The sequence below is a fragment of the Ciconia boyciana genome, chromosome 6 (genome assembly GCF_034638445.1).
Source record: "Ciconia boyciana chromosome 6, ASM3463844v1, whole genome shotgun sequence".
NCBI lineage: Eukaryota > Metazoa > Chordata > Aves > Ciconiiformes > Ciconiidae > Ciconia > Ciconia boyciana.
The window spans coordinates 2,934,029-3,076,319 of NC_132939.1; the positions used below are offsets into that span (position 1 = coordinate 2,934,029).

The following is a 142,291-nucleotide window of genomic DNA, read 5'->3' on the forward strand; positions in this document are numbered from 1 at the left end:
GGAACACAGGTGGGAACTTACAGGTCCCACCCTGGTCAGGTTGGTCTAGGGACAGGGGATGGTGGTGAAGGAGAAGCTGTGAAATTTGTGAAATTTGTGAAACAAATGCAGGAGAGTCTCCTGGAGAGAATTGTTTAGCCTGGAGAAAAGGAGGCTGAGGGGAGACCTTATCGCTCTCTACAACTGCCTGAAAGGAGGGTGTAGAGAGGTGGGGTCGGTCTCTTCTCCCAGGTAACAAGTGATAGGACGAGAGGAAATGGCCTCAAGTTGCACCAGGGGAGGTTTAGACTGGATATTAGGAAATTTTACTTCACCGACAGGGTTATCAAGCACTGGAACAGGCTGCCCAGGGAAGGGGTTGAGTCGCCATCCCTGGGGGTATTTAAAAGCCGTTTGGATGAGGTGCGTAGGGACATGGTGTAGTGGTGGGCTTGGTAGTGTTAGGTTTACGGTTGGACCTGATGATCTTAAGAGTCTTTTCCAACCTAAACGATTCTGTGGTTCTGTGATTCTGTGAATTTTAATAGCTGTTTCTACTCAACTGAGTCTCTCCTCAGCACAGACCTTCTGACAATCCCTGATGGATCAGAAAAGTAAGTAATAAAACAGAAAACAAAAAATTCTGTCAGTGGACCATTTTGGAATGTTCCAATATTTTGCTGTTTGGTGAGTTTAACTATGGGTAACAAAAAGGAAAGTATGTCAGCCTTGAGCTGTCAGAGAAGAGGCTGGAAAATCAGATAGCGTCGGAGAGAAAGCTCACAACGTTTATGCTTATCATCTGTCCACAGAAATAGAAATATTTGTCCTTCTATCTCTACTTTTCCTGCCTGTTTTTTTCCCATCTATTATACATGGAAGTGCTCACTGCTTAATTGAGCCCCCATACCAGCTTGCTGGCAGCATGCAAAGGGATGTGATCACATCCCCCAGCCCCGCACCCACACGCAACCTCTCAAGCTCCACCTCAGGAGCCTAGGCTGCTAAGAGTTCACAGATATAAAGTCTGAAGAGCCAAAGTAAGAGCATCCTCTTTGCCAGGGAGTCACGATTTCCCCATTTGGTCTGCTCTAGGGGTCATCGTCCTTCAAACCTCAGCGGAAGGCTTTTACCTCAAGGGTTATTGCGAGAACCTTGCGAGTTGCTTTTACATCTCAGTTGCTCTCCCTGAGATGACTTTTGTCAGTTTGGTTGTTTGTTTTAGTGGTGATGTTTTTAAATTGAAGCCTGTGTGCCCAGAAGGCACATAAAACAAGAGGCTTTTAAAAGCCAGAGGATAAATAAAACACAACCTTGAATAAACAACAGGCTTTTGTCCTAATTTCTTTCCATCCCTTAATGGATGCTGATAAACTATCTGAATTTCTCAGTGTATTAATGCCACAATGACAGTAATATGAAACCCACAACCTCACAATAGCAATGATTTGACCAAATCGTTAGCTTTTAGACAAGCAATTGTTTCATTCAAAGTGTTTTGTAGGCTATTGTGGTCGTACCAGGACACTCCTTTCTCTACCCCATCATAGACTATTTCAGTGAGATACATTTATCAAAGAAAACTGCTTGACCCACTTGGGGCTAATACATTTCACAGAAAAAAATATCTTGTTTGATCAGGTAAGAACATGTTTCGTTACGGATTTTATACTCACTGCTCTTACTAAATAATACTGCTTATTTTCTGGATCAAAACCTTTCTTGGTATATAAGACTGTGGCTAACAGAAGTACTAATATTTTATGTTGCTTTTTTTTCCTATGCAGAGCAGCAACAAAGCAAAGACATATTATTTTCAGGACCTAGAAACACGCTTCTGAGTAACGTAAGAGAACTGGAGGAACACAGCAAGGAGACTTCTTCTTTGGGAAGTAGCTTCACACCAGGTTAAGCACAGGTCATCCCACTGCTTTGGCTGCCAGCACCTCAGGTCTGGTTATTCCAGAAGAGGTGACTGGTCCCCATTTTGCTGACTGAGGTGGGAACAGGAGAACAGGAGGGTCTCACCCTCAACCAGCAGCAGAGATCACAACAACCGTATGAACCACAGGCTAGTTACAGCGATGACATTAAGCTCTGCGTTTTCCTAGAGCCTCTTCGTGATTGTCCCAACACATCACACACTTTGGCAAGTATCCCTGTTGCCGTATGGCTGCCAGCAACGCCCATTTCACCCTCATCGTCCCGCACTGGTGCATCTGCAAAAGTATCACCGCAGCTCTGTTTGTGCCTGGTGTCCTCTACAGTTACTTCCACCATGACGACCTTTCCTTGATTGTTTCTGGTCATTCAGTGCTCACACTGGCCCATCCTGGAAGACTATGATTAATTCCTCCCTTCACCCAGGTTTGGGTATTTATATATTTATATTCATTATTAATGGGAGAAGCCTGAGAATTACTACACGAAGAAGAGGGGAATCTCTTGTCTGCATTTCTGTCCCTCTCTTTTTGATTATAACTAAATCTGGATGAGGAGAGACACTTCCCCTTGTCCAAGAACAGATACAGATCTTTGCGGATACAACCACAGAGCTTTCAGCTTCTCAGTACCAGATGCAGTGCCAGTCCTGCCAGCTGAGCACAGCTCCAGTACTAATGCACAAGCTGCTAGTGCTAAATAAATGCCACGACCTGTATTTAAGGGCAAGAACTGCTCCCGCACTAGCTTCTCCCGATATTTCACTGGCACTGTAACTAACAAGGCATCTTTTTAGCGCTTCAGTTCAGTGGGGATTGGAGCCTGAGCCCAGGATTTCTGCTTCCAGCAGCTACGATCCGTGAGTCCACTCGCCCCATTTGTGCTCTAGACTCCGTACCAAGGGCAAGTCAAAACAGACTGAACACCCACCCGACGTTTTGTTTTGAGAACATTCCCAGGGTAAGTCACACCCAATTCATTTTTCTTTCTGAAAGTCTTGAAACAAAACAAGCTATGCTCGATAACCTAAACACACACACACACCCCGAGCACGGCCAGAAATAGGCAGCAAGCAAAACACATTCACAGAAAAATACAACTTTGGGCAAGTCTAGACGCAGACAGCATTCATTTTGCATGTGTATGCACTTAATGTTTATTGCTTGGCGATGGACTACGTGGTAGAAAAAGTGTTTCTCCTCTGTATCGATCCATTCCCTTTTGTTTATTTCAGGACATGTATAACTTTTACCAAAGGGCGGTGATAGTTTTCACAACCGCATTTCACTTTGCTTCAGAAACAAGCAAAACGTTAAAACAGGCCATTTCATAAAAATACGTTAAAATATTGCACATAAAATGACTACACATCCAGGAATGAAAGCTAAGAATTCAGAGACAAATGGAAAGCACAATAATTTGTTACAAGAGGAGCGGACAAGCATCATACTAACTGGCAGTAATATTTGTCCACATATTGCTTTCTCCTAAAGGATTATTTTCTCGTATAGCAAGAAAAGAAGCCAGACCTTACATCATCAGAAACTCAATCTCTGAGCATCCATGTGAGAATCAAGCAGGGTATGGATTCAAGTTTTGAAAGGAAGACAGTGCGGCTTTCTTAAACTATGAGTTTACAGAATAAAAGGAGAGAATCTCAGCTTCTGCAATGCAAGAGAGGCTGAAAAAAAAGAGATTTGTAATCTAAAATTAATATACGTTTCAATCGTGAAGGCAAATTAAAGTTCTCGTGTGCTCGGGATCTACCCAGCACCAAAAGAAACGGGAATTGAGCGTTCCCCTTCCAGTCACAAGCCTTTTCTCTTTCATCCCCACAAACACCTTGGACATTGCAGCGTGCCCTCAGTTCATCCTTGGGAGCCAACAGCCCACAGCACGGCACAGGATCAGGTCTGCGAGCAGCAAGCCTGGCTGTGTTATGATGAATTCTCTCAGTTATAATGATTTGGAGAAAAATATTGTTCATGGGCTACATAAACAATTTTAATTGGCTCAGGCGCCCCAAATGTGCTTTTTTTGTTTGGCTGCCAAGGTTGCTTTCTCGCTTGCTAATTATGTTTCGCTTTAGCTTTCAGCAAAAACAGGAAATAAAGCATCCATTACTCGAATGACAACTTTTCAACAAGCCAACATTTCAACATCCATTGTGTAATTTCCGACCTAGAGCCAGCTAGAAGCTAAGTGCCTTTAGAACCGTATGTCCCCTCTTACAAGGGCCTTAACGGCCCCCCATGCTCCTAAATAACAGGGCACAATGTTTATGAGTCTGAAACACAGGCCAGAGATGTTTGCCGCTGCTACCCTCTACCCCAAGAACCCCGCTCCGAAACACAAGATTTCATGAATCCTGCAGAAGACCTTCTCAAGAGGTTTTTGCTTTCTCCCGTGGGCTGGCTGGCAGCCACCTCCTGCGTGACTCTGGGACTGATGCCCATTTTCATGGCGTTTCTTTTCCTCTCTCCCATACGCAGTAACAGGTTTCTTCTTCCAACAAAGATAGCTGGTAGCTCAAGTCAATGTGGTAGGTCTTCAGTATTCACCTGCTGCTGGTACAGAAGATAAAAGATGGAGGGAAGCTGGGAACCATCACCCATGGGTCAGGCAGCCGTTGACGCTATTGAGCCATCAGTCCAACTCACTGATTCGTTTTCTTGACAATTGTATTCAAACCAGCTCTTCATGTGCTCAAGGAAAGTTCAATATAAATGTATTTGCAACTTTAAATGATCATCATCCAGGTCAGTGGAGATGTAACTTGGTACAAACAAAGCATCTTCAAAATGGTGGTTACAGATGTAGTTTTTATTATGTAAAGTCTCTGAAATAAACATTGTGGATTTACCTAGGATGTCTGAAAATCAAACTAGCGAGATTCTAGAAACAGATTAAAATATAGTCTCTCCTCCCTTATATGAAAATATGGTGGTCCCAAGTCACAGCACCAGCAGAACAGGGTTGGACTGAGAAATGCATGTATTTTCTTTTTACATCTCTGTTTCTTTAGTGCTGATATTGATTCTAAGCTCTGATGTGGTTTTTTTTTAACAAGTCTCGTGAGTTAGATTCCCCCCCTCCAAGATGCCCTGTCTTTTGCGGTTTCAAAGCACACTATCAAAACCACGTAGAATAGATGCTGTGTATCATTTCCCAGCTCGTGTGTGGAGAAAAAGCTCTTATTCCTCTTGTTCAGCCAACTGAGCTGTCATTGGCAAAGCAAGCAATAGGTATATACCACATTGTGGGGGTGAACGAGGATGCCCTTTAAATTACCTATAAAACCCTTTGATTCAAACTGCTGATGTTGCCATAGGCAATTTGCTAAGCTTATTGATCATCTTCTGTTTAAATTAAAGTTTGATGTCCTGGAACAGGCTATTCAGCACAGAGAGCTAATGGGATGGGATGAGATACAGGGAGCGAGAGAAACACATGCACACAGGGGAAATGGATTGTGGTCAAAAAGAAAAAAAAAAAGAGGGTTATATGCTGAATAGGTTCCACGGGTCAGTTAGCAATAAATATCGTGGTGATAAAAGAGTCCAGCGTGGATATTGAAGATAGGGGGTTTTGCTGTGTGATTAAAGGAAAATGGGCAGCTCGTTAGAAAACTAAAATTTCAGAGAAAGGAAGTGAAAAAGAGAGTGTTAAGATTTATTATAAATGAGTGCATACAAGCTTAGTGATTTCTGCCAGAAATTCAAGCTCCCCCAAGTTTTTGTTAAGCTGGGTTAGATGCGAGCCGGTACAGGCAAGAGGTGATAGGCTTCAGGTCAATGTTGGCCAAGGCAACTCGGAAGAGGTTGTCCCGCTGGCTGCATGTCTGTCTCTCCATCTGTCAATCAATCATAAAATCATTCAGACTCAGGCAAAATAAAAGCTTTGGAAGGAAGAAAACTCAGGCTTTCATAAAGAATGAAAGGTACCTTGCTGGAGCTGTACCCAGCGGGACTGAGGCTTTTTTTTCCCCATGAAACTCTAGCTTGATTTCATGGTCTTAGACTAATTTTGAAACTTTCAAATATTTTCATTGCACAAGACCACGCTTGTCCTAACATTAATGAAACATACATACTTGCAGAAGGAATATCAGAGCAAATTCTATATTTGAGTTACCAAAGGTGTAACTGAGAGCACAATTAAACTCACTTTAAGCTCGGAAACTGTGAAATCTGTCTTCACATAGAAGAATTGAATCCTGCAGAGCTGTTAAGCAGGGGACCACTGGCAGAATGGTTTGGGAAGTCTTTCTGAACCAGGATTGATCTCTAAGCCATAGCAGAAGCATTGCAGTAGGGCTGGGGTTGTACAATGCGTGTGTGTGGACAAAGAGGTTTTCTTACTTACCCAAGAGGCAGGAGGACAGCAGCTACTACTAAGCTTGTAAGTACAAGCTAGGACTGCATGAAGATAGAGTAAATTTTGCCCACGCTGACTAGGAAGTAATTTGATAAGCCCCAAAGCTTATTAAAGCTGAAATAGTCTTGATAAATAGTGGTCCTTTGACATGTATACTAGCAAAATCTCCTCAAGATAAACTGACTGCTGCTATTGATTTTGATAGGAAATAGGCAGACGCTCTCCTTTTTCTCCAGTACTGCTGTAAATATGTAAGCCGATGAATCCTTTAATAAGGAAAGGCTTGCAAGATATGGACCTACTTCTGAGCCACCTAAGAATGCAGAATTTTTGTTCGTGACTGAGCCCATCCACTTGGCATCAATTACAGGACATGTTAGCAGCTTTAAGTTGCAGGTTGGGATGGGGATCTTGTTCCTCCATGCTAAAAGGACCTGTAGACTTGGTCTTGCCTCACATGTGCACCGTAAATGAAGATGCACTCAAGCTGCATCTCTACATTAGGTTCTTATATATTTCTGTTTTCATCTGGGGGTGGGCATCCCTACCAAAGTCATTCGTCTTTGTGATTTGCACTGTGGGCTAAATCCTCTACGTCCTTCTGTGCTGCCACATTCTCCTGGGATGTACATTCCTAGAATCATAGAACAGTTTGGGTTGGAAGGGACCTTTAAAGGTCATCTCGTCCAACCCGCCCTGCAATGAGCAGGGACATCTTCAATGACATCAGGTTGCTCAAAGCCCCATCCAACCTGACCTTGAATGTTCCCAGGGATGGGGCATCTAAAATCAGTCTTTCTCACTTAACTGCAGCTGTGGTGAAAAGTAGCCTGGGAAACTTAAACCTGCTCAGGTCACTGATGCTGGGAAGCAAACGGTCAAGCAGAGCAGAAACAGAACTGCCTCTTCTACATTTACATCTTATTTCAGCAAATAAAATCTTTGTGGGAAGACTAATCATGTAAAAAAGCAATGGGAGCAAAAAACTTGTAGCCCTAAACATGTACGTCAGATATTAAGCAAGTTTCCATGCCCTACCAATGTGTTTCCCCCTGTTCACCTTCTTTGGCCACAGCAGGAAGCCTGTACCTTTCCTGAATCTGCAGGAAATCAAACCCAGGTATTGCTTGCAGCATTTAGAAACCTGATTTCCCCACGCTGGAGAGCGGTTGGTGAAGCTGGAGCCCTGGGAAGAGTGCATGGAAGAAATGGCAGAAGCACCGACAAGGAAACCCAGATATCTAGATCTTCTGAGAAGCACAGCGTGGACTGCGTGGCATGGAAAGACGGTCTTACAATCTCCGCTGCATTTTGTGTTGCTGCAGGGTCCAAACTTGCCCTCATTATAATTTTAGTCACCTTCATATTTGGTGACAGAGAGACATCTCTCCTGCTTCCAGCCAGTCCCAGGAATAGCGTAGAATGGCTCGTATTGTTGCAAAGAGAGGGTTTTCACTGTTAAGCGATGAAGGAATTGCCTTATGTCTGACCGTGATGCTTATGTTACAGCAGCAAACAAGAAGCGGTCCCACGCTGCATTTCCTTTGGCTTGGAAAGCAACAGGAACACGAGGAGGGAAGAAACGCTGGGAGTAAAGATACGAAGACTTGTGACAACAGCGATATGTCCTACTTTCCTAAAACGGTAAAGGTAAGAGGCGCGGGTTTGCCAGGAAAGCATAGCGGAAATAAGAAATATAAGCTATTGGCTACCACATCACGCTAAGTCGCATAGTTCATAGCCCACCTCTGCTCATACGGCCCCTGGAAGAAAGTACTCAGTTGATCCATACCTCAGTTTACTGCCTTGTGTCCACCCTGTATAAATACAGAAAACTGTGAGGTTTAAACCATTAACCCTTCTTTGCTGCGAGAAATCAGAGAAACGCACGGGCAAATATTTCATCCGTTTTCTGATATAGGTCCGAAAAGCCCGAATGACCGAACCGCAGCCTAAGCCCTAGCCCGCAGATGTTTTACAGCCATCAAACCTTCACTGCTGATATATATGAGACCGTACCCAGCAAGCTGTGGTGCCCGGGAAGAGCTATCGCAGGAAGCCATCTGTGCAAAGGCAGCCTTTGCAGGAAACCCAGCCAGGCCAGCAGCCATTTTTTATTATTATTTCTCTCCCTGACAGTTTTCTCCTTGACACTTTCCCTAAACGACACCGGGGAGGAAGTAAGTTGTCAATTGAAAATCATCACTTATTATTAGCCGCGGAATGCAAAGTACTTTAGTTAAGAAACCGATGCGTAACAGATTTGCATTTATTTCCTGTAGGCATAGTTAACAGGAAACTATTTGAAATAGAAATAATTAGAAAACTACAGTGGGCACTTTTAGAATCAGAGAATCATTGAGGTTGGAAAAGATCTTTAAGATCATTAAGTCCAATTGTCCAGCTTTTCCTGGGAAGAGTAATTTTTGTCTGGCCGGAAATTCATGCTCAGCGTTTTGGCGAATTCGCAAAAACACAGAAGGGTTAGAAAGAGGGCTGAAGAGAATAGGACAAAAAATCAATTAGTGGACAAAGTCTGATAAAAACTTTAAACAAGTCACAGAAAAGCAATAGTGCAGAATGCACCTGTAGGATCTCAGTGGATGCTCTCCTAAGAAAGCAAAGCCAATCCCACCTTCCAAATTAAAATTATGCCTTTTCCATGGCTAAATAATAACTGAAATGGCCATTAATTCTACAACACCCACAGGGTGGTGGGAAGAACATCCAGAAAATTATGTTGATCTTGCAAACTATCATATTGGTCATAACTGTCGTTGAAATATTATGGGAGTTATCCCACCTTGGAAATATTTTTCCTCTGCCCAGGCCACTGGCTATGTAATTATTATATTTCCTATAATATAAAATAACCAAAATATCTTTAGAATATTCCCTGAGCAATTGCTATTCATAACAATCTTCCTGGACTGAAACTGTAAATCTATAAAATAAATCTAAATTCTAAAAAACCCTAAGTCTATAAAATAAGGTTTATCAATTACAGCCTACATTACAAACTTTGGCTGGCTCAGGCAGCGGTGGAGGGAGAAATGATGCCCGATCAATATGGCAGTGTTGGCAAAAGCTCCTAGCACAGAATAATTTATCCCAGCAAAATTGCACTTTTGCCAACAGAGCGTGTTTCACCCGATTAAGGCTGGAAGAAACTCCTCCAGAAGATGCTCAAGGTTTAAGCTCTGGCTACAAAATCAGTATTTTGCTGGTACGGTATAATAGCATAGGCGAGTATTCCCTGTTTAGGTCTGTCCCAAGTTTCCTACTCAGCAGGTAGTAAAGGAAATAGGAAATTAGACATCAGGAAGGCAGTGAAGAAACCTCTGAGCCTAAAGGGGAATCTCCCAAAGCAGCGATCCCTCCTGTAAACAGGAACGTTGGGTGCCTTCCTGCCCTCCCATAGCACCCACAGCCCTCGCAGGCTGCAGAATAACCCAGCTGCAGGGCTGGGGGGGGGAGAAATTGTGCAATAAGCTCAATCGGCGCCAAAATGAGGAAGGAAATAATGTGTTAAATGATTTAATTTTCTAAGTTCACTTTGTTCCTTACAGATAGACCTAGAATCGGAGCTGATTACAGTGCCTTGTTTTGATTAACGGGGAGAGATGTAAGACGGAGACATTTCTATCAGTTTCAAAGAGTTTCCACATCTTGTATTTCATTTTCATAGTGGGGTCAGGAATTCAAAGGACATTTATCTGTCATTCTTTATAGCTAAAAAATGGTTCTCAACGATGCTAGTTTAATGCTAGTCAACTCCACTGACCTTACATTTCCTATACTTCAGTGGAATTACTCCAGATTTACACCAGTGGAAGTAGGTACACGTTATCTGACGCTAAGTGAATTTACAAGCTTTAAGTAGTCTGTACATGCTTGTTCCACTTCTAGGGGAGTTAGATGGAATTTATAGGCAATCAATTATTTTAGTTGTGTTTCAGCTCTACATATTCCATCAGTCAGGTTTACTGTGTCACGTAGCCAGAATTTGGCAGTTAATGGGCCAAGTGCGGTCTCAGATGCAGCCTGGGATGCTGTGGAGGTCTGGTCCCCCCCCAGACCATCACTCCTTCTGTCAGTGCCTGACAAATCCCAGCACCTCTGTACTGCCGCAGGAGATTAAAGCAACATTTCTTTTGTACTACCCAGTAATCTTTACGCTTGGTGGTAAAGTTAATGTACGGGATTGTCATTCAACTCATTTCACACGGCCTGCCAAAGAGCCTTCAGAGCACAATGAGGTCCTGTTGCTACCAGCCTAGAGCAGATCTGAGCCAGCGATCTAGAGGTAAAAGCATCGCACACCCATCCGTTCCTCAGTTTCAGAGGATATGAGGTGCAGAAAGCAATTGCTGGAGAGCGAACGCAATCACCATCGCTTCGAAATGAATCATTAAAAAGAATCTAGGATTCCTGATACTCAGCCCTGTCGTAACTACTAGAAAGCACCTCCACCCCCCCGAAGTCTCTAATTCTCAGGAACTGCAACTCTCTTGAGGCTTGGTGAAAGGGGAAACGGGGGAGAAATGTGTATTAGACAGCTCTGCTCTTTAGAGAGTGTGTTCCTTTTAATAAGGAATGAAGACAGGCTTACGGAGCCTATTAGTTGTTCCACATACACATTCATTGGGAAGGGGAATTAGTTTCTGGCTAGCACACAGCCGCTGGGTAATACAAAGGCAAGACTCCTTTAATCTTCTGCAGCAGTATAGCGGTGTCCAGGCTTGTCAGAAGCTGCAGGAGGAGTGATGGCCTTGTCGCTGACAGCCTTCTAATTGGGTAGTGGAAAGCAGCTCTGAAGGAGGTGTTTGTGCCAACAAGTGTGGCTCGACACCAAGAAAGATCTGTTGAGGAATGGAGAGGGAGAGCACAGCGGTACCGCAGTGCTGGATGCTGTCCGAACCTAGCAGGGCTTGGGTTTCACAGCCAGCAGAGCCTGATTGGGCTGAGGTTACCCGTAGCTGGTGGAAAGCTGTGGCAGAGAAGAAGTCGTCTGACTGGAACCAGAGCGATCGGAAGCAGATGGCCTGGCTGCTCTGCCAAAAAGAGGTCTCCGTGTCCTGGCAATGGGACTCAAGCTCACAGATTGCCTAGAAGTTGGGAGATGCAAGAGCTGCAAGCACTGGAAAGCGTATGTTCACCACGGGTTTGCCCACTGGTCCTCCAGTTCTCTCGCTCCGTACCACATAACCACCAGCACTCCCAGTGCTACCTGCTGCATTGCTGGGATCCAGCCACCTAGATCCACCAGGACCTCCTGTTCCAGCCCCTGCTTCTCCAGGAACACTACAGAGCAGCAGCAGAGCTGCCAGAAACTTCACACTGGAAAACACAGGCAACTTTCTAATACCGGTTTCACTTAAATATTAACAGGAGATGCTGAATAATTCCACCTTGAGACCCTGATGGAAGCCGTCGGAGTGACCAAGTCGGTCAAGGCCAGCTAATAGGTGTGTGGTATGCACCTAGTTGCTGCGCCTATGTGTCACTGTGCTTAGTTAACTCTAGAACTGAGTCAATGAGGATTTGAAACCTCAGTTTAATCTGAAAATGCTCAGCCCCTGTGGTTGTGGAATTAAATGCCTGCTCTACATATAAATAAAGGCTGAAGAACTCACTGCCTAAAATACCTGGAGAGCGAGCTGTAGCACAGGCAGGATGACAGAGGCACCCGGCCTCAGGTGGAGTCTCTGGCTGGAGCAGAAAATGCAGGCAAGCATGCCTGGACTTTGTCAGGCTTTGCTGTTGTTCCTGCTGACCAGAAAGAGAAGCCGCAGCTTCGTGGTGATAATTTGAGTAGGTGACATCAGAGGCAAAAGGTCCCAAAAGGGGCTAAGAAACTAGAAAGGAGAGCTCCAGGGAAGGGTGCACTCCAGAGCAAAACATCTATTGTTCTTCTGGGCGTATTTCCGAACGGAGAGCGGCCCTGACCGTGCTTCCAGTGGCACCAAGTCCATACAGAGCTTCTGTCAGCAACAGCAGAGAAGCAAAAATCAGCAACGGATGGTGGTGACCAGATGGGGTGGGAAAGGACCGAATACTCTGCCAGCAAGCCTTGCAGCATGCCAGCTCTCCTCCTTTGGCACGCACCTGACTTCTCCACGTCCTGCCAGGGCAAGGACATGGCACTGCCAAGAGCTGTGGAGGTGCTCCAGAGATGAGCCGGGTGCTTCAGAGCCGTAGCCGGTGCAGAAAGCAAGGAGGTGGGACAACGGGCAGCTGCCAGCAGCAGATTCCCCCATGGGTTGCACGCTGCAACCCAGTGAAGGCAAAAGGATCGCACCAGGATAATTTCAACCCTCGTGGACAAGGTCACAAAGGGCTGTAAGGGCTATATGTTTTAAAAATGGGCCAGGATTGATGAATACTCCGACAAATAGAAGAGTTTGATAGGGCCGCTGTAAACAGGAGATGTAGTAACAGCATGGAAAGATACCAGTTGTGCTGCAACCAACGCTGTTTTCTCATTTAAATGATGCTTCACCCACAGACTTGTGTGCATGGAGAGGAAGCCAGACAATTCATACCCATAGCATTTAGAGGTAGCTAATAATTTGGTCAATGGTGGAGTGCAGCATGTTTTACTAACATCTGTGGTAACTGGAAATTTACCCATCCAATTTTCTCCTCTACCCCAGCCACAAAGGGAGATCACTCCAATTATTTTTTCAGACAGAATTAAGGCTGCTGTTTACCATTATCTCCCTGGTAACCCTCTTCTCATGACTACATTATGCAACGTAATTGTAAAGCCGCCTCAGCTCACGGGGGTTGTTATTAAACGCACTCCACTTCTTTTTTTCCCAAGGTCAAGGTTAATAATTAGGTGGCTGGTATGCCTGTGACAGAGCCTTGTTATGTAGAAAAAAACCGAAGCAATTTAAAGGATGCATCAGACATTCCCAAGTGATGAAATTTCTGCGGAGCGTTAGAAGATCTGCTGAAGGTGGGCCAGTGAAGTAGGGGGAATTAGTGAATATGAAGTGGTCCAGCACGCCGGTCTATGGGTGAAGCTTGGACAGACTCGCAGTATGAAGCACGTTAGATGAACTTCTATAGGGAACGTGGGAAAGCGAGTGATGAGATTTGAATCTGAGCTCCAGCTTCTGAAATGAAGAGGTGAACTTGGCTCCTCCATGCTGCAGTTTTTATTTGAGCTGGTGTAACAATACTGAATTGAGCTGTTTGTTTTTCTTCTGGTCATTTTTTTCCAAAGGTCCGTGGTACTTGCACATGACGTGTCAGCACATTATACAGTTCCCAGGCCACGTATTTTTGGGGGTATGCATGCGCATTGGGATGGGACAGCCACTCAGCAGGAGGTCTCACTGTTTCCATCGTCAGTCAACGGTACATCCAGCAATGCCAGACAAACGCGGAGATTTGCCTGGTTGAAGTTCAGAGGCTGGAAAAGGAGGACGCGGCCAGGAACAGAGAAACTGAGGTACAAAGTCTTGCCCAAGTGAGTTCTCTACTTGGTGGCAGAGCGGGAAGCAAAACTCATCTCTCCTATCTGCTGCCTGCTGCCTGTTAGACCACTCTGCCTCCTTGGTGGCACCAGGATGGTCATGCGAACTCGGTGACGCCAGACCTACTCATTAGAACTACCTCCTGTTACATTTAATTTGGGAAGATGGTTTTATCGCATGTTAGAGCCCCAGAAGGAATTACAAGCAGAAATAACAACAGTACATAGGGGAACAAGAGGACTGATGTATTCCTGGAATGATATTAGACTTTCTGGTGTATCGCCAGCTAGTGCCAAGGTCACTACATCTACCTGGTGACTCTCTCAGATGATACGGTGAAATAGTGTGTCGGCTAGAGCCGGTGGTAATCTTGAAAAGCTACTTTTGTTTGGGAAACAGCTTGGAAAGCAGCAAAAGATGAAACTACGTGACATGCAAGTCTGTATGTGTCTCTGTGTGTTTACAAATACATGCGCACACACACAAATGTATAATTATATACACATTACATAGACATGCATGTACAAATGTGCATGTATATATAAATACATAAACATATAAATATATATACACAGACATATGTGTGTATGTATATATAAACAGGGGAGCCTGAGCTACAGTTTCTGGTTGGACTACGACTCCCTCTGAAATTTTCCCTGCGGGAATTGCTTTCCCAGTCACCGGTTATTTTCTAAACTAAAACTATTTGCGGGTCCAACTCAAAGCCCATTTCAGTTCAGATGTGTCTCTCCTCTGACTTGTATGGGTTGGGATGAGATATTTAATACCAAAGTAAAAACTATCCCCAGTGCCCTACTGGGGTGATTCCCATGCATAAGCATAGGAGAGAATACTTACCATGGAAAAAGGCGAAATTACTTGAAAGGACTATACTGTAGAGCAGTAGCCTTACAAAAACTATGACAAGGTAATTGGATCTGGCTTGTGTGTACGGCAGCAAGGGCTTGATGGGAGCAAGAGAAATCAATAAAAGAAGAGAGAGGAAATGGGGAGGGGGAACCTTTCACATTTTTGCAGTGAAAAATCCCTTCATCTGACTGCCTGTAACTTACTTTTCATCATCTGTGGTGTGACCTGCAGTCGAAGATATCTCTCAGCTATAAACACCGACTTGGTGGTTTGTTTTTTTTTCATCTTTGTTGCTTGTTGAAGAAAATAAGGCGAAACAGAACAAAACTTTGTAACTGCTCAAACTTCTTTATGTGCCAGGCTTCTTATCTGATGTCTGGACCTCACAATCCCAGGGCAAACCTCACCCTGAGTGTGGTTTTTATTGTTCTGGTTTGTTTTCTTCCAGTTGAAAGGAAAGGTTAACCCCCAAAAAGAGAAGTGCATCCTTTGTCAGGAGTCTTTAAGTCCTCTGAATCACACTTTACCAAAAGCCTCCAAAGTACATTCAAGATAGTGCATGTGGTCATCACTCAAGGAAAACTCCTTATCCTTGCTATCACCACTTCTGTCCCCAGGAAAGTTAGCAAATATGCTAGCTAGGATAATGATGTGGAGTCTTCAATATGAAAAAAACCCCACCCAAATCAGCACTTGTGGAGACTGCACAGACCATAGCAGAAATTACTGGCTAAAAATGACACTTCCAGATCCATGAAAAGGCAATAGATAGATACATATTTTTTTCTTTGAATTATGTGGTGCCTTTCATACCATTAATATTACATAGTGGTGGTATGAGTAACTATTGAGATGGCATTGATTCTCCAGCGGCACAGTCAAACGTCCTTAGCAGCAGCTGGTTTATAGTCCTCCTCAAGTATTCTGTGTTCTTTAACAGAGACCAAGATCCCAACTTGTTCTGCAGTGTCGAAGCTGTGCTCAAAAAACCCAAACCAACCCAAACTTTCCCTTTCTTTAGGGCGTCATCCAAAGGGCTGGCGTGTCAAAGCTTCAGTCCAGCGTGCGGTGGGAAGGAGGAGGATTCTTCCATTTGCAAATAGGTAAACTGAGGAATGGAGTGGAGCAGTGATCATTCCAACATCAAATGGTGGGTCAGTGGCAGAACATAGCCCAAATTACAGAAATCCTTATTCCTCTTTGCCACCTTTCATGTTAATCACTCACCTTTACTCATGGTCTTGACTTTTCTATCCCACGGAAAGCGTTAACAGAAAATCTAGGCCACCGTCACTGAGATTTAATTCTTGTATCTATGCAGAGACTTCAGTCTTCCTAAACTGCATTTTAGGCAACCAGCATTAGTGGCTATTAAGGGCAGCAAAGTTAATCTTACTGAACACAGACTTCTCTAAATGAGGGTGACCTGAAATAGTTCAATAGTATCCATAAGCTCTAGGGGGAATAAAGCTGGGATATACTAAAGAAATAAAGGTAGGAGCAACCTGAGACTCAGTAGTGATGATGATGATGATCCTGTGGCCTTACAAAACCAAGCTGAAAATACTCAAAGTCCAAGAGAGGATATTTCTTTGGAAACAGGCACATTGAGCTATTTCTTCAGATGACACCACTCATAGAAACGACGCAGTTTTACATCAAATGTTCTTATTGAGAAATATCTAGAAAAGTCCAGCCGACTTATTCACGGCACGTTATTCCAAGCACTGAAGGCTAAATGCAGTTACTAACAGCAGATTTGATCTCAGCCATGCTCCCAGAATTAGTCTGTAGCATGATCTTTATTAATAAAAGTTAATTGAAACCAAAACTCATCCCTCAGGATTTTCAATCAATGAACACAAAAAAAGCCGCACTAAAAAGCACTGGAAAATACAGCTTCAGAGAGAAAGGGACAATGGAAAGAAAAGCCCTCACTAAAAATAGTGCTAGTCTTTTTGTCCCTGTGCAGGAAATGTCGGCACCACCAATTCTAGCGCTGAATAACGCTTTATCTTTGGGAACATTATTCAGCGGGAGGCAAAAGTAAATCAACAGCCAATTCTGCTGAGGGAAGTAAACATTTGCAGATGGGAAAATTGAGGCAAAGAGGTATTAAGGGACTTGCTCAAGGTGAAAAAAAGAAGTTGCTCTTGATTACTGGTCATCTGTTCCAGTGGGACACAAGAGTCCTCAGCTGGAAATGCCGAATTTCACTGTCCAGAGCAAGAGTTTATTATATGTAAACCCACTTTTGGGACTTGAATTGTCCCAAAAAAGTATATGTCTTTATTCCTCAAAGCTATTAGAAGATGCAACTCTGGGTTAGCATGCTGAGGACCTTCTTGCTGGGCTTTTCGCTGCAAATCCAGTGGGAACTGGCACTAAACACCAGCAGAGAAATGCGAGGACAAGGTGCTTCCAGAAATGCCATGGGGGCAAAACACCCCCCAGCAGTTTGGTAGACCCCCACCAGGCCAGGACACTGCTGCTGGGCAGCTTCTGTTTGCCTTCGGCCCCACTAGCTCCTGCAAAGCCATGCTTTGGTTTAGTCTGAAACCCAACCTGATGCATGGTGTTGCCTGGTGTCTTTGTTGTGCGGTCTGTTCAAGATACCCTGACAACTTTAATCCTCACACCGCATTTTCTGATTACTCTTTGTCTAAGCAGATCGAGCTCGAGCACTGTCCCATTAAGCACGGTGGAGCAACACATTTATGAAGTTACGTACCAGCAAGCTGACTGCTTCTTTTCACTTTTCTTAGCTCACGACTTTGCCTAGCATCTCTCCTTCATAGGAAAGAGAGAAAACAAGAAATAATCTTGTGGTTTTGATTACAATTCTTGTTAGACGAGGAGCCAGGTGGCGTCTGCAAGAACACAGAGTGATCCCAGCACTATCACAAGTGCTGTGCTTAAACATCTGCCTTTTTCTGTCCTCTTCAGCTTCTTTATTGCATGCTGTTCCACTGTTTTTACGCCAAAAAGCTTTCTGCAGGTTAAGGGATTGATCTTGCAAAGCAGAGAGCGTTCTTGGTCTGGCCAGCAATGCGTGTACTCAACGATGAATATGAGAAATATCTCATTAGCTTCAGGGAGGTTATCTGCTAGACCTGGGGTGGTCTGGCCAAAGCAAGGAATACAGGCGTTGCAAAAGCTTAAAAATTGTGTTTTCCAATAATCACTGGCCACTGTCTATTATAGGTCCTCATTTTTATGTTGTTTTTCTAAGGAATTCAGTAATTCCTTATGTGCCAATGTCAGTGGTTTTGTCCCTCACCAAAACTTTTGAACCAGCTGATCTCTTTTAGATAGACAAAGGGACAGAGGTCTTAAAAGTTATTAATTTCCTGTGAATTTTGGAAAAATAAATAGAAGGGAGGCAGCATGCCAGTTTGTCTGTAGTGTATGCACAACTCTGTCATCTGAAACCAGAAAATTTACCTGGTGTTACGGAATTGTTCACATTATTCTATCAGGAGCTATTTGGAATATGAATACCCCAATCCTCAGGGAAATTTTGACTCAGAGTTTATACTTTATTAAACCTCGAGACACAGAGCCAGGAGAAACCAAGCTCATGGAAATGTCTTTTTTTTTTAAACATGTTTGAAGTCATTATGCATAGTTTTGATCCACCTTTAAATACAATTTGTGGTTTTTTAAGCCAATATAACAGAGTTCCTAGCAGATTTTTTTTTTTTTTTTTGGGGGGGGTCTTGCAATAGTTTAATTATACAGTCTTCCTGAAAGGTTTACATTTTACTTTTCCGATCACAGTGTAAATACGTAAGAAATGAAATAGTCACCATATAATTCAGTCCTGTCTGCGAAAACCTAAGAAAAGAGCCTTTTCCTTTAACAGAAATAAGAGTGACTGTCATACTGTAATAGCTTAAAATACATCGGAGATAATGTTTTTAAAGAATACGAAAGATGCGTTCTAATGACCAGTGATGGCTCTAAAGTATTGCGAGAGCTTGGTTCAAAGCCCCTTGAAATGAATAACAGTCCTTCTGCTGACATTACTCATCTCTGAATCGCGCTCATTAATGTATTGCAGACATTATATCCCTAGCTGCCAAAAAGATGAAAAAATTAGAATGTAGTCATAAAAATAGACATCAAATACATTTCTCTTCTGGGAATTAATACAGAAGTGAAGTATTTCTACTACTATTCACTAGTGCTTTATTACAGATACTTTCTTCCTGTTTTTAAAGGAATTAACAGGGCAAGCAGTTCATCTCATCCAGAACTCTACCTCCAGCAGCAGCCAGTATCTAATGCCACAGAGACTGGGAAATGCTCGGATTGCTGTAATAGTTCTCACTCTGGCACTGTAAATCAGTCCTTTCCGGGATGTGCTGTGCTGATGGAGAGGCGGAAGGGTGGGAGGGGAAATCGAGGGATTCAGGCAAGCCTTTCCCATCTTTAGCTTCTCTGTGATTAATTACAGATCGATACTTCGTACTCTCCGGCTTTTATAGCTCATTAACATCAAACGGTGTCAAGATATAAATTTGTTATATTGCTTGCCAAGGACTAGGGGATGTCTCGAAGCAGACACCCGTAAATGTTCACTAGGGGCTAAAAATGAGACGCAATTTGGTTGACCAATTCGAATCCTAGGTAGAAGAACAATACTGAGGTTCTTTACCTGTGGGTCTCAAAGTACCGTACAAAAATATGCGTGCGTGTGGGCATGTGGCTATGTATGTAAGAGAAGGAGAGGGAGAGGGACGGTGACTGTCGCTTTGGTCCTGTGCGGAGCTGAGGAGAAGCTGGCATACGGAACCCGGCACTTATTTTTTTCCAGCCCTTGGGATCCTTTGCAGGTTGCCTACCTACCTGAGCACCCCGAAAGGGCTGTTAAATGCCCTTGTACCGTGAAAATGCACCGTCAGCTCCCAGCCCCGGCTCCGGGGAGCCCCAGCTCTGTCTCTTTAAGAAACCCAGCGAGTCGTGATGCTGCTGTTTGTATTGCTAAATCCCCAGGAGTCCAGTTAAGAAATGGGCAGCTGTCTCTTTAAGTGTGATTTCCTTCTATTGTATTTGAATCGTGATCAGGAAAAAGGAAATGAAACCAGAGAGCCGGGGCTGAGCCACGGAGTAATAATAATAATACTAGCGATGCTGACCTCCGCGCTTGCAGCATCCCCGCCCGGCTCCGGAGCATGTTCAGAGCTGCCCGGGCAGAAAGCCTGAGCGGAGCCCGGGGAGCTCCGGGCTGAGGCAGCGGTGGCAGCCGAGGCAGCCGCTTCCCCCCCGCCGCCGGAGCCGCAGCCGCGGCCGCGGGAGCTGCCCCGCCGGCCGGCGCGCAGGAGGAGCGCGGCGGGGATGGGAGGTTAGAGCCTGCGGGGCAGCCCTGGGGGCCGGAGCCCGGCGGCAGCCCCAGCCCCAGCCCCAGCCCATATTTCTCTCTCTCTCTCTCTCTCTCTCTCTGGTGTTGCAGGAGGAAATCCTGTGAATGTCATTGGGGGGCGGAGGGGGAACTCAGCTGGTGAGAAGGCTTCGAGAGCAGACAGCCTTTGCGGGGGCAGCGGGGGCAGATCCCACCACAGGCACGCTACAAAGGAACAATCCCTGCCAATGTCATCGGCCATCGAGAGGAAAAGCCTCGATCCTTCCGAGTAAGTGGCCTCTTTTTCTTCCCGGCTCCCCCCCCTCTCCCCGTCAGCCTTCCGAGGGCCACTCATCCTCCCCCCCGGAGCCACTCGACCGGCTCCGCCGCTACCGGCATTGTGTGCCCGGCGGACCCCTTCCCGGCGGCGGGGAGGGGGCTCGGCAGCAGCCCCCGCCGCTCCTTTCCCCCGAGCCCGGCCGCGCCGCGCCGCGCCGAGCCGCAGCGGGGGCAGCGGGCGCCGAGCACCGGCGGCCGGGCTGCCCCAGCCCCGCGCCTCCCCTGCTGCGGGCGGCGGCCCCGGCCCCGTGGGGGGCTGGCGGGGGGTGTAGGCTGGCGAGAGCTCCCCAAGTTCTGGGAAAGGGCAGCCCGGAGCAGCCTGCGGGGGCGGGGAGGCGGCGATGCCCCCCGGGCAGGGCACTTGCCACCCGCTCCTCCGACCCAGGGGCGCTGGGAACGGCTGAGGGCGAGGGAGAGCATCACGCTTGCCAAATCTGAAGGTGGTTTTCGTGTGGAGGGACCCTCTCTGCCCCATCTTTGGTCTGCCCAGCTCGCCGTAGCCGATTATAGCGAAAGGTCAGAGCTGTTATCAGCGGGTGCCCAACTTCCACATTTTCATAATGCAACTTTCAAGAGCTTGTATAAACTGCTTTGGTGGGGGCAGGGTGTTCTGCAAAGGGCATGTAGAAAGACTTGACTGACGGGATGTAGAAGATGAGAATTTCCCTGCCCTGGGTTTCCCACTCGGGGAAGGGACCGGCTCCCGTGTCCTGGTCCAGGCTCTCTGGCTGTGCTCCGCAGCCGTCCCATCCCTCCTGCCCACACAGGCATCCCGCTGGCGAGAGGCACGGTAACTCGGCGTAAAACCAGAGTCATTTCAGCCCTGTACATGCTAATAACTGCAGTTATGCTTGTCTGGAATCATGATAAGAGAGAAGGAAAAAAAAATTATAAAATCTCCATTTTCAGATAACGCTTAAAACATTGCTCTTAGTAAACCTGAGTCATTCGTGGCTTGTTTCCTGTGAGATACTAAAAATGCCATCGCTTGAAGCCCAGAGTGAACACATGGGAACTGTTTCTTTGGGGGATTAAATCAATTCATTCCGTGTCACTTCTGATGTTTTGTGTCTTACATTTTCTCTTATTTTATAATGGTTTTTAGGAAACGATAATCCAAGCTCCTAGGTAGATGATGTCCAGGTTTCAACTACAAAGTTTTAGTAATCTTCAGTTATTTACAAACCTTGTGTTCCAGTGACTTCAGTGCCAGCTTAGAAATCTATGGACATCAAAAAGCTAATGCATAAACCAGCAGTTCTGTTCTGCGTAAACATCCGCCAGGCTGTTCCGGAGTTCAGGGCTTTCAGAGAGCCCTGGCTTGTGATTCCTGAACGCCCGTAAGATTAAATATTTTGGGGTACGTCTGAAGTTTCCAATAAAGGATAATAAAGGATAATAATGTGCATTTCCTTCTATTGGAAGGCTCTCAGAACTTGTCAGAGCGGAGCGCACACGTTAGGAAAGGGAGTATGGGGCCCGAAAGAATAAACTTGGAAAAACTAGGGCCTAATCACATACAGAGTTCCCCCTGATTTTAATGAAAACTCACAGGACGGAGAGCTCATAGGAGAGGGATGTTACGACACAACTTTCAGGGCACAGCAGTTTAAACTTAGAAGAGTGAAAACCAGAACAGAATATAATCAGATAATAGCTGAGGGCTCAGCTTGCCTAAATAAAAACTGCAGGATCACTTTCTCAGCACAGAATTTCTTGACCAGTGGTCGTTTCTCCCTGCTGAAGAAAGTAATTCTTGCCCAGAAAACCGCTGACCCAGTAAATAAGCAGTAGTAATATAATTTTTTCCTGTTGCCTGCTGGAAACTGGGAGCAGCCTGATCCTTCTCCATCAGTGTAGGTCTCCTCTGCCCCCTCCAGCCTAAGGGAGGACAGACCAGCGACAGAAACGAAGCGTTGAGGGACTCTGCTAGAGCGAGAACCCAATAATGTATGAAAAAATTTGAGGCTCCACTCGACCAGCACCTCGGTCATCGTCCAGCAAAGCATAAATGTGCAAACATGCGCCTCCCTTGCCGCTAGCCACGGGTTTAAAATTAAGCAAGTGCTTAAAGGATTGATCCAATAGGTTTTTTTATTAGCTTCCCTGGGGTTTGGATGAGGCCCTCAGCAGCAGCCCCAGCTCGCTGCAAACCTTGTAGGACTGAGCTCAAGTGCCTTTCTTCTGATTTTGTTTGCTGTTCTTTTTTTTTTTTGGCAGAACTTGTAAAATTACACAAAAAGGCAAAGAAGAGAATTCCTTAAGAACGTAGCTTTGAAGAAAATTCTTGCTTTATCCGCGGGTATTACCAGAACCATCCTAGGTTTCAGAGCTTTTTAAAAAGGGAAAAAAATACCGTGCATGAATAGTCAGTGCTAGTATCGCAATAAAGATTTGTGCCTCTTTTCACACAGGGATGTGTAAATCCCAAATAACTGTTTGAGTTATGTTGGCATAGACCCATCCCAGGGGATTCATGTCCTTAGCTGAAGGAAAAAAAGAAGTCCTGCAGTAATATCAGGTCAAATTCTGGCTCTATTAAAAACAGCAGCAAAACTTAAACCAGTTGGGCAACGGTCTCATCTGTTGTATTTATTCATTTCACGCTGTTCAGAGAAATGACATCCCCAGAGTTAGTCTTCAAATTTACATTTCCCAACGAAAAGTTGACAGCATGTAAAATCCCTCAGGTGCCTTTTCTAGTCCTTTAGCCCTTGGTGAGACAGAAATTCCCTTTGCTTCCAGCAGCACTAACAGTCAAAGCTTGCAAGCTCAGGTTTATAATATGGGTTTATATATTTTTGGGTTAACGCACAGACGCTTTATGGTACTGCTGGGGTTCTTCAGTAAGTTACAGGTAAATGCAGAGGTTATCTGTGTCGATTGGGTCACTTACAGTTGTTTATAGGTAAACCTTAAAAATCTTGTTGGAAAAAAAAAAACAAAACATTTTTTAATGGAAATGAAAGCATTGCTATGTGTTGTGGACAAACCAGGATTATTTGAAAACGTGAAGAATATAGTAAGAACTCCTGGGACTTTGGGGTTGTTGGCATCCGTCAGTCTGCACAGACATAACCAGCATTTCTATGAAATGGTGGATCCAGGCAGCTTTTTGATTGTACTTTTGAAAAAGTGCAATCTTTAATTATGGAAGAATCATGTTATAGGAAAGGTATTTCTGTTATAAGAACTGCATGGCTTGAGACACATGACTGAGCAATTCATGTTCTGTCCTGCAGAAGAAAAATGATGTATCTACACAGACACCGATGTCCTAGTAAAGTAGTAGATGCCTTTACGGTAATGAACATACATGGGTGGTACATAGATCGTCAGGTTTATGCATTATTCTTTAAAGAAAAATAAAAAAAAAGGTAAGCAAATTTTTGCATACTCTTATTAACTGTTTAAATTTTAAGCTGTTTTTTTTTTTAAACCAAAAGAAGAGTGAAGTCCTGCTCCCTCTGATGTCAAAAGTGAATAAATCATTTACTCCGCTGGGAGAAAAAATGAGGATGCAATGCCTGTTCTAACTTGACCAATCTTGTGGTTTGTTTTTCCTTCTCCTTCTTCTCATGTGGATGCTTTCAGAGTACAGTTTCCTTCTCCAATGATTCTTTCATTCCCTCAGGGAGCCAGTGGATGAAGTCCTCCAAATTCCCCCGTCGCTGCTGACATGCGGCGGTTGCCAGCAGAACATCGGGGACCGCTATTTCCTGAAAGCCATCGATCAGTACTGGCACGAAGACTGCCTCAGCTGCGACCTGTGCGGGTGCAGGCTCGGGGAAGTGGGGAGACGGTTGTATTACAAACTGGGCAGAAAGCTCTGCAGAAGGGACTATCTCAGGTACACAACCCACTCCTTCTACCCTCGCTCCCCTTCTTTCTACCATTTCAGCTTTGCTTTGTCATGTCATTAGTACAGCTAGTGAGCAAAGATCCATACAGAATTCATTCGTGAGTACTCTTAAACGTAAAGCCTGACAGCAGTCGCAGTTGTAACGCAGCACCGTTTGCAAGCTCATGGGCCCGTATATTTTGGGGGTTAACGCACAGACGCTTTATGGTACTGCTGGGGTTCTTCAGTAAGTTACAGGTAAATCCAGAGGTTATCTGTGTTGATTGGGTCACTTACAGTTGTTCATAGGTAAATCTTAAAAAGCTTGCGGGGGAAAAAAAAGCATTTTTGAATGAAAATGAAAGCACTGCTACATGTTGTGGACTAAAGAGAATTATTTGAAAATGTGAAGAATATAGTAAGAACTCCTGGGACTTTGGGGTTGTTGGCATCCGTCAGTCTGCACAGACGTAACCTGATAGCTCCAGGCGAACCGCGCAGTGTCAGCGTGGGATTCTGGCAAGTAGAAATTGGGAAAAGGTGATGAATTTCAGCAAGCTCCCCCTGAGCTGACAATGAACCCGTTCCCCTGAATGGTTTTAAGAAGTTCTGTGCTTCTCCAAGCATTGCCTTGGAGCCGAAAGGTATATAAAACCAGGTGCCAAGATCGGCGACGGATGAAAGATCATGCAGTTCTCTCATTTAAGAACACGGTATCCAAGGTAACTGAATTCAATTCATTTTCCTGATGCAGTAATATCAGCTATATGAGAGATGCTTGATTCCACTAGCCAGCAGGGCTGCCGTACCTGCGTGGTGTCTGAAGCCACTGCCGTTTATGCGATTGATCCCTGTCTTTTTCTGCATCGCTGGTAAAGTTATCTGGGACACTTCAAGCAGAAAGACGCAATGTGCTGTATGTTCGTTGCAAAGCTACAGCCAGTACAGGAAAGTTTGATTGCATTAATTTTTGGATCCAGTGGATTTTTAGCGTTCTTAAGCCTGGTCCTAAACAGCCAAGAATTGACCCATTTTGCTGAATCAGATCTTACAAATACACTTGGTACAGGTATTTTCCTTAACATTTCTCTGCCTCTCTGTTTTGCCAAAATTTGTAAGTGGAAGGATTAAACTGAGATTAATATATTTCACAAAAATTGATAATAAAGGATCTTTATATTCTTGATTACAATTAAAGTGTATTGATCTTTGCTGTGCTGGTTGTGTACCATTTCCTCTAATGGATCCCTAATCTTACAGGAGGTCTGTGGAAGAGAATAGTGGTATTTGATATTTTTTCAGCTACCTTACTGAAGGCTAATTTACCTGCCAATAAAATCTAAACCAAAATCTCAGTGGAGTTCCTAATTGCGGTGTCTCTGAGCTTTACCGATGGGAATTTTGCTAAGCAGAAACTAAGAACTGAGTTTTGCTAATGAGGCTGCCTGTAAATACTCCACATACACAACAGTCCAGCAGTGATCCCATTAGTTACACTTTCCAAATACTTTTCATCTTAAAATGGAAGCAACAATGGCAATACAATTAATGTATTTTCTTGCAGTGAAATTCAACGTTTTTATTTATTTAATAATGCAACATATAAGATCTTCCCTCATTAATGAAAAATTTGGCAAGCTTTGTGTAAACTTAGTATTACTTTCATTGGGCAGAAGTAAACACTGACATCTCCTGGTAGACTAAAGAAATTATGTCTTTTCCCCTTAAAGATCTGTCTTAATTTAGTGGGCATTCTTTTTGCAGTTCAGAAGGTGATATGAAGCAGGCACAGCATATGTAAGAGAAGTGTAGGAGGTGGAAAAACTCTTTCCAGAATTAGTATGGAAATTTAGAAGTCAAACTCAGTAGGTGTATACTTCGAACAAGTAAGAAAAAAAAGGTATATATTTCTGCTTATTTATTAATGATTTGACTTACAAACTCTGTAGCCAGCAGACCGCATGAACGTCTGGCATTCACACATAGCGGAGTATGTCGCACTGCTCCAGGTGAATGGTAGTGCATGCTGTGAGGGGAATGCATATCTAGTGCATTCATTAGAGGCTCCTTTTAATAGACAATACCATCATGATCTCAGCAGGGTTTTTCAATGTGGATTAAAGAGCGGTCCAGATCATAAAATCGTTTGGGCTAGCGTAAGTATCTAGAAGGTCTTAGCATGTACCCGTCTAAAACCCAGCAGGAGTGACTTCATGGATATAGAAATGTTTGGGTTTGAAAGAATCTCCAATGTGGAGGCAACGACAAGAGACAGGGGAGTCTTAGACCATGGCTTGTGTCAACTCCTTTCTGTAAATTACAATAGCAACAGCTGAAGATAGCAAAATTTATCAATGGAAAGGTAATTTCTATCGATCACAGAAGTGGAAGTATTAGCACAGCACAACTTTATGCCATGATCTGGGCAACCTTTACTCCTCCTGAAGCTGCTCAGCAATTCAAGATAAGGTCATTGATCAGGCGAGTCAATTATATTGACAACAGGTGAGGACCTTGGACTTTCTACTTCAATTTTTGGTATCGCAAAGTTCAGAGTTCTGCTCGGCAGCTTTCCACGTGACCTCTGTCTAACTTGGCAATACTATGACTAATGGATCAAGGCACTGATGTTGTGTTCTTGTTTTGATTTGTTTTTTCCCATCTCCCCAGCAAGGGAACTCTGCTTACTTCTCTGCTGTTGTTGTTTTAGGCTCTTTGGCCAAGATGGCCTCTGCGCCTCCTGCGACAAGCGAATCCGGGCTTACGAGATGACCATGCGGGTGAAGGACAAAGTGTATCACCTTGAATGCTTCAAATGTGCTGCCTGCCAGAAACATTTCTGTGTTGGGGACAGATACCTCCTCATCAACTCAGACATAGTATGCGAACAGGACATCTACGAGTGGACTAAGATAAATGGAATGATCTAGCAAAGACATGCCTCATAGTCTAATAAAGACATCTCACGGGCGACACCAATGCATAGCTGCAGTGAGGAGATCATCACTTGAGCTATGGGCTTTGTCTAAAATGGGGGGAAAAAACCACGGAGTCGGCCCTTTACAGGCAGTGCTACGTAGAATCTAAGCTACATATAGGTGAAGAAGGGAGACCGAAGCAATAGTAGATAGACTGACTTCTGTTAACAAAGGCGTACGGACAATAACTGACATCAGCCATGTAGGCGAGAGTTGGGGAACAAACACAACGCGATAATGAATTCTCATAACTGGAAAAAGAGTAGGGACTTCTGTAAAGAGATGTTATGGCTTTGTCACCTGCAGACTAGGATTGTGCAATTGAATTTTCTTTTCGTCTTGTTTTAGTTACTGAGGTTAGACGACAGCTCCTAATGTAGACATGAGGAAGAATACTGGAAGAAAAGGGCCATCACTTACGTGGTCATTCTATACGGCCTTACACTTTGGATAGGAGAGAAAGCAGGAAGAGGGTGGGGGTTATTTTTGCATGGATTTTTTTTTTCCTTTGAGAATGAACAGTGCATCCTCTAGTCCCAAACTCTTCTTTAAAAAAATCCTGCTGAATAGTTGTTTTTGGGCACTGCTGTTTCAAGATGAGATGTTCCACAGATCATTTCTATACAAATATAAATCTAAAGAGTTGTTCAACTATTTTATTAACTTAGATTATATCGATAAAATATTTGTTGTGTGTAGTAAGACTCTGCAGCTTTAATAAAAATAACAGAAGATTTGAGTGTTGTTATTTCTTTTTTTTTTAGTTGGGCTGGATTTTTTGTTTGTATTATTTATTTTATTTTTTGTAGCAGGGTTTCTACACTTTGTCTACAGCTGACGCCTGCTGGATCCACTTAAGGTTGTGTTTCAAAACAGTAATGTGAGAACACTGAGGTCTCAGTAAGCCTTGCAAAGTTCTTCATGCTAAGGAGAAATTAGATAGTGTTGTAGGAGAAATTAGATAGTGTTGTGTGGCACTGAGGCTCTTTGGTGTTTATGAGGATGTTTTGAGGCTGGTGGCCCACAGAGAAATACATTTGGGTGTTACTTCGCAACAAAGACGAGCCTGTCTGATCTCAGAGGAGACCGTGTGAGATTAGGGTCTCCTAGAAAGGTAGCTCATTCTGATTTTGCTCTGGATTATTGAATCCAGTATAATATCACTAAAGCTAATCAATACTTGCTAGTATTTAGAAAGAATTAAGTTCAGAGCCTTTCCTGCAGAGACTGTTGTCACTTGCTTCTTAAGCAAAAGGAAGTTTCTTAGCATTGTAGTAATACCAAGAACACGAGAAGAACGCCTGGTCAGGCAAAAGTGGACATTCGGTATCTTACTCCCAGAGACAAGTAGTGGGTGTTCAGGCAAGCAGGGAGTGACCTCCGCCTGAAGCCTTGCCAGCTTGCAGGAAGGTCCAATGAGCTTCGTGTGAGCTTGCCTTCAGACCCCTCTGCTTAACACCGACCCACAGACCCATTCTCCGTGAGTTTGCCTGTCCCTTTTTTTTTTAATTCTTTGGCCTCCATAAAGTCCCAAAGCAATGATTTTCACAGTTTAATTCTATGCTGTGTTTATTTCAAAACCTGTTGCCCGATAACTTCATTGGTTGACCACCATATTGTGAGAGATAATGAACAGTCATTTCCTATCACCTTTTTTTCACCATTCTTCACTTTAAAGACCTATATCATATTCCATCCAACTTATTTTTTCTGAGATGAGTAGTCTAAGTTCCTTCTTGCATGAAAGCTGTTTCACGCCTCTGATAATCTGTTTCTCATCGCTGTATGTTTTCTGGCTCTTCGTTATCCTTTTTGAGAGCATCACTAGAACTGCACGTTGTGTTCAAACATACTAAAAAAATAAAGCTCCTAACACAGTTGAACAAGTCTGAAAGTCCACTCAGAAGACAGTTGGCATTTCCGTTCACCCCATCAGTACTAACATGTAAGGAATAGCACCTAAGCATATGGATATCTATTTGTCTGATTATTTTCAATAAACTTGTGACCTAAGGGATCTCTCATCCTAGCAGCAGTACTGACCAATGACAACATTTTGCATTTTACAGTGGATATTCTGAGACCAATTTCTTCTTTTCTTGCTTTTGTTGTCACAACTAGCATTGGGGACAGAACCTTTAAATCTTATTGCCAGCGAAGTTGGAAACTAAACAGAGGACATAATGAAATCATGCTTGAAAAGTAGTTTGAGGGCTCTGTGATTTAGCTCTTCTCAAGTGATATGCTGACCTCTGGAGGCCATAGGCAGGTGGTATAATTTTAATTCTTAGCCTAAAACGTATCCCTGCCAGCACAGGCAAGAAAGCTATGTACCCAAGGAAACTACAGCTATCATCTCTCTTCACCCTCAGTGGCTCCTCGCAAATATTCTGTCCAGCTAGAAGCGAAGTCTCAATATGCCTGTTAGTTTACACAGCTTGGCGGATGTAACCAGGATGCTAATGCAGGGTGGAGGTGCACAGTCGTTCTTCAGGTCGGTGCATGGGGGCACATACGCACAGTGAGCTGCACATCACCAGAGAAGGTAGCACCAACAGCATCGTGGCAGATGCCTTTAAAGCTTTCCAGGTCATCATGCTCTGCCATGTCATTGCGATGTCCCTCTCAGAGCCCCTCTTCTTTCTCCCCCTCTCCTTTCCCCCCCAAAAATATACCTGGAAAGCACTATTGTACAAGCAGGGCAGAGGAGTGCTTACGGCTTCATGAACATCTACTAGTTCATGGCAAGAAAATTTTGCAGATGATGGCCATCAGCTATAAAGCTGGTTTTTCTGTAGTCGCACGCTAATGTTGGAGACGAACAGGTGTCAAAGGAGTGTCATACGCTGGGGAGACTGGGACTCCGCTCCATCCCACGGCGCTGCCAGCTGAAGGGTCTCTGCACGAAGACCACATTTCAGATCACAGGTAGCCATCTGCTGATAGTCCTGACTGTGCAAGGGGCGGTGGGAGATAAAACGAGCTTCCCTTTGACAAAGTAAACCATGATTTTGACTTTTCAGAATTGCTATGAAGAGGTTTTGAGCTGCATCCTGATCTCATACAGCATGATGGTGTAACTGACTCTAAAATAACTGCAGTCCCAGAGTTACATCAGCATAACGATTGCATCAATGTGATCGGAATCAACGGGTATCATTACAGGTAAGAGTTTCGACACTTGTTCCCTAAACCCTTTCCAGTGTAATTTTTAACCTTACTTGGACATGCTGCAGAGCAGGTTTCCGTGATTCCACCTCACAGAGAGGTTTGACTGAAAATGTAGTGTAAGGGGCCTCGTTAACAACTGGGTTAGGTAAGAGTGTCAATAGTTCAGGGAGGCTTTGTGGTTTTGCACTAATGAGAGCAAGATCCGTGTTTTGTTCCCACCTCAGAAAGTATTTCCTGTGTGACTTTTGGCAAGGTAGTTAAATATTCTGCTTCTCAGTTGCCCGCCTGTGAAATGGAGATATTATCACTTATTCTGTAAACCATCATTTAAAACTTCCTAATAGAAATACACTCAGTATTTTGTGTAAGGTATCATTTACCCAGGAAAATACATTTTAAAACCTAAATGAATATATTTGTAAAGGAAGGATGCTGCAGGGTCCACAATGGATATTCTTATTTTGTTATAAGACCACCAGTTTTACCTAGTCTATGTAACTTCAGAAGGGGCTTAAGCTGAACTGGAAAATGACAACTTGTGCCAGAAGAAGAGCCTCCACTTGAGCAGTAGTGTTACTCTGCCTGTATAATTATACCAGTCTGTTGGTGGACTTCTTCCCGCCAGATTCCTAACTCTTGCTCTCTGGATCCAGGAGGAGAGAGAACAGATTTCTCTTGGAATTAGCGTAACCAACACTTCACCTCCATCCTCATCTCAAGTATGTAAGGACTCTCTCCTGAAATCACAAGAAAATAAAATGTTCCAAAAACAACGGCGAAAATAAAAGCAAAGATGATTTAAAGGCACAGGCAAAAAGCACGATAATCTGAATATGACTTCATCAGCTGATATTCAAATGCATTGTCCTTTATATGTTTTCAATATCAGCAGTATTTTAAAAGGCATATCATCCTTCAAGATTTCCCTTCTTTGTCCCCATTATTCAATGTCATGGTAGGAAGATGAGAGCATTACCATCGATATCACTTTTTTAATTCCGTGCCCTTGAATAAGGGCAATAAGAACCCCGCATAATAGAGTTTTCAGCGGAGAGAGTAAATGGGAATCGGTTGTTAATTCAATACAGGATACAGAAGCTGTCTCTCCCATCTCTTTTTCTCAAGGTAATACTGTGCCTCCAATTGTCATTATACCCAAGAATCAAATTATTTGAATTCTGGACACATCAGCACAAAACCGAAGACTCCCTGCCAATTTCGTAGCCTGCTTGGAAGAGAACATCAGAGAGCATCACTCATTTATACGACTGCCAGCCTGAGACTGTAAATTCAGAAAACAAGAAGGCCTCAGGTGCTGCACTTTAACATGTCTTTCTGCTCCTGCATTCCCCCCCCCTTACACCCCCATCACATACAAGGTAACATTTTATCTCCGAAAGGCAAAGCTTTCAAGCATCTGCCAGGGCGAGCATAGACTCTGTATGGCCTGGATGTGAATTGAAAATGAGACTATTAAGTATATTAATTGATAACAGTCACTTGTGACTTTGAAGGAGATTCATGACACTTGGAAAAATAATCTATAAAGATTGTTGTTGCTCTAAAAAGACAGTGCAGCATCAGCTTATTTCTCTTGCAGCAGGTTCATCTCTTTTATAGAGCATACTGCACTGCAGGCAAAGGGAATTTTAATGGACACTGGAAAGAACGATCTATTCCTCTGTCCCACAACAAAAAAGAAACCATAAAAAGACACAGAACAGAGAGATTGAGATACGGTATCAGAAAACATTTAAGGAACTATAATTAAATGAAGATTCAGAAGTCTGTCAATGAGATGAAGATTAAACTGGCAGAAAGTTGAACCTTGTTTGAAGGAACTTGTTCCCTCCTGCTGTGGGTTGTTTTGTAGCAGGCTAATGAGAAGGCACATCTCTGGAAGGCTCCTAATAAACCCGCAGATCTCTGACGGTTAATTAATAAACTTATTTTGCAGGAGTATACCACGTTCCGTTTAACGCTTTTCAAGTGCCTTGCAAGCATTAATGCATTAATGCATTACTCTTGCCTTTTTGAAGCTACAAGCCCCGCTCCATAGGTAGGGAAACAGGCACAAAATGAACATGACCTGCTTAAAAATCGCACAGTAACTCAGCCAAACTTCTGCGCGAGCAGATCTCTTGGCTTGAGTGTGACCATTCCACCATGGACCATTTGGCAAATGGTCCATACCTTCGTCAGCAGGTCCATACCTGCTGACGAAGCAGGTATGGGTGCCACATGGCCTGACCTGTCCGACAGTGGGGATCTCAAATACACTCTGAATGCGGAGAGCAGTCTCAAATAGCATTTTATATGGATGCTTTCTATGAATTATGCCCGAGAGTGATATACGTCCCTCCCTGCATGACAGACAATCTGGTATATAAAGCTCAGCTGTGTTGGCAGACTCAGGAGTTAACAGCCTGTGGGGACATTTGGGCAGGAGTAGTAAAAACCCATGAAATTCGGCTAAAAAAAAAAGCATGTGATGACACCTATGGCTTATTCTTCAAATACAGAGAGTGAGCCACCATTTCACTCTCTGTAGCAATAATCAAGCAATGAATGCTTGAAGCACCCGTAAGCCCCCTTATCTGTGTTCTCTGCCAACAACAAAGGGATGATCAAAAAGCTCCTGTTAAACTGTTTCTCTATTAAAAATTTAGTTGTCAAATATTTAATTTTGGGGGGGTGAAAAGCAGATCATCATGAAAAACCCATCTAAGATTTTCAGGGAAGAAATTTTTCTTTTTTTAATGAAAAGGTTGAATACACTTTTTGCTGAACGCTTCCTGATCATCTCTGCTCTCTCTCTGGCACATTCCGGTTGTATTTATACATCGGCATAACGCAGCGAAGCCTGTAACCAACTGCAAGAAGTTTGATTTCTGTGGAGGTGCTGGAATGGGGGAGCAAGGAGGGATGCTGTCACAGTAGCGACTGGGGTAGGGAAAAGTAGCCGTTGCTCTGCAGTGTTGAGAAAGGAATAACCTTTTAAAGCCATGACCCAAGAACTAACTCCTTTTGTAGTCCAGTAGCTCTGTGCCACCTACCTTTCACACGATGGCTGAGATGTTTCTTCTTCAGGGCTGTATCTTCCTGGGTCGGTTGGTAAAAGCTTGCACTAAGAAGGCTATGAAAGAAGCCTGAAAAGCGAGGCAGGCTTTTGTTTTCTTGTTTCGGTTAATCATTGCAGCACTCTGTCTAAAAGACAAAAAAGTAAAAGCATTTCTCTTGCTTCCACAAATTTTTGCCAGGCTACTCATGGCAAAAAAAAAAAGATCTGGAAGCAGTGGTGCAGCAGACCAGCAAACCAGCGTCTGAGATACAAGCAATGAGGCAAAAGCACCTGGATATAACAGCTGAGAGTTGAGAAGAGTTTATTCGTAACGGACTGATGATCCTCGTATTAGTGAAATACTGTATAATGACTCCTGCTCTCTGCGTGTAGCTTCCACAACATAAGATGTCAGCAGCCAGATGTATTTTCCTGTTCTATGGCAGTAGATTTGGATGCTTGTTAGTACAGGGAGTAGCTTTTCAGCCACGACAGCTGAGCCCTTGACTTCCATCTCCAGCCTTCTGACTTTTTTAGACCCCTGATTCTGGGCTGGGGTTAGGAGTTTGGTTTTCTTCTCTCCTCAGATATGTGTCTTGCATCTCATATCAGATGCCTTTACCAATGTATTTCACAACACCTGCAAACTGGTTTTGAGATAGAGATGATTTACTTATTTACATTTGTTTTAAAGAGACAATCACAATAAAACTGAAATTCTTCTACAATAAGACACATAGCCTTCAGTCTGACAATATCCTGAAGCATCTTGACAGCTACCCAAAACAGTGGTTAGATATCATGTAGAGATCTCATTAAAAAGATCTAAGACCTGCAATCATCAACCTAAGGATGCTTTGCAACACCAGGAAATTCTCGGTCGGCTGGTAAGACAACGCTCCGTCACAACATGGTTATGGTTTCTTTGCAGTCGGTAGGTGTGAGCAAGCACCAAACGAGCTGTGGTGCAGTTGCCCTGGAATTCTTGGAGCTGGCCCAGCAGTGAGTTTGACCCGACAGGCATGAGAAGCGTGTTGTTCAGCTGATAAGGAAACTGAGAACGTGCATCAGCAAATACAGTTTGTTTATCCCGTAATAACTGTTTTTGAGTAGTATAAGCAAAAAGAGGCTGGGTCTGCACTAGACAGATAAGAGCTCTGACCGAAAGGACAACCAAAGGTTGCACCAGGCCTCCTGGAAACTTCAAAAGAGAAACCTTCGGTGGGAATGGATGACCAAGGGAATTGCAAAGGGCTTCTCAAGTCTTTATCTTTGTGCTACCTCTTCAAATCCAGCTCAACACTTTAGTCATTTATTGTTGCCATCGTCTCATGAATGTATGCTGGGCTCAGCCTTGTTCCTACTGCACAGGTGTTTGTAGCCAGAAAACCCCGCTGCTGCAGCCGTGGCTAACTGGCCGCCTCGTTAACAATCTCAGCTAATAACCTAAAGAAAGTGTGTGGAGCTGAAAAGTGAGCTGCTATCTAGTTCGTACAGATGGCTTTTTTTAGGTCAGGAAAGACTCAACAGCAGCAGAATTTTCTTTAGGGGTGCCCTGTTATTCTCTGTGTTCCTCAGGTAAAGACCTGAGCTCCCATACAAAACAACCAGGGTCCCAGCACTTTCCACAAGATCATGAAATATTCTTCCAGTCCTTGCTTTCAGCAGGGTCTTTCACACATCCCTTGGGCCGTGAGTCATGCCATTGCATCAGGAATCACCCACAGTGAAAATGCTGTAAGCACATGAAATTATAAATATTCCTGAGGCTTTATTACTGCCTTTTTGACCAAGTTAAGTTTGAAGTAAGCAATCTTGGTCTCCTGTGAACTTTGTCAGTGCTGTTCTCTGTCAGTATTAATCCAGCATGCACAACTGTATATGTACACAACCTGAAAGCAGGTATCAGCATTGCTGGCCTGTGATGAAGGCACCTACTGATTATCCACTGCACTGAGTTTCTCTTCCACGCTTAGTTTAATTCGTTAGCTCTCGGATGCAAGAATCATGCCTTTCTATGCTATTCACGCTCTGTAAATGAAGTAAACTTTATTTTTTATACTTTCACAGGCTAATGTTTACATTTGTAGCAATATTTTATATTTGATTTATGTGAAAGAGGATGATATTAAAGGAAAACCAACTCTGAGCTAAGCAACCCTGGGAAAGAATAAAACTTGGGTATGCCAGTTTGTGTCAACACGGAATCTTTCATCTGAAGAAAAAAGCCCAGTCTATTAAAATCACTCTCTGCAAACGTACATAAATATTTTAGACCCATTTTGGAGCTAAGAATCTCAGACAAAAAGGTTTGCTAATAAAAAAAGACAAGCCTGAAGTCACAGAGCACCTTGACTCAGAGCCGTGCTGCGCAAGATAGGGGAGGACCAAGGGGTGGCTTTTTGACAACCTTAGGCAATTGATGTAGACAAGAGGATCCATGTAGGGCTGTCTCACAATCCCAGATAGACCGGCCACTGTTCTGTTGCCACAGTGCTCCTTCCCTAGCTCATCTCCGCATCAGGACCTGCAGGGGTCAGAAGCCCAAGGACAAGAAGCTCAAATTCAGCTTGCAACCTTCTGCACTAAGGGATCTGCCTGGATTACTGCACGTGGCATACCTTGTAGGGTCAAGGATGAAAGCTGGGAGTAGACTCCAGCTACGGTTGCTTCGAGTCTTTCACTGTAACCACTAGATAAAGTCCGTTGGTTGAATTCTTAGTGATTCCTTTGACTTCATTTGACCTTGGAGCTGTCAAGGCTAATTTACCATCATGTGAGAGAGATTCAAGAGGGGCGTCGTTGTTGGCTGTGTCTACGTGGCAGTAACGAGGAAGGGATTTTTTTTTTAAATCGTTGTTTCATTCTGTCAGAAGGCAGCCTGAAGCTGTACTCTGACCGATATCCCATTTGTTACTAAAATGTCCGACAAACTCCTATGTAATATTTAGTTTATTCACGTACACACTTCACTGAAGTTCTGTCTCTGATCCCTTTAGCTACCTCCCTGTCATCTTTCAAATCTCATCTGAGATTCACTCCTGTGAAGCCTGAAGAATTGATTTGGTTATCAGTTCATATGTAAATCCCTCACCTTTCAAAGGACTGCTGAACGATCTTTATGTTTATGTGATTCACTGGAGTCACTGCACGATCACACCGCTCCCATTTTTAATTTTCTTACCTTGCTCCTTCTGGGCTCTTTATTACAGCCACTCGTTGTTTTCTGGTTAATTTTAGATGATCAGATTTCTACGCAAAGGTCGTTGCCTACCTGTTCCTATGAAGCCCTGACCTTATTGCACCTTTGCTACAGTAAAGAACAAACCCAATAATAACAGTGTAATAACAATACAAATTTTCTGGACCTCACCTTTTTTCTTACTACCGATTCCCCAAGCTGTCTACTCCCCTCAAAGTCTCAGTTTTGCCCATTTAATATTGTCCATTTAGAGCACTAAGAAGCTGATCTTGTGAAATGTAGACCATCCCCTGACCAAAAATCTTCGTGCATTAGGTAAATTTCAAGAGACGCGCAGCACCCGGTGTTTAAGATCCCCAGTGTGTCATTTCATTAGATTTTCAATAAGTAAAAATAAATGATGCTGAAAGCCTCATCATCTTTCAAAGATTAAACATAAGATGCACGAAGCAATCTGAGAAATTTTCAGCCTGAGGAATACCTCTGATATATTTAGCCATTTGGGCTCTAAGACTGGTGATAAGGGAAGAAAAACTAGGCTCCGTTATTAAAATGGAAAAGAACCTTTGTGTCTAGACCGAGCCGGAAAAATGCCATGCATTTTTCCACCCGTGCAAGGAAAAACTTACCTGCATCCACAGTTTGTGCAGTTGTTATTATTTGTCAGTTATTTGATGGACAATGCAAAGCCTGCTGTGGGTAAAACATTCAAATGCTACAATTTTAAGGGGGTTTATGTTTGCTTTTGTTTTTTTGTTTTTGTTTTTTTGTTGCCAATTTTTTGTTCAGCTTCAGGAACAGATATTTCTCTTTTACCATGTGTTCCTTGCAATTGTTAGGATATCCATTAGGAAAGTAAAACAACAGCTCTTCGATGCACACTTGAGGAGCCCTTAGCCTAACCAGCGTGGCTGATTAATTTTTACGACTAACTCCTGCAGAACTATAGGCCCCTCCATCTCCACCTTCACCGCTGCCTAAGCCCCCGAGTAACTTTGGTCCTGGATACGTTTACCCCTGCTGCAATCACACCTCTGACCGCTGGAAAGACTGCCCGTTAACTGGCAGCCCATCTCAGCAAAGAAACAAAGATCGAGAAACCTCGAGAGCTGTGGATGCGGAGCTATCCTCACCCACTCACTGCGGTGTTCGCGACGGTGGGAATTTAAATGCGAACCCACTTTCCAGAGAGTTTAAGCTGATACGCTTCTTTTGGAAGTGCAGTAGGTATGTAACTGCTGCAGTTCAGATGACCAGCAGTACTTTACAAAACTGTAATAATTTCATTGCTTGCAAGTACGTGCCCACCTCGAACATATGCACACCAGTTACTGTCACCGATATTATCCGCCAAACCCGCAGTCTCAAAGCAAAGTACTTTTCCTAATTTCTCATTTTTCCATGCACTGTTCCAGATCTTCAGAAATCATCCAGCTATTTTTCTGTAGCTTGGCATATAATTTCCGTGATGATTCCCCATTCTTCAATCCCCTAATTTCTTTGGTGTTGTGAAGATTTGGAGGCATTTATGCTCATTGGCCATCTTGTGCAGGTATAGTTAAAAAATTAAAAGCGGTGATGAACTTTTGAAGGTGATGTTACAAACTGCCCCTTTTTGGAAAGGAAGATGATCATTGAAATATGTGATTATCAAACTTGATAACTTCGTATATTGTTATGCGTTTTCTGCTTCCTTAACAAAATCATGAAGACACTTTTCTAATTCTTTTTGTATTTCCTTCTGTTACAGTTTCTACTTTGCTAGCAAATCTTGATTATTTGGCTTCCTTTTCACCCACTGAATTATTTTGATTTCAAAAATTCCAGAAGTGTTTTAATTGTTCAAGGTAATACGTGCTTTATGTTATGCATAAAGGATAACATATACAGGAAGCATATGGCATATGAATACTTTTTAGTCTGTCTGCTCTTGGTTTTCTAGTTTCTTTCAGTCTGTATGATGTTTCATACTGCTCTGACAGGCAAATGTTATTTAATGCTGTGGGCTGTCATTCAGAACACAAAGGAAAATTCAGATCATGACATGGCATTATACCAATAATGGAGGGATTTAAACACTAAAATAGGAGCAAACAGCAAATGAGAAAGAGAGGTGAAGAAGGAATTTGAGAAAGAAATAGAGTGTAGTTTGTACGATTTTATGAAGTATCTAACTTGGCTGTTTGAGGGACAAAATCCTCCCCAAAATACACGCGCATCACATGGAAGTCACCTTGTGTCAATTTATATAGAATTACATCAAATCAAATGGAGCACAATAGGAGCAGCGGAAGATGGATTCAGCCATTGAAACAACATGAAAGAGTTCAAGTCGGTTTTCAGAATGAAAATTGAAAGTGTCACAAAGGAAAAGAAGTCCCCTCAAGACAATATTGGAAAATTAAACAGTAGATTTTCATTATTTGCAAGAACAGGTAACAATTGACAACTGACAACCAATGCACGGCTTAGACCTATGCAAGTACAAGAAGCAATACTATCTAGGCTTTGGATCTACGTTTCGGCAAAACCTGACAAATAAAGACTTATGTAGCTTCTCTTCACCCTGCATTGTTAGATTTTCATGGACCACAAAACCAAGAACAAACACAAATACAAGTAATAGCATTTTAGTAACATTTTAAATATACTTTTACTATTGTATTTTCTTCTCTACAGGGAACTTTACAATTATACAAATTATAAAGGACAGAAATCTCCCCAACAGCTAGCAAAAACGCAGTCATATAACCACTAGCTCGTTCCTTTTCAGTTCTTATTTGAGTGATGTTGCTAGGACAATCAACTGTTTCAATAACATAGTACTGGTATCTGAAAAAGAAGAGAGAAAAAAGGATGACTAGTATAAAATCATGCAGTAGAAACAATTCCTTCTTTCAAATAAGAATATTTAACTTACTAAAAGGGACATATGAGGGACATAAAAAGAATAGTTTCTATTTTTTTCTGCAGCTGTCACATATTGTCTGATGTTTTCCACATAAAATGTGTTCTATTTAATATTTATCTACCTCAGGATGCTTGTGAAGCTTAATTCACTGTTTGTGAAATGCTTTGGGATTCTTACTTTCACAAGATTATAGCATTATAAATTAATTATTTTTGTGACTATATTATCTACTAGTTACTTTTGCTGAGCAACCAGATTTTGCTTGTTGAGCTTGAAACGTTTCACCTGCAACATCTTGGGTTTGACACACTTTCACCCAACTCGACTATTCTGCGGGCTAGCTGATGGCCAGAAGCTGGTGGGTCTGTGGCTCAGGAGAGGACGTGGACACAGGTTTGGGTTCCAGAGGTTCCAGCAGTGACCACGCTTGGCGATGCAGCCGCGTCTCAGACACTGGGCTTCTTCACACAGACCTGGGAGCTTGGCAGCACAAGACCTCAGGTTTGCAAAAATTTCCACATTCCTATTGCAAAGCCAGGACTCAGAATCCTCCTTGAAGGTCTCAAAGGAAATCAGTTCTAGGGACACTGTTCTGGAAAAGATGTTTTTCTGAAATAAATTAAAATGAAACAAAAATACGCTTTCTCTGAAAACACATTTATTTTCAAGAAAATGTGGAAGAAACTTAAAAAAAATCTGGTATTTCCATATACCCTTAAGATGCAACACACTTTTTTGTTTTAATGATATTCATCTCAGTAAGTTTATTCTCCCACCTATGTGTACCATTACCTTTTTAATTTCAGTCCTAGTGGATTCTGATCATCCTTTAGAATCAGCCTACGGAGGCTGATAATATAAGCAGGTCTGTATTTGCCTCATCAGTGCTATTCTAACATTAATTCTTCTTCCTTTGGTAAACAGAAGACTACAAAGCAATTGCAAGCAATCTCATGTTGGAAGTAGTCAGTACCCTCATCTTCCAGGGTCCATGGTCTGATCCTACCAGCACGTACCCATGTGAAGATTCAGTGGTCCGAGTACTCCGGCTGAACACAAATTATTTTCCTGTTTTAGGAAAGCAAATTAAGAAGCTTGATCTCTTAATATTCTTTAAAAGCAAAGTATAGCTTCGTGTGCACGTGTAGTCCCAGACTGCCGGAAATGTTGACAAGATGGGCTCCAGCCAGTTGCCTAACCACAGGAGCGAGACGCCATCTGGGATGCCTTAGGGTAATGGGGACACCTGCCCAGGGCTCGCAGATGGCCGCACGCCGGCGAGGCCTGTGCTGTACTGGAGCAGAGGCTGAAGGCCCGGTGGCCTGAGCTCCCCAAGGCGTGGGGCACCTCTCCCGGCACGGAGCCCCCACCTCATGGTCTCCGTCTTAGACGAAGCGTCCCTACGAGACACGTTTAACTGCCGAGATGGCGCCGGGGGCTGGAGATGGCCGGCTGCCCCGGCCCCGCCGCTGCTCGGGGGACGTCGCGGAGGCAGCCTGCGGGATACGGCCTACGCCAAGGCCCCGGGGCTGCGGGCTGAGGCGGGGCGCGACAGCGGGCGGCGGGGTGATGGGCCGCCGCCCTCGGGAGGAGGCGGGCGGGCCGCGGCCGGCAGGGGGCGCTGCGGGCCGCCCCCCCGCCCCGGCGGCTGACAACGGAGCGGCGCGAGGGGCGGGCGCGTCCCCGGCAGCGGGCGGCGGAGCCGCGGGACGTCTCGCAAGATGGCGGCGCCCCTGGACATGGAGCCGTCAGCCCTCAGCCTGGAGCTGCTGCCGACCGACCCGCTGCTGCTCATCCTCAGCTTCCTCGACTACCGGGATCTGATGAGGTACGGGCCGGGCCCGGGGCTCCGCCGGATCCGCGCTGCTGGGGGGGAGGGAAGGGCCGAGCCCAGCGCAGCCCAGCCCAGCCCAGCCCAGCCCAGCCTCGGCGGGGGGTGGGGGACGCAGCGCCGGGCCGCGGGCAGAGGGGCGGGGCGGGGGAGCGGAGCCCCCCCGGCGGCGGGGCTCAGGGGGCAGGCGGGAGGCCCGGCGTGCGCTTGCCGGGTGAGTCGGGGCCGGCTGCCGGGGTCAGCGGGGCGGGGGGGAAGAGCTGGCGGGTGAAGCCCGTGGGAGGTGGGGTGAAGCGCTGTGGAGGAGGGAGGCTGCCGCGCCGGGAGCTGCCGGCAGCTCGGGTTTGCACAACTTTTCGGTGCGTGGATCGCTGTGCCAGCAAGCGGGGTCAGGGGAAGCGGGCTGGGGAGGGCTGTTGGAGGGACAGCAGGCAGAGCGCTCCCAAAGCGCTCGCCACTGTGAGGGAAAAGGCTTTGGCTTGTTCTGGAGCAGCTGCTGTGTGCAGGACATACGCTAAAGCACCGCTCCTTCCCAGAAACAGTGGTGGTCCTCGGGTTTTTGCCTGTTTTTTTTTAAGCAAAAGGGAATTTTCTCTGTTTTTCTCTCCCCCATTGTATGTTGGTTTTGTTTGTAGCTAAATCACAATTTAGAGATGAACCAATAACTGAATTTGTGAAATCAATAATTCTCTGAAACTGTTGTGTATCTATGGGCAAACAAAGGGCGGTCTTGTTGCCAGTAAATATATTCAATTCTTTGAATGAGCTGTTGTTTGAGGAAAACCAAACGAAATGGAATGGGACGACTTTTCAGGCAGAAAAACATGAATGAAAGTTGCAAGCACCTCTTGGACAGTTCACTAGTCCAAGAAGGTGAAGAGTCCCGAGCCATAGAATGAAGATGAGAACATGTTTTTAGCTAAAACCTTACCAATGAAGTACAAGCACTGACAGTGATTGGAGTCACAGTATTTAACCAAGGAGGCAGGAATAGGTACGAATAAAATAGAGTATTGTCAAAAGGGTTATTGTTTGCGGTGTTTCCCCCTATAAATATTAGTCAAGAAAGCTAAAGACATCAGGGAGACTTCTGTTAGGATAACAGCAAAAAGGAGATTAAGCATAAGCAAAAATTATACCAATTGTTACAAGTTCAGTATGGATGATTTAGTAGTAGTTGCTAATGGTGTAGTAAAGGCACGACCTATTTTTGTAATGTATTTGACAAAATGAGATGGATTTTGCTGTGCAAGCATAATTAAATACTGTGTAGCTTGCTTATTTATAAGGTCAGTAATGGCAGTTTTGCATAACTGGCTGTTTGTAGTACCCAAAACATTAATTGAGGAAATCTCTAGCTTGCTTACGTTTGGTTTAGTGACATGTATATCCTCTGACCATTGCAAACATTACAGTTTCCCTAGTATTCCACAGGTTGGTTAGCCTGGTGGTGGCCCTTAAATAATGGAAAAGCTGACCAGTGACCAAATATTTATCTAATTAATGAGAATGACTTTAATTGCATCTTTGATCATGTTTGATGCCACGGTGACGTCTTTCCTACCAGAAATTACAGGCTTGATTGATAAACACCGATACAATAGATTTCTGCAAGGACTTTGACTTTGGGATGTTTCTGTTCCACCACCATCCCCCCCAAAAAATAATAAAAAATCACCATGTCATGAATGAAGTTCTTACATGGCCAAATGTCAAGATTTGAAGTGAATGTGTTCATGTCTTTGTCTCATTGTGGGGGGGAAGGGTAATAGCAGGGCATATGGGGGAATCACTTTACTTTGTTCAGGTTGGCTTTGAAATACTAATACAAGTGTAGTTTAAACAGCTTATAATGGATATTGGGAAGGAAAAAAAAAATTGAATCGAGCAGACAAATATGAATAATTCTGTAGTCTCAGTGCAAGATGATGTCTCCAGCCCTGGACTTTGGCTGATTTTACTTATCAAAGATAAGACTGAGAGGCATCTTTATTTCAGTATGTAACTATGTCCGTTTACACCGTTGGTCTTTCTTACTTACCAATCTGAACTACACTGAAAAAAGCACAAAAAGCAGTAACTGGAAGCTTAGGTTTGGTAACCTCATTTGGGGTATTTAGATGTTAATCATAGCCATTAAAACACACACATTAACTGTTAGAACAAGCTACCAGAGGAGGTGATGTTGCCACATCTAAATTGGCGGTATCTTTTGGGGAGTTTTTTTAAAGCATAACTGATAATTCAGCTCAAACACAGAAGGAAAAAAGGTTTATTGTCTGATGTTCAGGTTAGATTGAATGAGGCAATAATTTCTTTTAAATTCTGTGGGTCTTTGAGTAACACAATCATTCCCTGCATTACTGCTCTGCACGTTGCTGATGCTTTGCCGCACATTCTTATTCATATAAGTACACTGAAATGTCTTGCCGTCAATACCAGTTGTACATTCCAGAAAGGCTTTATAACTGTAAAAGTAAATACAGGAATAGACTGTATTTGGTGGCACCTCCATCGCTGCTTTTAAAGAGCAAGTTAGCAGGCATCAGGAATATAGGCTAGCTTTTGCTATCTCCTTATATCAAGCAAGGATCAACTTAAAAATTATTTCTGAGGACAGTTTTAGACCTATATCCTACAGGTTTTTTAATACTGCATTTGCAATAATGCTGCATAATGCAGGATATGATTCTTTTTAACTTCCTGAAGTAGCAATGTTACCTGTAATGCAATGGCAAGAGCTTATATATGGTCTTCATTAGAGTCAGCTTGCAGTACTTATTTCCATGTGTATCATCCTTTGTAGTTTTCCTGTGTCTGTCTTTGTTTCTGGTCATGAAGTTTGTTATTTAAACAACTTAAAGTGGAAAGTAACTTTGTAATACTCAAACTGTATAGTTTCTGTAGCTTACCGTTTGAGTTTTCAGTAGTATGGCAACAGTGGAAAAGATAAGGTAGAGACAGACAATCCAGACAAGAAAGCGATTTAAATCATAATAACTAGCCTGTGCTACTGGAATGCTTACCACTAGAGGAGAGGAGTCACGCTGGAATCTTTCAGATTATGTTTACGACAGCGTAGGTCTACAGGATGACCTGCTTTACAAAATTACTTAATTGCTGACAGTTCTTGAAGCGTGTAGAAAAGTAGTTCACGACTTACACAGCTGTAAGGAAAACTTTTAACCATTGTAAGCACAACTAAAAAGGACAGCTAACTAACTTTCAAACTCTGCCTTTATTTCGTGAGAATGCAATGTGTAATATACTGGTCAGTATTTATCCCTGTTTATTTTACTCTTCTTTTGCAAGCAAATTTAATGATTTTATGTTTATAGTTGCTGCTATTTAAGTCGAAGATTAAATCAGCTATCAAGCCATGATCCATTGTGGAAAAGACAATGCAAGAAATACTGGCTTATTTCAGAGTAAGTGGGGTTGTTTTAAGTCTTTTTTTCTATGAAAATGAGGCTTATGTTATTGTGCTGTCTGTTTATGTCCACTTTACTTCCAGTAACTCATAAGACTGAATTGGTATTCACCAGCTTCAAACCAGTGAAGGGTTAGACGTATCAAAAATGTACATTCGTGGAACTTTTTTAGGAAATTAACAAGTGTTAAAAAGTTTTACGGATGGGTAGAGAAGAGGTGCCCTGTTAATGCCTGGATGGGTAGAGAAGAGGTGCCTTCTTAATGCCTAGGCTGAAGGAGAAGCTGCAGCTTGACCTTATCAGACACCAGATATTCTACAGAGGGAAGTAATAATCTGAGTGCTGTAATTACGAGTGGTACAACTGGATGGTTGTGTTAAGGGCAGCCGTGACTGGAATCACAGAATAGTTGAGGTTGGAAGGGACCTTTTGAGGTCCCATAGTCCAACTCCCCAGCTCATGCAGGGTCACGTAGAGCAGGTTCTCCAGGACTGTGTCCACTGTCCTATCAGCGAGCACTGCTGAGAAGAGTCTGGCTCCATCTTTACTCCTTCCCATCAGGTAGTCGTACACATTGATAAGATCCCCCTGAGCCTTCTCCAGGCAGAAGAGCTCCAGCTCTCTCAGCCTCTCCTCATGTGACAGATGTTTCAGTCCTATAATCATCTTTGAGGTCCTGCACTGGACTTGTTCCAGTACACCCATATCTTTCTTGTAATGGGAAGCCCAGAACTGGACACAGTACTACAGATGTGGCCTCACCGGTGCTGACTAGAGAGGAAGGATCACCTCCTTTGACCTGCTGGCAACATTCTTGCTATCGCTGCCTAGGATACCGTTGGTCTTTTTTGCTGCGAGGGTGCATTGCTGGCTCATTATCAGCTTGGTGTCTACCAAGACCCTTGGGTTCTTCTTGGCAGAGCTGCTTTCCAGCTGGTCGGCCCCCAGTGTGTACTGGTGTCTGGGGTTATTCCTCCCCAGGTGGAATCCACAAGCTGAATCCACAAGCTGACAAGGTTATTCCTCCCAAGCTGAATCCACAAAGATAAACATACTGTGCATATTTAATTATATGCAGCTTATGAAGATGTAACACAGCTTATAAAATTTTGCCTTGCGATTCTCCGCATAAAAATCCTAAGTGCTATTCTTACTGGAATCCAAACTAGAAAGGAAAATCCAGTGGGGGGCAGGGAAAGAAGGTAAGGAAATGGGAAGTTCAAACTGAGTACCTCAGTTTAGAAGGGGAACTTGGGGTGTGTATGGGGGAAGATGAGGAGGTTATAGGGCTTTACTAAGGAGAACTGGCTCTGGGGTTGGTTTCGGAGATGCTGGCTTCTCCACAGCCAAGAAAAACTGAGTAATGAAGGCTGTAGGTCATTTCTACAAATAACCTTTGGAGGGTGAAAATATGCTGAAACCTGTCTCACCTGCTGAGACATAATTCACTTTGGGTTTTTTTCTTTTACCTCTTTGGTTTGACGTTAGTTTATCTAACTTCCCAGATTAAACTTAATCTACTTTTTTTTCCCCTCAACTCTTCTTCAAGAAGTAAGATTCTTCTCTCCTTTTTAGAGCTAAAGAGATCTTAAAGGTGATGTCAAGACTTTTCAATTGTTACATTTTTATTTAGGTGTACGAAGCTGTATTAAATCTTTTAGATTCAGCGTGCTGATTGGAGTTTGAGGAGTTGGAATATATCCTAACACAAAGATGCAAGGGCTGCTGCAATTTGGAGGCAAGCATCCTTTGTCAGATGTTAGTCAGCACTTTTTTGGCAGTCTGTCTTCCCATAGCCCGCTGTTGTGCCTGTGAGGAGAACTGAATATGCAGTAATTCCTTAAGAAACTGACTTTCCAGATCAGCGTACAGAGTTCTCATTTAACTCTCTGGTTTACTCCTTAATCCTTCTTATTAGGTAAATAAAAGAGTTTGTGACTAATGCAGTAGACGAAAAAATGTGATTTTTTTTTTTTGAAGGCCTTCTCTGTGTATGTGTGAAAAGTGATCTCAATTAGCTATTCACCAGTTCTAAGATTTAACAGTACACAGCACTCTGTTTAAAGGAACACCATTTCTAAATTTTCCCCTGATACTAAGTACCCCAAATGTTTCCTAATTCTGTTCCAAGTTGCTGTTGAATAGATGCCGGAATTAATTGAGTTTGTGTAGCTTCACGTGGCTAAAGTGTTCCTGGCTTAATATTATGCATACTGTTTCTGCCAAATAGCAAATATTAACTTCTTGGTTTTAGAAGTCAAGCTTTTTAGGCTGGTATTTGAGCTTATTTTCTTCTTGTCCACTTAGAGAGGAGAAAAGTCAACGAAATCAGAGCTGGAAAGCCATCTTCATCAGTACCTACTCTGACCTAGGAAGATACATCCGGTACTATGCTACATTGAAAAAAGCCTGGGATGACCTAGAGAAATACTTAGGACAGCGGTGTCCTCGGATGATTGGTTCCTTGAAAGGTAGGGTGTAATACCTGCTTTCTCTAGTAGGTTGGCTGTCGCGACATTGTCTGTTATAAAGTTTCATACTGCTTTCATCCTAGCTGTGTGCCTCAATTACTGGAGCCCTGGAAGTCCGTAGATGTGCTTTCCTTTTCCCTCCAGTAAATAAGTAAATCAGACCACGTGTGTAGTCCTTGCCCAGTTTCTAGTGATCCATAGATTCTCTGAAGATTTCTTTTCGGAGAAGAAATCAAGATATTTTTTTTTCTAGTGACAAGTCTATCTTCTTTATCTCTGGATAATCAGGAAATGAATACACTTTTACTGCTTTTGTCTTTGGTTGCTATGACTGATTTTTTTCTGTTTGTTTATTATTATTTTTTAGTTTAATAACCCCATTACTTCAAGGACCTGGGACCTGTTGGTGTGATTTTATTTGTGAGATTTTCTTAAGACCTAATTAAAACACTTTCACCTGAAAAGAGGCAGTTTGAACTAAAGCCATAAAAAAGGAAGGGTTTTTTTTCTCTTCTGTAAGTCTTACCATGTTCCTCTAATGAAGGTAAATTAGTGGCTGAACAAGAATTTTTACTGCTCCCCCCCACCCCCAATTCTCTTTTCAAATTAAGTTTGTGTTTTAATACTTGAAGTACTTCCAGTGTTCTGGTTCATAAATCTTACCCAGCAAGACATACAGCAAGTTTGGGCTTTTCTGGTATAGGGACAAAATAGCTCTTACATTTTCAATTGTACTTCAGTCTTCTGTATGAAATTGACTGGTAGACCAAGATGTTTGATATAACATGATCTGTGAAATTAAGAGAAATCTATAGACAATGATCTCTTTCCTATGTAAATCTTGCAGGTTTCTTGGCTTGCTGGATAGTGCCTGATTCTTAAGTTTTGCTAAGTATTTGTGAACAACAGAACATGGTTAGAACTTAATACTTACTGTTTTCTTTAAAAATTTTTTTGTTTTGTTGCTTCTGAGTGTTAGTGAAGGAACGCCTTTTTAGGAAAAGGCCAAAAGGGTTATACGTAGCCTGAACTCTTGTGTAATGCCGTCCATAGTACTTGATGTAGATATCCATGCCTTGATTTCTGTAACTTTCATGCTGCTCTATCAAAAAGACAGACTTCACTCAGGTGTACAGAACCACTGAATTGTCAGTCAAATATTTTGTTAATAAAATGGAAAGTATCTGTGTTGGGGGTATTGAAAGGAAAAGATTTTACCACAGTTCTACTTTCAAAATCCTCCCAAGGAATTTGATGCAATGAAGCTTCTCTTTGTCTACAGAAAGACAAAAATAAATTTAAAATTATAAATTTCCACACTTGTATAGTGATGGCAGGTTTTAGCAGGAGCTCTTCCACAACTTAACCTTTTTAATACCATTTGTACAGGATCTTGTTTCAATGAATTGTTAAATTATGCCATATAAATGAAACTGATAATTAATATGAAAAGTTTAAAAAAAAAAATCACCCCGAAAACCTTGATGGGAACAGATCATACAGGCCACCCAGTTGATCTTTGGTAGAAGTGAGGGTGCGGAAACCCCCTGAAGTGTGGAAGTGTAAGAGTAGTTACTCCCCACCCCCTCCTGTTGATGACGATATGAAAATCCCCTTGTTACTACCCATTTATTGCTTCAAATTCCAGGTGAATGGTGGCTGCAGCCAACATTTCTTTGTTACTGATTGGACTGGAAACTGAAAGAAGCAACCCTTAGAATAATGAAACAGTAAAATCAATATTGCCTAATAGTTTTAACTGGGACTCAGTCAGCTAAAGACAATATTGTGGGGAAAATGTTCATTTCGCTTTACCTTCTGTTTAAGTCAGGCCTGTTGAGATTTCGTTGGATGGAGGTTGGTGCTGTATTAAGTAATCAGTTAATGTAATCAGCTTCCTTTCAAATTTATGCAGTATTCCTTCTGTGCCACCTAGCATACAATAAAGTCACCAAATACTGACTTGAGTCCATGTTTGTTTGATCAAGGCACTTAAAAATTCCATGCTTTGTATTTGAAATACTTGATTTTTAGAGATTCTGGCCACTAGCATGAATTTAATCAGTGGAAGGCCTTGAGACCATGCTAGCAGACAGCTGTGTCCCAAAGCTGGACTGAATTTATCTTGCTTTTGTATGTCTGTTAGTTCACTTTTCTCTGAATTATAAATGGCAAAATACTTTGAATTATATATTCCTTTTGTGATAACATAAAAATCCACAATGCTAAGGTTGCTGGGGCTACTTAAAATTCTCTTTGGCAGTTGAGAGCATGCTGTTGTCTCGAATGTACCTAATTTTTGCCTTATTTCTAGCTCTGCAGCTCTGATGAAATGATGTGAAATAAAGTTTTAAAGGAAAGGTCTTAACACAAATTCTAATATTCACCTTTGTCAGGAAGAGTATACTGGGCACTTGGGGGCAGAGTAGTGAAGCAGCATGAAATTTGAGAGTTTCGTAGGAGCAGCAGTTCTTGATTTCCCCCTCCAAAACTGCCACTTAATACTCTATTTCTTTTTGTACACAGAGAGTGTGCGGGAGGAAGATCTAGATGCTGTGGAAGCACAAATAGGTTGCAAACTCCCTGATGACTATCGATGTTCATTTCGTATTCATAATGGACAGAAGCTAGTTGTTCCTGGGTAAGGAGCGAAAACTACATACCAAATTATTAATTCCTTTTGTATTTCTTGGATAGTTTATTTATTAAAAAGATGTCTGCTGAACAGGATAGATGAAGCATTTAAATGTATTGTAACTGAGTGACCGCTTGAAGTGACACTTATAGAATTGGCTGTCTTCTAGTCTCAGAAGTAATTAAAAATGCAGTGTAGATTTCTAATTGCTCAAATTACTCTTACGCTTCAGTCCTTTTTCCTAGTGAAAACCTTTTTTTTTTTTTTTGTAATAACTAAAACTTCCAACTGTTGGACTTTTAATCATACCACTGCAAGTTGCTCCCCTGAAGTTTTGCTTTGTATTACATAAGTAAATTAGCCTCTTGCACTCTTCAGGTTTTGTTATTTAATAACTTTTTTCTTTAAAATGGCTAGGGAATAACTTTAAAACCAGGTAGTCATTTTAAGTAGAATCAAAATGTCAGTTCTGCAAATTAAGTTTTCTCAGTACAAGATTTTAGAATTTTATGCGGTTTCAGCAATTAAAAACTCCTTCTACATCAAGGTTAGAAGACAAATGACCAACATAGTTTCCTATCTTCCAGCTGTAGAAAAAGTTAGCAGGTCAGCACTTGATGAAGTGCTGCAAACTTTAGCAAAAGATGGAAAGCTAGGGCAAATCATTGCAGTGTCTGTAGGGGGCAATGCATCCATGTTGCTCTACTAGTAAAGAAAGTGCAACTTCCTCCAGTTCTAGTGTTGTATGTGCAGAAGGAATATGGGAAGCTGTATGCAACCATAAGGGTGACTTCTAGTTCTGTTTCTTTTACAGGAGAGATTTTTTTTAGAGAGGAAATAGGTGCCCTAGGTCTGTAGACTTCAAACAGAGCTCTGCAGGTTGTGTGCTTCCTGCTCTTCCTACTGCTTTTTCACTCCCACGAAGGCTCTACTGTGATGATGCGTCTGTGGAAGGGCTGTAGGAGCAGACATATGCCTCTGGGCTTGTCTTTCAGCTTGAGCAACTGCCAGTGGGCTGTGGTCCGTTGCTGTGCCCTCAAAGTGAGGGCCTGAGCCTTACACACAGGTTGACAAACCTTGTTGGTGGAGCACTGACAGGGGAACTAGTTAGGTCTGACATATGGGACCCTGGAGCAAGAAAGGCTGCCACACTGTGAGTGGAAGGTGTGGTCTTACTGTTGGGGAGAGACTTGCTTTCTTGTGGGAGATGAATACTGGAAAGATCAGGTATAGGTAGTGGAAGTCTATGCAGCAAGTTGTTGGCATGTTAGGTCAGAAGAAGAGGAGGTTCAAGACTAGTTGTCATTGTTAGATGCTGCAGGTTTCTGTGTTTGGGTGTTAGCATTGCTTTTTAAACTGTAGAACGTGCTAATTCCAGGCAAAACTCCATAAAGAAAAAGAGGAATGGAACCTGTTGGCCAGGATGGGAGCAGCTTATATCATGCTGACATGTGGCAGCTTGCACCTGAGTCACTGCTTTCATAACACCAGTAAAAGCTTAGCATCTGAGAACATCAGTGAAAGGCAAATTAGAAGGGAGTATGGGTGGGGAGGTGTACATTACAGGTTTGTGTACTCCTCTTATTGCTAAGGGCACTGCTGTAGTGTGTGCCCTTCTGGTTGATTACTTTGATCATGTTACCCCTTTTTATCATTCTTCCATTGTCTGCCCCTTTATTAAATCGAGTGTAGGTTGCTTGGGTTTTTTATTTTCACCCTAGCTCTTGTCTAGCCCAACATTCATATCAATGTTAACTTTAGCTTCCAATGCTCACCTCCATTCCTAATCTGTTACATGTTTCAGATTAGTACTACTTTTTTCCAAATGTATATGTTCTTTTCTTATGTATAGAGAGGCTCCTTTTACTGTCTTCAGCATCACTTCCTTATTGTCAAAAACAAACAACTAAAAGATCCCTTCCTTTGCTGTGGTGCTTACAAAAAGCTAGAGGAAAAAATTAGATAGACAGTTGATGGTCTTGCCATGTCATGCTGATAAATACTGTCTCATTCTTTTCTTGTATGTCTGTTTGCTTGTGTCTGTCTGCCTTAGTTTTTATACTGAGATTATAATCTCTCTGACTCAATAGTTATTTTCCTTGTTTACTTGTCAACCTTTTCTCCAAAGCATAGAGCACCTTGCTCACTGTAGTTTTGATCAATGACTGTTACTATAGCAGCTTGCTATTCTAATTGAAAAATCAAGGATGCTTTGATAGTATTGAAATGAACTTGCAAAAAACTTGAGATACAGAGCACTGGTTATTATTATATTATGCTACTGTAGGAAGCTGTGTCAGCTGTGGATCACTTCTTTGAAGTAGTTGCAGACGTGATGGGAATCACCAACACGGTTTAAAACGGTGCTTTGGGATGCACAAAACATACAAGGAAGTGTTTATCTTAGAGCCATCAAGCCTCCCTTTGTGAAGGTTGATGTTGCAAACTAATAACCTAGTTCAGCACCTGGATATTAGAGTTGGACTTCATCTAGGTCTAATGGGCATCTAGAGCACTGATAGAATCGATGCTTAGGAAAGATTTAAAGCTGTCTTTGCTTTGTCAGTGGTATCTTCTGTTTATTTTTCCTTTTTTTGTTCTTGTCTGTTAAGTTTGATGGGAAGCATGGCACTGTCAAACCACTACCGCTCCGAAGACTTGTTGGATATCGACACAGCGGCTGGAGGTTTTCAGCAGAGGCTAGGTCTGAAACAATGCCTTCCTCTTACCTTTTGCATTCATACTGGCCTGAGTCAATACATGGCCCTGGAGAGTGTGGAGGGACGAAATAAATACGAGATCTTCTATCAATGTCCAGTAAGGAAGATATGTTTATACTTGTGAATGTACTTTTCTAATGATTGATGGTGTCCCTTTGCATGTTATCAGATACCTGAAATATTTACATAGCATAAGGTGAATACTAAAAGATCATACTAGTTTGTTACTTGCCCCGGAGTTGCCATCTGGTTTTCATCAAAGCCCACAAGGGGAATAGTTTGTAAGTGAAACAAATTTACATGAAGTTGTTAATGGCTATAGCAATTTCTATAGGTTCATGATGGTGGACAACATTCATCCTTATTGGAAAGTATTAATTTAATTTGTTCAAACTATGGCAGGTATATACTCTTGCCCTGTTTCCATAAGGAAGAAAAGCTTCTCCATTATGGAAGATCAGCATCTGTATCTATCTCCTCCCCCAGATATGTTAAATGTAAACTTACTACAATAAATGATACCCTCTGGACTGTAAGCAAAACTTACTCTCCAGTGAAAAAACAAATTGCTCTTGAACAGCTCCTTTGTAGAACATAATTATTTTTCATAATTCTTATAGCTGTAGTATTTTAAGATAGGCATATTGTTGCTAGTGAAGCTTAAGGATATTACACCTAACAAGATTTTAACCCTCTCTCTCCTTGCCCATGCCCTGACAACCTCCCCACCCCAAAAAGAAAGCGGGGCGAGTAAAGGGTGTTTCTTGTAAAAAAGGTGGGGATCATAGAATAGTTTGGGTCAGAAGGGATCTTTAAAGGCCATCGAGTCCAACCCCCCTGCAAGGAGCAGAGACATCTTCAACGAGATCAGGTTGCTTAGAGCCCCGTCCAACCCGACCTTGAATGTTTCCAGGGATGGGGCATCTACCACCTCTCTGGGCAACCTGTGCCAGTGTTTCACCACCCTCATTGTAAAACATTTCTTCCTTGTATCTAGTACCTAAAATCTACCCTCTTTTAGTTTAAAACCATTACCCCTTGTCCTATCACAACAGGCCCTGCTAAAAAGTTTATCCCCATCTTTCTTATAAGCCCCCTTTAAGTACTGAAAGGCTGCAGTAAGGTTTCCCTGGAACCTTCTCTTCTCCAGGCTGAATAACCCCAACTCTCTCAGCCTTTCTTCATAGGAGAGGTGTTCCAACCTCTGATAGTCTTCATGGCCCTCCCCTGGACCCACTCCAACAGGTCCATGTCTTTCCTGTGCTGAGGACCCCAGAGCTGGACACAGTACTCCAGGTGGGGTCTCACCAGAGCGCAGTAGAGGGGCAGAATCACCTCCCTGGACCTGCTGGCCACGCTTCTTTTTGATGCAGCGCAGGATACGGTTGGCCTTCTGGGCTGCGAGCGCACCTTGTCAGCTCATGTCCTGCTTTTCATCCACCAGTACCCCCAAGTCCTTCTCTGCAGGGCTGCTCTCAATCCCTTCATCCCCCAGCCTGTATTGATACCGGGGGTTGCCCCGACCCAGGTGCAGGACCCTGCACTTGGCCTTGTTGAACCTCATGAGGTTCACGCGGCCCCACTTCTCGAGCTGGTCCAGGTCCCTCTGGATGGCATCCCGTCCCTCAGGTGTGTCAACTGCACCACTCAGCTTGGTGGCATATGCAAACCTGCTGAGGGTGCACTCGATCCCACTCTCTATGTCATTGATGAAGATATTAAACAGTACTGGTCCCAATATGGACCCATGAGGGACACCACTTGTCACTGATCTCCGTCTGGACATTCAGCCATTGACCCCTACCCTCTGGATGCGGCCATCCAACCAATTCCTCATCCACCAAACAGCCCACCCATCAAATCCATATCTCTGTAATTTAGAGACAAGGATGTTGCGGGGGAGCGTGTCAAAGGCCTTATAGAAGTCCAGATAGACGACATCCACAGCTCTTCCCTTGTCCACTGATGTAGTCACTCCATCATAGAAGGCCATTAGCTTGGTCAGGCAGGACTTGCCCTTGGTGAAGCCATGCTGGTTGTCTTGAATCACCTCCCTGTCCTCCATGTGCCTTAGCATAGCTTCTAGGACGATCTGTTCTATGATCTTCCCAGGCACAGAGGTGAGACTGACAGGTTGGTAGTTCCCAAGGTCTTCCTTTCTACCCTTTTTAAAAATGGGTGCAATGTTTCCCTTTTTCCAGTCACCAGGGACTTCACCTGACTGCCATGACTTTTCAAATATCATGGACAGTGGCTTGGCAGCTACATCAGCCAGTTCCCTCAGGGCTCTGGGATGCATCTCGTCAGGTCCCATAGACTTATGTACGTCTAGATCTTCATCCTGCTATGGAGTTCCTGGCTGTTTGTTTTCAAATCATGTAGCAATGAGATTTCTAGGGAAGGCCTTGATAATGGATCACTTGAAGGATGTTAAGATCACCCTTTGTATTATGCTGAGTATTTAAACCTTCTGGATAATGCGTGGGAACTTGGAAGGTTACTTACGCACTTCTATTTTGGTTCATCTGTGGACAGCCCTGCTTGTTTCAGGGGAGAATATGGTAGTACAGGAGCTGGGATTGTTTATCCTGGAGAAGAGAAGGCTCAGGGGGATCTTATCACTGTTTATAAATATCTGATAGCAGGGCATAAAGAAGTCAGAGCTAGACTCTTCTCAGTGTGCCTGGCCAGTGACAGAAGAACAGGCAATGGACACAAGTTGAAACACAGGAAACTTGATCTGGACATACACAAAAAATGTTTTTACTGTGAGTGTGGTTGAACACTGGAACAGGTTACCCAGAGAGGTTTGTGTAGTCTGGGCAACCTGCTCTAGCTAACCCTGCCTCAAGCAGAGGAATTGGACTGATCATCTCCAGAGTTCTCTTCCAACCTCAGCTGTTCTGTGCTTCTGTTCCAAGGCAATATTTTTGGGGGCCTTGTTTCTTGAATGATGCATTAAATCTGATTTTCTATGCATGAGCCTTAGTGGAATGTTCAAGGTGTGTATTCAGTGATCACGTGAGCACTCATGGGGACAGGCATGTATGTTTTATATATTTGAATATCTGGCTGGGAGTATAATGATGTATTAAGCAGCCAGATTTTAGGTTTAGTGAATATAGGGAAAGTGTTCTGTATGTTACATTTCAGGTATTGAATTTTAACCTTGAAAGTCTAATGCTCTCCTTCTAATACATCTATAACCTTCTTTTCCTTTTAGGACCAAATGGCTCGCAATCCATCTGCTATTGATATGTTCATTACAGGTAACACTTCAGATAAAATATTCTGCAAAATGCTTTAATTGCACTGTTTAGAAAATGCATGTCAGTATGACTTGAACAAAGCAAGCATTCTAAATTTTCTGTGCTACTTGTAAGATTCTAACCTACTTGAGGTTACTCGAAATGAGATGCAGGTTTTCTCTATTAAAGCTTGTCCTTCTGTGTGTCTTGTGTACAAATCATTCAGTGTACTAACCTGTCTAACAAGATGAGCAAAACCTTTAAGTTAGCCATCATGGGAGTGATGTAAGCAGTTATTAAATACAACACCCAAGTGGACAGAAAGATATATTTTCCCCCTCCCAGTGGTTTTTGCAACCATGTTAGAAGTTGAAAATATTTTGCGTCCCTTAATGAAATCTAATTAACTATAAACATAGCTGCAGAAGAAAACCTTTCTGGATTTTTGATTTGCCTGATTGCTTTGTTCAAAGGATAAAGGAGGGAAGGGGAAAACTGTGTAATTGTTGTTTGGGTATGTAGTAATCTGTTGTGATCATCTGTCTGACGTGCATTGACTGGAATAGTGTTTTGATTGTTTCTTTTTGTTAATCCACTGGAATCTGGTAATTGTGGCTACGTCTAAATTAATTCCTTTCACTCAGTGGGAAAGCAGATGTGTAATAAATGGCACCGAAATTAATATTAAAATTTAGCCTTGCACTTTTCTTACGAAATATGTATTAATACTACAGTGAGAAACCACATTAGGCAATTGCTATACCATTGCTGGTTTGGATTGAAGGTAGTCAAACTCCTAGCCACGCTAATTTTAGGAAACCTTTCTATGTACTGATTGATTGTATGAACTGATTTCAGTGTGAAGTAGTCAACCTGTTATGTGTTTTACAAAGGTCATTGCAGAATGCATTGTGTGCTTTAGAACCATCATAGGAAAGAGACAGCAAAAGCTCGAGAGTTTGGTTACTTGCTTCTCTCCACCTCAGGATGATGTAACACTTTAAAGCTACTCTCTGGTGAATTGGTATTGCTGCTCAAGGTTGCTGCTTTTATGGAATTGAGTCAATGGTGAGGTGATCTGATATCATATTTAAATGTATTCCATTTGGCTGAAAAGGTTAATCTTGGCTTGTTGCAGAGTGGAGGGGAAGTTTCATATGCAGCATTTATCTTGTCATTTTGAATGTGGCAGGGTAAATTGGTCCACTTTCTCCATTTGGAGTTACTTTATACAAGGTTTGCATTTTGTGGATTAGTGGTAGAAAGGAGGATAATAAACTTGGAGTTCCTTAGACTTCCAGAAGATGAAAGGACAGTACACATAGCTCTTGCTCAAAGGAAGAAGTGGTAAGTACACTTAATATAACAGGAGCGATAGTACTTGATAACACGTCAGTGAAGGTGAGGATAACGCTTTCTTAGTATTTCAGCGTAAATCCAGTTTTGTATCGGTAATATTGACAAATAGTTGAAGAAGTCTGTACTTTTCTATTGAACTCTATATTGCCATGCTTGGAAGATTTATGGCTGAGAAATTCTTTTACGGAGAGACGGTATGTCTTGTATGAAACTCTCTTTGGGAGTTAAATGTGACAGCTTGACTGTCTACTTAGAAATCAAGCTGTTCCTAAATAATGGCTGTAGGTGTGTGAAAAGCTGTTCTTGGACAATGGCTGTAAGTGTATGAAAATCCCAGGTTCTTTGGAATGACATACAGCCTTAGTCTTTTGGGTTTGTAGTAAAAGTGCAGAGTATGTCTATGGCTCATCCCTGTTTTTAAGGAGAGGGAAATTCTGCAACTTGCTAGCATGTTTCTTAGAAACTCTATTCATATGGAAACCTGCATATCAAAACTAAGTCCATAAATCCACCAGCGGGCTTGCACGCCTCTTGTAGCTAGAATAGTTGGAAGTAACTGTACAAGTAGTATAGGCCACTGCACTTGTCTTTCCCAGTCATAGCAGAAGAGTTATGAGCAAGAAACCAGATGAGAGACACCAGCATTTGAAGACCATGATTATAATGTGAAATATTTAGCTAAGAGATTCTTTGTTTGCTGTGTCATTTCTGGAGTATGCACCCTTAACTCTTAGTTCTTGGTTGGTTTCTCCAAATGATCTGTGTTGGTAGAATGGACTGGAATATTGACTGACTCATCTAAGTAAGTCTGAGAGTTTATTCTAAAAATATTCAAAGCTTTAAACTGTTTCCTTGAAGTATTTATTGTAATGTGCTTAGTGGTAAATTTGCCTGTCCTTATGAATACTTTTCTTCTTTGGCATCTAGGTACATCTTACTTGGAATGGTTTACATCCTATGTAAACAAAGTTGTAACTGGTGGTTATCCTATCATCAGAGACCAGATTTTCAGGTATTGTGACTGGGATTTATAACCTCACTGCAAGGTTTTGATGCTTCTTTTAGAATGCTGACCTCTTTCCAAGTATTTATGCATATCTGATACAAAAGCTGATGGTGGAGAGAGGAGAAGGCCTGTGAAACTTATTGAAGATAAAGCTGTAAAACAGAATGCTTAAAGGAACTTTTTTTTTTTACCAGAAGCTTCAGAGTCTGTAACTTTGCATTAACAGGACCAGAATTTTGCATTATAACTGATCTGAAGCTTAGCTAGCAGCATAATATTTATTCTGTTTGCCATGAGTGTGCTGCTGCTGCAGGACTGTTCTGAGTCATTAAAAAAGTAATTGTTTCAGCAAACTGGTCTCTAAAATAACACTGTTGAATACTTAAATAAACAGAACTTGTTCTAGTGTGTCCCGGTTTCGGCTGGGATAGAGTTAATTTTCTTCCTAGTAGCTGGTATAGTGCTGTGTTTTGGATTTTAGTATGAGAATAATGTTGATAACACACTGATGTTTTAGTTGTTGCTAAGTCATCCTTACACTAGTCAAGGACTTTTCAGCTTCTCATGCTCTGCCAGGTGCACAAGAAGCTGGGAGGGGGCACAGCCAGGACAGCTGATCCAAACTGGCCCAAGGGCTATTCCATACCATGGGATGTCATGCTCAGTATAGAAACTGGGGAGTTGGCCAGGGGGCAGCGATCGCTGCTTGGGGACTGGTTGGGCATCGGTCGGTGGGTGGTGAGCAGTTGTATCACTTGTTTTTGCCTGGATTTTGTTCCTCTCTTGCTCTCTTGTTGTTTCCCTTCTCATTACAATTTTTTGTTTGTTTGTTCCAATTATTAAACTGTTCTTATCTCAACCTGTGAGTTTTCTTACTTTTGCTCTTCTGATTCTCTCTTCCATCCCACCATGGGGGGAGGGTGAGCGAGCAGCTGTGTGGTGCTCGATTGCTGGCTGAGGCTAAACCACAACATGGTGTTTGAATCTTCATGCACTTTTAATTTCTTCTAAATAATAAGCAGGAATCTTAATTCTGTCAAAGTGAGATGCTATAGAACCAAGTTCCTGATCTGTAAATTAATTTGCTATAGGAGTTGCTAGGTTTTGTTTTTTAAATAGTGTAACACATCCTTATTAAACAAGTGTGTCTTGATTAACTTCAGATCAAATTATACACCCAGCTTAATACAAGCATTAATGGAGGTACAAAATGATCCATAGTTGTATGAGTTTAGGTGATGGGGAAGTATACATCATGAAGACACTGCATACATCCTTTATTTAACTGCCAAATGACAAGTTAAGAATTACTTCTAACCTAGCACCAAGTGCTCTTATTAGTAATTAACTAATCACTTTACATGTTTAGCTTTCTGTATTGAATGTACAGAGCTATTTGCAGAGTTAATGTTTTCCTTTCTGTAGGTATGTACATGATAAAGAATGTGTTGCTACCACAGGAGATATTACTGTTTCTGTGTCCACGTCTTTTCTACCTGAACTCAGTTCTGTGCATCCACCACATTATTTCTTCACTTACAGAATCAGGTAAAAATAACAACTGAATTAACTCTCACAACACAGGATAGACCTATGTAATGTTCAGAGCATCAGTTGTTGCGAATTTATGCACAGCATTCAAAATCGTACTAAAATGATGTACACAACACGCTGTACTTTTTAATAAAAAAATACTAAATCATTACCTGGTCAGGTACACAAAGTACCAGTCAAGTTGGTAATTGGTAAAGTACAGTGATGGGTGGGGGAAAGAAGTTACAAGTAATTCTTGTGATTTAGAAAGGGGTAAACAACAATAGATAGTGAAGCAGAGGCATGGAGATGGATCCTGACAACTGATTCAGTATACTTTACCTTAGTGGTGTTTTTTGCCCAGTCTACTTTGAGAGAGATCCCAAGGATACTAAAGCATTTCTTAGAATGTATGAAAGTAGTTAGATAACCATTAAGTATGCTGTTCGGCTTCTAGAATTGAAATGTCCAAAGATGCTCTTCCTGAGAAGGCTTGTCAGCTGGACAGTCGATACTGGAGAATAACAAATGCCAAAGGTGATGTAGAAGAAGTTCAGGGTCCTGGAGTAGTTGGTAAGTGAAAGATTGCTTTTATGAACCCAATAGAGAGAGTGTTTTTGTATTTAACGTACATGTTATGAAAGTTACGTTATTAGCTGTTCATCATGGTGACAGGGGGTAGTAGTCGTATGGTTTGTATCAAAATCATTTTGTTGCTTGAAAGAAAGAGATGTGTATCCGTTTCATCTTTAAAGTTGTTTTGCAAGGGATGTGCGAACATCTCGATAGTTAAATGTTCTTCAGACAGTTTTTTAATATCAGTAGTTGCTCAGAATCATTTATGCATCCACTGGAATATAAAATGATCTGCCTGAATATGTTGTGGAGTGCAAGTGCTTTTGCAAACTGCTAAATTGTAGTTCTACTTCAGTCCTTACTATTGTGATCTAATATTTTACCAACAGGGGAGTTTCCAATTATCAGTCCAGGGAGAGTCTATGAATATACCAGCTGTACTACGTTTTCCACAACGTCTGGATATATGGAGGGGTATTACACCTTCCATTGCCTCTACTACAAGGACAAATTCTTTAACGTCACAATTCCCAGATTTCATATGGTGTGTCCAACATTCAAGGTGTCTACGGCACGAATGGTAAGCAGAGATGCAGTTGTGCTTATCCTAGTTTTTTTTTCTCTGACCTCCTGTTTTCAGAGAACACTTGGATTCATTTTAATAGGACAGTGTAACTGTGTGTTTAAACTGCAATGCCGTGTCACTTTTCAGTTTTGATTATTTTCTTTAAAATCGCTCTCTTTTTCAGAACCATTTCTCAAAAAAAAAAAAGCAGTCTAAAAGTATCACTTAGTCTGAGACTTTGACAATTTCCCATTATATGAATTCTTTTCAGCTTCTGGAATGTTCATCAATAAGAAAACTCTTCTGTTGCAAAAATTACAGTACTGAACAGTATTCAGATGGATAACTCCATACAAAACGTGGTCCAATTAAGACTAAGTCTAGCAACTGTAGTAATCTCTGTAGGCACTTTGTACATTGGTAAGGCCATGTATCCTCATTGCTTTGACATGGAATGCTACCAGTTTAATTCAAGACCTTCAGCCCTAACTTTCATAGGACGTTGTACATGGCTATGGGTCTTCGTCCTCAAGTCCTCACCTCTGTCTGGTATCAAGGTCAAACCTCGTTGTGTCTGTGAGATCGGGGCCCTGTGGGTTCTCGACAGAGGTAGAATGTGACCATTCTGTTGTCCAGTGTCTGAACACAAGTGCCCCTCAGGATGCACAGAAATATATATGTGTGTATCCATCTATTGGCGGCTTATGACAATAGACGCATCTATATGTGTCTATTCAGGGCATATTTCAGAGGTATATCTGATTGTGCAGACTACAGCAGTGTTGAGTTTTGTTTGCTTGTGTTGTTTTAAGGAGCTGTCTCGGTTCTTGATTTGTACCTAGAAACATGGCATGGCATTAGCTGTTTAGATTTCATAGTTCTTTTAAATATTCCATCTTGGTATGACCGCAGTGTTGTCTGTTTTAGCCATAATGGCATATCTACTTTCTTCAACAAGAAATGTTTCAGTTAATGACAATTTAAAAATGATAGCGGTCTGCCTGATATTCATTAGTCCTCACTGAGCGTGCATTCCATAAAGTCACCTAATGAATTCACAAATCAGTAAGCTGTTTAGTGTACTGCTAATTATAATGTAGTTTTAGTTTGGAGATTGCAGGTGAACTATATAATTTCTCCCTTCGCTTTGGCCCTTTTTGAGAAGAATGCTTTATTTATTTTATCAATAGCATAGCCCTTATTTAGTCACTAATTCAGATAGAACTTGAAAGTTTTTGTGCGAGCATTGAGTCTTTTCGCGGGGGTAGACATCTGCTTGGACACTTTCTCATGCATTTCAAGGGATTTGAGACGCTCTTGTTACCAGTGGCTCTAACAGTAAGTGCCAGCAGATGTCGTGCTTCAAACAGAAAACGGCATCTCTTAACTCTTGCTCACATTTATGGGAGTTGTAACCTCCTTCCTTTCCGTTGACTGTAAAAATAATTTACTTTTCTGTTTTGCTCTACCTCTGTTCTAAAGGTAGTAATGACCCTCTGTGTTTAAACGACTTTAAAGACAACATAAGTCACCAAGAAAATTGGTACAGCTAAGATACTGAATTGTGGCTTTACATTGTTGTACATATGAAATAATGAAGGCTAATGGATATTTACTGAGTTCAAGGTTAAGTAGTTTGGCAAGATGATCTCTATTGCAAATTAAACTTTGTAATTGTAAGGAGCTGGTTTTAGGACGTAAAGCACAATGTCCTTCAGCTAATTGATGCGATAATGCAGATTTCAGGTTTTTCTAGGCAATTGTTAGTTCTTTCTTATAACTAGCTGGAATAGAAGTTTTTAATTAAATATGGATGTGTTTTGTATTAGGAAATAAATCATAATGAATATGCAGTGGATGAAGATGAAGATTCCACAGACACTGATGAATATGAAGATCGACGTAGAGTGTTGGACATTCCTGCACCTTCTGGGCGCTGCCCACGTCATACCTGATGGGATTTTTTTCAAAACAAAATAAACTGTTTTCAGAAGCTGAACTCTTTGGGGCTAGTGCATAAGAATATTTCTGACTACGATAAATGAACTTTCTGTTGCACATCAGGGCAACTAGCATGAATGTTGGTGCCAGTTCTAATATTCATCAGAGTATAATTTTTTTTTTTCCTGGTTTGAAGTGGGGAGGGGGCTTGGGGGGGGCAGGGGGAGGGAGGAAGAGAAAGAGAAAGGTGTTTGGGCTTTGTTCACTTTTTTCTGAAGTGCGAAACAGCTTGATAGTCCAAGGTAATCATATCTGACATTTTTAAACTATTGCCTATTTATGATCATATTGCAAATATGGTGTGGGGATTTGTTTTTATACAAGCATTTAAAATTAGCAATAGACAAGATGGCAAAAAAGGTGTATACTATTGTCCTTCCTCATGAGTTTCTACTCTTGAGAACTCCTGCTAAGAATGAAACTTGCAGTTTGGTCTGTGTATCCCATTTGGGTGAGATCAGGTGCTCTTATGCTCTTTTTTTTTTTTTTATTAACATAGAAGTACCAGAAAATTCTGGTCATCAAATGCATAAATTAGGAATGAAACTGGCCTTATTTTTAGACAATCTGTCTTTCAGCTTAATTTTATGCTAAGTGACTCTGATTGGATAATGCCGTTTGGAATGTAGTGTACATGCATAATCTGCCACTCGGTAACCAAGAAATTTCTCAAGGACTACAAAGTATGAATTTGTAAATACGTTTTGAGTTTTTTCTTTATATGATGTTTGCTGTTCAGACTTTGTCATAGGTGACGAATTTATGTTAAAGTATCATGTTTCCCTAAATCCTCTATGGATTTTTGTAACTATGCCTGAATAAAAAAAGAAAACAAAAAAAAAGGGGGGGGGGAGCCTGACAGAACACCAGATGACTAGAAACTTTATATTTAAAGAAGTATCTGTTTGCTTTATCACTTTTATTTTGTTTCCATTGTCATTAATAAACAACTTAACTGCCTCCTTTGCTCTGAAGTGCTACATGGGACTCCTCTTGCCAAGGCTTGAGCAATAACTGTTTAACTAGCATTGCTGTAGTCAGTTCCTCTTTTTTTCACATCCAGGTTTAGGACCTTCTGTGAGGAAAACCAGCATATTGTGGTTCCAACTGAAAGTTTCCATTATTGACTAATTACTGCTCATCCAGAAAGCCTGTTTTTTTCACAAGTCATAGTATTAGATTCTCCACGTGCTCATCTTTCTCTAGTGCCACGCAGCATTTGGATCTTCCACAGTGGTACAAGGTAGAAAAGCAAATATTGAGTATGATCCCTACAACAGCTGTTCAGGTGAAACATCTAGAGAAGCAGGAAACTGTGTTGTCCCTCACAGAAGTCTGAACAGCGGTGTGAATTGCTGGAGTGGTTTAAAAACATTTCCATTTTGAGGATTACTCAGTATTAACTGTGAGGGGGGAAAATGCAATGTTTGTGGTGTAATGCTTTTTCTTCAGATAAATTTCATCATCTGTTTAAAAGGATGAGTGAAAAAAGGGTTTAGTGCAAGTAAAACTTGTTCCAGTGCTGTAAGTCTGTTGTGTGTTTAAGGACAGATCACTCTCATGGTTGGAGGCTTGCTTGGTACTTTACCAGGATCTGTATGTTCTAGCTAAGTGATACCAGCTGAAGGTCACAAGGCTCTACAGAAACACTCCCAATTTTTGGCGATTTTACTCTTCTCAGGGGGTGTTTCTCCGTTGGGTTGTTAAAGAGAAACTATAATTATTGCTTACTGTAGAAGCAGCCAAGATACAGGACAGTGCTATTCTGCCAACTTCTGAGCACTGCGATGTGAGGGTTTGAGGCCTCTGATCCAAGCGCAACTGGCAGTCACAGGACTCGTGCAAACTGCAGATGTATGAAGTGAGAAGGTATCAGGTAGGGGGAATGGCATGTCGCCATTCTTGTGCCAAAAGTGTATGTCTCTGTAACAGGAAAATGGTTATTCCATTGCTTCGTGCAGCTATTTTAGCACATGGCATGTTGCCTGAAGTTACCAGATGCAGTGTTACTGCAAGTATTCTAACTCTTCATTACGCGCATTTGAAGTAGGGCTTGTGCCAGTGGTTCTCCTCACCCCACCCAAAACTCTGAAGTTTACGCCAGATTGGTATGAAAAGTGAAGCAGATGAGTCTATTGAAGAAAACAAGGGATCGGTTATGTGTGCCAGCGCTGCTGGACTGTAGAAATCTTCACTGAGAAAGCAGGAGAGAATTGACTATCTGAGTCAATCAAGATCCTGCTTCAGAAGACAGCACTTCACCAGTGCCCTGGCTGATTCAGCAAGCAGGTGGTGGGTAGGTGTACTGGTAACTGGCAATATAGCGCACCCAACTGCTAAATGCTTCCTATGGTGGTTATAATCTGTGCAATACGCATGCACAGATTATAACATACAACATATATATGTCCTTCCCCTTGGCCACCATCCTTCAGGTTCAGCCTGAAGTTCTATGAGCTTCTCCTGACTCGGATCCTGACTGATACTGATGCTTGGTTAGGATTTCTCTTGACAAGGTTAAATAAGCCTTGTTGAACATCTATGAAGTCAGCATATGGTTAAAAACCTAGCACACTCAATGCAAATATGTAACTAATCTAGTCGGGTTTTTGTTCATGGAAAAGGCCTACGCTGACAGTCTCATATTTATATGTGCACTATAGGATTCCTTCAGCATTTTTGTGGGCTTTTGCTGACTGGATGGTTTAATGGAGAGAACCTTTGGCCCTCATTTCTTTGCTGTGATTGCAGCACAGAAGAGAAAAACAAGTGGTGTGCCAGCCAGTGGGGAAAAAAAAAAAAACCCCACGAACCCAAAAGCTGCTCCACAAGTTATTCCAGCGCTGGATTTTTTTCCTTGTCATTGTTTAAAGTAATTTCTCATCATCTATGCCAAGAATGGAAGGTGGAAAATTCAGGCCAGCTTGGAAATACCATTTACCTGTGACAATACAAATAAATGTATCCTCTGTAGCAGGAACTGTTCCCAGATTTCGGAAAACAGGTAAATGTTCAGCTATGGCTGGAGTTAAGTTCCTTGGTCCCAGTTCCTCATTGCAAAATTTTCTAAGTGAATTAATAAATTAAGGGATTTTTTTATATCAAGTCTTAATTGAGTGGATTCTCATTTAATAAGTTACATCCAATAACCCACAAGCGTCTTTACTCTTACATCCCTTTGCTTTTATTATGGCTTAAACAGAGGTAAAATCTGAAAGGCCGTTATAAGATCACATGCTGAGCTGACTCATAATCATCTTAACTACTGGAACACACCAACAGCCTGATTTAAGTTCTGGGTGGTTTAGGGTTTACTTTAGGTTTAACAAATGAATTGGCAGTTGTGGTAAAAAAAATAAATCCAGAATACTTTTTTCAATACAACTGGTAGTTACAGGTATTTCATATTGTACTCAAGTCAACTTTTTTTTCCTAAATGGCATTGATCTAAATCTCTTAATATAACAAAAAAACCCCACTTTTGGTGTCCTCAACTACATTTCTGTTGCTCTCCTTCAATGTTTTTCTAGATTATGAATGTTTAGATGAGCTACCTCTGGAGCAACCTGCCACTTTCCATTCCTGGTTGTTTCCCTTTGTGTGTTCTAAAACCCTTCATAATTTTCCTTAGTCCCATCTATTAATTCATATCACTTATTTAACCACAAGTGGGGACGCATGATGGGCGTGGCCCCATCCTGCTTTAGGAAGAAAGTGTTTGAGGGTGATGAGTGTTTGATTGCAGCCCAGCTAATCCCGTTTTCTTCTTCCATTGCTCTGTCCACTGAAGTAGCCGTGGGACACGGGTCACGGTGGCGCCGGAGCCTCCCACCACCTTTTGAAACCCAGTTTCTGTGTGCCCAAGGGGTGGGTGCAAAGTGCAGGTTTAGCTACTGGGATAGAAATTAAGCGTAGGACAGCTATACTTAATGAAGCGGGGGAAGAATCTCTCCTTTCATCCATCAAGACCCATGAAAAATTGTTAGAGCTGGTACTACGCAGCATTATATGCATAAATATGTGGTGTGGATGTGTGTATATAGAAGAGTTACATTTGTAGGAGTACTGATGGACGAAAAGCTGGACGTGAGGTGACAATGTGCGCTTGCAGCCCAGAAGGCCAACCATATCCTGGGCTGCATCAAAAGAAGCGTGGCCAGCAGGTCCAGGGAGGTGATTCGGTCACTCTGCTCCGCTCTGGTGAGACCCCACCTGGAGTACTGTGTCCAGCTCTGGGGTCCTCAGCACAGGAAAGACATGGACCTGTTGGAGTGGGTCCAGGGAAGGGCCATGAAAATGATCTGAGGGATGGAACACCTCTCCTCGTAGGCTGAGAGAGTTGGGGTTGTTCAGCCTGGAGAAGAGAAGGCTCTGGGGAGACCTTATAGCAGCCTTCCAGGACCTAAAGGGGGCCTATAGGAAAGATGGGGACAGACTTTTTGGCAAGGCCTGTTGTGACGGGACAAGGAGCAATGGTTTTAAACTACGGGAGGGCAGATTTAGACTGGAGTTAAGAAAGAAATGTTTTACAATGAGGGTGGTGAGACACTGGCACAGGTTGCCCGGAGAGGGGGTAGATGCCCCATCCCTGGAGACATTCCAGGTCAGGTTGGACGGGGCTCTGAGCAACCTGATCTCGTTGAAGATGTCCCTGCTCTTGCAGGGGGGTTGGACTCGATGACCTGTAAAGGACCCTTCCAGTCCAAAGCATGCTACGAGCCTAAGAGCCGCCACAGCCTGCCCCAGCCCGGCGCAGCCGGGGTTCGCTCACCCTCCGCCAGCCCCGCTCCGCCCCCGGGGCCGGCACAGCCGACAGAGGCTGCGCCGCCGCCACCGCCCCTTCCACAGTCGGTGCGGCGCGGCGGGGCAGCAGGTGGGAAAGCGGGCCGGTAAGGGCTGAGCGGGCTGCTCCGGCGGAGCCGCCTGCCCGGGCCGGGCCGCTCCTTGCCGGGGCGGGGGAAGCCGGGGAAGCCGGGGAAGCCCGGCGCCCTCCCCCCCCGCCTCGTCGAGGCGCAGTGGGGCCGGGGGGCAGCCCCTCGTCTCGGCGGGAGCCTGGCTCTGCCCGCTGAGGCGAAACGGTGGCGGGCGAGGGGACGCGCGGGCAGAAGGACGGGTCCTCGGCGGTGGGGCTGGCGTGTGCGGCGGGGACAGATAAGGGCTTTTCCTAGGAACTGGGTGGAAGGCGGTGTTTCTGCCGTATTAACCGGGGGGCGGATGGTTTTTTTTCGCGTTGCCGTGCTGCCCGCGGGTCTGAGTCACGCCGGTGGAGCGGCGCCGCAGTGCGCTAAGCGGGGCGGGCTGCGGCGGCCCGGGCGCTCGGCCGAGGGTCCCGCCGGCCGCGGGGAGCCGGGGCTCCTGCGGGGGAAACCCCCCGGAGCGACGGCCGGATCGCGGCGGCCGAGGGCGGGGGGACGCAGGGACTGCCTGGGGCGTGCTGCAGCTAACTTAAAAATTAAGATGGGACGGAGCCAGGTTGCGTCTGCCCGGTGGTTGCTGGCTGCAGGCGAAGTGGTGCGTCCCTGAGCAGCTGCTGAAACGCCCTGGTCCCCACAGGAATGGGGCTCGTGGTCCTAGTCACCCTTTTCTTGCCTCTTTCTGCTCTGAGGTTACGATGAAAGTAGCAGCCTGGGCTCGTACGTGTGCTCTCCCAGGTGGGACTGCGGAGAAATTCTTCTGTTCCACAACCAAGGCAACACGCCGTTCTTGCTGTCGCGATTGCTATTTCTTGTCATTGAGATTGCTCGGATGCTTGAGTTACAACAGCAATTTAGAAAATTCAGTTTAGGAAATGTTTTCTGCTTTGTTTCTTTTCAGACATGTTGTGAATTGCTGTCTATAATTTAGCTTTTTTCCTTTAAAGCTAAAATTTTCTCGTTTCATCTCTGTCGTTCAGGAGTCCAGAAAAAATTACTCATTTTCACAAAAATAGATTGGTTGAATTACTACTGGCAAAGCTATTATGTTGGCTATGATGGGTTTTATTAATCTGCCTTATATTTATTCTGGTCGTGACTTGGTTTTGCTAAAAGGCAAAAGTGTTTTACCCTGCTGACACCGCTGGGTGACTGAGCGCTCCTGGAAGATGGAGAGGTTCCCAGGGAGGTTCTCGTTGCTGCCTAGAATGGCTCTCGCTTTAACCACGAGACTTAATGACACTCCTGCAGATTCACATCGCTGTGGGATGAGCCTCTGGTCTTGGAAGGCTTCTCACAAAGTTGTTTACCCCAGAAAATTATCTCATCCTGCGCATTACGGGTTTGCTTTTTTTAAGTTTTCCTGCTCAAGAGTAGGTCATATAGACAGGGGAAAAAAGTTAGTGCTTTTTTTGTTGTGTGTTTTTTTTCTTTTTTGTCAGTAGAAGAATTAACTAGACTTAAGGTTGAGAAGGATTTCAGTATTGTTTTACTATGAAGCTGTCTTTTCAAGTCCACAGTCGGTCTTCTGGGAGGAAAAATCTGCATCCCAACATGATTACGGTTTGCCACGCTAGACTCTTAGCTGCATATAGAAATAGCTTCAAGCAGTATTAACAGGGTCAAGAACAGTAATGTGACTGTTTTGCTGCAGTCTTATCGTAAGTGAAACTTGTTATTTGGATGCCTTTAATTCTTTGGGACTTTCAGTCCCACTTGGGCTGTGAAGACAAACATGAACTCATGCCCTCCTAGCACAAGTACGGTCCTTCTCTCCCTCTCTCCCCGCCCGTGTCTCCTTGATACCCACTCTGAATAGCCTACTCCGCAATAGCAGAGATTTTTTAGTGGTAGATATTATTGTTTGTAGTTGAGACTCCATGTGCAGAAGTCTATCTAATAACTCCTGCTTTGGAGTTGCCTACGTTAAAAAAAACTCCTGAGCTTCCTATCTCACTTCTGGATTACAGTAATCACGGAGGGCTCGAGCCATCACTGCAGGCGCTTGGTGGGTTATTGCATGGGTCGGTACCTCAGTGAGAGGGAGAAATGTTGGGAGAGGAGAGGCAAAAAGCCCCTTAGTGCAGACAAATCTGTTGCAACCCCATGAGAGAGAAGAAAGGAGCACAGTCTGGCTCCAGGGTTATTGGGGAATTGCTGTAAGAGGAAAGGCATTCGAGTCCTAAATGGCCTCTCTTTGTTAGGTGCATTTGTAGCTGTAAGGAACAGGGAGGCCTGTTGAATGGTGTAACCAGAGGGGAGGAAGGAGACCCATCTGCAGCCTGTCGGGCTCAGATCTCAGTTCTCAGAATAAAAATCCTCTCTTGGAAAGTGCAAAGTTACTGTTCTTCTTTTTCACTGGTTTTCCTGGCCAATGCTTTCAGTTCTGTACTGAATCAAGTCTTGAAACCTTGATTCCTCACCATGTAGTTTCATTTTCTAGTTTCATGTAGCTTTTAAACAAAATAAACATGTAACATCTGTTTATGCCTTCAAATTAGGGAAGAAGCATGATCAAGATGAACTGCATTGTGCTAACCACCTGCATTATTCTGGTTGCTTTCTGTAGTTGTGGTGAGTACAAGGGAGGTACTTTCCTGATGTAATGTTATGACAGGGCTGAGGAAATAATAGAAAAAATGTTGGAGGAGGAAGAATAATGAAAAAGGCCTGCATTATTTAATACCACTTTAGGGAATGACAGTAACTATTGAAGTAGGGCTTAGGTTCTGTTGCTGATTGTCTTTGGTCAGAAGAGAGAATCGGGGGCAGAATATGATACTGCTTAATACGGCAACAGACTGCTGTGTTTTGCTGCTAGAAGATTGGATTCCTGTTGTGTAAATTGGAAACTGGGTGTATAGCACAAGAGAGAAATGAGATGAAATTAAAAAAGGGATAGAATAAAATTCTGCTAAAAATGTCTCTTCTTGTTTGTCCTTTTGGAAAAGGCAACCTTTAAGAGTAGATGAAAGGAGCAAACATTTAATATATTATTCTGCAGGGACATGCAGGTGAGTGTTTTTAAAAATGACCTAAGTCCATGCTTCAAAATCTTCCTTTCAAAATTGCCAGTCTCAGTTTGTACACTGACAAAAGCTTGTAAATTTTAGCTTGAGTCTAATAACCAGGCATATGTTTTGGGACAGTTAGATGCAGATAGTGATTCTTCTTTTTCTTTTCCTTTTTAATGCTGCTACTGCTTCAGTACTTTATTATTCAGTAAAGATAAACCTCTGTCTTCTTAGGTTATACCCTAAGGTGTTACCACTGTGAGAACAGCCCTTCCTTGTGCAAGACCAATAGTACTTGCTTAGCAAATGAAGATACTTGCTTGCAGATGAAATTTGGTACGTATACTGTCCTACAGACCTTAAATAAACGCGGTTGTATCAGTTTTCATTGCCTGTACACTTCTAATCTGGCCTTAGCCTGCAGTTCTTAGCCTCACTCAAAAGAAGGTTGCGAATACTTTCGAAGGTCATGCTTATAGTAAATTGATATATTTTGACTCCCAAGCAACTGATAATGATGATTTAGATAGCTGATTTATACTTGTACAAGCATATACACAGATATCTGTATATCCAGATTAAAACAAACAAACAAAAAAACCCACCACCTAAGGGAGCTGGAAAAAAACAAGAGACAGCAATGATTTTAAGATACAAAACCTTTGCCCTGAATTTGTTACACTTTAAAAACAGATAAAGCATGTGTAACCTGCAAAATAAACCTGCAGATGAAGACTCAGTCATTTGTGAATTGGCACTGTTAAAATAAATTATCTTATCCTGAGGGTGAAGTCACCTGCATCTCAGGAAGATGGTTAAGGATATTCAGGGCACAGAGTTACTGTTCTAGTTGTTAAATAACATTTAAGTAACTCTCTCACTACGAGTGACAGGAGTTTTGTTGGAAAAACAGAATTACCGAGTCTACTGAAATAATCTCCTTGCTTTCCCAGCTGGTTCCCTCTGCCCTAGAAAGGCTGTTGGGCTGGTTTTGGACAGCGGGAACCAGGATGGGATGGGACTGCTCTGTTCTTTGGCATGGTTCCTGCTAAAGCTCATGACTTGGCATGGAGGAAGGAAAGCTTCTGACGCTGCTCTGTGCTGCTTGCATCCTGAGGAATTTTCTCTTTTGCTATTTCTCTTGAGCCTAAACCCTCTTGAGCACAATCTGTAGGCTTTCTAGTGTGCAGCCTGTGGTGGTTGTCCATTGTCAGAGTCAGGAGTCGAGTAGTGGAGGTGTCAAGCTAGGGAAGATGGAAGACAAGTTGCTTGATCTCTGGTGTCCAGGGGAATGAGCAAGAGAAGGGTAGGACTCTTCTGCTCTTCAAGCTCTGTCTTCTGCGTGTTGTTTCTGGAAGTGAAGCTGGTCAGATCCAGCAGGACTTGTCTTCAGCATGAAAACTAGCTTGAGTTACTGGACTCGCTCTGAGCTTTGTGGAGGGAGAATGCCCGTGCTGTAGGACAATGCAAGAGCAATGCAAGTTGGGCTAGATGGTGATGCACGGTCTTTCTCTGTCAGGAGCCTCAGAGCAGGTGTCACTCAAGCTCCACCCTGTATCTCCCTGTGTCAAAGTGGGTCATTTGGACTGAATTGGAAGCACTGGTTAGCTTGAGCTAGAAATCTTTCTTAACCTTTGGCGAAGAGCTACAAGAGAGTGCTGCAGAGGCAGGACCATGGCTTGCTATCGCTATTTGCACTCCTAAATTCCTAGTGAAGGCAAATCTGGAAACTTCTAAACACTTGAAGCTAAAAAAGCGAGTATGTGGCAGTCTAGACAGCGATTCTCTCTCCGTACCAAAAATGGTATTACTTTCACTATTCTCTTAATCTGTTTAATTTTTTTTTTTGTAGGTAAATTGAGAACTTCCTCCTGCTGGAAGTCATCCCAGTGCAGTGTGAATGATATTGCTGAATTCTTCCAGTTGGATAATTTTGAATTCTTTTGCTGCCAACGCGACTTGTGTAATGAGAGCACAATTACTGGGGTTAACAAAGCAGCCTTCAGTATTGCCTCTGTAATGGCCATGTTATGGATGCTTCTGTAATAATCCTGATTTGTATGCCGTACTTTCAAGCTGAAATTGTACACAATCATTAACTCTTTTCTGAATTGTACTTCTTGCATTTTTAGTTCCTAACTGTGGGCTGAAACATTACCTTTTAAATTTTAAATTCTGTTTGCTAAGGTTCAGTCTGTTAAATCACTGTCTCCATTCATGGGAAGGAGACGTATATTGTTACCAGTTATAGGGAACTCGGGTATTTTGGCCCGCCATATTCATGGGGAAAATAACTTGTTATGAAGTAGTGTTATCTTGTGGAGAATCTGGGCAAATTTCAGTGGGTGCTGTGAAAGGAAAGGAATACTATAGGTTTTATGCTGGAAAACTATAATTTCTTACCGTCCCATAAATTGTAATTAATTTTGGTTGGGATTTCATTTTTTTTTTTCTCTGATGCCTCCTTGTCATACACCAAGCAGTAGATTTGCCCTTAACACAAGAAGTGTTGGATCGTAAGTATAAACTTGCCCCAGTCTTCATAATGAGTATGGAAATACTTAGTTTCAAGTGATGTAGACTCTGTTCCCATCACTGTAACATTTTTTTTTTCTTTATACAAATGAATAATACAACCTTGTAAGTACCGTTATTTTGGGAGAAAGCATCTACATTTCTCAAACCAAAACCAAAATAATGCTATAAGTGAGAAACACTTTTCCCTCTTTTTATATTTCTGTGAGCATGCAGACAACATGTGCTAGCTGCTTTTTTTTTTTTCCTTATACTTTATCCATGTCTAGGATTTTAACTAAGCATGTGCTTTGCAGTGAGTATTTCTTGGTATACTGAAAACTGTTTATAAAATGCTAAGGAATTGAAATGGCACATCTAGTTTATTTTCCCACATACTTAGCTTTTGGTTTTTGTTGGGAACAGTGATATGTAAACTTAACCCTTCAAGCTTCCACCTCAGAGTATGAAACAAAACCTTGCAGAACGTTACATTTTGACTTTTATGCAACTCTATAAATGCCAATACAAAATATACATGTCTTTATATAGCATGAATAAAAACCGCTCGGTTTGTATGTGTAAGAGGTCTGAAGCTGAAATATTCTGTACGTTGCTCTGCCTCAGTGGTGGAGACAGACCTTTGATATTTCTCCAGTACTTAGGGACCCTCTCAGTCAGGTACAGTGTCAAATTCTCCTTTTTCTCTGCTGGAGCTCTTGGCATGTCCCTGCAAGAGTCGTGGTCCGTTGCCAAAGGCGTATTCTCTTTCTGAGGACCCTCGCTTGTGCTCTGCAGGGTGCCAGTGACACCAGTTCACCCAGTCATAACAAGGGTGTTACTCTAAATCCATGATGTATTCTGCAATGTATCTTTTGGTTAAGTTTATCGTAGCTATGAAAGCATCCTGGGATCTCTGATCACTTGAAATATGGAAGTCATCCTGTCTTTGATTAATAAAAATGTCAAAAAAGAAAATGTGGAGAGTGCGGTTATTTATCAGTGTGCTATTTACAGCTGGATATAACTAGTCGTTTCCACGTGAGACACATCCACACTTCCCATCCAGAGACTCTCAACAAGTTGCAGGTAGATTTCTCTCACTTCTCTGGAGATGGGTGCTACGTGTAGTCGGTTAGTTTTGGCAGAGTGGTTAATTGCTTTAGGGAGCTGTTTGATAGGGCAAGGGGTAATGGTTTTAAACTAAAAGAAGGGAGATGCAGACTAGATGTAAGGAAGACATTTTTTATGATGAGGGTGGTGAGACACTGGCACAGGTTGCCCAGAGAGGTGGTAGATGCCCCATCCCTGGAAACATTCAAGGTCGGGTTGGACGGGGCTCTGAGCAACCTGATCTTGTTGAAGATGTCCCTGCTCATGACAGGGGGGTTGCACTCGATGGCCTTTAAAGGTCCCTTCTGACCCAAACCATTCTGTGCTTGGAAATAAGAGTTAATGATCTTTCTTTAGGTGAACTAACAACAATGTGGCGTTGGGGGGAAGCAGTAGCATACGTGGTCCTTCAATCTCTTCTACTTGAGAACTGTCTTGTTGGAGATACGAATATGCCATGATTTGGGGGGGGGAAAAAAAAAAAAGAGTTCTCCCAACGTGACTGCTTTAACAGCTGAAGCATGGCAATCCTGTCTGCAGTTTTCCACTATCGCATGTTTTTATTCTCCTGTGTACTGACTAGATTTCTTCGTGGTTGTTTCTTCTCCTCCCTCTTCTCCCCCCTTAGTTCTTAGCTTTAGCTAACTTCTAATATCTGTTTCAGGAGGGAAGATGGTTACATGTGATACTCCCCAAGTTGTAAATTATCTTAATAGAAACCATTGGCTTGAAGTGTGTGGCCAAGTTGAATAGAAAGCATTTCAGTTGATACTTGTGAAGCCAGACAACTGAAGAATGACATTTTCCTCCTCTCTCACAGGCTATTTATACTTTGAACCTTTTGATGTGCATTCTCAATCCAACAGGTACTAGAAATCGTGATTTGATGTTTCGCTGGAAAGAAGAAAACAGTCTTTGACTTCCCACTCTCTTGTATTTCCCACATCTTTTTATTTCCCATCTGATTAACAAAAGCAGACACTTTAAAGACAGTAATTTCTGCACAGTGACTTTTTCCACTGATGCACCACCATTTGTCAAGCTCTTGCTCATTTTAGATGAAAAAGTGGTATTAAAGCACTGACTCAATATTCAGTTGGGGGAAGGTTTGTAGGTATCTTGTGTTAGACAAGCTGATAGATTCCTTACTCTTAAACCGTCTTGGTTACACCATTTCTGCTCTGCTATATTGTCAATGTCTCTCTTTGGATGGTTGGCACTTTTAAACCTGTTTGATTGCTGTATGATCTGCACATGTAAAGTTTTTTTTTTAATAAGCGCAAAAACAAGCTCCGTATTTTGTCTGTCTGATAATAGTTTGAACAACCATTTTTGTTTTTTGATAGCCTTGAACACTTTCTTGTCTAATCTATCATATTTTTCCTTCCTTTCCTTCTAGAAGCAGCTTGAGCAACAAGTCCTTGTGTTTTGCACTCTGGAAGGCCACTTCTTTTGTAAAGATCAACAGGAACATTGTTTAATTCTTGTGGTGAGAATGCATGTAGCAAAGTAAGAGAATTTGCTATGATAGCAAAGAACTTTAAAAAAAAAAAAAAGACTAGATTTCAAGTGGAAAGCATCCCTTTTGTCCCTCTCCTGGGAAAGGCAGATTAGTTATATATGCTGGTTCTCATCTCATGCCATTTTACAAGCTAAATGGTGATGCAAGGGTTCATGTTTTGATATATATTTGTGTCTTCTCAGCCTGGTCTGACTGGTGAGCTCTCTCCTGCAGAAAGAGTTGTTGAACAGTGGCTGCTGCTTGAACATTGGCACGTCTTCCACTGCTGCTGTATTATGTCCAGATTTGATGGCCAGCCCTCAAAAATGGGTAACCAGAGCCATCAAAACCTTAGATCAAATATAATGCCATTTAGTGATAGTATGACAATATAGTACAGGGTGCCAGTGATCAATTCTGCATACAGGTATCACATCAGGGGAAATAATTGGGTTTGCTTTAGGTTTGCATACACTTTAAAGACGGCTCCATCTTTGCTCGGAGCTACAGAGCAAACAAGTCATTGGGCTGTTAAATTTTCTGTGGCAGTAATGGGTCATTTGTGTGTATAGCCTCGGTAGTCTCGTGACTGTGCACTTTTACTTATTGTCCCTGTTCTTAAGTCAATGATTTTTTTCACTCTGTGTAACAGTAGGGTTAATGTGTATGGTAATTTCTTGACTTATTTATATCTGATTATGGCACGGTTATTGAATGGACTGGAATTAGCTCTTTTCCGGTTGTAACAGCTAAATACAAGGAACTGAAGGGCTGGTGGGCAGTCACAGCATCACAGAATGGCTGAGGCTGGAAGCGACCTCTGGAGGTATCTGGTCCAACCCGCCCGCTCAAGCAGGGCCATCTAAAGCCAATTGCCCAGGACCACATCCAGCCAGCTTTTGAATATCCCCAAGGATGGAGATTCCAGCCGGTGCCAGTGCTCGGTCACCCTCACAGTGAAAAAGTGTTTCCTGATGTTCAGAGGGAACCTCCTATGTTTCAGTTTGTTCTCATTGCCTCTGGTCCTGTCACTGGGCACCACTGAAAAGAGCCTGGCTCCGTCCTCTTTGCACCCTCCCTTCAGGTATTTATGTACATTGATAAGGTCCTCCCTGAACCTTCTCTAGGATGAGAAGGTCCTCCCTGAACCTTCTCTAGTCCCAGCTCTCTCGGCCTTTCCTCATAGGAGAGATGCTCCAGTCCCTTCATCATCTTGGTAGCCCTTTGCTGTACTCTCTCCAGTGTGTCCATGCCTCTCTTGGACTGGGGAGCCCAGAACTGGACACTACCCCAGGTGTGGTCTCACTAGTGCTGAGCAGAGAGGAAGGATCACCATCCCTGACCTGCTGGCAATACTTTGCCTAATGCAGCCCAGGATACCATTTGCCTTGTTTGCAGCAAGAGCACATTGCTGGCTCATGTTCAACTTGGTGTCCACCAGGACCCTCAAGTCCTCTTCTGCAAAGCTGCTTTCCAACTGGTCAGCCCCCAGCATGTACTGGTGCCTGGGGTTATTCCCAGTTTTTGGCGTGGGTGTCACAAAATGGAGCTTGAACCCCAGGGACTCCTAAGTTTATGCCATCCTCACCGGGAAGTGCAGGTGCCAGATATCTTGTGTGCTTTAGCTGTGTCCTGTAAGATACAGGATAACGCAAAATATATTCAGGGTGAACTGCTGTATTACTGTGCAAATGTCCCTATTGCTCTCTGCAGAGAGTGCTGGGTAACTTGCCCCTATTGGCTGGGTTTGGTTTGGTTTTGTAATTATCTAAATGGTTTGCTCTGCTCTGAATTAGTGGCATGACTAAAACCTCATCCTTAGCTGTTCACCTTTGAGCATGCTTTTTATGCCAATACACATCATTTATATACTAATGGCCATCTAACCGTCACAGAGTATTCTTCTCTGCATCTACTTCTCAATATTCATTGCTCTCATAACCATTATCCCCTTTTTTGGGGCACAAGTTCACAAAGGAGTTATTTTTCCCTGTAGGCATATGAAGAAGGAGCTAGCAAATGGAAGCTGCAGTAGCAGCAAGCAGCGTGTGCAGAAATTCGTTCTTGTGATCTGTCTTTGCCATTAATTCCTCCTTCAATCCCTCCTCCTACTTTCTGCCTTCTGCGTGGTGGTGACTACCTGTCCTGTGACTTGAAGCCCCATAGTACTGGTGTTGTACCTGGTTGGTAGGGATTTTGCTTCATCCCGCCCAAAGTCCTTCTCTAGTTTTACCATCAGTCATCAAAGATAAGGTGGGATGTCTCTGTGCTATTTCAGGATGCAGGGAATTGTGAAAAGGAGCAGATGCATGGGAAAAAACAGATAGGCAGAGCAAGCAATTTCCTCCCACTGCTTGTTGGAGTGAGAGGAATGAGGAGGCTGACCAGCAAGGAGCTTTTATTTTGTAAAAAGGAGGAGGAATTGCTAAGGTGATAAAGTAGTCCCAACAGAGAACTGCACGTTAAGTAACTTGCTATTGCACTAACTGGGACATCTGGATACTGCTGTTATATAAATATGAAATGCATTTAATAACAGCGGTGTTCCTCCAGCTGGAAGAGAGTTTAATGTGTCTGAATCTCTACGTGTCTCTGAGGGGCTTGCACCTCGCTGGTAAATACAGCCAGTTCTAGGGTTGGTATCATAACAGGGAAGTTAGGCTGCAAGCTAGGCCTAAACATCCAAGCCAGGGTTATCTGTAAGATGCCCACATTGTGTTCGGGCAGAAACTAGTACACCACGCTTTCTGACTTTAAATTAACATTTAAAACAATGTTAATAGTGCACTAACAGGACCGTGATAACAGCATTCTGCATTTAGAGAGGGAGAAGAAAGCAGCTAATTTGGCTGTGGGATCCCGGAAAGAAGCAGGTTGTAATTTCTACTCCCATCTTTCCAAGAATAATTTATACATTGGGATAAAATAAAGACCTGCAGATGATATTGTCTTTATGTGTCTATATGCTGCATTGATTATTACAGTATGACAACTTATAGCATAGGAAAAACTGTTCTGGAGCCTAGAAAAGTGAAAGCTTAAAAATGCTTTTGGTTTCTTTCACTTAAGTGGAATGAATAAAAAAAATGTTTGGAGCAAAGTTTCAGAGAAGAAAGTTTTCTGAAATGAGAAACTAATTCTGAAGAGTCAATTAAGATGATGATACAGGTGTAAACAGGAAGCAACGGGGACCTGAACACAGAGCGTTCCCCCAGGCAATGCTGATACGCACATCCCCATGTGCGAGAGCTGAAAATTCTGTAATTCTTGCTTCCTTCAGAGACTACAGAGCAGGCTCTACTCAGAGACCTACCTTTCTTTACATGCAAGCTGTCTATATTGACATCTTTTTGCATATACCTTCTGCTTCTGCTGCTCTTGCCTTTACCTCAAAGCCCCAGATGTTTATTTAGCTATGGATGAGGGCGGCCGTGCTGTAACAAGGGCTGTTAGCAGAATTTCAATATTGCAGATACAATGCAGAAAAATCTCTGCTCAGAAATGAAAGAGGAGGAAAAATTACCTGAATATAGGTGGACTTACGTTTTGGACTATTGCATCTGAACCTGCCCTCCTGCTATGAAAATCTCTACATATGATCCAACGTTGGCTCTATTTAAGTGGTTAGGACTCTTGCATTGACTTAGATGCTCCCGGGATTCAGATCCCAGCACCGTTCTGAGGCTACCTGAGTTAGTCACGGCACGCTGCTGCTGTTCAGGAATAGTGACTTCACCGTTCCTCACTGCACAGGGTTGCTTTGGTGCTTGATACAATTTAAAACAGCCACTTAGAGCACTTTGGTGGCACATTAATTCCTGTTTCCTCCTTTCTGACACCTGTTCAGAGATGCTACTGTGGGGCAGGTTTGGAGAAAGACAAACAAGGTTACGGAGATACTGCAGGATGGGGCTAAAATCATGAAGGTTACAGGTTCAGTAGATGGAGGTTGTGGTCGGATGCACTCTGGTATTTGTTTTGGAGACTGCTGCAAACCTAAATTGTCTGAAGCAAGAAACAGTGCAAACATGACTGTCTACCTTGTGCTCTGCTGAATATATAAGGAGGACTAATTGGTGAGTGCAATAATGAGAATACTGGCTTAAAAGCTTGTTGCTTTTTAAGGATCCAAGTTTCCTTTGGGTTTCATTAAAATGCACAATATTTTTGAATCACCAGCTAGCCCAACAGTGTTTTGAGGGTGCGACAAGATGCTTTTTCCCCCCATTTGTATGATTCCCGAAGAAGCCTTTATTCTCATGACTGCTCTGTGCTGCATTCAAGCTGGCAGTGCTGTAGTTCATTTCATGCTCATACTCCTATTTCCAGCGATGTTAACGTCTTCCAGAGAACTTAACGCACCCATCGTCATCAGCTGTCATATTACTAAATGCTTAAGGCATGGATGAGAACACGCACAACGCAGTATAATCATTTAGCTCGCATTGAAACAAATGAAGATAGAGTCTTCAGTGTTGCGCCGGGAAAACATTAAAGTCACTAAAATGACAGCCGCATCTTGAAATCTAATTACTTTTAAAATCTGATCGGTTTCTTCTTTCCTGTTCCCAGTCATTTTAATGTTGTAGTAGTCATTTTAATGTTGTAGTCTCCTGTAAATTAAGGCTTATTCTCTGTCCCACGTACTACAGGATGAACGGATGATGCTTGTCTGGGAAACGCTGGGGCTGCAGCTGGGACACACCAGAAACTGGACAGTGCCAGATACTGCCAGAAAGCTGCAGTTTGCACCCAGAAAAAATGACTATCTAAACTATTACAGAAGGCAAAATACAAAAGCTGCTGCTGTCAGACACAACGTCCAGCTTGCTTTTGTACTTATGAGTATGTTCTGCCCCACAGGAAGCCGGAGGTGGTTTTCTTTTTTCTGCTTAGAAAAAGGATTTTCAATCCATTCCTCTCCCTGAAAGCAAGATCGATATAACTATTGTTATGAAAATTCCCTTCCCTAACTATATAGCAACCAGTCTTGAGAGTAGGAAAGTGTTTTAACTTTCTTAATATATATATATATTAGTTCACATGATACACTGTAATGTAATGAGGTAGTGGAATTTTACTGGAGGCTGGTATTGTTCATGCTTAAGTATAACAAACTAAAGGACAGCCCAGCCCTGGAAAGAAGGACTTTGCTTCTTGGAAGCTTAGAGCTGTCCGCGAAGGATAAAAGCTACCCCGAACAACCAAGATAATGCCAGCATCGTGTTGTACCTGAATATTTGAAGGGTGTAAGGACCCTGTGTAAAACCACATTCAAGGTGCCCCAGTTTGGCGGGGACACCTCACGCACATCAACTATTTACTCTTGGATTTCTCTCCGTTGCGTCCTAGCCTCTCTCCTTGGTCGGCACGGACCTGTAGCGAATTTTCGTGCCGTTATGCGCACCTATACCCTTACTAACCTTGAAGACCTCCGCTGAATGAAATTCCTTCTCTCTAACAGGAAATTTATCAGAGGGCTTGACTTTTTGCTAATGTTTAACTTCATCTTCCTTGCTGAAATTTAAGCCCATTGCGACCACAGTCACACACATGCGAAAGATATTCTCGTCCTTTTTGCAGGGTCACCTCTCTCCGCGGTAGGAATTCTTCATCAGGCTGGGAAAGTACCACCAGCTCATTCAGCCTTTCCTCGATCACTCTGTTCTCTTCCACTGAATAATTACCTTTATCTCATTTTTTTATTGTCTGGGGGGATCATTTTTTTGCCTGGGGTAACCTTTTTTTCTGGTTTTATTTGCTTGCCAAGATAACAATTTGAACAGTTTGCAGTCCGTTGTAATGTAAAACATCCGTAGGCTTTTGCTGGGAGGTGTACGACATCTTCTTCAGCACCTCCGAGGGGCAGGTGCCGGTGCCGGTGCCGCCCCGGGGGGACCGGGGGGGACCGCGGGTAACGCGAGTGCCGCCGGCCAGGCTGCGGGCGGCCCGCGGTCCTCCGCGCCGCTAGGGGGCGGTGGCGCCGCCGGGTGACGTCTCCCGCCAGGGCGTGGCGGATGCTGCGGCGGCCGCGCTGAGGAGGAGGAGGCGGCGGCGGTGGCGGCGGCGCTGACCGGCTGCGCTTCGCAGGGCCCGGCCGCCCCAGCGCCGCCCCGCAGGTGAGTGGGGCCGCAGGGGTTCGTTCCGCTGTGTTTTATTCCCTTCCCGCCGCCGGCAGGCTCTGCTGGGCCTCGGCGAAAGGCGCCGCGCCTCTCCGGGCCAGTCCCCGCCTCCGGGGGGGGGGGGGCCGGAGCCCCTCGGGCCGCTGGCATAGCAGGCCGTGCCCGGGGAGGTGGGGTGGGGAGGGAGGCTCCCGGCCGGCCCGGTCTCTGCGGGGGTAGGGGTGTTCCCCGTCTTGTGCCTGCCTCTGAACCGGACTAAAAGGCGCTCCCCGCATGGGGCTTGCTGTGCTTAAGGCATTCACCACGGGGAGCCCCGCCGAAAACGGGGGGGAAGGCGGGGAGGGGAGGGGAGGGGGGCTGTCGTGCACCTCCAGTCACAGGCTGCTGATAGCGCTGCACTGCAGAAGCACCAGGCAGAAAGAACTGCAGCCGGCTGCTCGAATGGAAATAGCTAATTCTATGCACCGCACATGCACCTGGGCTGCACTGGGGGCTCAGCCCTGATATCTTATTTCTCCAGTGCTGGTGCACTGTAGAAAATAGTACTTCCCATGTTGGATGTATCTTTAAGGGGAAAATATGGTCAGTGTTATTAAGAAATAGTGTTTATAATAGCCAGAAGTAATAGCTATATAAATGCACTGTTATATTAACTTACAGAGTGCTTGTGGTTTGATTAACATGTCTTCAGTGTTTGTTCTTCTTTGCTGTATGTCATATGTTTGTGCAGTTTTTATCCAAGAGCTTTTCAGTCATAGATGGCACAGACCATGTGAAAACAAGCTTAGCTTATTCAGCAGAAGAACCAATATCTTGGCAAGCCATCAAACAAGGATAAAAGGAAAAATGTGCAGATACAAGGAGAAAATAATTATATTAAAATGCTTTTCTTTCAGTGTGTGTGTTTTAAAGCACAAAATTGTTCCAGGAAATGGATTTAAAATAATAAAACACTTACCTGAGTTTTTACACACTTCTGCTATTGTCTGTTTTTCTACTGTGGTCTTGTGGAAGAGAGGAGAAAGGGGACTACCGTTACCTTCCTTGGTAGTAAGAGGAGCGGAGTTCAGCCTCCACGTTTTCTTTCATCATCTGTTTTTCTGCAAGAGAAGGTGGAAAGGTCCTACCTTAATAGCTTCATAGTGAGAACTCAAATGAGTGCTCTTTGAAGCCATTTTTAATATCAGAATGATTTTTTAATAGATGTGGGGAAAGTTAGACAAACATGAGTAGTTCTGTGGAAGTCAGTGGACTGTTTCTCTGCCTGGGCAGTCATCCAAATAGGTATTTGTAACAATGCAGTTCAATATTTTACTGTGTAGATTGCTCCCCCTCGAGCTGTGGGACTTCTGTGACCACTTCAGTATGAGCTGCTGCTGAAATCTGTCCTGTCTGCTGTTGTGTGCCCCTGAGTGCCCCTTGTGTCAGTCCCTGTGATATCTGACTCAGGGGAGTTAAGTAGGCTGGAAACTACCGAGATGAGTAATACATGGTTAGTTTTTCTTTGCTGGATTTGGCTGCAGCTAGTGCTGGGACAACGGAATGGATGAGTACGAAGGCAAAGCTGCCGATGGGATTTTTCTTTTTGGTAACATCCCGTTATGATAAGAGCGAAGACCTCGGTTGTACTTTGAGCATCAGAAGAAACTTGTTTCATAAAATTAAGTGGGCCTCTGTTGTATCTTGTGGAGTATGTGAAAGGTTTGACTATCCTGCCTGTTTTTCTTCAGTGAAGAAGAGATTAACAGAAATGAGCGCATAGTGGAAGGCAAAGTTGTCAACACAGTAGAACAGAATGGAGTAGAATGACAGAATAATTTAGGTTGGAAAAGACCTTTAAGATCCTTGAGTCCAAAGGAATATGCAAGATGAAGAGCAGGATGAGGTACTGGCAGTGATGAAGCAATGTGAACCCTTGACAGTGAGGGTGAGTGGTTTGAACTTACAGGGGAAAGACAAATTATCTGTCACTGTGAAAACTTCAGAGAGGGTAGCCACAGATAATTTGGACTCTGTGCTTCTCTGTGCTTCATGTCTGATAATGCTATGCCCAGGACATAGGCCGCCAAAGGAAGGAAAATGGTGATAGAAAACTTAATTGAATTGTGTTTAGATGTACTGCAAGGAGAAGGGATCGAGTTGAGTGGTCCAGCATTCAGATTGCAGCTTCACCAGCTTCAGTGCTTTTAACTTGCTGTCTCTACCCCAGAAGAAAAGCAAAAGTCTTTATTTGTTGACTTCATGCTGGGTAAGGAAAGTCTGTTCAGTTTTATTTCCCAGCTTGATTTGGAAAACTCGTAAATATTTAGTGTCCCTGATGTAAATAAAAATACATCAGAAAGTAACAGTTAAGGTATTCAGATAGGAATGCTGGCACGTGAAGTGAGCAAAAGTGATTGCAATCAGTCAGAGCTGCAAATGAGCTAAAATATTCATAAATTAATTACAAATGCACCACCACGTTACATCTAGTGAGTCATTTTGTCCTCTTTGTACCTGCGTAACCTGGAAATGAGCTTTTCACTGAGAACAGATTTGATGTTACGGCTCTGGAGGAGTTATGAGGGGAGGTTTTTACTTACAAGTTCTGTAATTCCCATCCCCAAGCCCATGTCTTGTTTGTTGATTTTAATGTTAGAAAAGATTCTTAGCAGAATCAAGTTTGGCCTTGTAGATAATGTAGGCCATAGATTGCATTCTGTGATTCCTGGTCTTAGCTTTGGAATGATAAATAGCTTTAAAAGCAGCCTCTGCTATCATTCGGCATACTTTTTAAGATAAGCTATGTGCTAATGTTTATTGTAAACTGTTTACCAAATTCAGGACTGATCTATGTATGCATATTTCATAAGTCTGTAATACAGATTAGAAAGGACAGATTATTTTCCTCTGGATGTTGCTAGTTGAGAGTGAAAATTACTGAACAGGTACAGCTTCTCTTTTTACTTCATGCTGCTACTGAGAATATTATCCAGAGGCCGAGCAAGATATGTTAGCCTGCTCTTAAGATTATGTCTCCAAGACACAGTTTGGAATTTACTGCATGGGCTATTTTATAGACTTTGCCCATTTTTTTTCTCAACAAAGTTTGTCACTATTATTCAGTAAAAGTCTTAACCTTTAAGCTGCCTTGTACCAACTCAGTCTTTAGGATTTTGCTTTTTAAAACCTTCATAGGGCCTATACTTGTGTTTAGTAGGAAGCTACAGCTTTCTGTGATCAGAAACTGCAATTATGTATATGTCTGGTACTTTGGTGCCATTTAGAAATTTGTGGTACTTGATTGTGAGCAAAAGAAGCAAGGAACACTTGCTGTTCCTGGGGTTTCAGATGCAGGCATTTTATATGCTGATCAGTGACCTCAAGGGTTGCAACACTCGTCATATTTTTCAGATATGCAGCAGTCACACAGCAATTAATGCAGTTTGGTGTTCTTTAATGTTTTTAGTCTTTATGTATGATTTTATAGAAATATGCATTCATATAATCCTTGTTATGCTGCAGTGGCAGGCAGTGTTTAAGGTCAGGTTAAATATTAGCAAACTATATGTGGTTTGTATCTTCTATTTATATGTGGACGAAGCAACTGTGCTGAATAATACTTCATGGCATTTACTCTCTAAAGACTTCTTTGGATTATTTTTGATAGTATTGACATTTTACTGACTAGCAGTTTTTAGAAAAGGCATATTATGCATATTTTATACGTAATTTCTTTATTTCTCAACAACTAGTAATGTGGTGGAGATCAGAGGTGCTGTCAGAATTGAACAAATCAGTTTCAAGCATTTTACAGTGAAATATGTAGGGAGAAGTACGAGTTAATTACAGTTACCTGGGACTCACTGATACTTACTGTGGTATTATTTATTTTTTTCATAGCCATCGTGAAACTATGTGGAAATGGGGTAGTGGAGATGATTCTCCTTCCAAAACGGTAGTAAGTATTGGATTACTATTAAATAATATTTTCTTAAGGATTTCTGACTTAGAGAATCTTTAATTGGTGATATACTGATTGTATGTATTTGCTTTTTTGTAAATAAGTTGCTTAACTAGTTGTACCATGACTCGGTTTTAGGACTCAAAGTCAGGTTGGGTTCTTGCTCCTGTCTGCTTGGTATTTAATCTCTCGTGCATAACACAGCCGCTCTATTCCTCTTCATTATGCTTATCTTGCTTTAAGAAAACATCTGTAGGAATTACATAAGCTTTATCCCAATTGTATTTTGTTGTGTATAGTATGTTCAATATCAATATTTTGTTGCCACTAAGTTCAGTAGCACTACTACTGGTTGTTAAGATGCAAATCCCATAAATGAGGAAATTCAGTTTTAGATCTCTAGATGCTTTGATGGTTTTGCTGTATGTCACACAAATATTCCTAAACCAGTTTCTAAGATTTATCATTTCCTATATCTATCAAATTTGCTAAAAACAGTCTGGTATAGGTACATACAATATATGTAAGTTTTAGTATTGCGCTCTAATAAGATTTGCTGAATGTGTTTAAAAAACCCCAAACGAACACCAACTGATGACTTTTTTGCAGAAGCGGTATTGTCTGCACCATTTTATTTGTTCAAAGTATACTTAATGTCTGCAGGCTGCAGGCTCGCAAGATGCAGGAAGCATGTCGGTGACGGATTTGACTGAACAGCTGACGAGTACTGAACAGCTGGTAACGCAGCTAAAGGAGCTTGTCAGAGAGAAGGATGCTGAGCTTCAAAATAAAGATCTTCAGTTAAAGGTACTGTGCGTGTATTCTTGTCAAAAAGGCTGTTTAAAAAAAAACTGTCAGTCCTGTTTATCATGAGCTGTTTTCATAGATACAGGCATATAGTCAGTTATAGCAGCTCTAGGAACACAAGAAGCATTGGTCACGGTTCCTGGACGTTACCGCTTTTTGCCAGTGTGTCTTCTGTTCCAAAATTGTAACTGGGTTTGGCTATTACACAGGCAACATGTTCCTTGCATGAGCAGATGCACTTAATAGTTGCAAGGGGCAGACTGGCTTTCTGACAGCTAGAGGTGTGTGGTCATGTTAGGCTAAATATGAGGAAAAACACCATCCAAATCAGTACTGGACATTTAGTGAGATGCCAGCTTACCTCAGACTGAATTTCTGTAAATACTTTTTTATTTCTCCTTCCACTATATATGTCTTTTTGTTGTATAATGATCTTACTATTAATGCTACTATATATTATCCTCTGCTTTTGACTGGCATGAGGAAGGACAGAACTGGAAAGAATTTATATCTAATGTCCTGAAGACTTTTGAGGGTCCGTTATTCTTTACTCTGTTGTTTTTTAAACAGTCGTAAGGTTGGTCTGTTCCTGCAAGAGACTATTTTTACACTTTAAAAAAAATGTCTTCTGTGGACACTAACAGCCAAGTGTTAAAATACTGAATTTTCTAAAACTCAGTGTAAATGAAGTCGTCTCTTTAAACAAAATGAAATATGCTTTCAGAGTATTATGGAGGCGTCTTTCTTTTCGCATTAAAAAAAAAAACCACCTCATTAAAAAATCAAGCCCTGAAATTACATTGCTATCAAAAATTAGGAAAGTTTCTAATGTTATAACGCCCTGGATTCTATACAATAATAATAACCATGTGCAGAAAGTTTAAATAATGAAAGGAAGGTTGTTTCATATATGCAGACCTGTTGCATGTGACAGTATAATGTCTCTTCAGGGGAAAGATTTTTTTGGTAATCACTTTAGATTTCTCTCTCTCTCTCTCTCTCTTAATGGAAGAATTGAAGGATGCAGTTGTTCATGTAGCTAATTTAGTCCTTCATGACTTTGATGTTTGTAGGAGGAGAAGGAATCTGCTGACGCCAAACTTTCCAAGTTGAAGCTGCAAAACAAAGCCAAGGTTGCATCATTAACCTCACAGCTGGAAGAACTTAAGAAACAGTTATCAGTATCAGGAGGCTTAGAGGCAAAAGCAGAACAAAAAAAGGTAAGTGTCCTTTCATTTTAAAGCAGACATAATGTCTGTAAGGCTGTAGAGTGTTTTGCGTGCTGGACTCAAATGTGGAACGAAAGTTCAAATTTTGAGTTGAGTCACATTAGGATCAGAGTAGACTGTGCAGGTGCTGTCAGTCCATCTGTGTATCTCTATTTCATTCTTTTTTTATCTTTCTATAGAAATTTAGAAAATTGTACATTCCTTTCGAATTGTTTTAGTAAAAAAAAATTCTTACTGATTGTCTTATTAGCAGCTCAAACTTTTGACACATGTGAATCAGGAAGATAAGTTTTTGAGAAGAAATGAAAAGAAAACCGAACTTGTTACTTCAATGTCCAAGATAAAAATGGAAATACAAAAATGTCCTTGGTAGCAAAATGTAAATTAAGTGTAGGTACATCTTGTTTAAGTGACCAGTGTTTTACTGTTAACAAAGATTCTCAGATCTGTTTGTAGTAGCACAGTTGTGTGAGTAGACTTGTAGTTCTTCAGAATAGCATATTTTGACTTCATACAGCTTCTAAAATAACGTTAGTGAGGCTTTGATATTTCTAGGGCATTTGTTTTTTAAAGGTATGCTGAAAGGGAACAGAAACAGATCAGTTTGAGGACACCTAGGGACTTCAACAAAGACGTGCAGTAGCTAATTATTTATGCTTCTGATGTATTTTGCTAATAAAACATATTCTTAGCAATTGCACTTGATTTCTTTTGTAATGGCAAATAATTTCTATAACCCAGTAGTTACACCTGCTGAAATTCTGATTCAAAACATTGTGCTTAGGAACAGTTTAATTTACACTCCCCCCCCCCCCCCCCCAATAGTCCTTTTTTCTCTCTGAGGTATACGGACTACACTTGCCAGGTTATATGGGTTACAATTGCCAGAGGAAATGAACGCCCTTGTTGCACATTCCAGTCCACTTTGCAGCAATAATTAATATTTTAAATACGAAGATTTTTACAAGCTTGATACAAATTCTGTGCCTGATTTGTCTACCTTCTACGTGGAGTATATAATATATAAGAGAACTGAAACACAAACCATGAATAAAGTCCACTTTTTCTTACCAGTATTATTTGAATAGGTAGAGGTACAGAAGTCAGGTGTTACCTATTTACAGAATGCAAAACTCCCTGTTTTTGCAGGCATCAAAAGATGGTGACCAGGAAAATGCTGCGGCAAATCGTGGGAAAATACTAGTACTGAGAAGGAGAATTGAAGAACTAGAATCCCAGATCACACAAAAAAATGAAGAGTTACAAAAAAAGGTGGTGTTTTATAAGATGCCAAGTGTGTGGCTTTTCATGTTTGTGGTATAGGATTATGTTTAAATATATTTATATATTTAATTATATGTTACATTACTAAACAGATACTCTGAGAGTTTTCTGTTGAGTAGACAGAGAAGCTTCTATGCTACAACCTGCCCGAGCAAACGCAGTGAGAATTCTGTGATTGTGTCTTCAGTGAGCGGTGAATCCTCAAGCATGCTTTTGTAGTCGTTTGAAAATGAATGGAATAGGATACACAAGTATGAACTTTGTGGGTTAATGTTATATTTAAATCTTGTATTTTGAACAGAAATGCTGTTCTGCTTCAATTTTTCTTGTTGTAAAACTAAGTCACAACAGGAAGAAATGTAGGCAAGGGATGGTTTCCTGTTATGGTTTGTAGCTGTTCTCTGCAGTGATGTGTTTTGTGGACATGACTGTTGACTGTGGAGAGTGGCAGGAATGTGAATGCTGCAGAATTTCAGAGAAAGGCTCAGTAATGAAAGATTACATTTAAAATTGAACCAGGTTATAAATTTGATTGTAATTTTTTCAGTACCCTAAACCAGACAATGAGGAAATAATACAAACCGTTCTGTGCTGTAGATGCTGTGAAGTATAGATTACAAGCAGCGTTGTCTTTTCATTTTCAGAGTGTTGAACTGGAGGCCCAGCACTGTCGTGGGGCTGAAATGGATGCCATGCTGGCAGAGAAAGAAAAGAAGTTAGCTGAAAGGGATGCTTACATCATCGATTTACAGAGAGCGTGTGGATCAAGTGGTGTTGCCAATGAAATACTCTTGCCCAATGAAGAATTGAAGGTATATTAGCAGATCAAATATAAAATCTCCATAGAGGTTTCAAGGAATCAACGAATTCTGATGCATTATACGGTGGATCCTTCTCTGAAGCACAAATCCTCTGCAGTTATTAATGTGAATAAAAATTCTTTACTGATTATTTTATGTTATGTTAGTAGATCTATATTTATGTACTTCTTTTGCCAGTGCCATTTATACATATTAGTATCGACTTCAGGTTATGCTGATAAATTTCATTCAAATTAAAACCAAATCTGAATTTTGAATTTAATGTTGCTTTAACTGAGGGAAGGGCTAGGAGGTGGCTTCATGATGATTGCTTCATCTTTTTTCTGGGTCCATTCTTTTAATTGTCTTTTGATTTTCATTCTGAAGAATCAGCTGGCTGCTAAAGAGTCATCACTACAAAGCATGCAGATTCTAGTTCAGAACCTTACCAAGAAGGTTGGAGACAGTGAAGAAAAATGTAGCTTGTTCCAGGAACAGATTGAGAGCCTTAAAAATATTCAGAGCAAAGAAAGAGAGCGTTTCCACGGAAAAGAAGCTACATATATGGAAAATGTAAGTAAACACACTGTAAAAATATTTACATTCTTTGGTGGAAGAAGTGATATCTTGGCTGTAGTGTTTCTATCTCAATAGTTAAGAAATGCCATTTTTAATTTGGCATGATTCTTGAGTAAAGATCTATACGGTGATCAGATGAAATGAGAATAATGAAGCAGTAGATGGTTTGTGCTGGTGATAATTGAAGTTGAAAGTTTTGTGCAAGAAAGGAGTTGAAGGACGCAGCTGGTGTTTGGGCACAGAGGAACTAGTGTGTAACAGAGTGAAATGACTTGTGCAGAATTCTAGTTGAAAAACCTCCAACCATTTCTTTCCTGTAGCACTACATTTGAAGGTGCAAAAATGCACACGTACAGTGGCTGGCAGTGTTTTTGGGTTATTGTAATCATTCTTGGCACAAATGGCTATTTGGCAGATGACTTTCACTAGTGCTGTGAGCTATCTGGCACACTTATTAGTATGAGAGCATGGAAAAAAATTGTGCTTTCCTCCTGACTGAAAAATAGCTGAAGAAGTTTGGTGTACTTAACGGGAGACTTTTCTAGAAGTTAGCAGCTGATGAACAGGCCAAGACAAACAACAACAACTTTGTTAAATAATACTTAAAAAGAAAAAAAGTGTAACTAGGGAGCATATTACCCATTCCTTGATGTTACCAGGCTCTTCCAGCTCCCTTGGAAGCTAAATCTCAGATTTTAACGTTATGTGCCTGATCTCTCAGCATTTGAGTTCTGCCATGTATGAAACTATTCACCTCAGTGTTTCCCACATCATTTGATGTCTGAGCTTATTTTATCTGTAACAAAAGTGCTACTTTTGATCCTGAACATGACCACACCTGTTCAGTAGCACACAGGGGATTAGTTTTGATACAGGAAAGAAAGAAAAAGACAAACAGTTGAGACTGTAAAAGCCATTGAGGTGAGCACAGTGTCGTTACTCGCATGTAAATCTGGGTAGGACTTTATGTGAATTTATTAAAAATATCATTAGCGAGATTCCAGTTCTTATAAAAATTGTAAGATAGCTAACAAAGACATGTTGGAGGTAGAATACAAGTTTTTGAGGAGGAGGCAGCTAGGTTTCAAAGCTACTGTTTGGGCTTAATTGATAGAAACTTGCTAGAAATGAAAATGATCAGTGCAATCTTTTAGAAATTAGAAGTCTCAGAACAATGGCATCCAAAAAAGAAAGGTGAAGATCTGTGATATTAAACAAAAATGAACGGTACCATGCTTCTCATTTAAAGTTTGTTTTGTGGAATTGAGACAAATTGTCTGTAACTTGGAGGTTTATCCGCATGCACTACTGACGTCAGTAATCACTGACTGATGAGTGTATTTACTGTTAAGTGGAAGCAAAATTCAGAATACATTATCTTGCTGTACCTTTAGTTAGACTATTCAGCGTACTTCTACTATACCTTTGTGGACTGGTTTCATATTTACTTTGTATGTGTTTTTAGGTACGTGTATTTCAAAATATTATCCAGGAAAAGGAAAAGGAACTGGAAGCACAGAGAGAAAAGCATGAGCAGGAGCTTTTTAAATTAGCTGCTAAATCTGATGCAAGTGCTGACCTAGAACAGGTATGTTGCTTTGGAAACTCAGTAGCTTGCTTCGATTTAGTTAGACATGGGAATTTGGAATCGCGTAATTACTAACCTCTGTGGCACAGTTCAGCTGTCTGGTTGGGAAAAAAAACCCTTTATCTTTATCTTTCTCTTCTAATTTTAACTCCTTTATTGATTGTTTGATATTTTTTTTTTTTTTTTCCTTTCCTAGCTACTAAAGGCCTTGAAACAGAAGCTCCATGAAAAGGAAGAAGTCATGCTGGGAAGAACACAGGTGATAGATGTCTTGCAAAAAGAACTGGATGCCAAGGACCAGCAATTGAAAGTAAGAAACAGCATACATGCACAAGTAAACTCATCAGGTCAATTACAAGTTCAAAAAGCTGTTTGGATTTACACAAAAGATAATTTTGCATAACATATTTAGGCAGTTTTTTGGGAGCTAGAGTGCTAACAATGCAACCATAGTTGTGCAAACAAATACTAACTCCAGTTAGGAAATTAACTTAAAGGAGAGGTAAAGTCCATAGAGTATAAAACTGTCAACTCTCGCCCATAGTTTGTCTTGATTAATTTTGGGAACTTGCCATGTAGGGAAGACTTTTTGCTGTCAAAAGATTTCAGCTTCTCTAGTTTGAGACTGGAGTGAGCCCCAAAACTGAGGCTTTTTTTGTTGTTGTTGTTTTCCAAAGAGAGTGTTTGCCTTTCCTTTTGCTGTATTTCTACTGATTGCAAAAGCAATACGTAATCAAGGTTCTTTGTGATTAAGCACCTAGTGTGAACTCTTGATTATTGCTTTTGAGTACTGCTGCTTCAGTTCGACGGTGTAGAAGAAGAACGTTGCAGCCTCTCAGATAGGCCTTTGGGGCTCTTTGCTGAAAGGGAACACATTCTAGCCTGTCTGCGGTGCCAGGTCCAGCATTTTAGCTATACTATTTCCAACAAATTTTTCACTTACCAAGAGGGCTGCCAGAATCAAAATCTTACTAGAAATAGTTTCAACTATGTACCCAGGTAGATGTCCTGCTCAGATGGTTAAGATCCACGGTAGTTTAAGCCTGTTTCATTTGTCCTTCCCATTTGTTACGCCTCCTGCCTTATGCAGGGGTTTGTTGTTTTTTTTTCTTTTGGGTTAGATGCATCTTCCTACACTGATGCTGTGCAAGAACTGATGGTACCTGGTGCCAGTGCGTTGAGGGGACAGAAATGCACACCTTGAGGGTAGGGGGAAGGTTTGACTATGACAACATGAACTTAAAGTACTTTAAACTGTAATGGAATCTCAGCTTTAGTATTTAAATAGCAGGAAGCCTTGTTTTATTTACATAAGCAGTTTTAACCATATTTTGGAAATGTTCCCTCTGCTGTTCTGCACAGCTTCTTTACTTGGACAGTTTATATTCCTAGGTTTATGTATCTTGAAAGTAGTTTTTTTTTGAACAGCAGGTCTAATGTGAGTGGACTGCTCTGTTACAGTGATCTGTAATCTTTTCTACTTCTTCTTTTTCTACTTCTTAGTTATTTATGTATTAAAATAACTAATGTAAAGGCAGTAAAAGTAGAATAAGCACTAATGGAAAACTAGTTAGGAACAAAATATTGTAAAGAAGAACTAGATCAATTTGCCAAGTTTAATGGATGTAGGTGACACCACCTGGGTGGCATTGCAGTAAGCATTCTTAATCTTTGGGATCACTGTTGTTAAAGATCTGCTGGTTTGGTTTTTTTTTGGTGTTTTTTTTTGGAGGGGGGGGGTGGGTTGTTTTTTTTTTTTATATTCCATAGAACCAAATATTATTTTTTACTCCATTTTCACCTATGGGAGAAGTTGCATGTAGTTTGCACTGAAATAATGATGCTGTTTTGCTGAAGTCCCCACTTCTGTCTTGGAAAGTCAGAGCCAAGTAGCTTTTGTAGCAGAGCCCGGTTACCAACAGTAGCACTGATTTCTGATTATAATGTATGTAGGAATAGAGATACAATATTTGACAGTGGTACTAAAAGTACTTTGTGTTAAAAAATAAAGATGTGGATTTTTTTTTTACAGGAGATTAATGAAAACGTGAAACGTCTTCTGTCTGAAAAAGAAAACCTCCAGTCTAAACTGGATGCTGAGAAACATGTAATGAGAGCCCAGTTAAGAGACATGATGGAGAAACATGAGCTTGAAATGGCAAAAGTTAAGGAGAAATATAATGCTGAACTACATGAAATTCAAGAGAAACATGAAACTGAGCTGCAAGAGAAAGATCAGGCCCTGTTTCAGCTTAAGAAACAAGTGGCAGAATTAAGTGCTAGCAGACAGACTAACTCAAAAGAAGTTGGAGATCTGGAGTCTATAACCAAAGACAAGATGGAAGATTTAGAAGGTATCCTACTTAAACAGTTGTTACATATGAAGGGTTCCTTTGCCCCGTACTGTTATGTATTGTATGCCAATTTCGTACCTCTTGCAAGTAGAACTGCGTTATATCTGGTGGAAGAGTTATTGCCACACTAATTAAAAAGTATCTCTGCTCAAATACTATAATAATGAGGGTTATAGGAATACCAAGATAATGACATGAACTGTAAATTTCTCACTACATCTCTTATTGTTATGTTTTTCTTTAAATGCAGTTGTCTTGTATAAGTGTATAACTTCCAATTGTTAAAGGAATTAAACGCAGGTCTTGTATTAATAATCTTTCTAGAGTTTTAACTATTTTTTTGTGTCTTGTTTCTTAGTACAAGTGAAATTGAAAACGGAAGAGGCCAGCAAATCTGAAGCAAAGTTTCTGAAAATGAAGGCTTGGTCTAAATCAAGAATCAAACAACTGGAGGATGAACTAAAAAATGTATGTGTAACGTTATGTTTAATATTACATACCTGTTTTTAAAACTACTGTGCTGGGAGATTTGACTGAAAGAAATAAAATATGGGGTAAATAGAATATTAAAATGATTTATTCACAGTATCTTTATATATGAATAAATGCATAAAAATTGAATGGATATAAAATTTTGATACAAGATGAATTTTAACAAAGAATAGTACAAACTAGTGTTACCAGCACTCAGGAGTAAATTTGTTAGAGATTAGCTAGTTTATTGCACTTTCAAATATTAGAAAAGACAGCTATTCTAAATCTTACTAAAAAATCAGAAAAAAAAGTTGCACTGACTTTGCTGTGTTTCTGGTGTTTTGGCGCGTTTGAAAAACTCATAACTATTTTTTCTTTTAGTTTTCATCAAAGAATAATGATGTATCTGCCTTAAACAATCGCGTCTCAGAATTAGAACTTGAAAATGAAGAACTACAGTCAAAACTGCAATCATTACATGAAATCAGAACTCAAAATGGTAAAAAAAAAATATCTATTTTTCTTTTGCAGATGATTCAAAGTAAAGAGACAAAGATAAATGAACTTTTCATTTTCAAAGTGTATCTTTGTTTTTAATCTGTTTAAAAATCTGTTTAAAAACTTAATGGGACTTTGAACAATAGCATACAGTGCTTAAGTCAGAGTTACAGCTCAGCTTTTCCTTCCCTAAATCTACCTGTGCATAATACTTGTTGCATTTCAGCTTAGGCAGAGTGTGCGTAAACTTTTCCAGGAAGTGGAAGAGGCACTTTCTTAGGATGAAAAATGAGACCAAACATGCTTGGAAAATTTATCGAAGTATATACAATAAACTTCTGAGAGCAGTGAGTTTCAAGTAAATTAAGAATTATCTCAAATATTTTTCTTCTGTAAGGATTTGAGAGAAAATTTTTGCTTAAAATCTCAGATAGTTTAGAGTTCTGTGAGAGGTTTTTCTGTTTCACCTTGTGTTATTTTCCCTGACATCCTTTCTGTAAATGAAAACTGGTAGAATTTTCAGTTCATCAGTCTGAATTGTTAGCAGGTTAGATTTAAAGCACTCATCAATACTTAATAATCAAGAAGTCAATTTCATGGGTAGATGGAGAACACAGCCCAACAGAGGTCTTCTAACTGAAATGAATTATCATCTGAATTTTCACTTTGAATCTTTCTTTTACATTTTTATTGATCTTCCTATTAGTTTTGTGTCCTAATGAGCAAAATTTATTATGTTTTTATAGAAGAATTGTTGACTAAGCTGGAAGTCTATGAAGAGCAGCAAAGGAAACTGCAAGCTGATCTTGACCAAGTTACAAAAAGGGCAGCTTCACAGGTTAGCTTTAAAATGTATTTGTATGAATTACTGATTAACTCAAACAGTGCTAATTAGACTTGGAGAAGTGCATTAGCTGGATTTTGGAGCTGAAAATTAATTTAGTGATTTATGGAATTGTCAGTTTCAGTAGCTGTTCGGTTGGATAACAAGCTGACAGGTTTTGAATTACTTAAGATTGATTTCTACTTACTTTTCCACATACCTTAAATTTTTCCAAGCAGTTTACTGTTTATTTAGTTACATTTAACATGAGTCATCCAAGTGTGGCTGTTATTTTGTGTACAATACGAATAGCTTTCAGAAGGAAATAATAGCTGTAACCTTGACAAATGTACAGGTCTGGATGACAAAGAAAATTCTGCTAAAGGGCTTTAGATGGATCAACAGTATACATTAATCATGGTAACTTTGTACAGCAGAGAGCTGTATGAAACAGAGCCTAGCAGCAGAGCCAGTTTGAAACAATTCATTGTATTTTGCAAAAAAATAACTATTTTTTCCAAGTTTCGTGGAGAAGGTGGTTTTTTTTGGTAAAATCTTAAAATAGTTTTCATTTTGATGGGAAGGCAGAAAGATTTTTATTCTGTTCATGGGGGAAAAAAGTCAATAGAGATTTGTTATCTCACATAAAGACAGTTGAATATTATTTTACTTTGAAACATTGCTAAGATGAAAATGTGCAAGAAATATTTTGGTTAAAAAAGCCATTTTTCATTTAAAAATATTTTGGATTAAAAGTGCAACTGGCAGTGGCATTTTTGATATTTTACGAAGTGGTGAGGCTTGCTTTTTACATAATCTACAATAGCAATTATCACTTTCATAGGTTTTTATTTATGCAAAGTGGTGAATTATAGTGGGTTGTTTTCTCTGTAAATGATTTGCCAACTTAAAATGTTATTTACATTTGCAGTGGGATTTGGTAAATATGTTTTCATGCACAATTTCTCTTGCTAGGCCAGTGAATCGGGTAGTGTGGATGAATTGCAGAGTCAGCTCTTGGAATGGCAAGAAAATGTACCAGAGTCAGAGGAGTCCCATGACCAAGTCAGAGAAGAGAAATCTGCTATGGCCTTGAGAATGGCTCAGATTGAGGAGGAGAGAGAAGGTGAATTGTTTTATTTACGATAAAATTATTATCATATTTATACATGATATATGTATATGTGTGTGAGTGTGTCTGATAGCACACCACCATGACTCATTTCGGTAGTCATAAGATTTGTATAGCTAGTGAAATTGCTTAAATTTGCAATTTCTACTTTTTCCTATTTCCGTGAATCTGTTTTTCATACGTTCATCTTTTTTGCATTGTTTTTATGAGTAGATGTGCTTGTTCTGTTTGCCATCTGAGTTGCTGCTCTGTAAGACTGCTTGAATTTACTTCAGAAGCTTATTGTCTGCGTATGAATGATCAATAAGAAAAAGTTCACCATTGAAATATTAAAGCTGCCTGCCTAGAACAAGCAGCGAAGGTGTGGGGAACTATGGTATTGGTTAGAATTTGATGAATGAAGGTGGTGCTTTAGTAAAACGTACCTGAGACAGAGTTTCTCTTTAAATATAATTAATGAGAAACCTTTCTTAGAATATTTTGTAATCTGTTAGTAAGTGTCACTTGTATAGGTCAACTGTATAACATTAACTGGCAATGGTTTGAAGCTAGTTAAAAATATTAAATTACCTACAAAAAGTAACATTGCAGGTAATCTCAGGTTTTTTATAGTTTTCTAAATTTTTAATAAAACAGATTATGAGAAAGTGAAGCAGCTTCTATTGACATTTATAAAAGTCTGGCTAAATTTCAGACAGTTTTTACTGCTTTTTTCCATGCCAGCTGGCACTATATTATAATTTTTGTCCTGTTAGTTAACGATGTGGGTATTAATGGCAAATTTTAATGTGCACAACCTACCATCATAATTAATCCAGTTAGTTAATTTGAGCCTTCTGTTCTTAATCTGCGATTGAATTATTTTTCATTTACATGATCAGTTTGGAAGTTCAGTATGTAAGCACAGAAATGTTTTAAGGATCACGTCTCTTCTTTTTGAGCGATTTACGCATGTAATGCTTTGGAATTGAAAGAGAATAATATTCCCTTCGTTAAAACTACCTGTTATCTCATCTGTGGTAACTACAGATCCACATGCAATATTAATAACAGTTGTAAAATTTCATCTGCGTCAGTCCGTATTTAATTTTGCATTTTTTTTCCCCTTGGGATAAGCATGACCTTTCTGTTTCTTTTTTCCTGCCGTTACTCCTGATGAGCGCTCAGCGTCCCTTCCCCCTCCACTCCTACCCTACACTGCGATTTGGTCAGCCAGTGAGAACATAGTTTCCCATCAGTTTTGTGCATGCAGGTTCCTGCAGCAATGGCAACTTGTAATGTACTGTTGCTGATTTCTTCTGTCGTTGCTTCTTTTGAGGAAATCGCCAACAGTACCTTATAAGATTTGCTATTGATGGTATGTGGTTTTTAGCGATACATGTAACAAATGCTGGTTTTAACTTGATTTTTTTTTTCTGCCTTGCAATACCTGTTTCTTCATTTATATTAACCGAATCATCTTTCTTCATTTCTCTTTGTAGTAACAGCTGACTCCATATTTATGTTGTAACCTTATCTAGAGAAAAATTTCTTGGCTTGCTGCAAGTGGTTGTGACTAAGTAAGAATCAAATTAATTTAAATATTCTTAGTAGTACTTGAAATTCAGTAGGTTTTTTTTTTTAAAAACAATTCTATGCCATCCCATAAATTGCAGAACTTTGCGTGCATTACTATTAGCTACCAATATTTGAAGCAATATATAAGCCCACTACTCATTCCATCATAGTCTACGACAATTTGCCTTATATGGTGATTGTCTCTTTTGGGTTGTATGTGTGGGGAGCTGCAAAAGCATAGAGGATGACAGTGTTGATCACGTTTATAGGCTGGAGCTTGTTTCCTCTGCAAACCACTAAAGATTGTGATATTTAGTGTGAATAGTGACACGAGGAAATATAGACACATCATTAGTTAATTTAAATGCAGTATGTATTTGAAGGAAGGTGTTCTGGGAAGTTTTTCGGTTTTTACGTTAGATATAATTGCAAATGAAAAGCTCCCTAAGCTGCTGTAAAATATTAGAAAATGTATTTACTTACTAATTGTTTTTAAAGCAATGCTGAATTTAACTGAAAGTGTTTTAGCACTTGTCTAAGTGTTCTGAATCATTCTAAAGCTCTGATTTTTATACTATCATTTTTCATGTGACAATGGTAATTTCATTCTTTTTTTCATTACCAAATACTTAGGAGCCTGAATATTTTGGGTTCCTAAAGGACAGTGTGTTATTCATTCTGATTATACTTAAAAACAGATTACCTCAATTTCAACTTCCAAGAAATTGAATGTTTGTTTTTATTTTTCTCCAAGGGGTTAAGTTCTTACCTGGAATAACTCTTGCTCCTTGAATCGCTTGGCTGACTTCAATGACAGCTCTTGTAAACAGAGGTTTAAGGCATGTGACCAAAATTGGGCATTTATTTTTATGGCTTTGAAGAAGTATTTATAATGATTAAAAAAAAATAAATTGTAGAATCTATACTTGAAAATAAACAAAGGTGTGTAAAATGAATGCTGATAAAGTGACAGTGCCAGAAGCCAAAGTGTAATTAAAACCAGAAGTAAAATCCAATTTAGCAGTCCTACTTTAAAAGGGTCATTAATTTTTTTTTTAAAACTTTTTTCCTCTAATCTTTTGTGACAACATGTTAAGTATGTAATTTTGAAATGTTACAGGAAGAACTTAAATCTAGTAGGTGTTACAGAATTGTGTGTTAATGAAATTTGTGGTATAAGTAATCCTTGGACAACTTGGATGAAAGCTGAGTATTCCCAGTAGGGCTGAATCTCCTAATAGTTTCCGGCGTTTACCTCACAGATGCATTGACATAAGTTCTCTGAATTTTGCATGCTGTGAGGACAACTGTGGAGCGATGTGGTTAAATGGAAAGCTAAATTTGTAATTATCTAATTATTCTAATTTTCAATTAAAGTATGGAGCCACCTTTACTTTCATTTCTTTTCACTGGCTGTTCTGTTTTGTCTGCTTTGCATGAAACATCTATTTCCTAATCTGTTACCCCAAACATGTTTTGTCATATCACAAAACAGATGGGAATGTACTTTAAATGAAAAATCATTTCTAACAATGAACAGGATGCATACCTAAGCTTTCGTATTCTGAATTTATTCAGTGTGTTTATTTACAAGTAATTCTGTATTTGTTTTAAAAAGAATGGTATTTTTAATTTGTGATAAGATTGTTTGATGCCAGTTTGCAGTGTAACACATGCTTGTGACTTCCTCAAATTAGCTGGCTTTGTAGCTCATACTAAAATTAAAGTTGAAAGGAGCACGTCATTTCCATAAAAATGAATGTGATTGTTCAGATTATAAAAAACACAGCTGTTTGAGCTGATGCCTTTATCATACAAATTAGGTATATTTTAACGTGGTAAATTGAAATGAGATGTAATTTGGCATTTTAATTGGTTGGCTTTTTTTTTTTAGTATCAGCATAACCTCACCTTTTCCAGTCTCCTGTATAAAGTCTTCATTTAGAGCTGATGAAGAAGTAAAGTTAGACTTCAGTTTGCTTCTTCTTAGTGAGATATGCAGACTTTATTCTTATGTTCTACATTGTAATGTTGGAGGGAAATCACAAGGTGAACGCAATGGATTGCTGCTTTAATCTTGTTCCTGTCGGTCATTCATAGGGACTTCAGCCTGTCCCTGGTCTCTTTTCATGTAGTAGTGTCTGATATAAATGTAATTGCTTTCCTGTGGCACAAAACTGATTGAGGATGACTGGTTCTTTCCTGGCTGCTCTGATCCAGCCATAGTCTCAGGGCAACAGGAGCTGGAGGAGGAACTGACCACAGTTCAAGGAATGGGCAGGCTGCAGCAGGGAAGAAGAAAAAGCAATCAGACCAGCAGGAAGCTTCAGGTGGGTTAAAAGAGATGAGTTTATTTTTACCTGTATGTTAATCAAAATATGGAAAGTACTATTATTTATATGGTGCTTTACACTTAAAAACATTAAGGGCTTAAGAACTTAGATTGGTTATGTAACTGGAAACTTTGGTAAATTTAACGATTGTGTATGTAGCCAGAAGATGAGAAATTCCGATGGCATCACTCCTCTCTATTCCTTGAGTAATTAGTCTACTTAATTTTACACTGAAAAATAATGAGCTTCCCTCTGGAGTAATTCACATGCTTGAAGCTATGTGCATGCTTAATACGTTAAGGCCATTTTTGGTTTAGATACAATTTTTACAAATCTTGTTGTTGTTGGAGCTTTACTGAATAATTAGTAAATAGTGTCAGTTCATTCAGATGTACTTCTAGGTAGTTGGTGCTGTAACTAGCATGCAAAAATGATAAACTTTTGTAAGAAGAATTAGGATGTCATTGTCACATTAACATGCCATTGGAAGAATAATTTTATGTTTAGTTAACTCCGATACTCTACCCTGAGATTCAGAGAACCCTATTAACTGTAGAAATCAAGGGACCAATTAAGGTATCCAAACATAGTTATCCATTGGCCTTTCAGATGCCTGAGGGTGCCTTCAGAGGCCTGGCAGATACCATACAAAACCTGTGGGAGACTTGGCTTTTCTGGAAATAATAGCTGCAAGCTGGGCAGGTTACTCCAGTGTCCACAGCGATCCCATATACTTACATTCAGGCACCTGAATCACTTGCTGAGTTTTAGGACTTTTAATTGAAACTATGCTTTTAACAACAGAATATGTGTTTTACCCTTTGTTTCCTTTCTTCTTTAAATTAAACTTCATTCTCGTGTTTTGTGCGTAGGAAGAATACAACTTTGATAGAAAACAATGCTTTCAAGAATTGAACGTCACCTTGGATAGCACTGATTCAGCTGAAGGAGAAAATATGGGAGGTTGGTGGCCAGAGTACACTTCACCTAATGCAGGTGTGATAGCGACTAGACAGTTTATTAAAGCATGCACAGCATCTGTATTTTGTGTCTATTTTTGTTTTCAAATTCAACTAACAGCCCATTTGTGGTGTATTCTAATCTTTGTTGAATTTTTTTGGCTTGCGTTTTCTTCCTTTTTATTTTAAAGCATGTGCGTGCTGGATGAACTGCCTAGTTTTGGTTCAGAAGTAGAATATAAATATGACTAAACGCTGGAATTGGTTGAGCCTTGGTGCCCATGGAATATCCTATGTGGCAAGATCATGTGTTTTTTATATTACAAGTCTTGTTCTGTGAATGTGTTTCCAATCTATATGAGTTATGGTGCAAAACAGAATTGCATTCCATTGCTGTAAGCCTTTAATTTAAAAATCAAATTCTTATTTTTTTAAAGCAAATGTTTTTATGTTGGTGGTAAAGGCTGCAAATATATCTTATTGTTAAAATGGAATGGACTCACTTGCAAATTTTGATACAGGCCAGTTTACTTTGTTTATTAGTAATTGCTTAAGATCTGATCCTGCAAGTACACGATTAACTTGTGATTAAAGTAACATGAGCCACACTATTGATTGAGCCACAGTATTGTTTAGAATATTTCTGCCAAGTTCTCTGAGTTCTTGAGCTATGCAACTTTATTTTGTTTTTTCAACAGTTAAAGGGTACTTTTGCCATCTAATTTTTGGAAATACAGGGCCTCAGGCATTTCCACTGGAAATGGTTGAGATCTGATTGTGCCCGACACTAGTGAGAATCGTGAACAAAAAAGTGAAACCATTTCTAGACTTCTGGAATTTTAGTAGACCTGTCTTGAAATAATTTTTCTTCTTTGACTTAAGTAGGTTTACGGAGCGTGGTTGAAGAGTTGGAATTGGAAAGAAATCAACTGCAGGAACAAATTCTGTTTCTAGAAGAGCGTTGTCAGGATTTGGAAGATAGATTGCAGCTTCAAGGTAGAATGGAGGCTCTTCAGGTGAGCTTTTGTAGTTGTGTAAAACCTGATGATATAAGAGAATTACTTTATTCTCTGTTTATATTCTTGCAATCATAGCCTACAGTAAGACAAAAATGTCAATTTGCAGCTAGAAAAAAAAGTCTAAAGACTGCTTTATACTTCATAATTATGTTGGCAGAGAGTGTACACATACTATATTATGCTCTGAAGTTGAAGCCTGTCACTTCTGTTCAGCAAAAGTGAAGTCACCACATGGAGAAACTTATTTGGAAGTAAGCTTTGTTATTTGTTTTAGAAACGTAGTAAAAGGCAACATGATTTTCACTATTCTTTGTAGGGGGCCTTTGTCAGAAGGTCCAGAATTACATTTTGTTACTACTGGCATAAGTCTCCCTCTTCTTACATACCTCAAGTTTCTTTATATAAAATATGTGTGTGTGTGTATTATTATTTATATATATATGTGTATATATATAAAAACACACTTATAGAAAAGAAACTTTGTAAATATATTACAAATAATATTTTAATATTTATTTATATATAATCTAAACAGCAGCTATTAATTTGATGTATATTTGTATTGTAAGATTATTCAGTGAAGGCACCAAAAGGAGCAGTAAAGTAAATATTTATCAGAAAAGTTATTTTTCGTATTTCCTCATTGACAAGTTACTATGATAATTTGTAAGCCTTATTTTCACTAAATGACACAACTGATCTCCTACTCAAACTCCTTCAGGCTTGATGCATTATTCATAGTTCTTTATCTGTTAAGTTGCACATATATAAAAAAGAATTAATGGTTTTAAGATGAAAGACAACCTTATATTAATTATTACTTGAGAATCTTGTAACAAAGCCTTTCAATACAGGTAACGTTTGGTGTAGATGAAGAAGGGCGGCTGTTGAGGGCGGTACAGGTGTGTTCTGCCTCCTCCAAAATGCTAGCTTATTTTCATTAGAGGTGACAAGTTTGCCATGTTTGTCCTATTTGCTGTTGATTCTGGATATGTGTTCTGCTTTTGGTTTTTGGTTGCTGTTGTAATTTTTTTTTTTTGTGGTTTTCTTTTTGAATTGATGCAGTGGATCTGGCTAGAGTAGGAGATTTGTACCATGTTTAAACAAACAAAAAAAAAAGCTGTGTGAATGAAGCTTGCTTCCTTTTTCTTTTCTCCACAATTGCCCATATGCAGGTTTTTGTATTCCTTCAACCTGAAAAAATAGGCAAAAAAAATTTGCGTTTGGTACTGTCTTCAAACCAATGAGGAAAATATTTTTTCAAAGCAGTAGCTTCCCCTGTTAAGATAAGTAAGCTGCCTTAACACAGTATGAGTGTGTGTGTTGTTTTGGGTATACAGCAATCATCCTTGAGTATCTGCTATCATAGCATTGCTGAAGGAGGTATTTCTGAAAGGTGGGTTGCATCTATTTGAACTAATATCAGATCTGAACTTTTGATATTAGTGTTGTATTTTGCGCTGATATCTGCTGAAGTGCTAGAATAACAGTCTCTATTACCATGTAGGATGTAAATCTGAAGAGTCGGATTTTCATGACTCCAGTTATCTATGCTATTCTGGGTGTTTTTTTATGTGATAATCCTCTTCATTATTATTTTGTTGCAGAACGAAAATGAACGTTTGCAAACTCAACTCACCCAATTACGCAACCAACAAATGCGAGATGCGGAAAAGCATCAAATTCTGATCTCTGGCTTGAATGAGCAGCTTAAAGGGTAAAATAAAGGTTCTTTACAAGTCCGTACAGGATTAGCTTTCTTTGCTTTAAGCTTAAACTTCTAATGAGAAGTATAATCTCTTAAAACACTTGAAAAAGAGTTACTTGATTCCCACTTCTGTTTGTAGTAATGTTATTTTTGTACTTGGAAGTTTAAATGGAAAGTGTAAAAAATAGTTATTCTTTTAGGAACAGAGTTTGGGGCTAATAAGTCTAGAAAGCTTAAAGCAAGCTTTGTTTTCAAAATATCTAAATATGTATTTTCTTCTTAGATTAAGTGACAGAAATAGCTTCCTTGAAACTTCACTTGGAGAAAAAGAACAAAAACTGTTGAGCATGACAGAAAAACTAGAACAAATTGAAACTTTGAGGAAACAGCTTCAAGAAAAGGATCTTCTGAACAAAGAGCTTGGTGAAAAGTTTGTGCATACTGAGCAAAAAGTAAGTTCAAGTTATTGTTAAATAGTACTTAACTTACTAGAACTGGCGAGCATTAGCCATAACTTTCTATTTGTGTCCCAGCAGCAGTATTGCTGTTTTCTGTACCTGAAGGTTTTTGCTCTGTTTCTTTACAGTTTTGTTCACTTCATGTAATTGCTTTGCTTTAAGTTGGGTGTAACGATTTCTTAGACCCAACAGAGCTTTGCATGAAAGTATGTTTTATTGGGGTGGTAAGTTATCCTTGTTTATGAATTTCAAAGTATAAACTCCACTGTTATGTAAACTCAATTATTATAACTATAACATCACAATTTTAATATAATTCTATATATTTCTATCACATTGACTTTTATTTTTAATACTAAGCTGAATGAAGCCTTAAAGAAATGCAGTGTTTATGAAGTGGAGAACACTGAGCAGAAAACAGTCATCAATGATCTAACAGAAAAAGTTGCTACACTGAAGGAAAAGGTAACTCATTAAAATAAAGTAAGAAAAGAAATTTTATGTTCTTTTGACATGGCCCCTTTAAATGTCAGCAAAATAGCAGCATTAGCTGCTAAAAATTTTGTACACTAAACTTTCTGTATGCTAAAACAATCTAAAGGATAACAGGGTTATCTTGTGACTGTACAGTTGAGTACAGATCGATTACCTTAGATACTCATTCTACATGTGAAGTGTGACTTCCATTCTCCCTCTAGCATATGTTTGAATTATTCTTGTAACATTATTTTCTTGATGTTTAGACTTTGAAACAAGATGGTGTGGTAGAGTTGATGCAGCTGGATCTGGACCAGACAAATGAAGAGCTTGACAAATTAAATACAAGCCATTTAGAGGAAAGATCTCAACTTATTCAAGATCTCCAGAAACGTGAAAGAGAAATTGATAATCTTAAAGAAGCACTGGCAGAAAAAGACAGGGAGATGTCTGTCCTGTCTTTGAATATGACAGAATATTCTGAACAGGTTATCATCCTGAAGCGTCAAGTGCAATGCAAAGAGGAAGAAATACGAGGGATGGAAGAGGCTTTATCAAAGGCTGAAAGGGAAACTCATTTACTGAAAGAAGTACAAACAGCTGATGTAAGAGATGCAAGTGTGAAGATATCTGTCCTTTCTGAGCAAAGTAATACAATGAGACTAGAGCTAGAAAGAGTTAGAGCTGAGAATGAAGCTAAAACCAAAGAAAATGAGGAATTAATAAGACAAAGCAGTGAGAACAGCATTACAATTAAGGATCTCCGTTCTGAAATCAAAGCCAACAATGTCGCATACCATAACAAACTTGCAGAGTGTGAGTCACAAATTACTTTGCTGAAAGAACAAATTAGTAAATCATCTGAAAAGCTACAAGAAACTGAGGACAAACAAAGAAAAGAAACTGAATATTTGAAAACTCAGCTTGAGGAAAACAATACTCTAAAGGAAAAATGGAACAATTTGCTTGAAGAGAAAGAGAGTAAAGCACAGACACTTGAAAATGAGTTAAAATCAATTAAAGATTCATACAACAAACTGGTTTTGGAAAATGGTAAAAAAGATGAAGAGTTGGCTGAGTTATCTAGGAAGCTTATAGAACATACTGAACATCAAGAAACAATTAAAAAAGAATTACAAGAGAAACAAGAGTTAATTATTTCATTAGAGCAGAAGCTTGGGGTTTTGGAGCAGCAAAATGAAGAGACTAAACTTAAATTAACTGGAGATCTGAAAGCCAAAGAGACATGTTGCAAAGAACTTAATAACCAATTAAATGAAATACATAAACAAATTAACAAGATGGAAATAGAGACACGGGAGAAAGCTTCAGCTAATAAGCAATTGCAGGCAGATCTTGAAGGCAAAGAAGAAAAATTGGCAGAGCAAATAAAAGAAAATGAATATCTGAAAAAAAGTATAGATGTGGTAGAAAAAGAGAAGGAACAGCTAATCAGTGAAAATGAGAATTTGTCCAAACTGCTGGATGTAAAAGAGTGTGATTTGTTAAAGAAAATCCAGGCTGTGGCAGAAATAGAGAATAAGTTATCTGTTAGCACTGCTGAGTACGAAAAAACTCTTTCAGTACTAAATTGTGATAAAAACACTCTGGCAAAAGAGATTGAACAACTTTCAATACTTGCCAAGCAAAAAGAAAATTCAGTTGCAGAACAGCTGCAGGAGAAAACAAAGGAATGTAATGTGCTAGCTGATCAGTTGTTTGAAACCAAGGAACAGACACAACAGTTGCATGAACAAATGCAATCACTTCTCATTCAGCTGAAGGATACTAGAGACAAAGAAATAAAGAAAGAAGACATGTTAAATAATAAGTTATCCGAATGCAGTAGCCTAATCCAAGAGCTCAGCCATAGTAAGGAAAAGAATTTACTACTGGAAGAACAAATTGGAAGCATAACTTCAGATTTTGAAGCTGCGAACAGGTCTCTAGAAGAGAAAATCCTTCAAAATGATTCATTACGTAAGGCAATGGAAGAGAGTAAGTTTTGTATTGTAGAGTTGCAGGACGAAATTAAAAATCTTAAAGATGAAAAAACAAGGTTATCTCAGTTGGTAGAGGAAAGAGACCTGACTGTAAAAAGTCAGGGTTCAGAACTTGAGAAGTTTCATAGGCAAGTTTCTGAAAAAATGGAAGAAAGTACAGTGTTAAGTAATCAGCTACAGCTATTAATCAAAGAATTGGATGTGCTTAAGCATGAAAAGGAGAACTTTTCAAGCTTATTGAGCGACAAGTCTCGTGAATGTGAAGTTCTTCAGTCACAGTTGGTGCAGCAACAGTCTGAAATTACTTCAGCAAGGCAACAAGCACATACAGCAGCTCTAGAAAATGAAAAATTGAAAGTAGACATTGAAACAGTTAATGTTACGGTAATGAAAAAGTCAGACGAAGTAGCTGCTTTAACTTCACACTTGTCCCAACAAAGTCATAATATTTTAGCTCTGAAGGACCAAATTGATGGCCTCTTGATTGAAAAAGAAAACCTAAAAATTGCCTTTGAAGGAAAAGAAACTCTCCTTTCTGAAAAGGAGGCTTTGATTCAGCAAATGAAAGATAGTAAAATGGCAGGAGAAGGGCAATATATGCAAATAATTTCAGATCTGCAAAACCGAATACAAGCCCTAGTTTTTGAAACCAGCCAGCTTAGACATGCAATGCAGGAAAAAGAAAATGAATTTAAGAGGCAAGCCCAAGAATTAAAGTTATTAAAAGATAAATCTGAAGAGTCTGATGTACTTAGGGTTCAACTGTCTGAGAATATGGAGGTTATTTCTGACCTTCAATGTCAGCTTAGAAATGTGACAGAAAAATCATCCCAGTTGAATGATTCAATTATACAGAAGGATGAAACTTTAAAACAAAAGTTAGATGAATACATCAATTTAAAAGCACAGCTTTCTGAGGTACAGGAATCTTCTGTTTTGCAGCAGAAACGGTTGGAGCTTTTAGCCTCTGAAGCAGAACAATTAAAAGTACTTGTTTCAGAAAAAGAATTAACCATCAACAATATTTCATTGTCTAGTGAGAATTTAAAGATGCAACTTCAAGAGAAAGAGAATGAATGTGAGGTCTTAAAGAAACAGGTGGTAGAGCTGGAGGAAGTGAAGGTGAATTTACAGAAAGAAATACAACATCAGAAGAATGTAATAATTGAGATGGACCAGTCCTTATCAGAAAAGGAGTCATCTCTTATGGAAAACAAAAGTCTCCTCAAAACTCTGAAGGAGAAAGCAAGGAAAGATGAAGAAAAGACAGATTTAATTTCTCAGCTCAGAAGTCAGGTACATGAACTAACACAAGAACTACAGAAATCTAAAGAACTACTCCATGAGAGAGAAAATGCCTTTTTATCTCTTCAGGAGAAGATTGAAGCACAGTATGAACTAAGAACTGAGTTGAATGCAGCTCTTGGGAAAAAAGAAGAAGTTATTGCTGGACTGCTTAATTCTTTAAAGGAGAAAGATAGCAATATACAGTTGGCAGATAGCAACGTTAATGTTCTTTCTAGTGAGATTGAGGTTCTCAGAGAAAAATTAGAGAAAAGTGGTACAGCCATGAAAAACCTTACTAAGGAATTTCAGGAAAAAAACGAGAAGCTTGATGTTAATCAGAAGAAAATTGATTCTTTGATGATTGAACTTGACTCTCTTAGAAACAAACACCAAAAAGCACTAGACCAAATAAGTACATGGGAAGAACAACTACAGCAAAAAGAATTGGCTGTGGAGTCTCTGCGTGTGAAGTGCGCTGAACAGGCGGATAACATAGCATGTTTGAAGTTAGAGTTGAACAATGTAAATTCCAAATCCTCTCAAGACTGCCATGACAATGCGCTTTTACTAGGTAGTCTGCAGTGCCAGGTAGAGTCTTTAGAGAAAGACAAAAATCGGTTGCAAGAAGATGCTGATAAACTGATGGCTGAAAATGCACAACTTACTACATCTCAAAATCATTTGCAAAAGGAATTGGAAGAGCTCCGAGAAATAAATGAAAAACTAGAAACCAGTGAGAATTATTCAAGAATGCAGATAGATACTGTTAAACTGCAGATGAAGACTGAAAAAGAGAAGTTACAGATGCAGGTTAGTGTGAAGGGTGAAGAACTTTCTAAATTAGAACTTAAATTTGAAACTCTAGAACAAAGTCTACTTGAGTCAGAAAACAGATGGGTGACAGAACTTGATAGGGCAACTTTGCAAAATAATAATCTTACTGAGCAATTGAGCAGTTTAGAAAGTGAAATGAAATCAAAGGATAGCAAAATCCAGTCTTTGCAGCAAGAGCTGGATGTTATAAAAGAGGAATTAACTCAAAGCTTATCTCCATTACTTAATAGTAGGCTTTTATGTAAAGAAGAGAAGGCACAGACTTCAGATTCTGAACTGCAGCTAACTGATAGTAAAATGCAGTTGGAAAAATTCTCCACTCTGATAACCACTGTTTTGAGCAAAGAAACAGAAAGAGAACAATTGCAACTGGTGCTTTTAGAAAAACAGAAAGAAATAAACACCATGAAAGATGAATTAAAAAGTATGCAGTCACTTGAGAAGCAGAAGGAGTTGCTGCAGAATGATATTGAAAAGATGAAGGGTAAATATAAATCTGAAATTGAATGTCTGTCAGAAGAAATGGCCACAGTCAAGGAAGCATTATGTAAACAGCAGTCTCTCTTGCAAGAAAGGGAAGAGTCTTTTGCAGAAATAAATAAGCAGGTTGAATTTCTTCAAGACAAGATAAATAAATCAGAAGAAATAGTAAGAACCAGTCAAGAAAAACTGCACATTGAAGGTAAAAAAGTAGCAAGTCTCCTTGAAGAAATGGGAAAAAAAGATCAGCTCATAGAAAACTTAACTTCCCAGCTAAATCAGCAGAAGGATTTAATTTCTGGTCTAAGCCAGCAACTGAAAGAAAAGGACTGTTCTGTTACCCAGATCATGGAATCATTGTCTAATGAAATGCTGAATTTTTCTGAAGAGAGAAATACATTGAATACCAAACTGCAAGACCTTGAAGCTGTTCATAATAATTCTATAGGAGAGCTAAACCGACTATTGCAGGAACTTGAGGATTGTAAGAAAGAACTGGAACATAGTCAGGCTACGTTAAGCAGTAGAGAAGCTGCGCTTAAAGATTTAATGCATGAAAAAGAGGAGATGCAGTTTAATCTTGAGAAAATGGGCAAGGAAAAAGAGAATCTGAAAAAGAAACTTCAAGCAGCATTGATAATAAGAAGAGATCTAATGCAAAAAGTTGGAAAACTAGAAAAAAGTGGACAGGAAGAAATAGAAAAAGAACAAAAAAAGGCAGAGGAGCTGTTGAAGAAAGTTAATGAGTTAACAGACAAGCTGAAACAAGTTGAAGTACAAAATAAAGATTTTGAGTCTCATCTTGGAACTTTGAAGCAAGAACTTTTAGGAAAAGATGTCAAAATAGGTGATTTGACTGAAATTTTGTCTTCAAAAGCTTCTTATTTAGAGGAACTTCAGGGCAATATTGCAGAATTAAATGATGTCATTGCTGAAAAACAAAATATATGTGAGCAGAACCTAAAATCTTTAGAGGAAAAGGACCGCGTGCTTGCTCATATGCAGTCTATGCTTGATGAAAAAGCAAGTGCATATGAAGAGGAACGTTCTCAGCTGCTCTTAGCTCTTGAAAAGGTGAAGTCTGAAGTTAAGAAGAAGGAAGAATTGTTGAAAAATTCCAGTTCAGAAGAGCCTGGTTTAAGTGCTGGGGACACGAAGAAGTTTCTGGTCCCCAACAATGACATTAATGTCATAAGTCAATTAAAAAAAGAAAAAGAAGCCTTACAGAGGGAGCTTTTGGTCAGGGAAGAAGATACGCAAAAAATTCAGAAAGAAAGGGAAGAGCACGCTAAACTTGCAGCAGATTTTGATGAACAAAAAAACCACCTTGAGCAACTCAAACAAGAACATAAAGCACTCTGGGAAGTTCTTCAAACAAAATGTAAAGAACTTGACTTTAATCAGTTAGAAGAGTACCCTCTAGGGAAAGAGCTGGCTTCACCTAAGGCAGTCCTGGGAGAAGAAGCAGCTGAGCTAGGGAATTTAGAATCAGACAAACCGAGAAGCAAGGTTCAGGTTGGATCCTTAAAAGAGTCGGAAAACATGATCACTTCAGTGGCAAGTAAAGATGCTGAGTTAAAAGAACTAAGAAGTAACTATGCAAAACTTCAGGAGGAAACAGAAATGTTAAAGAAAGAGTTGAGAAAAATATCAGTTGAATTTGGTGACGAAAGAGAAGAAACAGTCAACTTAAACTCTTTGAGACAGCAGGAGCAGTACCAGGAGCAACGTACGGGCAGCTTGTTGGAGGACGTAAAGCAGCTACAGAAAAAGCTGAAAGCATATGAGGCTGAAGCTATAAACATTAAGACAGCGCTTGAACATGTGAATAACGAGAAAGAAGCACTTATTAAAAAAAGTGAAGAGGATTACAAGATGAGCCAGGAGAAGCTGCAGAGATTGAGCATTGAAGCTAAGAAGGAGGTTGCAGAAAAGAATGAGGAAATAGAAGCATTGCGTTGTTCACTTACGGATTTCAAATATAAACTTGATCTGGAAAAGGAATTATTAAATGAAGCTATAAAGGAGGGCCAAGAAGAAGCCCACCATTACAAAACAGCATTTGAAGAAATGAAGAGTGAAAAAGAGAAACTTCTCAGTTGTTTAGAAAAGTCCAATTTGGAACTAATTAATATGAAAAAGGGGGTAAAACATTTCAGTGAAGAAAACAAAAAACTTCTGATAGAGCTATGTATGCTACGTGAGAAGGCTGAGATGAGTAGACCTGTGGTGTCATGCAAAGAGCTTAAGGAAGAAAATGATACTGAAAAAGAATTGGGAGAGTTTTGTTCGGAAAGTAATTCCCTTCAAGGAAAGTTACAAGGCAAAGGCACCTGTTTTCAGCTATCAGAGACTGATTACTCCGGGAAGACTAAACTGAGAGAAGCTTCAGAATGTCAAATCCAGAAACAAATGCAAATGATTGAAGAGCCGCTGGCAAAAACTGCAAATGTAAATGATTCTAAACCACAAGAGCAAAGAACTACAGCAGAAGAGAAGTCCAAAGAGCGCCTTCAAAGAAAATTACAGGCAGCTTTAATATCGCGTAAAGAAGCCCTGAGAGAAAATAAATGTCTGAAAGACCAGATTGATAAGCTGATGTTGGAAAGAGAAGAACTGGTGAACAAGACAGGTATGCTTGAACACTTGTTAGAGCTTGGTAGAGAAAAACAAAGTTCAAGTACTGTTTCTCCATTGTCTGAAGAGGAGAGCCTTGTTTCTGAAAATGCTAGACTGTTGACTGAAAACGAAAACCTCACCGCGGCATGTGAAAGTCTTAAATCCACCATGGAGACTATAGTTCAGGAAAAAGAGGCCTTTTCTTTCCAACTAAATACCTTAAAAGATTCTCAGACAGTTGAATTAACAGGATGGAAGGCTAAACATAGTGAATTAAAGCAGGAGTATGAATCACTTCTTCAGGCGTATGAGAATATCAGTAGTAAAATAGCAGATATGAGGCAAGTTATTGATCTCGGTAGAAGAGAGAAGCAAGAGGCTATTCAAAGACTCAGGGAAGGTGAATCTGAGAAGGAGGCTCTTGAGAAGCATTTACAGAAACTCATTGATGAAAACGAGCTTATTAAGAATCAACTGAAACAACTCGGTGAATCCAAGAAAATGGAAGTTGATGAATTACAAAGTAAAGCAGAAAGGCAGATCCGTGAGCAAGAGGCAAGGATGCAAGAACACCAGGATCGTCTTCATGAACTCACTCAACAGAATCATCAGCTAATGGAGGAGAATGAGCAGCTGAAACAAACTTCTGAAAATTTAAAGCAGGCTTTAGAGAAAATTCAGAATGAAAATGATGTCCTTCATAACAACATCACTGTAACTAAAGCAGCTTTGGGAGAGCTCCAGGTTCAAATGGAAGTGTACCAAAATGATATGCAATCTAAAATCCATGATGCATTATATGAGAATGAATCATTATTAAAGGACATTAATGGGTTAAAGGATAAACTCTCTGAAAAAGAACAAGATGTGCTTGTCCTAGAACAAGAAAGAAAATTAATTTCAGAAAAAGCGAAAGAAACTGAAAAATCTTTGGACCATAAAAATTATTGTGTAACAAAGCTGGACATGGAATGTAAAAGTCTTACACAAGAAATTGTTAGTCTAAATGAAAAAGTTAAGATTTTAGAGGATGATAAATGTCTGTTACAGGAAGAACTAGAAAATGTACAAGAAAGTTCTTACAAAGTAAAGAATGAAAGAGAATTTCTTGAGACAGAATTGCTTAATCATGTTAAAAAAGTTGATCATCTTACTGATAGAATGAAATCAGCACAGGTACAGAATAACTTGCTGTTACAGCAACTGGAAGAATTAAAGGCAGAAAAATGTACCGTGATTAGAGAAAAAGAAGAACAGCAGTTACATCTTGTAAAAATGTTTGAAGAGAAGGTGAAAAGTGCTCAGAGGGATAATAATGGAAGTAAAAACAAAACGAAAGAATTGCAAGAACTCTTGAAGGAGAAACAGCAGGAGATCAACCATTTGCAAAAGGATTCTATAAAGTTTCAGGAGCTGATCCTGGATTTGGAAAGATCTGTGAAAATGTCACAGTCAAAAAGTGAAAAATTTGAAAAGGACTTAAGTAATATGTCAGAAAAGCTTGCGAAGTCAAATGAAGAAATATATAATCTCCAGGGAGAGCTTTCTTCACAGATGAACCTGTTGGATCAGTCAAAGAATGAAGTGGACAGGCTTACAGGTGAGAATCTAAATTGGAGAAAAGAACTTAAGAAGAAAGAAGATGAACTACAAATTCAAAAGAGAGAATATGAGAGAGAATTGGAATTTAATCTTCAACAATTAAAATTGGTTCACAAAAGAGAATTTTTGAACCTAGAGGAAAGACACGGTGCCCTGGAGAGAGAAAAAGATAGGGCAATTAGTGAGATTCATGGTTTGCAAGAGGAAGTTAGCATCAAGGACTCTCAAAACAAGAAACTTCAAGCAGATTTGAATGCAGCTTTGGCACGATTAGCTGCTTTTACAAAGTGTATGTCCTCTCTTCAGGATGACCGGGACAGGGTAATCACTGAAATGAAAACCTGGGAAATGCAGTTTAAAGAGGCCATCCAAAATAAAGAAAAGCAGATAGAAGACAGTAATAAAAGAATAATGTCTTTACAAGATGAATTGAAAGACAAAATTACTCAGATTCAAGAACTGAATATCAAATATTCTGTGGTAGAGGAAACAAAGGATGAACTGTATTTGAGGCAAAAATCTGTTGATATACAACGCTATGAAGAGCTCTGCAGAATAAAGGAAGAAAATACCCTTTTTTTTAACAGGCAACAGGAATTGGAGAGTGTTCTTCAGTCCAAAGAAGAAGCTTTGCAAGCACTCCTTAAAGAAAATAATTCTCTTAATCATCTGATAGAGAATAGTAAAAGTGCAGGAAGGGAGATAAAAGCTCTGGAAAGTAATTTTACAAGACAGGAACAAGAATTGCAACACCTTCTAGCTGAGAAGGAAAAAATTAATGCTGAATTGCAAAAGCAGATTACCATTTCTGAGCAAATGAAGATCATGCTAAATAATAAAGACAAAGAAATTTCCTTACTCATTTCTTCAAAAGGTGATGAAATTTCTGACTATCTGATTCAGGTACAGTCTCAACATAGAAAACAAATCAAAGAGTATGAACTTCAGTTAAGGTCTTTGCAGATAGAGAGACAACAATCTGAGGAGGCCTGTCAGAGGATGGAAAATGAATTGAGAAATCTCCAGATGAAAGCAGACAAAGCAGGTCAAGATAAGGCTGCAATTGCCAGTGAAATAGATGCCTTTAAAAAGTCAATGTCATCTCTTCAGAATGATCGGGATGATCTTTATTCTAAATACAAAGAGCTGGAACATCTTCACCAGGATGTCTTAAATGAGCGGGACAGTCTTATGGTTGGCAATGCAAGTGAGAATAATGCTTTGAAACAAGAGTTAAGGATACTTCTCAATCAGATAGATGATCTTCATTCGGAAAATGCAATGCTAAGTGCACAGCTGATAAAGTATAGGGAAGATCTTAACCAAGTTTTATCTCTGAAAGACCATCAGCTGAAAGACTTACTTAAGCAGAAATTGGACTGTATTAAAAGCCTTGAACAAGAAAAATATGATCTTCAAAAACAAATAAAAGAAATGCAACTTTCCAATGAACTGCAGAAGGGTACTGCTGTATCTTTGGAACATGAAAATAAAAAATTACTGTCTAAAGTAAGCGATTTAGAATCTTTAATTGCATCATTAAACAAAGAGAAACTTGTTTCTGAATCTGGAGAGAAACTGCTAACTAGTGATAGCGTTCAGAAAAAAGAAAGTGTATCAAATGAGCAGCATGGAGAAAATCTTCAGAAGAAGATTAAAGACCTCCAGAAATCAAGAGGCAGAAATAGTAAGGATGCAGATGAGGTATACAGTAAGACTCTTTTGACACTTGAACATGGAGATGGACCGGATGCTTTTGCAGAGAAGATGATATTAGAAGTTCAGTCTCAAAATAGTGAGCTGAGGTCCCAAAATGAGGCCTTTGGGAAAGCAATGACTGCTCTGCAAAATGATAGAGATAGGATAATAGAGGACTTAAAGGTACTTCAGAGCAAATACACGTCTGAACTCAAGACTGAAAAAAAGAAAGGAGATGAACTTGAAGCTGAATTGGACGGATTTAAATTACATCTTATCAGAATGCTCAAAGAAAATTCTCTTCTGAATCAGGCTATTTTTGATGCTGCAGATAAGGTTACACTTGATCAGATTGCTGATGAAATTGAAAATCTCTGTAGGACGTTAGTCATTCGAGAGGTGGAGGTTAGCAGGCTCTCAACTGAGTGTGGGAATTATGTTCACCAGATTGAAGCGTTTTCCAAGGCTATGGCCAGTCTTCAGGATGACCGAGACAAATTGCTGCAAGAACTCAGCAATCAGAAGGTAACTTCTGAAACAAAACAGGGCATAGCTTCATTTCCCATTGGTTGTAACAGCATCAATGAGATAATTACTTTTAAAAGTAATTTGGATCTGCCTCAGAACAATAGGGAAAGATTGGTAAGTTTTAATTAGCTACATCACTGTGTAATTTTTTCTTTATGCAGAGAATGCTTAGACACATTATGGATTCTGAAGTTTAACTTTGTAAATTATGCAAGTGCTAAGAAAACATTGTGTGACTAGAGAAGGCGTGCTTACAGTTTTGGGAGTGTAGGTAATTATCCTGTTAAACAGGAGCAAATGGGAGAAAAAACATTATTCTGTAATTAGAATCCTAGCACTAATAAAACTTCAACCATAGTTTTCATTCCAGTTCACTAATCATGTTTGTTAAACGTAGGCTAAAGAAGGAGCCAGCCTTGCAGCTGTTGAAATATCAAAACTGAAGACCAAGGTTGATGATTTGGAGAAGGCATTGCATCAGACAAAAGCCTTCCAAGCAGAAACTGAGAGAGAGATTGCATCATACCAGAATGAGCTTGCTGGATTAAGGTATAAATGTTAAAATTAACAAATAGTACGTGTGGCTCTTGTTTAGAATTCTTCAGTGACTTCACAACCTGACATAAAACTGGCACAAAACCAAAACTGTATATAGTTTAGCAGGAAGAAGGATAAGGATATTTCTGTAATATGCGAAAACAGCTTCCACAGAGTTGTCTTTGTTCGTGATTATCCTTGTATCTTTATGTAATGGTCTCTTTGTTTATGTAAAGTTTCAAACAGTCTTAATTGAATATTTTCTGTTCTGCTGGTGACTTGGATATATGGAACTACAGTTTAAGAATCTTATTTCTTATTTCTTGGTATTTTATTCTCTTCTTAGCGTAATGATTGAGATGGCTGAACATTCCCCCCCCCCATCTCTGTTTTTTTAAAAGATGTCTGATCTTAGACGGCTGTTCTCGTTCAGGCTTTTAAGCTTGTGCAGATGATTGAAGTGCGAAAGCATGTTATGATCAGTTCAGTGAAGACAATTTTGTTTGAATTTGAGGCCAGAAGGCAGTATCCTAGTGCCTCTACTGCATTTTATTGTCCGTAGTGCAATTTCTAGATCTCTAATTAAAGTCTGTCTAAGATAATATCTATTTTATACTAGAAGCTCTTGGGGAGGGGGTGTAGAGCAAAAGGTCAGCCCCACATTTATCTTTGCAAATGTGAGCAAGTTAGCATGAAATATTCAAACCTCATTCTAACTTGTAGACTTAACCAGCGAACAGCATGAATAGTCTTTTTCCATTTTTTCCCCCAAACTTTAAAAAGATATATTAAATTGAATTAAAGCGGATTTAAATTACTTTTATGCCCTTTGTGATGTTGCCTGTGTATGACAGCAGTTTCTGGAGATGTGGCATGTTTGTTTATTTCAGTCTTCTGAGTCTAGTGTATTCCTTTTCAAATTTGTGTACTTGCAGTAGGGTAGACTGGCGATCTGGAGCAGCGTTCTACTCAACTGCGACCTAGAGCTGCTTTGCTGTGCAACCTTATTTTTTAGGTAGCTGAAGTATGTACTATGTTAACAGACGTTAATATCTTTACAGCCAATGAACTTCTCTCATCTCCAAGCTGACAAAGCAAACGTGATATTATCACTTTCCAGGCTTGCTTTTCTTTTTCTTTTTTTTTTTTTTAGCAGATGTCTTTAAACTGAAGTATTTATTGAGAATGTTAATGTAGTGCTCCATATTCGCATATAACTTCAAAAAATACCATTATTTATTTCAGAAATAACAGTGGGTAGAGCTTTATCCTTTTCATTCACTAGTATGTAGTATATTATCATTTAACATCTAGTCCAATATTTTATGTTCAGAATGGAAAACAACCTCCTCCTCTCAGAGTCCCAGGCACTGCGAAATCAATGTCAAGTCACAGTTGCTGAGAAAGACCGACAGATTGCAGAACTACAGAAGCTGCAACAAGACATGATTGTTAAGAAGTCAGTCTCTGCTGGCAGCAATTACCCAGTCAAGGTAAACAAGTGAAATGTAGCAGGAGGCACGAATCTAATTCCATCAGTTTATTGTATTGCATTTGCAGCCTGCTTCCCAAATGAGAACTATACAGCATATGATAGTGAAGTATGGAAGGCTGATGAGTGCATTACTCGTATGTCAGTGTTGCCTGGGGTCAAATCAGCAAGTTACAACTATTCCAAGCAAATGAGTTGCGATTATTAAAAACACTTTTTAATGAAGTCTGGTATATTGATCAACTTCTTTTAAACAAAGAAAAATAATGAGTTTCTCATATGTTGATAAAATAACAGAGAAAACTTGCTGTTGTGGTGTATTTTAATGGTTAAAAAGATGGAAAGCACCTTCATAATGAAATGAAATAGTTATGAAGCAAAAGGTGAAGGTCATGAACTGATAACGGATATTGATTCTTAGTCAAAAAGGAGTAACAATTTGCTGTGGTAACGTTGTAAGGTGATGGCATTTGCTTGTTGCTGAGTTGCTAACGTTAGTAGATTACTTAAGTAATCTTGTAAGTTACTATCTTAGATTAGTTAAATCCAGAATAGAATATGAAGAAGTTAAAAGAAAAGGTTCAGACATGGTTCAACAGCAGATCCGGTGCTGGTAAATAGAGGCACATACTGGAAAGGGAAAAAAGAACTAGTGCAATTTGCAGGTTTCTCAGTTAATTCTTTCAAATCAAGAAGAGAATAGGGAACTTTCAGGCATCTCAAGGAGGAATTCTTCTCATGCAGTAGCTGAGATGAAACATGTCCATAAGTGGGAATATAGTTCTGGCTTCATGTGCCAATTTCATATCTATCGTGAGTCTCTTACTGTTCACACTATTATAACACCAGTGTTGTTACTTGCTCCTATAGCAGACTTGTTCAAATGAGAATAGGATGCTGTACTATTACTTGTGGGATGCCAACAATGTATTTATTGTCACTGAGTCCTTGCACGCTGATTGACTTATCACCTGCCAGACAGCCTGTACTACAGCTGTGTTCTAGCTGTTTCTTTTTCTCTCAATAGATAATATCAAGTTGGATCTGACTCCCCCAGTTCAGTGATTATTACACTAAGCATGGAAGCATCGTAATTTTTTGAGACATGAACCTTCTTTTAAAATCCAGTTTTAGAATTGACTAGCGGATGCAAATGTTATTGGGGGAACAGATAGACAAACAATATGACTTGCATATATCTTATTTTTAGAAAACCAGTCTAAAACAAATAAGTTATTTGAATGTTGAAGAAATGGTAGGAAAAGTGGTACAGAAAACATAATTCTTGAGTGTAAATAATTTGTAGTACACTTCACCTGCACTTCACAGAAGTGTTACATTGCAAGTTTCGGAGGAGGGAGGTGGAAAGCATGATACAGAAAGACTTCTAAGAAGAAAATTCAGAAAAGATTGGGATTGTTTCCATTAAGAAAGAAATAAATAAGAGGGGAACAAACCCAACCTAATAGCCCTGTGGCATGTAAGTGAAATGAGAATCTACGCTCTCACTTCTTGTAAACCCAGAGTAGGGGACATTGGGTTACAAATACAAAACCAGTAAAAGGATGTGCTCTTTCAGGTAATGTGAACGTTTCTTCAGATATGTTATAGCTGCAACCTATTTTCAGGGACACAGTTTTTAAGAGGATCAAAAAAGAACTTGGTAGTTTACATTGACAACAGTTTTCAGAATTCGTATACTTATTGCTGACAAATTTTAAAGATCTAATAAAATTCATTCTTCAGAGCCTAAATCAATTTCTAATTACTGCAGATGAGAATAGGACCTAACTGAGGGGAGAAGGGAGAGATGTGCCTAATTGAAGTGTTCTTGCCCTTCCCCTGAAGCAGCTGGCGTTGGCTTCTGCTAGGAACAAAATACTAGATTTAGAAAGGCAACAGCTGAGACCCAGTCTGACAATTGCTGTCTACTGTTGTAGACTGTCACTGAAGGTTCAAGGAAGGTGTTATTTTAGAATAATATTCTTATTTGCCTTTTCTGTGCCAACAGAAGTAAACCATATTCCTTTTAATTTCATTAAAAACAACGTTTTAGTTGGTCAAGTTTGTGTCTCATATGCTGTTCATTTTCTGTGATTAAAATTACAAGTAAAAGCTATTGAACAGTAATGTCTGTTGGGTTATGGAATATTTTATGTGGTAGAAGTATTTATTTCATGATTTTCATGGGGAAAATAGATTCCATAAAGCATTAGAGATGGCACACTTCCCTCCATTATTGGAGATTAACATCAAAATGTTGACCTGCCAGAGATAAAGACCAAAGCTGTGAATTGGTCATAAAGTTGGGTGGTTTGGGTTTTTTTTGGTGGGGTTTTTTTTTGTTTTTTTTTCAAAATGGACTTTCAGCTTTAAATTCGTATTTAGAAAACAGCTATCCTTCTACAAGTCGTGAATAACATACATTATTAGTTTGAAAATAATTTTTGAAAGCTGTTTTCTATTCATCTGGCTTTTTCTATTTTTTTCCTTTTTTTGTGCTTCACACTATTTGGAAATTAAAAATTAAGTTGGGTTGCCTTTTCATGATAATTTTTTAATTGTTTTTTTTAATTGAAGTATTTAGGTTGAAAACATTAAGTAGAAGATTCTTTTTTTAAATATAAAGTCTCTTGCAAATGTGGTATTGACTAGTGAGAAGGAAATGATCTTCTGAGAAGGAAATTATGTAGTCCATATGTATATTTAGTGTTGGAGTTCTGTATTATTTAGAGAACTCTTACACCATTTACCCTGAATATGCTAATACTTTTTAAGATTTTAGAAACTGCCTCCCTTGCTGGAAGTGCAGACATGCCGGAGGAAATCAAACGTGTCTTAGCTGAGAAGAATCGGCTTCAAAATGAACTGCAGCGCTGTCTTCAGGAGATACACCAGAAGGATCTGCATTTTCAGCAGATTAATTCAAAGGTAACTTAGAACAACAGCTGTGATCCTACATGGCTCACGTGAATCTGAGCTGGTATCAACATAGGAATATTGCTAAATTGGCAGTGTCTTGTTGTGCTGGTTTTGGCTGGGATAGAGTTAATTTTCTTTATAGTAGCTAGTATGGGGCTATGTTTTGGATTTGTGCTGGAAACAGCGCTGATAACGCAGGGATGTTTTAGTTGTTGCTAAGTAATGTTTGTGCTAGCCAAGGACTTTTCAGCTTCCCAGGCTCTGCCAGGTGCACGGGAAGTTGGGAGGGGGCATAGCCAAGATAGTTGATCCAAACCGGCCAAGTAATTGAAAGTTAGAGTGCTTTAAAACTCAGATTCTTCAAAACAACCCTGTTGGCTCATACTAGAAATTTCAAACTAAATGTCAGTATTATCTTTCTGTCAGGCTTTCCTGACTTGTTATTTGACAGAGAGAGGTTTATTTGGATCTGCATTCTGAAGGGATTGATGGGGCACTGCTGAAGTACTCAAAGTAAAATATGTTTCATTATAGACAAACAGATGTTCGTCTTAGCTGGAACAAGATTTTAGCTATCTCATACCAAATTTTAAATACCTCAGAAATGTTTCCTTACAATTTCTTGATGAACCCTTTTGTGGCTGTTAAGACTGTGTGTGTGTGTGTGTGTTCAGTTTTGTTAGCAAAAGTTTGTAAATGTTGTTGGAAATTCCCTTAACCTTATCTGTCTTTGTGTGGCCTGGTGTTGGAAGCAAATCAGGTTTATGTTACCTTTCATCTGTCATTGTGTCTCTCCTCACTCCTTCACCCAAACATTTTGTAAAGCTAATAACAGTTTTAACCAAACTTTGAAACAGGTGTAGAAATCTCAAGCTCCTACAAGTGAAGATGAGTGTTTGGGTAGCAGGTGGAGACCCCAGTTATGGTCTGGTTTTTGAAAAGATGAAAACTCGACTGCTGTGCATTCCTGGACTGCCTGGTGAACATGTTTATATTATCAGCCTTATTTGGCTATATGCATTGTCCTGAAGTAGCAACTAAGAAGTATTACTGTCTTTTTCCAGGTGGTGATATCATAGCAAACACGGGGAGGAAGGCATTGGCGTTTAAAACCCTGAGTTTCTGGTTTCTGGGCATACTGATGACAGGGGAAATCAATCTTCAGGCTTCATTATTTCTGCTGCTCATAAAACAGCTAGTTAAATCTTACCAAACTGTGAGCTTGCCAAAAAGTTGATGCAAGTTTGAAACTAGGACTCAGTTGTTTTCAACAGCAGGTCTCGAATCTGCAGTAATTTCCTGGAGGAGATAATTCCTAATTTGTATTTATTTAAATGTTAATTTCTTTCAGGTTGTGCAGTCAGCAGAAGAGAATGCTGTCTTATCCGCCCAGTTGAAGACACTTTCGCAGACTCTGAGGGATAACCAGCTTCGTTACAATGACTTGCAAAATCGTTATTTAAGACTGGAGAGGGAATATCAGACCATGCAAGTGACATCTTTCCAAGGCACTGTTCAGGTAAACAAATATATGGAAATGTTTTTAGGTTTTTTTAATTCTGTGCTTACACTTTTCCGGTTTTCATGCTAAAAAAGAAGTATATACTTTTTGTTGTACTGATTCAGTACTTTTTCTGGCCCCTGATGCGCTGAAGAGGACTGTCTTTATTGTTGTAAAGCTGTTTTTATTTGACTTTTCATTTAAGGAAGCTGTTTCTACATGCTTCTTTTGTTTTGAAATATCATCTTGAATTGGTCTACAGCTGGCAGAGATAATTGGATGATCACTAATCGTTGGATCAGCAAAGTTTTAATGACACTTTCACAGAAGTCATGAATCATTTTGCAAGGTGTTTGAGTAGTATTTTCAGAAGTGAGATCTGTATCACCAGTTCAGCATTTCAGTACCCTTTGCCAACCCCTCATATACATCTGTAAGCTTATTCCTTTGTGATCTCTTCATTTTTCAAAAGTTTTCCTGTACTGCCTTGGTTATTCAGTAACGATTAATTAATATAAGACCCTAAAATATCATATGGATACATATATAAAGCAACCCTTACTTTTCCATAAACAGAAATACACACAAACAAGGAGAACTGTAAACTACAAAATAAATGAATCCCTGCTTCTTATCTCACAGACCATTTGGATTCTACCTCTTTCACGTATTGATTGCAAAGCATGGGGCTGCTTAACCACAGTTCCCAGTGCTTCCGCACTGCCTAGAGCTCACTAGCTCTGAATTTAAACATTGCTAATGGGGATGCTTTAAGCTTTGTTAGGCATAGATTATCTGAGAGAGGATAAAAGGGAAACCTCAGACTCGCAGCGTCACCTCTTCTTTACTTATATGTAGCCATTACTCCCAAACAGTTAATCAGTGCCACCCTGGCTGGTGATCCCAACTTGCTCACGTCTTGTCCTAGTCCTACTGCATATCCTGGAATTTCTGCTCTGCCATGCATGTTGTGCTAGAGCAGTGACCTAGGCAGCTAGAGCTGCAGTAACTAGTCCAGATAGTCAGAGGGCATTATGAGGACTTGAAATATAATGTAGAGATTATGTGCCTGGAACAAAGTCCACAGATGTGAGAAAAAGAATGCAATCCTCTGCAGAATATTTCCGCTACCTCTGTGTGAGCTGGCATGTCTGTATGGCATGGTGCGATACCACACAGGTATTTTGTCTCAGATTCTGTTAGTGAAATAGCTGCATTACTTACAAAACTGTGGTCAGTGCTGTATTACTATGTGGATGTGTAGATGCATTTCTTCCACTTATTGTTCAGAGATTGCTGTGTTACGCAGTGTGCGTGTATCCTTCAAGTCCTGCAGCACACACAGGCAGTATTCTTCATCAACTTTCTGTTAGAAAACAGGTTAGGAAAATCACAGCTCCAGAAATTAAAAGGTTAAATGGCACAAAGAGTGGTTTGTTCCACTGCTTTGTGGTGCTTATGGCTTCTTTAATTGAAATAAAGATTTTTAGCAACTAGAAAAATGGTGACTGGCTTTTTTCCCCCCTTTAATATTTTCTAGGATGAAACTAGAGCTGAAGTTCCCCCTGGAGCACCACAGGAAAGATCTGCGGTTCTTGTTGAAATAGACAATATGGAGCTAAATGAACTCCGAAAAAGGTCAGGACTGAGAGCATGTATTAGCAATATTGTTTTCCTGACAGCTGTGTTGTAAGTGCGAAAGTAATACTTTTCTATCCCTCTAAGGCATTTTGGGGAAAAAGGGAAAGAAGTGGATTTACAGTGGATTAAATGAATCATAGTCATATTCTTGAATTATTATTATCTGGTAATATTTGTGGTTTGTTTTTGTAAAGATACATACTTATTGGTGACTTTATTTCAATATCTAATCTAAAGCATCTCCTTATAATTAAGTCTTCACCAAAAAGAACATTCCTTAATAAAAAAGAACAAGAAATTATCTCTTGAAGTATGTAAAATATTGATTTCAGATTTCATTTTGTCATAGGCTTGCAGAGACTGAACAACAATATGATTCAGTGCAGCAGGCGCTCTCACAGCTGACAGAAACACTGTCAGAAGAGAAGAGGAGGAGAGAAGCTGCAGAAGAGGCACTTGGACTCTCTGAGGAACGAAGTAACAGGTAAAAGACTCCTGTCTGTAAAACATGGGGTTTTTTTCCCTTTTGAAATAAAAGTGTCTGTAAAACATATTTATTTTCTTATACTTTTGAAGTATGTGACAGATTGCTGCATTAAACCCTTATGTGGGTATGAAATAACTTGCACGTTCAGAGCCAAACCCATCTTTCACTTCTGCTTCCCCTTGGACAAATGCATGGTGAGGTTTTCATTTACACTGTGCCTGGAGTAAACGCAAAGTGTACTACAGAACTGAAAAAAGGAGTGTCAGATTTTTTGTTTGCCTTTTGTTTTTAGTGAGATTAGCGATAGGTTTTTCTATGGGTGTTAGATTGCTGAGCAAATAATAGAACAAATACAACAAACAAATAATAGAACCTGTCTGTGAGTCCGCAGTACCTGAAGCAATGAAAATGCATGTGTAACTGTGTTAAAAAACTAGGTCTATCTTTAGGGATCAAGAAAATGTTATGGGCTTTGGGATTTTTTTTTTTCTTTATTTAATTTCTTGCTTCAGATGTTGGACTCAGTCAGTGGTATTTCTTTTTTTTCCAAGTTAGAAAAAAATCTCACATATAACAGCTTTAGTACAGCCACTGTTTAGATTTAAAATATCATTATCCGTCTGCCTACATAAAGTGTCCATCACTACCGTCATCTGAAAATGACTATTCCATCGGCTAGTGATGATGGGGATTATTCTGAATAAATGAAACACCTTGAGAGTAGACTGCAAATAGAGACTGAAAAAGATGTGGCAACATAAAATAAGTCTTACTGCTTTTGGGGGGAGGCCTTCCCCCAGTAATGTAAGTATACAAAATAATGTTTCTTATATGAATTCAGTAGTTTAAAAGAGCAGATAATTCAGTACTCCATTGTCTCCCTTTAATTTTTCTCTAGACTTGAAGTAAGCAGTTACAGGTCTGTCCCTAGCGAATACACTGTTCAGATGGAAACTGAGGAGGAAAGGGAAGCCTTAATCATCAATCCTAATGAACATGTTATTGTGCGAAAGGTAAGTAAATGCAGGCTTTTAAAAACCCTGAATTATAAGCTACTTAAAAGTGGTGTGCGTATTGTATACTGCTAGTTGCAGACTAGATTGAAGATGGCACAGCTCATTATTTTCTTCATGCTAGCCCTTTCTTTTTCCTGTCTTCTCTCTGCTATACCTTTCTTTCAACTGTCATTCATTCTTGGAGTGCAGATTTCCCTTCTGAGTGACTGGAAGTCAGTGATTTTTGGGTTGTCCTCTTTATATGTAAACACTGGCATGAAGCAGCTACTTGTCTAATCCGCCTTGCCTCTGAATGAAAAGCTGACTGTGAAGTACTCTTTTATTGTGTTAGGTATCATGGGGATGGATGGGCCATAGAGGCATCCATTCGAAGTAGCAAACTAATACTGAAACTATATTTTACTGAAAAAATGTCCTTAATTACTCTCTGTTTTGGTTGTGGATGGTGAGTGAAATACAGGCAGCTGTGTGAACCATGCCATAGAGCACATTACATATGTCCAAATTAAACTGTCAGTAATCATATTTATATTACACATGTGGCCATTAAATAAAGTGCGTGTGCGTATAATTATGGATTTTAATCTCTAGTATGGATTTGTAATTACATAATACACAAATACCTTGTATCCATTCCTCTCCCCGTTTATTAATGCTGTTTTCTTTGGCCTTTAAATCGTTTATGCTTACAGCCTGTGCTGTGGCATCCATTGCTGCATCAGAGGCAAAAGGTTTATGGTGCCTCAGAAATCTAAATTGCAGTGGAGCTTCTTCTCATTTGTATTTGTGATTACTTATTTGACGTTTTTTGTTTCCTAACCAGATGAAAGGAGGAGCCCTTTCCTTCCGAAGATGGCTTCGAGGACGAAGTCTTTACTGTTCTAAGCTGCTGACCTCCAGAGCAAAATCCCGCTATTTATTCCTCACATACCTAGTTACACTACATCTTGTTGTTTTACTGTGCCTCACTGGTGTTCTCTGAATACACTGCATTTTCTGGGTAAATGATTTCCCTGTAGGTAATGGTGTGCCGATTCAAGATAATAGACTTTTCACATGCTGCTGTTAAGCTATGCACTGGACACAGTTGTATATATTCTTGTTACACGACATGAATCTTGAGCTTCTTAAAAGAAATTTGTGTATATCACAGTTGCTCCAAAGTTGACTTGAATTGCTCTTTAACAGTGGAATATTATATTTGCTAAGGAGAAAATATTCCCCTCTGCCCTATAAAGAAACTGCTGCATACAAGTTATTTAATATTGTTTGTGAGTACATAATGATTGATTACTACTGAATGGGTTGTAAATGATATCTTTTCTATATAAATTTTATTTTAAGATTTAAACTATAAATTTTAAAGGAATATTCAGCTATTACTGTTTATTGGCTTCTTGATTATAACAAGAAGTTTTATAGAGTGCAATAAAGGAAGAACTACTGGATTTTTTTTTTTTTGGCTGAAAATAAAAGATTCAAGAAGGTTCTTTGGCCATACAGTTTGTAATGGCTCTGACAAGGTGCACAATATGTATATGGTAATGAGGTAAGCAGATGATTAAAGATTCAGTAAAGATTCAGAATTGAGATGACAGGAAGAAATGTCTTCAGCTTCTTATACTGTTGTCCTTTACTGTTGTTTAAAGGTGCAATTTCTGTAGCTTTTCTTGTGGATTTTTTTTTTTTTAAATTCACTTGCACTTCTTGTCTTGGTGGGTTCAGTTACTGCATATCTTCAGGGCAAAATGTTACTCAGCTGCTCAACACATGAAATTCAAGCTTATAAAGACACAACCTTACATATTTTACATGTTTGGGCTTCAAGATACAAATGAATAAATGGGTACATTTTCAACTAAGAGGCTATGAGAAGCAGAGGATTTGCATTCAGTTTCTGTAGCCACGGAATGGAGTGTTATGCGTGGCATATTAATACATCCACATTCTCTGAAACTGTACAACTATTTGTCTAATTCAAAAAATAGCTTATTTGTGAAGACTGTGGCCACTGGAAGCTGGAAGGTTGTGTTTACACCCTGTTGTTTGCTGACGAGTCTAAAGGAGTAGACATAAAGTCACAAAAAAGGAGCAGCCATTTGATTTCCTATTTACTAGACTAAAATCCTAAAAATCTTGTGGGAAAAGAAGAACCTAATGAGTATGGAAATGGAAGGATTCCATCAGTGTTACTGATGGGCAGATACAAGGTTGACTTTGAAGAGATGTTAGTGAAGTGAATTATCTGCTTAAGGCTCAAGGATTCTTGTACGTGAGGACTGCTGTGCAGTCGTGTGACAGGTAAGAAAGAGGGATTCGTTGGCATTTGCGTTTGCAGAGTTAACATTTACCAAATCGTATCTGATGTTCTGCATCACTTGTTTTTATCATATGGAATAGGAAATACTGCCAGCCATAGTTACCACTGTAGGTAAATGCTGTGAACTTCCTTTTGGTGGTTCTTTAGTATTTCTTAGTCTAGTAAAGGTCTGGATTTCTATATAAATCCAAGATATTCCTATATAATTTATGTCTTTTTTTTTTTTTTTGCAAAGTTATAATGGCTCATCTCTTTCGAATGGCTGATTGCTGATTCAGTCCCTGTTTTCAGCCATAGTGTCACCCAAGTACTGAGATAAGTCAGCTATTTTCGGTCTTTGCGCCACACAAACAAACACCAGGTACAGTTGAAACATGAGTACTGTACATGGTAAGACTTTTCCCTTTCCAGCTTGAAGATGGGTGTTAACACAATGATAATGAGCTATTCTTAGCTAATTGTGTTATAATGAAGCGGAACGCTTTCCAACGACAGTGGACCTACAAATCCTTCCAGTCTTACCTCGTGTGAGGGATTTTTGTCTTCTGGGAAGAAAACAACCCTCTGTCATGAGGCATAGCAAGTTAGCGAGTGGGAAAGGATCCAGAGATGTTAGAAATTCTGCCCTAATTTATCCAGGCCTTTGTGCTGTCGCTGTGATAAGCACAAACTGAAAAAAAGTTTCCAAAAATGGCTTGACGCGTGTAGATATTCTGTGAACTCCATTCCAGAAGCTGATATAAATGTAGTGGAAGGTGAGATCATGTCATTTACAAAGAGGCTTTTACAAATCATCACCATTTCCTGGGTAAGTATTGCCCTGAGAGGTTTTTTTCATATTGCAGTTCATGATTTTAATGCTTGGCTTCACTTGGTCTGAAATCTTTTGGGGATTTACACACTTCTTCCTGGACTTGGATGCTGTTTGCCTCAGGCTTTGAAGGAATTCCAAAGGGTCTCCTGGTGTAAGGTAATTCAGGTTTGACTGCATGGTTGCAGGGAGATGTGCAGACGTTCCTCATCGCTGGAAGGATCAGTAGTGTGCAATGAAACCTTCATAGTCCATCTGAAACCTGGAAGAACACTTCACTAGTGTTTGCCGTCTGGAGATCAGGCCTTTTGCAGAAACCAAAAGGAAGTTCTCCGTTAATTGTATTTAATTTTGCACGGGGAATTAGAAGAATAAAAATTGAAACTAAAAATTAAAGCAAATTTAGGAAATTTATTTAGGAACTTCATCTGGTGAAAAGGTTTCCAAAGAGCTGCTTTGTGAAAATGATCATTAAACCTATAAAGTCAGCAGCTGTAAAGCACTAACATGACTCAATCAATGAAAATGTTAAGTAGTGCTCTTCATTAGTTCATTCACCTCGTAACTGAGTAATGATAAGCAAAGCAAGGTAATTTTAAATGAGGAATGAACAAATTCAGCCATTAATTTTATTAGTGTCAGTGGCTTCTCTGGAGTCTAATTAATAGCGAGTGAAAGTGTAACCAATTGCTGCCAGCACTTTGAAGTGTAACTTGCACAGATCAGCTGGGTTTCCCTATGAATTTTGTTTCTCTGAGTATGGCTGGCCTGACCTGAGTTTTACATGTAAAGCCATACATGACATGCGAACTCCTAAATTCTAATGCCTCATCCCATGTAATTTCTGATGTATTTAAGAACTGAGTTTCCTTCTGTTTTGCATTGATGGAGTCAGAGTCTGGGTGCAGTTCTGTAATGTTGGATACTGCTGGTAAATGGTTGGTTTATTGCATTCTAAAAGCCTTTTCCTGAGGGTTTTAGAAGGAAGTAACAATTCATGGCAACATGAATGAATGTTCCAAAATACCAGCTACTAGAACTAACGGTTAAACATTCCTATATTAAAGCTGTTAACAAATCTATGTGATAAAATTACTTTGCTTCTTTATGTGAAAAAGAATCATCTAGTCACAGGCACATCAACAAGAATTAAAGTGATTTTTCTTACTTAATGTCATATTTTCGAATTATGCTTCCATTTCACCTGCAAGCATTGGGTTCGGTCATGTCACAGTCTTGCCTTGTAAAGCATACGGGAAAGGACTGAACACCAGGAACTTCATGCAGCTCAAACTTTAAAACCCAAAACTGTTCCTGTTTATAAATCTCCAGGGACTTTGGTATTCTTGCAGGGATCCTCTGAAGAGCATGAGATATTTTAAACTCCACAAATGGGACAGCATGAATCGGTTGCAGGGCAGACCCTAATGCTGGTGGCTGTTCTGCCACTGCTCCTGGCCTGCCTGGGCACGTAGCTCTCGGGTGGAACTGTAATGCCATCAGAAGACAAATACATTTTTGCATTAATTGCAAAAATGGTGCTTAATCCATTTTTGCATCGTTAGGGACCAGAACTTCGCTGGACAAGCGCTGTTTTTCATTCCTTTCCCATTTCTGAGGTACCCTTCCTTACCGAGTGAAGTGCCAGAGAAGGAAAAAAGCAAATCCTTCCCTCTCCTTGACTGCCTAAAGAGGCAATCGTACAGTCCTAAAAATAACCAAGGAATCCGCAACAGAAGTCTTGGTGAAATTCGGGCCCTCCCTCGGTGGGAGTTTTGCCATGAATTTCAATGAGTTCAGGACTTTGTCTGATGTGTTGGCCAACCGCTGAAGTTGAGCTGTTCCTGGGCGCTTGTGCCAGCTGCCCCTTGTTCTGTTTCCCAGAATAACCACTTCGATAAGGTATGTACCACTTACAAATATGGAATAGGTCCTGTAGTGAGCACTTCACGTTACAGGGGAGCTGTCGTTTAAAAACACACAGCAAACGCTTCCCTGAAACTTATTTTTAGTTGTTTGTTTAAGATTGATGATGACCCTCTAAGAAAAAGGCCAATTTAAACATGCTACTAGGGAACAACTGCAGTCTTTGAAGTAATGAATGTTTGGCGATTCTTATTTACCATTTAACTGCTAACTTTATAACTGGTACGTGCATATGATCAATTCATTTTTAACAAATGAAATTTCTAGAAGATAATTCAGCCTTGGAAGAGATGGCATTATGCTTGCTTAAGTCCAAGTACAGCTGAATGTCTATCCTCTAGCTGAACTTGTCCTGTGATCACAAGGCCAATTAACAGAATATCACAGGACCCCTTGAGGCTACAGCAGAGGAGATTTCCCTTTTGGAAACAAAGGCTGAATGTCCTGATTAATTTGCTTCAGTAAAACCTATTCAAGCTGAAATTTATGTGGATACTTTGCAAGATCGGGACGTTAGCATAGACTTTGCTGTTGAGGTTTATTCTTTTCCAAAATTATTCTTTTTACAGCAGTTTGCTCTCTAAATGATGGAGAGTTGCTTCTGTCCTATTCCCTTCCATCTGCTCTCTTCCCCCCCCCCCCCCCCCCCCCCAAATTACTGTTTTGCAGCCAAAATTGTGAGGCACTATGTGCGATGACGATGAAACCACTGCCCTTGTATGTGACAATGGTTCTGGGCTTTGCAAAGCTGGGTTTGCAGGAGATGATGCCCCAAGAGCTGTATTTCCATCCATCGTTGGACGTCCTCGACATCAGGTCGGTTGGTACCAACATGGAAGCGCTGTCTGGTTTGGGTGGTTGTTTTGAGTTGGTTTTGGTTTCTTGTGGGTTTTTTTGAGACTTTAGACCTGGTGGTGATAAAGCATCAGATTTATTCAGGCAAAACTCCCATTGGCCTTAGTAGTTCAGCTTGTGAAGAACTGGAGGACTGAGCTGCAGATCTTTAATACTTTGAGGTAAACTTATTGATCCTTTGGAAAAGGTGTTCTTCGGCCATAAAATGTTGACTATAAAAGAACATGAGTGTTTTAATGATATGAAGGTGTCTTATGAAAAAAACAAACAAACAACAACCACCCAGCTTGCTGGATTAATTAATACTTGCTGCATTAATACAAAGAAAAAAGATAGGCAGAACATTTCTAGCATGAGAAACCAAATGAATAATAATGATAAGTTCCTCTTATTGTTCCATTAAGCAACAGCATGGCCCAATAAACTTCCAAAAAAGGTCTCTAGCACATCACTTTATCAACTCAAACAGGACTTGAAAGGATAAATGTGGCTTTTCTTGACCTTGGAAAGGGTCTTTCTGCTTAATTAATTTCCTAACAGTTCCTTTATAAATAGAAGACACAGGTTTTTGTTCATTTTATTAATATCTGAGTAAGATTTTAATTTTCTGGACTATAAAACCCTTCCCTGAAGTTCTGTGTGGTCTTTAGTTGAGCTGAATAAACCTGGTTTCAGGTGTAAAATACTAAGCATTTTAAGGAATGCATTTTGAACACCTCTATGAATTGTTGACGTTGAATATCAGTTGTTGAAACCATCCATTCTTTAACCTCTCAAATTGTTCATTGTCTTTTGGCATGCCATTTTGCACAGTTAAGCAGCTCAGCAGCTGTATTAATGAATCAATGGAATTAATGAATCCATGAGAAAAATATTTTTATGCTAGTTGATGAATAATATTTTACCTTGTATGTTGTTATATTATTTGGGGCAATCGTGATAGGCTTCCTAATGCAAACAAGATAAACTTAGTAAACCTATTATTTAATAAGTGAGTTTTCTTTTAGAAAATCTGTCTCTGTTTTATATAAATTAATGCTTTTTTGCAAAAAGTATATTTTTCAAAACCATTTCACTTCCAGCAAGGGGGAATCTCACTTTTTAAAGGCAATAGTGGAACTGCCTAGACAGAAAGGGCAACTGAATATAGAAAGTAAATCTAGGGAGATTGTATCTTTTTCAGCTATAATTCCTTCCCGTTATTCCTTTGTGCAATGACGAAGGACCTGTCCCTTGTGGAGAACCTTGAGTTTGCTGATGCCTGCCTTGGCTGGCCCAGTGTGAGATACCTTCCTTCCTTTTTGAAGCTGCCTTGCTCGTCCTCGTGGGTTGCTAGGGGATGGTAGTACCGAGAAGGTAGTTACCAATATATTCACATTTTAGTTCCTTGCACATTTAGGGATTATGTTCTGGAACAGCAGTAGTAGGTACAATATAGCAGGTTCTATCTCTAATGGGCATGATATACTGCACTAATATTAGAATAATACACTTTGCAGGGTGTTATGGTTGGAATGGGTCAAAAAGACAGCTACGTAGGGGATGAAGCACAAAGTAAAAGAGGGATCCTGACGCTGAAGTATCCCATTGAGCATGGAATCATCACTAACTGGGATGACATGGAGAAGGTGGGTGTTTATTTTTAATGTAATTTTGTTGAGGTGTCGTCTTATCCAAGACATACAATTTGCTATTAACCTTCTTGCAAACCAAAGGGAAAATCCTTGAAGAATTTGTAATTGCTGTATAGGTAAAGGGATAGTACAATATGCTAGTACAGGAGTTGATCAGGTCTTGGCACTTCTAGAATGACTATTTGAAAAAGTAAATGCTTATTACTCACCAGATTTGGCAGTATGTTATAAAAGTATTCTATGCTTTATACATACTGTTCTTGGTCTTGACGTTCATACTGAGGCAGAACGTTTGACAATGATAGAATGTAGCTAAAGTAAAAAAAATACAGGTTGCGATTCATCAGCGGTGAATCAGAGGAATATTAAAGACACATTACTTAAGTTGGGAACAAAAACTGTAACGTGGAGGGGTGATTTTCCCTCCTCGGTACTTGCCTACATGAACAAGACGATGGGTGATGCCTGCATCTTGTATTGCATATGACATTCTCACTGTCAATTAAAGAGGAAAAGACAGATTGGGGCTTCCTATCCCTATAGTAATCCTTTGAGAGTGGGATTATTTTTTTCCTGAAGCATGTTTTGCTGATGCCAATTCCAGTTAGCTTTTAACATCTGGATGGCGAGAAGGCGTCTTTATTCCCTATCAAGCCCGACTTTCTTGGCACGCGGTCAGTGCAATGACCTCTTTGTGCAATGCCCGCTTAAGGATGTCCCAGACCAGGCACAGGCGATGAGGTGTGCTCATGGGAGAAGCTGGAGAGGCAGGAGGAGTCCGAAGGGCTCTCTCACCCTGCTAAATATCTCTGATATCCCGTATGTCCTGGTCTCTTCAGGAAGCATCTGAGTCTGTATGTGGAAATATTGTATGTTGTCTTTAAAGAGAGGATTGTGATTCAGTCCCTTGTCATCGCCAGGTGGAATGGTATGGGAAGGAAACTCCACAAGCACATGCTTCTAGTGATGTTTTCCTGTGGAAAATACCACTGAAAGGAAGACACGGGGCCGGTGGTGTTCTGTACTCACGCTTGCTGAGACAAGGTGTTTACAACTATAATACGTATACCTAAAGTCAGTTATTGTGTCATATTCGTGAACTCAAATTGTCAAGCACAGAGTGTTCCAGCTGAACAGACCAGAGTCGATACAGGAGCAATGGGAGTTCCTCAGCTCAAATTTGGAAATAAATTGCCCACCTACTCCTCTAGATGGAAGCACAGTATTTGCATTTCATTATTGCACTGCTTGCTGGGAGGACACCTTGCTAGTTTCTGCGGAGTAGAAAGGCTACCTCGTACATCCCGTTATGTTGTCCTTCCTGATAATTTTCCTGCTGTCTGTATTCAGCAAGAAATTATATTTCTCTGTAGGAAAAAAAAATAAATTAAAATAAAATTGGACGTCACTATTTTATGTTCTTCCCTCAGCAATTGGTCTCTGCATCTGGAAATTGTCCTCTGTGTAACGCATACGGGTATGTGTTCTTTTTCTGGGTAATGCTGGATGCTAGAGAAGGCTACCTAAAATCTAGTTTGGAAAAGGAATTAGAGAAGGTAAAAAAAGGTGGCATATGCTTTACTGTAGTGTAAACTCATGGCTAGATTGATTGGTTTTAAAGGGTGTAATGTGGTGGAGGCTTCAGGCAGTGCTGTAATTCAAATAATGGTCAGCTACTACACAGGTTCTTGTAGTTTGAACTTTTCTTCTCTTTGTCACTTAAACGGATGAAGGAATTCCTTGTGAAAATGGGCCCCTAGCCAAGACTTGCCACCTTCTGACATACAGCTTGCAACGTGCAGTAGCTGGCAAAGGTGCCCCAGTGCCGAGTTGTGCTTGGGCTTCTTGCTGAGCCCAGGAGCAGAGTGGGACAGAAGGTGGAGGCTGCTTTCAAGTGAACGAGCCATGAGCAACCAATATAAAAAAGAAGCATGAGAGAAAGGCAGCGGTAGGGAAGAGACAAGAAACAGCATTGCTAACTTTTGTGATTATTGCAAATAAGAAAAAAGGCATTTTTTTTTTTATATACAGGCTTCCCTGATTCAGTCATTTATCTCATCTTCCCCTGAGGCTCTGTAACACACACACATGCACACACATGTACAAACATGTGCACGCACTTTTATGGCTGAGAGAAGTTCTGAAATGCAATTCCTAAAGTTTTCATGCTAAGGGAATGAGTTTTGTATATGCATATATATTCCCTCCCACCCCTGCCCCAAGATTTTTAAACCAGTTGCATGATTTTGATCCGAACCACAAATTTCTTTCCAGCGCTTGGAAATCTTACTACTAAAAGCATCACCATGTAGAAAAAACAAGAGAATTACTGGGTAACGTGCCAAAAACGGGACAAAGGCATAATAGTGCGGTGCCCAAGCATCCACACGTTACAAAAAGAGGGGGGTCACCAAAAGATTAGGCTGAGCGGGCATGTGTGCGAGAGAAAGCGAGAGCGAGGATGCTGCAGGACGCGCAGACGTTCGTGTGAATGCAGGAGGAGAATATGTAGGCGATGAAATGAAGCATTCTTCTTCTCCTGTGCTTCAATTCACAATATTCAAATTGGAACTGCTCTGTTTTCTGCTGGAGAATAATACAGGGCATTGTACATCACTGTTAATTTGTTCACAGCAACGGAGCTGACAGCTATGGGAGGGAAAGCGTTGGGATGAAGCGTTTTCTGGCTCTGGTGACTATGTAAATGTTTAATATAAGCGTTGGAATAATTCTTCCTCAGTAATTTCTCTTTGCTATTGTGCTTGCTGCTTGCATTTAATTCTCATGACCTATAAAATCCAACACGGAACTATTTTTCTTTCTTGTAGAATATCATTAGCCATTAACATGATGGTTATCATTAGGTCAAATCTAATGGGCTGTACAGTGCCTAATCCAGCCTGGTTTTGAGGAAACACCTGCAAACTGCCGGAGGTGTAGGCAGGGTCCTGCTTTTTGACTCCAGGTTTGTTCCTCACTGCTGAAATCGCTGGTATTTCGTTAATTATGCAAGCACTGAGTTTTCCTTCTCTTGCCTTGGTTCTTTCCTGTCTGAAATGGCAGTCTTTTTATTCTTACATCTGGTTTATATTTTCAACTTTTACACGATTACTCTCTGTTTTATTCAACTTCTCCCTGTATTTGTATTCTAAACCTTCAAATGGAAGATGGCCCAGCATCCCCAGCCCCAGTTCTGGAAACATCTGATAATATTTTTCAGGGGGCTGAGATGGAATTGAAATTTTTTTTTTAGGGCTGATTAATTCTCTTAATGAATAATTCCAGCTCTGGGCAGCTGTTGACTTTGTAGGTGCTTCAAATTTAGAGAAGATAGTTTTTCCATTTAAGTTCATTTTGGAGCATAATAATACTTGTTTCTAGGATATTAATCAAAAAAACTTACCCATAAAACTATCCTGATGTTTTGTGCTCAGAAATAAGCTTGTTGGGTCAGGCAAAGCAGAGCTAAAAAGAGAAAAAAAAGAAATAAGGGTAGGAAAGAATTAAACGAGAAGATAAGAAAAAGTTCATCGTGTTACTGAACAGTCTGTCTTTGAGCTGGCATCAAGAAAAAAATCCTTTCAGCTCCTCACAGCCATAGTCCTCAGACAATCCAAGCCAGCATCGTTTGATACAGGTAGCACCTTCCAGCATGAAAAAATACTACAGTACTTTACAGACCGTGACTAAGAAATTTACTCTATAGTGAGTGAGAGTTTGATTCAGGATTTACTGGATGAAATATCTGCGGCATAAAGGGGCTTTCACTTCTGTGGAAATAATTAGATTTCTAAAGACCATCTTGGCAATGACTTGCAACTGGATCAGTCTCCAAGCAGCTTGAAGTGGAGAAGTCTCGCCAGGTCTAAGAGTTCAGTGCTTGGCTCAGCTTCTGTATCGGAGCACTGCGGGTGGGAACTGACCCGTGCCCCTGTTTAGAGAGGCTGATCTGTGCTCTGTTTAGGGAATCCTAACTGGAAAGACTCCGTTGTGTAGGTTATATTCTGCTGTTATATACAGTAGAAACCCAATGGTTTGGATTCTAAAATAGACTTGAATTTGGCAGATTCGCTCTTGCATGCTTTCTGCCTATTTTAATGTCTGTAAAAAAGATAATTGCTCAGACTGTATTTGAAAAGCTTTCTGTGTAGTTCTGTGGGCAGAAGAAATGGTTTTCAGAACACTTCTCTAAAGTGATTTTCATTTTTAGATTTGGCATCATTCTTTCTACAATGAGCTCCGTGTTGCACCGGAGGAACACCCCGTCCTGCTGACCGAGGCCCCCTTGAATCCCAAGGCCAACCGTGAAAAAATGACTCAGGTAACCAGCTGAATGTTGTGCTGCAGATCATTTCTGCCCAGAAGCAGCTAAAAATATAAATAGTCCTGGGTGTTCGACTTTCTTCTTAATCTGGGAGATAATCCTTTAAGGGTTAGTGTGGGTCAGCGTGCTGCCTAAGCCATGGTGAGAGAGCAAGGGTTTCCGCTGCTCACGCAAGTTCTCTGGATGGCCCAAAAATGTTTCGTACTTGTGTGTGGCAGTGAGATACATGGAACTAGCCTCTTAAAAGCTTGAAGTAATTTTCTTTGTTCACAAGACTGTGTGTGCGTGCTCGGTTCTGGAAGTCGGGAACCTGGAGGCTAAGGTGGCTTCTGATGCTGAGTTTCGGTGTGTCGATAATGTTAGCCCAGGATTCATGTAATTTTTTTGGATGGAGTTATAAGTCATTGATGTATTTAAATCTGAGGTTTGCAAGCACTGTAACACGGGTCATGTCCCAGCTGAATCACACTTCTGTGTGAGTTTTGGGTCAATGACGCCTTTCATGTGCCTACCTCTGGCCACCAAGAGTGCTCAACTTGGAGCAGCCCAACTCCTCAGCTCGTGCTGAACCAGCTCCTGCTTTCTCCCTTGAAGACTCTGACTTTATCAACGCTTTTGCATCAGACAAAATGCTAGTTATCGTATCAGAATTGCATTTTTTGGGAAGATTTGAATAAAGATGTTTGAAGGCCATCATGCAGATGACTTTGTGGGGTTCCCAACTGGAGTACCTCTTCAGGGATCAGGGGAAAAGGGTTCAAAAACTGGAATGTTTGTGCTAGCATGGCAAAGTGAGCTGTCTGAAGCATTCAAACTTAAATGATGCTTCGCTAAACGTTTCTGCCTGTGACATACCCAGTCTGATTTGGCAGACTCGGATCAGAATCAAAAGTTGACCTCTGAAGTTTGTATATTTTAGAGCAGCCTTCTGGCCAAAAGTCTATGTTATAAATTTAGCCAGTGCTGTAACCAGAAGTAAGTGTGATTTAAATACAGATATAGGTATAAAATCACCTGGGAAAATTAGATGTGTCTCTGCACTTCCCTTTGTGCCCACTTTTGGCATATATTTAATAGGAAGATTATGCATCAATTTAGCAACAGTGTAAATAAACTAATTAAGTAGTGAGCTTGACAGCACGCATTACTGAGAGATAATACAACTGGGAGATACTAAATGACAACAGACCGTAAGAAAAGCCTAGTTTATAACAACCAGGAAGTGTGGTTCATACAGTAGACATGTCTAGGACTGTTTCTCTGTCATTATACTGTAATGATAAATCCTGTTTTCAAGATTGTTTAAAGGCTTATTGTTTATTACTGATTGCATTAAATTCATTACATTAATTAACTAGGAAATATCAGTAATTTGTGTATTCTTTAGTTGAAAGCATACTTTTCATTAAAAGTAGACTTCATTGGCAAAGGTATTAGCTTATGAAATCCTAAGTTTAAGTTTAACCCCCTGATGTCAGTGGCTCTGACGGGTACAATGGTGATGGCTGAGTCACCATCCCTGGAGGTATTGAAAAGACGTGGAGACGTGGAGTTTAGAAACATGGTGTAGTGGTGGACTACACCACTGGAAACACGGTGTAGTGGTGGACTTGGCAGTGTTAGGTTTATGGTTGGACTCGATGATCTTAAGGGTCTTTTCCAACCTAAATGATTCTATGATTCTCTGAAAGGTGGTCACAGCAGCACCACTCGTGATGGGGTAGGTGGCATTGCTTTAAGAGAGGATACAGCGCATAGGGTTGTCCAGAGTGTGTTAGTTCACTGTGTGCCCTTAATGGTTTTCCTTAGCAGAGGTCCAGTGGAAGTCCAGCTGGAAACAAATGTTGTTCCGTCTGCTTGGATTAAATTGCAGTGTCTCTGACACAGGAGACGGAAAGAACTGGAGCTTGTTAGAGTAGAGGAGGCGGGGGATGAGACAGGAGAATATGGCTAAGGTTGCCATAAAGACAAAAGATAAACTGTTGTGTTTGCTGGGGGGGACAGAATGAGATGTAATGAGTTTAAACTAGACCAAGTGAGGTTTTAGCTAGACTCCAGGAAAACCCTGGTAATAGTAAGTATAGTGTATCACTAGATTTGTTTGCTGGAGGAATCCGTGGATGCTTCAGCAGAGGAATTTCTGAGAGAGAACCAAAGCTGTGTCAGGAATGGCTGATTCTTCCTTGAGATGGGAACAGACAGTTTGTTCCTCATGGCTTCTTCTAGCTGTGTCTTCTATAAATATTTTGTGCGTGTGTGTGTATATATACCTCTCTGTCTCTCTCTCTATATAAAATCCTTAGATTGCTGCATTGTTGCAGCCCTGCCATCAGGGTAAAAAAGTTATCCCAAGGTGTCATGTTCAATTAGTGTTATCGGTAAAAATCTGACCTAGTCTGAGGTTAATGGAAAGATATCCACTGACTTCAGTGATTTTTTTTTTCTTTTTTTTAAATGAAATCCTAAAGAAAACATAGCGTGCTGTTCACAGAAGAACCACGGTTCAGGAGGGGACTCAGGAGTAGTAAATGGCAGTATCCATTAAAAAAAAAAAAATAAATAAAATTACTGTCTCTTCAGATACTCTTAAGTGTGGATCCTAAAGGTTTTGAAATTCTTCATTCCAGATTATGTTTGAGACGTTCAATGTGCCAGCCATGTATGTAGCAATTCAGGCAGTGCTGTCTCTGTATGCATCTGGAAGAACAACTGGTGAGTCTTTCTGGGAGTTGTGTTTTCCACCTGCCCTTCTCTCGTGGATGTATGTGCACATACGCACACACACAGAGATATATGTCGATTATGATGCCCCAGTGTATTAAGAAGAACTGATAGCCGTATGGAAACTGAATACTTCCCGCCATGCTGTGCAAGTACCTCTTTGTTGTTTTCAACTTCATGGCAGGTGTGGGTGTAGATTTATGACTTTCTGCTTCAAAAACTCAAGTGACTACGGCTCAACTGTATGAACCGATGAAAGATGATACAGTTTGATACTGCCCTTAATTGCACAGCATAGAGAAGAGGCTGTATCTTAACTGGATTATTCCAAACCCATGGTTCCTTCTTACTTTAGACCTCTATTGTTGAGCTCCCTTCCCAGTAGAAAAAAAAACCTACCCATATTCAGCGAAATGAAAATACTTCATTTAAATGTTAAATTTCAATCACCTAATGGTGTCTGCTGTTAAGTGATCGTTAGAATTAGCATGGAGGTCTCTTCTTATTGCCATTTAGAGTCTGATCAAGCATTGAGACGATAAATTACTTCTTAGCAACTCTTGAGTCTTCATATACTTTGAAAAAAACTAAAATACCATCTGTCTTTGTAGCCTGATGCCACAATAAAATTTTGTGTGAAAAGATTGCCAGCTTACAGGAATTACAATTGCCATAAATACTTGCTTTACTTTTAAAGTTCAACTATTTGTATGCAAGTTTGGTATCAGAAATGCTTTATTCATTTTGAGTGGAAAACATGTACTTCATTTCCTATCCAAGGATATAACTAACATGGCTGTGCACAGATAAACCATTGTTATATTTTCCCTAATGGAGTGGTTTATTTTAATGGCAGATTCAAATTTTTAATTTTATAGATAGGTTTTTTTTTTATGGTTTGTACATTACATCATGTCTGTAAAGTACTAGGGGTCGTCTGAAATGAAAGCCTCTGCATCCATGTAGGATCCTCATTG

General features: G+C 40.5%; 5 protein-coding genes and 2 long non-coding RNA genes across 14 annotated transcripts in view; 5 read left to right on the forward strand and 2 right to left on the reverse strand.

The window, feature by feature from the left end:
• Nucleotides 1–19,714: 19,714 nt before the first annotated feature.
• LMO2 (LIM domain only 2) lies at nt 19,715–27,890 on the forward strand. Its single transcript, XM_072865285.1, has 4 exons — nt 19,715–20,001; nt 20,110–20,287; nt 23,972–24,187; nt 26,889–27,890. The coding sequence occupies exons 1-4, from the start codon at nt 19,995–19,997 to the stop codon at nt 27,106–27,108; spliced, it is 621 nt and encodes a 206-aa protein (XP_072721386.1). The 5' UTR covers nt 19,715–19,994; the 3' UTR covers nt 27,109–27,890.
• Nucleotides 27,891–29,864: 1,974 nt separating this feature from the next.
• LOC140653253 (uncharacterized) lies at nt 29,865–34,369 on the reverse strand. Of its 2 annotated transcripts, XR_012043061.1 has the most exons (4): nt 34,221–34,369; nt 33,680–34,035; nt 33,384–33,534; nt 29,865–31,064 (listed from the first exon to the last, which is right to left on the reverse strand). It is a non-coding gene; the product is annotated as an uncharacterized lncRNA (long non-coding RNA). The 2 variants fall into 2 exon arrangements; XR_012043060.1 differs by having other exon boundaries at nt 33,680–34,369.
• A 4,137-nt stretch (nt 34,370–38,506) lies between these two features.
• Nucleotides 38,507–41,178, reverse strand: LOC140653124 (uncharacterized). Its single transcript, XR_012043018.1, has 3 exons — nt 40,294–41,178; nt 39,787–40,093; nt 38,507–39,422 (listed from the first exon to the last, which is right to left on the reverse strand). It is a non-coding gene; the product is annotated as an uncharacterized lncRNA (long non-coding RNA).
• Nucleotides 41,130–63,837, forward strand: FBXO3 (F-box protein 3). The gene is made up of 11 exons (XM_072864840.1): nt 41,130–41,329; nt 44,671–44,760; nt 47,071–47,234; nt 49,761–49,875; nt 52,482–52,686; nt 55,813–55,858; nt 58,124–58,208; nt 59,628–59,750; nt 60,193–60,308; nt 60,701–60,891; nt 62,706–63,837. Exons 1-11 carry the CDS (start codon nt 41,223–41,225, stop codon nt 62,829–62,831), a joined length of 1,368 nt encoding a protein of 455 aa, XP_072720941.1. The 5' UTR covers nt 41,130–41,222; the 3' UTR covers nt 62,832–63,837.
• Nucleotides 63,838–67,693: 3,856 nt separating this feature from the next.
• Nucleotides 67,694–74,286, forward strand: CD59 (CD59 molecule (CD59 blood group)). 2 transcript variants are annotated; one of them, XM_072865164.1, is made up of 4 exons: nt 67,694–67,750; nt 70,292–70,364; nt 71,039–71,140; nt 72,657–74,286. In XM_072865164.1, the coding sequence occupies exons 2-4, from the start codon at nt 70,301–70,303 to the stop codon at nt 72,848–72,850; spliced, it is 360 nt and encodes a 119-aa protein (XP_072721265.1). In that variant the 5' UTR covers nt 67,694–67,750; nt 70,292–70,300; the 3' UTR covers nt 72,851–74,286. The 2 variants fall into 2 exon arrangements, with proteins under 2 accessions (XP_072721265.1, XP_072721266.1); XM_072865165.1 differs by having other exon boundaries at nt 67,708–67,766.
• A 7,688-nt stretch (nt 74,287–81,974) lies between these two features.
• On the forward strand, nt 81,975–128,094 carry LOC140652631 (uncharacterized). Of its 6 annotated transcripts, none has more exons than XM_072863640.1 (29): nt 81,975–82,051; nt 85,937–85,994; nt 86,661–86,804; nt 87,878–88,024; nt 89,183–89,305; nt 89,962–90,129; nt 90,505–90,690; nt 92,162–92,284; nt 92,481–92,594; nt 94,317–94,638; nt 94,997–95,106; nt 95,494–95,611; nt 96,357–96,448; nt 97,409–97,559; nt 101,343–101,452; nt 102,328–102,451; nt 103,297–103,430; nt 105,041–105,150; nt 105,425–105,593; nt 105,960–106,064; nt 106,343–117,124; nt 117,525–117,676; nt 118,998–119,157; nt 121,935–122,087; nt 123,430–123,597; nt 125,120–125,217; nt 125,570–125,704; nt 126,606–126,720; nt 127,547–128,094. In XM_072863640.1, exons 2-29 carry the CDS (start codon nt 85,950–85,952, stop codon nt 127,703–127,705), a joined length of 14,517 nt encoding a protein of 4,838 aa, XP_072719741.1. In that variant the 5' UTR covers nt 81,975–82,051; nt 85,937–85,949; the 3' UTR covers nt 127,706–128,094. The 6 variants fall into 6 exon arrangements, with proteins under 6 accessions (XP_072719741.1, XP_072719743.1, XP_072719744.1 ...); XM_072863642.1 differs by having other exon boundaries at nt 103,300–103,430; XM_072863643.1 differs by having other exon boundaries at nt 102,328–102,418.
• A 3,037-nt stretch (nt 128,095–131,131) lies between these two features.
• Nucleotides 131,132–142,291, forward strand: part of LOC140652836 (actin, alpha skeletal muscle B-like) — a 16,215-nt gene continuing 5,055 nt past the window's right edge. Inside the window, exons 1-5 of the mRNA XM_072864125.1 lie at nt 131,132–131,756; nt 132,450–132,596; nt 134,135–134,263; nt 138,480–138,590; nt 141,221–141,305. Of these exons, the coding sequence (XP_072720226.1) occupies nt 132,468–132,596; nt 134,135–134,263; nt 138,480–138,590; nt 141,221–141,305 (454 nt within the window). The 5' untranslated portion in view covers nt 131,132–131,756; nt 132,450–132,467. The remainder of the gene's footprint in view (nt 131,757–132,449; nt 132,597–134,134; nt 134,264–138,479; nt 138,591–141,220; nt 141,306–142,291) is intronic.

Excerpts from the sequence above, each read along its gene's own strand:
- LOC140652631 (XM_072863640.1), top strand. The coding sequence starts at position 85,950 with ATGTGGAAATGGGGTAGTGGAGATGATTCTCCTTCCAAAACGGTA. Across the intron at positions 95,612-96,356 it reads TGAAATCAGAACTCAAAATG|AAGAATTGTTGACTAAGCTG; the intron begins GTAAAAAAAAAA and ends ATGTTTTTATAG. Across the intron at positions 97,560-101,342 it reads GATTGAGGAGGAGAGAGAAG|CCATAGTCTCAGGGCAACAG; the intron begins GTGAATTGTTTT and ends GCTCTGATCCAG.
- LMO2 (XM_072865285.1), top strand. Across the intron at positions 20,288-23,971 it reads AAAAGCCTCGATCCTTCCGA|GGAGCCAGTGGATGAAGTCC; the intron begins GTAAGTGGCCTC and ends TCATTCCCTCAG. Across the intron at positions 24,188-26,888 it reads TGCAGAAGGGACTATCTCAG|GCTCTTTGGCCAAGATGGCC; the intron begins GTACACAACCCA and ends TTGTTGTTTTAG.
- CD59 (XM_072865164.1), top strand. The coding sequence starts at position 70,301 with ATGATCAAGATGAACTGCATTGTGCTAACCACCTGCATTATTCTGGTT. Across the intron at positions 70,365-71,038 it reads GGTTGCTTTCTGTAGTTGTG|GTTATACCCTAAGGTGTTAC; the intron begins GTGAGTACAAGG and ends CTGTCTTCTTAG. Across the intron at positions 71,141-72,656 it reads TTGCTTGCAGATGAAATTTG|GTAAATTGAGAACTTCCTCC; the intron begins GTACGTATACTG and ends TTTTTTTTGTAG.
- FBXO3 (XM_072864840.1), top strand. The coding sequence starts at position 41,223 with ATGGCGGCGCCCCTGGACATGGAGCCGTCAGCCCTCAGCCTGGAGCTG. Across the intron at positions 49,876-52,481 it reads CAGAAGCTAGTTGTTCCTGG|TTTGATGGGAAGCATGGCAC; the intron begins GTAAGGAGCGAA and ends TTGTCTGTTAAG. Across the intron at positions 60,309-60,700 it reads TCAGGGTCCTGGAGTAGTTG|GGGAGTTTCCAATTATCAGT; the intron begins GTAAGTGAAAGA and ends TTTTACCAACAG.